General features: G+C 39.0%; 2 protein-coding genes and 1 long non-coding RNA gene across 9 annotated transcripts; 2 read left to right on the plus strand and 1 right to left on the minus strand.

The window, feature by feature from the left end:
- The first annotated feature begins 452 nt into the window (after window positions 1-452).
- INKA2 (inka box actin regulator 2) lies at window positions 453-15,583 on the plus strand. 2 transcript variants are annotated; one of them, XM_017657915.3, is made up of 2 exons: window positions 453-692; window positions 11,011-15,583. In XM_017657915.3, the coding sequence occupies exons 1-2, from the start codon at window positions 636-638 to the stop codon at window positions 11,845-11,847; spliced, it is 894 nt and encodes a 297-aa protein (XP_017513404.1). In that variant the 5' UTR covers window positions 453-635; the 3' UTR covers window positions 11,848-15,583. The 2 variants fall into 2 exon arrangements, with proteins under 2 accessions (XP_017513404.1, XP_073090519.1); XM_073234418.1 differs by lacking the exon at window positions 453-692 and adding an exon at window positions 728-1,395.
- An 8,292-nt stretch (window positions 15,584-23,875) lies between these two features.
- On the minus strand, window positions 23,876-99,814 carry RAP1A (RAP1A, member of RAS oncogene family). Of its 6 annotated transcripts, none has more exons than XM_037005377.2 (12): window positions 99,658-99,807; window positions 98,089-98,153; window positions 93,099-93,231; window positions 92,522-92,611; window positions 86,496-86,550; window positions 44,865-44,948; window positions 39,312-39,380; window positions 37,212-37,268; window positions 34,799-34,939; window positions 33,082-33,225; window positions 28,323-28,438; window positions 23,876-25,633 (listed from the first exon to the last, which is right to left on the minus strand). In XM_037005377.2, exons 6-11 carry the CDS (start codon window positions 44,919-44,921, stop codon window positions 28,352-28,354), a joined length of 555 nt encoding a protein of 184 aa, XP_036861272.1. In that variant the 5' UTR covers window positions 44,922-44,948; window positions 86,496-86,550; window positions 92,522-92,611; window positions 93,099-93,231; window positions 98,089-98,153; window positions 99,658-99,807; the 3' UTR covers window positions 23,876-25,633; window positions 28,323-28,351. The 6 variants fall into 6 exon arrangements, with proteins under 6 accessions (XP_036861272.1, XP_073090521.1, XP_036861271.1 ...); XM_073234420.1 differs by lacking the exon at window positions 86,496-86,550 and adding an exon at window positions 90,800-90,949; XM_037005376.2 differs by lacking the exon at window positions 86,496-86,550.
- On the plus strand, window positions 98,160-117,636 carry LOC118970046 (uncharacterized). Its single transcript, XR_005057845.2, has 4 exons — window positions 98,160-98,536; window positions 98,766-98,944; window positions 115,561-116,266; window positions 116,777-117,636. It is a non-coding gene; the product is annotated as an uncharacterized lncRNA (long non-coding RNA).
- The last annotated feature ends 15,231 nt before the right edge of the window (window positions 117,637-132,867 follow it).

Here is a 132,867-nt window from a genome sequence, read left to right on the forward strand (position 1 = left end):
CACCCTGTACTAGAAGGTAAGATGGACTCATACTTTCCGAGTCCACTCTTTTGAATATTTCCCAATTTCAAAGGAGCTCCTGAGTGCCTTCTTGGGCGGAGGGTGTTCCTTTTCTGAACCGAATATGGGAAACCGGGCCGACACTAAGGCACCTCAGCCTCTTACTGAGGCCGCTACCAGTGCCCACTGGTTAAGACGGTGCTCTCTTTTTATGACCAGTGGGCCATGTACTTTGTTGGGGGACGTCGGTACAGTCTGGCGTAACGCCTGCCGCGCAGGCCGGACCAAGGGTCCCCTCGTCACCCCCCAGCGGCGGCGGCCCTCGCCGGGTGCAAACACCAGCCGCGGGGCCCACCCGCGACAGCCTAGCCCGCGCCCCCTGTGCGCTTTTCTCATTGGCTGAAGGCATCCCCCCTGCATTCTCATAGGCTGTCCCACTTTTTCCTCCGCCCCCAGCACGGACAGCGCGCAGCGAGCAGCCAGGAAAGCTTCCTAAGTCCCGGCCTCGGGGCAGAAGCCCGGCTCCGCACGGCGAGAGGCGCGGAGCTCAGGCCGCCCGGCAGAGCGTGCGGTTTCAGTGGGACCGCGGTTCCCACCCCGGGACTCTGGTGGAGCGGAGCCCAGCAAATGGGCGCATGAGGAAGAAGGGCAGGGAAATGGACTGCTATTTGCGCCGCCTCAAACAGGAGCTGGTAAGAGCGGAGCAGGCGCCAGGGGGCAAGCAGGGTGCTCCGCCCCGACGGGTACCTGGCCTCCGCCCGGGCTCCGGGAGCAGGGACGTGCGCAGGGTGCAGGAAGGCTAGAGAGGACAGGGGATAACGCGGGACGGCAGGCAGAGGGCCCTGGCCTAAGGGAGAGGGTCCACCAGGAAACTTGGAGTGAAGATTTGTACGCGAGTGAGGCAGACGCGAACAAGTAACAGAGACTGAGCGAGTAAACCAAACCCAGACTGCAGTGTGCCGACAGAACCCAAGGGAGAAAAGAGGACGCACCCCGAGATGGGCAGACACGCAGCCGGAGTGGGACTCAGGCTCCCGCACGGAAAGAGCGGGACGCGCGGGTGCCCGGACGCCAGCACTGCTCTGGGCTCCCGGAACGCGCGGGGCAGGCGGGGCGCCGGGAGGAGGGTGCGCGGGCCGGATCCCTGACCAGGGCAGGAGGTCAGTCGGGGACTGCTCGCTCGAGGGGAGCTGGCACCCTCTGGGGCCCCCAGCTCTCGGGTTTGGCAGAGCTGGCGCGGCTGCGGGGGCAGGCTTGGCCGGCTGTCTGCCCGGGCTTGTCTGCCAGCAGGGAGGGGACTGGCAGCTGTAATGGCGGGGGAGGGCCCTGCGCGGGAGGAGGGACGCCGCCTGGCAGATCGCGAGCGGGAGCTGCGGAGGCCCAGCCAGATGTCAGGTCTGGACTTGGGGAGTACGGAGGGAGCGTGCGGAGGCCGGGTGTGCAGGGGCCGGGAGAAGTAGCTTAGTCTGGGGGGAGGAAATCACCCCAGTGGGGGGAGGGGTGCCTAGTTGGTTCTCAGACTACCTATACCTACTCGCCCTTACCCTACCCGACACCCTGTTTGTTGCTTCTCCCATCAGAATTCAGACATATTATGCACGTTCCCCCACCCGGCCTCCATGCCCATCCCTGTCAGCCAGGCTCGCTCTCGTGTCTTCTCCCCTGCCTCTTTTTGTGTCTCTTCGTTTGCGTCTCCTGCAGTCGACCTCTTCTCCGTCTCACTTTTCTCCCGTCCTCTTTCTTCTTACTTTTCAGAGCCAGGGGCACCCAGGCTCACAGCAGCAGATCTGGATCCAGAAAGTGCTATTTCATGGCTCTCCAGATTCCATGACAGCCTCTCCCACTCTCCTGCCTGCAAACTGCACTTCTCGCACTGGGAAGGCAACTTGGCAGCTAATTAGGGGCCCGCTTAGCGGGAGGGGTTTCTTGAAGCGGCAGGTGTCCTCATTCACGCTTCCTGGTCAAGTCGCCCTGGACTCTTTCTGTCTGTCCCCCTCCAGGGCCTATCTTCTCAGGTCAATGGTCACTTCTCTGGCACTTCCTCTTGAAGTCATTTTTGTGGTGACACTCACATGGGAAAGTTACCCACGGACATGCTCCATAGGTGAGGGACAGAAGAGTCTCCATCATGTCCCTTCCCATACACGTTTTCACATGTGTCTGTTCTCAGTTTGGGATGGCTGGTCCCAGCCCACATTTACAAAATTCTGATTTCCTGATTGTCCAATAGGAGAAAGGTCAAGGTTGTTACCATATAATGTCTGAAGCCCAAGGCCCACGCTGAGAAAAGAATCTCATAGAATCATCTTTTTATGCTTGGAATCTGGGACCACACCACCCACCTCACGATCTGCCTTAATAGAGGATTTGTGGGTGTTTCTGGCATGGGCTTGAATTTTAAAATCCTACTGATTTGCATTTTTTACAGCACCCTAGGTGGGAGGTGGTGAGGGGAGGAAGACAGAGCGGATGCCAGGAGAATAAAAAAGGCAAACAGGAATCTGCACTGAGCTGAGCTCCAGGCCTTGATTTGCAACCTCTCCTGCCAAGGACTTGAGCCCCAGTCCCTGAGAGAACGAAGGGGAGAGGCTGAAGTCACTGAGCTCCCCATTAGCTTTCATTTGGCCCTTTGTCTGAGCAGCTTCAGCCTTTGACTCTGTTGGAGAGGAAGCCACATGCCTGGCCTGGGGCCCAGAATGACACTCAGATGGGAGAACTCTGCATCCCCCACCCCTGGTGCTCCACCCCCTCCCCAGTGCCAGTCTGTCCAGAAGTGAGACAGAGCAGAGTGACAGGCAGAGCTATTAGAGTCTTGTTCACTCCCTGACACTTCAGCACAACGCTTAGGTAGCTGAGCCAAATCTCAGGGCCTCAGTTTTCCCAATGGGAGTGAAAGAGAAAGTGGAGTTGTTAGCCCAGGCTCAGCACTGGCTCCTCTAAGGACTCTGGGGACTGAATCCAATGCAGCTTGGTCATGGTGAGATAACAAGGTGTTGGTCTGTTTATACCCCAAGTCTGCAGTAAGGTGAGAAAGGCATACAGCCAGTCCATGTCATGACTTTGTGGGGGTAGAGGGTGTGTGTGTGTGTGTGTGTGTGTTCATTCCAGGCAGAATCTTCCCTGTCACCCAAGAGGACTGTATGTTGCCTGGCTTTGCCCTACAATATACATTCATAGTACATGCCCAGAAGTGGTGTTCACGTCATATTAGTAAAGTTCTACATTCATTTATTCCACTAATACCCTTTAAAAAGCATGCATCCTGCAGGGACTGGGTTAAATCTGCTGGAAAAGAAAACATTTAAAAAAAAACATTAATAGGTTGTGAAATTATCTTTGTCAAGGGTGTTCTGCACTCCACTCCTGCATCTTGGCCCTGTCCTTGCCCCAGAAAATCTAGACAACAGTCTGTTCCTGAAAACCAAAGTAGTAGAATTTCCTAATGTCCTGAAGCATAAAGTTTGTACTATAACAAGTGAGCATTTGGGGGAAGTTGAGGGTTTGGGGATCCTGGCTCAATTGGGCTGATGTCTAGAGAACTGGCCCTTTCTCCGTGCCTGGAAGGGGACAGAGATCATATTTCAGGGATGAAATGTGGCAGAGTAGCAGCAGCTGACACACTTCTTCACTAGGATAAGGGGCTCCGGACTACAGCTACGCAGCAGGGAACATCTCTCTCTCCCCTCCGGCAGCCAAAGAGGGGCCCTGCATGAAACACAGGCCTTGGGACCAGCTGTTCCTTACCCACTGCTCCCTTGAGGGCTTCCAACAAATGGGGTAGACACAGGCACACAGAGGAAGCAGATGTCAGATGCTCACAGGGCATTCCTTGTGAGTTCAGATCAGTGTAAAGCAAATAGAGTGTTAAAGGCTGAGTGATGGGGGCTCATTAAGGACAGCCAGGCTGAGAAGGCATCCTGGAAGAGGAGGAGATTGATGGAGGCCAGCTCCTGGAATGTCCATCCTAGCTGAGGCATGGTGAAACAGCCGAGGAGCTTCTATCAGTCCAGGAAACGTCCTTCTATCAGTCCAGGAACAACTTGGTATTCCCAGAAGACAATTACCTAGCCACTAGAGGCCAGAAGTTCAGAAGGTTCTGGTATATGGTGGAAGACCAGGGCCTAAAGGCAAAATAAGGAAGAGAAAGAAAGGTGACTGGGAAGATACAGTAGGAACTGCCTTTGGCCCAGGGGGCAAAAGGGCAAATTTCTTGAGGCCAAAAAAGGATCTCATACTGTGGCTTCCCTTGATGTTTAGATCTCAGGTGAGGATGACTTTGGACTAGATGATGTGGTATGGTCAGTGGAAAGAGTGCGGAGCATAGGGTTTGGGTTTAGAACAACTTGAACTCAAATCCTGGCTCCGTGTGACCCTGGCAGATGACTTAACCTCTGTGTGCCTTGGTTTTCTCATCTGTAAAATGGATCTTTAGAAATAACCTCTTTTATACAGCTACTGTCAATATCAAATTACAATTTACATATGGTGCCTTCCCAACTGTATGTCCTTAGCATACAGTACAGTACCTGATGTGTGCAGGCACTTGGTAAACTTGATGGACCAATCAGACTGGTGTGCACAAGTCATTCATTCATAGAACACATTTACTCAGTTCATACTATGACTGAAGTACTTTATAAGGAACTAGTGCTATGGTTACAAGTACGGAAACACCGATCTGACTTCAGGGAACTCAGTTTAATATGAAAGACAATAATAACATTTATTGATCTTAACATTTATTGATATCTTAGGCATATAATGTATTATGTCATTTCATTGCCAAAGCAACATTATGAAGTTGTACTTTCATTGCTCCCATTTTATAAATGAGACATGGGGAAGTTAAGTGGCATGGCCAAAGTCATAGAGCTGTTAAGTAGCAGAGCTAGGATTCCAACACATCCAGTCTGACTGTAGAACATACACTCTTTACCAGTACATGTATGCAAACCTCTAGTACAGACACAGAGGACACTTAGTATATATGACAGGCATAACTTCTGTGCTCTGAGAAGGGAGAAATTCCTCTAGCTGGGCATCAGGGAGAACTTCATGGAAGAGGTAGCATTTGAGCTAGACCTTGAGGGATAGATAGTGACATGAACAGGAGAAAAATAGCATTCCCGGCAGATAATGAAACATGAGCGAAAGGCTCAGAGATGAAAGTAATGAGGATGTTCAAAGGCTGCCTAGTGGGGATGTTTGAAGACTTACTTGAATCTGGCTAGAACATAGGGTATATGCAGAGAAATAGTGAGCAGCAGGGCTGAAAGAGTTGTTGAGAGCAGACAGTGAGGATCCTTGAATGCCATGCTGGAGTCTGACCTTTTCTGTGTGCGTTGCAGAGCAGCATGATCAGAGACATGCGCTGTAATCTAGGAGGCAGTATGGGGGGCAGGAGAGGGGAGGGGGGAAACTGAGACAGGAGAATGAGTAGGAAGGTTATTACAAGAGTCCACACAGGAGAGTATGAAGGCCTGAACCAGAAAGGAGAAAAGAAAAGTAACTTCTTGAGGTCCTGTGGATGCCCAAGGAACTTGACTGATGGAAGTGGAGAGTATCTAAAGATGGTCAGGGAAGGGCTGGGAGAGGCTGAGAGGCAGGCAACCCTGACAGATCGGGCTCCTCTTCATCTGTCTGCCTCTTGCCCGAGCCCCCAGTAGATGGATCAGCTGGGAAAGTGGGCTCATCACTCTCACACTTCCTCTTTTCTTTACACTCCTCCCTCCTCCAGCTCTTGGCGCAGTTTCTACTTTACCTTCCTGTTGAGGGTTCCAGCCAAAAACAGGGAGCTGTAAAGGTCCCTATTCACTGAGCTGGAGAATGGGCTGCTTGGCAAAAGTGAGGCTCTCCCCATTTCCGGCCTCACACCTCCTTCTAGCTTCCAGAGGGGCTGAAAGGAACTGTGGGGATCTTGTGAGTAAAGGGAGTGGGGGCAGCGAGGCAGGGCATGCTGCCAAGTCCATGGGCAAAGCTAGAGTCTGTGTCAAAGGATTCTGGCTGAGTTGGAGGAGGGCGTGAGATGGATGGATGGAGGGCACAGCTGTGGGATCAGTTGGGGCCTAGGAGAGGCTTGGGAAGGTTGCCGAGGATGCTGGTGTCACACTTTCCCATCCCCTCTCCTCCCACACCACAAAGGGCCAGTGAATGCCAAGGGGGAGGATGCTGTCCATGGAGAGCTGACCCCACACTACCCCCTTCAGGGCTCTGGGCTGGAGGTCCAGGATGGTAGGATTTGGCTTCCCAGCAGCATTTCCCTGTACAGCCCCAGGCAGGCAGTTCTTTCCTCTTCAGATGATTCAGTGAAGAGGTGCCTGGAGTGGCAATGAACTGAATTGGGTCTTGGAGCCCCTCCAAGACTTTGTACTCTTCCTCTCTATATAATGGTAATGCCCTTTTACACATCCCACTGACTACCCTGGTTTCTTCTCAACAAAAAATCCCTTGAGGCTGAGAAGTCAGATTATGACGGCATGGGAAGCACACAGGCCTGGAGTAAGAGGGCTAGGCTTGGGGCCCCAGTCCTCCTATAAGAATACGTCCTATAAGAACTTCAGGCAGTAGCTCAGTGTTCCCACTGGAAGTGCTCAAGGTGGCATTAGGTGATACACTGAGGAAAAACTTTTAGTCATACACACACACACACGCATAGAGAGTTTCCATTTGTTTATGGCAATGTATACATTTCACCTAAGTTTTTACTTATATAAAGTTATATTTAAATAGTAAATAGGAGACTAGGTCATATGTATATGGTGAAAATCATGAAAGAAGTCCAGGTAAGAATGTATGGGAAACACACCTCTCAGATCCCATTTCCTAATGCATAAAGTGGGGCTAACTCCACCTGCCTAGCCAGCCTCCCAGGGTAATTTTGGGGCTCAGATAAGGCAATGTAGAGGAAAGGCCAAGTGCTATACACATGTGAGGGGTTATCATTTTACAGTCAGAATATGAAGCACAGAAGGTAGGTGGGGCTGACCAATGTCATGTGACTATTTGTCAGGAAGGGGTCTAGGCCAGGTCTCCAAACTACAGCATGCAGCTCTTTACAAACACTTGGAGGGTCCCCTGTGGCTGTCCAGCTCTCCTGCAGCAGTGAAGCCAGGAGCTGGTTTAAACGGCTGTGGGAGAGACTAAAGTTCGACATGAACATTTTTAGAATGAAATGTTTTTAGGCCCAGGAGATGCTAGGGGGTGGGAGATGGACTGTGGGGTGGGGAGTGGATGCAGGGAGGGTGAAGAGACCTTTCATGGCCTTCCTCAGAAAGAATTCTCACAACAGTGTCTGGGATGAGCTTACTATGGGTATTATGCTTGGTGGAGCTGGTTGGCCCTGAGTGTGTATGTGATGAGTACAGAAAGAGGGATAGGGTTGTTAACTCTGTTCTCACTTCAACCAATCAGGACCCAGTAAACCCTCTTTACGACTTTTCCCACTGACCCTGGAGGGCAAGTTGGGTATGATTTTGTCTTGTCCTGAGGAAGGGCCTTTGGCTCTGAGGCACTGGGAGGCCAGAGAGGAACTCAGCCCTCTACAGGCTGGGGAATGGGTTTTAATGGTGGTGATTTCTAGCTGGGAATTTTCTCTATGAGACCCTTCTCCTTTGCTTCCACCCTAAAGTGCCCCCTCTTCCCCCTTGTGGGTTACTGAAGCAGAGAAGCCCTGGGATGTGAGAAGGTCTCACGCCCTGTATGAAGACAGTGGTTTGCCCTCTGGCTCTTTCTCCTTGGTGACATCATTCCCTTTGGGGCTGGGAAAGGCAGCTCGCCTCTCAGTCAAAACCCAGCTGATACCACTGTCTCCCCACTTCCCTCGCCCTCCCATTTCCCACACTGCTTCCGTCTTCCCTTCTCCCTCTCACAGCTGTCTTCTCCCCCTTCAAGTCAGCACTCCCTGGCTGACCCATCAGCCAGCATGAGTGGACGAGAGGATGCTGAGGCTTCCCTTTCCTTCCCCTCTCCTTCCTGTGTGTGCTGTGGGGATGGGAGAGAAGGGACAGGACAAGGGATGCATTTCCCCTTGGCCAGACCAGGTTTGAGTGAAATCCTATCATTACTCTGTGTTAAGGTTCACTGAGGAAGAAATGTTTGTAAGTTCTTAGGGAGTCTTTAATTAAGATAGCCAAAATCATCTCTAGGCCAATCTGTCCAAAGCTGTACCAGACAGGAACTCTTATTCCCATTTTAAAAAATGGAGAAATTAAAAAACAGAATTTAAATAACCTGCCCAGATCACACAGCTATTATATGGCAGAACTGGGATTTGAACCTTATTGCATTTGTCTCCAGAACCTAAGATCTTAACCCATACAGAATATCATTTTCCATATGGGTGTAATTTCAGCTCCTATTTACTTAAATGGAACCTTTGTTTTATGGACAGCCCTGAATTCATACATACCCACACATTCATTCTCACTGGAAAATGGTACAAAATGTCAGCATGATTTCTTAAGGATTTTTCCATACTGGAAGAGACTGAATGGGGTTATTTCATTCCTCCCACTGCCTCTGACCTGGACTGTGTTCAACCTTCTGGAAGGAAGCCTGCAAGCAAGCTCAGATTCCTTGTCTCTTGGTGAATTAAAACCTTGAGAAATGTGCCTTCCCCTTTCTCCCTGTGTAATGAGCAATATGGAGGGAAGATGTGGAGTATTCAGTAGTACTCAATATGTGTTTCATGGGTATATAGCAAGTGTGAGGTGCTAGCTAGGTTCTGGGGAGACATAATGTATAGATTGGTCCCTGCACTCAAGCAGATGCTCAGAAAATGTGTCATGAGTGACTGAGCACTGGAATGTGTGGAGGAGCTGGGGTGGGTATATGAGTAGCAGGACTACAGGGAAGCATATTTTACATATCACAGAAGAGGTTCTGACCAGAACATGGAGTGCGCATATGGGAGCAGAGAAAATCTGCATGGCAAGTGACATGGTCAGGGGTGTGTGTTGGGAAGACTGACCTGGTGGCTGGAAGGCTTTGAGGCAGCTTCTGCAGCCCTCCAGGAGATGGAAAGGCAGACCTGAGATATCGGGACAGAAACACGGTGACTGGGTGGAAAAGCCAAAAATGACACTGAGGTTCCAGGTTAGGGGGACAAGGAAAGTAGTTTGAGGGAAGAAGCTGAAATAGAGAAGTCAGAGAAGCAGTTTGCTGGGAAGAGACCTTGAGGAGTGTGGTTTGGGGCTTAGAGTCTCCTCTGACCCTGCTCTGGATCTTTCCAGCTGCGGCTGAGCTGCCTCTGAAAGGACAGGGGGTGGAAGCCAAAGAGGTCAGAGCAAGGGGCCATCGGCAGGCACAGGCTGTGGCTCCTGCTGCCACCACTCAAATGGAGTGCGCTTGCCCAAGGTCCCTAACCACCACTTCCTCTTGCCTTGTCTTGGGGAAGGAGCAGGGTGTGGCCAATCCCACACTCAGCAAAGGCCTCCTTGCCTTGAGGGACAGTCAGTTGTCTGCTGTGCTACTGACTCAAGAGAGCCTGGACTGGCCCCCAACCTCCCCCACAGGGCCGGGCTTGGCAGGCGAGGGTTTGACTTGGAAGCCTGAGAGGGTCAGTGCCTGCCCTCCAAGTCCCTCCTCCCTCCACCCTGTGGGCTTAGCTCTGTGCATTACGCCAAGGCTTGGAGGTAAGATGATCCCGTGGTCTCTGAGGGGCATAAGAAACAGATGGTCCTCTCACATGAGGTTTACTGTTGGTAACATGAGCAGATCTCGAGAGGGAGCTGGCAGGACCACGGCAGCTTGGGCCCGGGGATGGGAACCTCGTGAATGTTATCAGACGAAGCACCCCCTGCCTAGCCTCCAAACTCGGCCCTCACCCAAGTCAGTCTCTCAGCCCCTTCCAGCTGGCACCTGGGATTCGGGCCTTAGACACCCACAAAGGGACTGGGGAGCTGGCCCCCAGTGTCCCTGCTCTTGTCTGGGCCACCAGAGCCAACTGGGCTGAGGGGGCAGGAAGAGCCCTGGAGCCAAGTCTGAGAGCAGCTGACAGAGGACAGGTGTCTGGAAGAGAGAGAGGGCTGGGAAGAGCTGGGTGAGGGTTTCTGCAAACAGGAGCCTCATGGCCTCCTTCTCTCTCTCCCGACCAGCCAGATGTGAACAGGAGTGAAAGGAAACCCCAGGCCTACCCTTTCTCTTAGGGAATCTGAGTGCTCCTCTTCCTCAAACATCCCTTATAGCCCTTCTCCACTGCCCTGTGGAGGTCAGAGGAGCTCTAATGCCCAGCCCCACTGCCCAGACATCCTGAGGCAATGCTTGGTGATTCAGACTATAGCACTTGGCGGAGATGTCCTGTGTTTGAGTTCCCGCAATACAAGGTGTGTGACCTCAGACAAGGTACTTCACCCCAGGCTGGTTAACTCACTTGTTAAAATGAGAACAATAATAGCAACCTCACAAGGTTTACATAAAGGTTAAACGGGATGATGTGCCTAGAGTACCTTGCTCAATTCCTATTACACAGTAAATGCCCACAAACTGTTACTGTCCTTGTCATCTTCATCTCAGACTCAGGGGAGAAGAGGGCGCAGTCACACAGAAAGACAAAGATGGCCACCACAACTCTGTGTGCCCTCAAACTGATCTCAGCACCACCTCTTACTATCTATGCAATCTCAAGCAACTTACCTTGAGCCTCAGTTTCCTCATCTGTAAAATGGGAACAATGTCATTGCCTCATAAAGTAGTTGGTGAGATTAAATATGGATTTATATATATGCATATATATACATATATGTAGCTGAGGAGAGTGCTTGCCTCTGCAAGTTAGCTGCCATTAATATTATTTCCTTTACCCAGCCATATGAGTGTTAACATTCCTCCTCTCCCGGCTCTGATCTGCACTGTACTAGGCTTAACAGAGATGGGATCACTGGCAGGCTGGAATACCCCTGAAGGTGTGTGTGGCAGGGTGGGGGTGGGGGATGTCTAGGGGCAGGGCAGTGAGGGCAGCTCCTCCCCCAGCCCCCCTTGGCTCACAGGCCCTGTGCTGTCTGTCCCCTGCAGATGTCCATGAAGGAAGTGGGTGATGGTTTACAGGACCAGATGAACTGCATGATGGGAGCACTGCAAGAGCTGAAGCTCCTACAGGTGCAGACAGCACTGGAACAGCTGGAGATCTCCGGGAGGGGCCCTGCCCCAGGCTGCCCTGAAAGCCCCCGGACACAGCCTGAGTCCCCTTGCTGGGACGGGGGCAGAGGTCCTGCCAGGCCTATGGCCTGCTCCCCTTCCAACCAGCCTTCTCTTGGTAGCAACGCCAAGTGTCCCTCCCATAGGAGTGCCTATGGGAGGGGTCTGGCTGCCCTGCCCAGGACACAGCTGCCACAGCACTACAGCTGTGCCCAGCAGGGGCCAGAGCCGGCAGAACCCGATGACTGGACATCCACGTTGATGTCCCGGGGCAGGAATCGACAACCTCTGGTGTTAGGTGACAACATTTTTGCGGACCTGGTGGGCAACTGGCTGGACTTGCCAGAACTGGAGAAGGGTGGGGAGAAGGGTGAGATTGCAGAGGGGCCCAAAGGAGAGAAGGGCCAGCCCCGGGAGCTGGGCCGCAGGTTTGCCCTCACGGCAAACATCTTTAAGAAGTTCCTGCGTAGTGTGCGGCCTGACCGTGACCGGCTGCTGAAGGAGAAACCAGGCTGGGTGACACCCACAGTGTCAGAGCCCCGAGCAGCACGCTCGCAGAAGGCCAAGAAGTGGAGCCATTCCAAAGGCTCTGGACGCTTCCCTTTCCAGGACAAAGCAGAGAGCACTCAGGGGGGAAATCCTTCCACGAGTTGCCCCAAGGCTCTGGAACCCTCACCCTCTGGCTTTGATATTAACACAGCTGTTTGGGTCTGAATCAGAGACAGAAAGTTGACTGACCCCCAAAGGGCCAGGTCCCAGTGCTGGGACCCCTGGAAAGAGGGCAGGTGGGCGATATGGTTTTCAAAAGCCCAATTCCGAGTTCCTTTCCTCCAGAAAGGAGGGAGAAGCAACAAGAGTATCTGGACCAGGGCAGACAGGCTGTGGTTGGGAGAATCTGTGACCAGACTGGCCAGTGGGGGAGGTGGGCTCCTCGATGGAGAGAGTGAGAGAGAGTGTGTGTGTGTGTGTGTGTGGTGCTCACTTTGGGCTGGAGGTGACAGCTGGGGAGCAGCCAGGGGTCAGAGACTAGGAAATCCTTCTGACATTCCTTCACTGCCCCCAAAGACCTCAGTCAAACATTCTGTATGGATTAGGGTGCTGCAGGCTCCCCAGAGAGGCCCCCAGTAAAGACCTCATCTCTCATGTCCCCAACCTTATAACTGTTTGCTTCCCTGGCAAAGCATGCTCCAGGCACAGGTATTAAACCCCAGTCGTCAGTAGGTGGGAGCAGCAGGGGGCAAATTTCCACCCCACCTCTTCCTGTTGCCTTTGAGATTTCAGCCCATACCTGGATCCTGAGAAATGAGCTGAATGAGTATATGTATAAGAAATACTTGGGGAAACCCATGTCTTTCCAAAAGCACAGGAAAGAAAATATATTTGTTTAGCACTTTAATGTCCGAAGGCCTTTTCATAGACATTATCTCCTTGGTAAGTGGCCACAGAAGGCAGGTATTATCCCCATTTTCCCGATGAGGAAGCAAGCCCGGATATGACCTCTACCCAGGACCACGCCGCAGGCAGGAGACAGACCAGACCAGTGCTCACCGAGTCCTGGAGTCTCACCCTCCTTTCCCAGCACATCTCCGGCGTTGAACCCGGAACGCATGAAACTGTCCATCAATAAGGCGAAGGCAAGCCCAGTAGAAATTCGCACGCATTTTAAAATTCCAGTTCCATCCTGTGGGCTCCCTCCCAGCCAGGCGGCTTTCGGTCCCCTTTCCCGGGTCGGGGCGGCGGGGCAGCCCCCAGCTCCCGTGCCTGGGGCCGCTCCTAAGCCGCCTGGCCTCGTCGCCCGGCGCGCACGGCCCCGGAAGCTGCCGTTCTCGCCCACCCCGGCATGGGCCGCCGCCGGCGGGCCGAAGGCGTTTGTGCCGACCCCGCGCAGGCAGCACCCCCTCCTCCCCTCGCAGCCGCCCGCCAACCTCCCCTCTGCCTGACGGAGGGTGACAGCTGCAATTAAAGGCAAACCGCCTTCTTGCCCTCAAAGCATTAGTAGCACTTTGGAGAAGAAAAATAAGAAGAAAGGCTCTTCATGCAGCCTGGACCTCCCAGGGGACGATGGAAGGAGGGGGCTTAGAGCGAGCAGCTCCTTAGCCTGAGTGGGGGTTGGTTAGAGTAACTCAATTTTCTAGGCAATCAAATGGTAGATGTTTAGTGTTCGTGAAGAAAGGTACAAGAGAAAAGGCAATAATTTTTTTGAACCTTTGCTGTTTGCCAGGCAGTGTGTACGACATGTCTTAAACTTCAAAATGACCCTAGAAGATATTGTCCTTGGTAAATCAGTGGAGGCTCATAAGGGTCATGTAAGTTGCCCAGATCAGGCTAGCAGCCAATGAAAGAACCAGGACCTGAAACAGAGGGTCCTCTGGCTCCAAAACCCCTGTCCTTTCTTCTCTCCCTGGAGTTCCGGGAGTCTGCCAGCTGAGCTAGCCCTTTCTGGAAGAGCAGGCCCCTGCCATCCTTCATGTCTCCCCACAGAACAGTGACTCTTTGGTCCTGGGGGAAGGCCCATTGGCTGTGACTGCCTTTGGTGGCAGTCATGTGTGCATGTGTGTGTAGAATGTGTGCATGTGAAGATTCCACCTGAACTGCTGAGTTCCAAGAAGAGGGAGCCATTTGCTGGTGGGTGATGGCAAAGCCATCCAGCAATTACTCAAGAAGGTACCAGCTCCAAGATGGGAATGATTCTACAGGAATCCATGTCACCTTTTGGCCATTCATCTGTAACTCATCTGTTTTGTGGACCGGTCATGGCAATTCAGACTAAATGAACAAAACCTTATGAACACCTCTAAGTGCCAAGCATTTTGATAGGAACTAAGAACAGAGCAATGAAAAGGACCCAATTCCTGACACACTGGGTCCAGCGGGAAGAAAGAAGTGACTCTTAACCTACTCATTAGCCAGAAGGAATGCAAGGGAATGAAAACTCACTTTAACCTGGGCCAGAACAGAATAATTAGGGGTGTGACATTTGCTGCCAACATCAGTCACAGATGTCGGGCACTGCCATCTTTGCGTTCTTATTTCCTTCTCACCACACTCTGGAAGTGGGTGTTGTTACTCTTATTTTACATGGAAAAGCTCAGAGAAGTTAAGCAATTCGCTTAGGGTCACAGGGGCAGAGCTAGGACTGAAATAATTCAAACTGACTTCCAGTCTTGTGCTTTTCACACTACCACACAAGTTGTCTGTCTCTGCTCCAAAGCCAAGTCAAGGGGAACAACAAAATCTGTCCCTCCTGTATTACCCATGCATGGATCATTAGTGGAATGCCAACTCTCCAGTGGGGGAATTTTGCCTGGGTCTTAACAGGGCTGATGTACTACCCCATCACTATGTCATGCTTTGCTAATGAATGATTATGGCCTGTTCATATACCTCCCATAATTTTTCCTTTTCTCCCTCCCCTTCTGAGCCTCTGCTGGGACAATGATGGAGACTATTCACTGAAACTGAGAGAAGAGGTGACTGGGAACTCCTGGGGCCTAAACAATGCCAGAAAATATAGGGGTGGGGAACTGTATGCAGGAGAAGGTAGTAGAAGCAAGCAGAGAGAAATTGACAGCTTAATTCTGCCCCTGGGGCTCACTTTATGGTTAATTAGGACATGCAAATAAGCTGGTAGCTCATTTAAAACCCTCCCTGGCATGGGGCGCCCACCTCACACCTGGCCCGCTTCCCTGACAGGTACAAGGGCCCCCTAATTGGCCCAGGCATCTGCTCAGGGCCCCATCTGCTTCTCTGTGGCTCTGTGGCCAGAGAGTGTCTGTATATGTTCCTCACCATGAGTAGGAGCCAGAAGAGTCTCTGCTGGGGATGGCCAGTGAGCTTGCCTGGTCTCCCTCCTCTCTCTTTCCAACCTGGCAGACTTGGGACCCCTTTTTCCCAGAGAGCACAGGCCTCTCTCCCTCAAGCACCTCCCCTGCACCCAGTCAGGTTGAGATCTGAACCCAAACTGGCTCTGAGGAAGAGAGACCTGGTTCAGCACCCCTTGCTCCACCTCTCCAGAGCCCCGTGGGGGAGAGGGCTCTTCTTTCCCAAGCCACACCATTTCCTACAGGGCCTCCACAAAAGCAAAAGCACAGCCTGTCTCTGGGGGGCAGGAGCCAGTCCCCAGCTTTCTGTCCACTTCAGGGGGCTTCCCCAACTACGGCAGTTTGGGCACTTCTGCCAGCACCATGGCATGGACACTACATTTGGAGCCAAACAGGATATGAGGCCCATTTCTGTCACTGTGTAAGCTTGAGCATGCTGCTTGACCTCTGAGTCTCATTTTTCTCATCTGTGACACAGAGATAATGCAGGGCTGCCATGAGATTCAAAGGATGTGACGCACAGTATCTAGAACACAGCAGAAGCTCAATATATATTGGACCACCTGCCCTTCAGTTTAGGTGACCCAGGGTGAAAAAAACTTGCTAAAATAAATAAATAAATAAAAGGCTTTCTTTGAGTCTTGTTTTTTTCTGTTAAAAATGTATAGTAGTCCTATTACCTGAAGGACTGTAGCAAGGATCAGAGAAGACAATAGATGTGAACATGTTTTTCTACACTGTAAAAATACTACCCAATGGGCTGTTAATTGCCAAATGGCAAACAATGTGCACTTCTCCATGTAAGGATGGTACATGCATGGGTGTATGTTGGGGGTGGGTATGCAGGGGCCAGCAGCACGGCTGAGCTGACCCACTGCCTGATGATGGGTTTCAGGGGCCCACCACTCCTGCACCACAGTCCTTCCTCAGTTGCCCTCAGGGCCCTCACATTCCTGGCAGGGACCAGAGTTGAATGAGCCAAGCTCTGATGGTTTTGAGAAGACTCAGGCCACTGATCTGCTTTCTTGACCCTTTAAGGTCTCAGTTGCTAGAGTCCCTGCCCCACAACCCCCTCTCCCTGCACCTCCCTAGGGACTAGTGGCCTATAGATGCTGTGGCTGTCCTAGAATCCATTCCCTTTGTATGGGGTGGGAGGCGTGGTGCAGGGAGTGTTTGTGAAGCCCGCCCCCAACAAGAGGTCTTGGGGCTCAGGTCCTGCTGCCAGAGGAAGGGCAATAGGCCAGGGGCTGAGCAGACCCTGGAGGTATAGGACAGGTGCATAAGGATCTCAGACTGGGATCCCCCCTTGGTGCTGTTATTAGGATGTCTCCTGCCTCCCTTCTGCCCCCTCCACCCAACCTTAAAACAAACAGGATAATGAAACCTCTTTCCCGGATTCCCTCTGAATTTGACAGAGTCCTTATTTCCTGCTCATCTCCCTGTGTCCTTCAGACAGTCTGGACATATCCCACTGCCCACCACCTCCAAGCCTTGGACATACACCCTCAAGAATTCTGGCATATGCGCACATACACACAGACACACACACACATGCTTGCTTGCTTGTTTGGGCACCACAATTAAGTCAGCCTTGCCAACTTCCACAAAACAAAGCCCACATGCTTGTCCCCCACTAGACCCTCCTCTTTCTTCCTCCCCTGTAAGTGTTCCATCCACCCCAGTGCTGAGAGCTTCTTTATGTTCCTGATTAGAGAGAGGCCTCCAAGGAACAATGAGGGGACAGAGCCTTTCTCCGGGCACCTATTCCTCAACACAGCACGTGGGGCAGTAATAATCTGACAAGGGGCCATGACATTCACCTTACACTTGGCCTTCTCCCTGCATCTAGGCCAGGCCCTGGAGAGAGGCAGGAGCAGAACCTCCCACTCTTTACCAGGTGTCAGGCCACAGCTGCTGCACTCCCTGGCTTCCATTCCAAAGAATCCACTCTCTTTGTAAGCCCTTGTGGGCACATCCTTCAAGATGACTGCCCCCTTCCAGAGACATAGAAGTTACTGCCAAAAACAATCTCCTGCATGCTTCAAATGCCCCCTCACCTGACCACGACCCACTGCCCCTCCTTCTACCCTCTCCCCTCTGAGACAGACACCCCCTACTTTCCGTATCTGGCTGGGGAGGGGTGGTTCAGGCCCAGCAGGCACCTCTGACACCCATTCTGAGGCTGCCTTCTGTCTCTTGGGGGTGTTAGTTTGTGGGGAAGTTATCTCCATCCAAGGGAAGACACAGGCTTTATTTCCTGGTTTTGTCCACTCTGCTAGGTATTCACCCTGGCTGCTTTCCCCTTCCTGCTGGGCTTCTTCCGGAGTCTCCTGCCTCCTGTCCTCCTACCTGGAGGCTGGAGCCTGCAAGGAAATGCTGCTGTGGGTCTGGAAGAACAGCGGAGGTGAAGGAAATGTCTTCAAGATCCTGTGACTTCATGCTCACTTTCCTGGGGGTCTGGAGGCCTAGCCCTGCCCAATTAGACACCCCAAATGTGGTCAGCTTTATTTCTGGGCACTTCTCATCCCCCACTGTACCCGCCAGGAGATAAGCCACTTGAGGGCTCCAAGCTCGGGTTCTGAATGCCTTTAGGTCTTTGCACCTGCTGTCCCCTGAGGACTTTGTTTCCCCAGTGCTGCAGGCTGGCTGGCTTTTACTCATCTTTCACTCTGCAGTTGAAAGGGCATGTCTTCTGCGGAGCCTCCCCAGAGGCTGTACCCAATGACAGCACTTACTTTGTAAGTCCCTCTCGTGCACATTTATCTTCCTCTCTAGAGTGCAAGCACCTCCAGGGTAGCAACTACTCATAGATCTGTGTCTCCAGTACGGAACACAGGACCCTCAACGTGACCTCCACTCCTGAATATGCCCTCAGCTGAGCCTGACTCCTGTGTCTCCTAGTTTATGTGACACTTGTAGTCAACAACTCCTCAGCAGCCTCCCAAGGCCCACTGAACATGCTACTCTTCAGCCCACTTTCTGGAAGAGGGAGCTCCAGCTAAAATCAGTTTCAGGAGCGCAACCTCTCCACTCCCAGCCTCACTCTGTAAGTTGTTGGGCAGTGTCCCCTGCCCCTGGCGTATTGCTTTGGCTTCTCCGCCCTAGCTTCCCAGGCAAATTCTATTCTAATGCAGGCTGCCCACTGCTCAGGTCCTTCGGATGATCACAGCCACTTCTCTCCCATGCCTGCTCAGTCCCAAGTGGATCCCGACTTGCACTCTGGAATCACCTCACCTCAATCTCTGTTTTCTCCCTTTCTCCTTGCTCCTTCTCCACAGCCTTCCTGACCTGGCTCATCTCCTTTTTGGCAACAACATCTGGCCTCAGCCTTACTCTGCCCTAGGAGTTTCTCCCAACCTGCTTTGCCAAGAACCCCCACACCTCCTGGGAACATTGAGTCTGCTACATTCTCTTTCCCTCATTGTGATTATCGAGGGTCAGGGCGGTGCAACAGGGAAGGAAGTTGAGAGTTGGGTGTTCAGCCCCTTCCCTACCTCCAGCCCCAGTAACTGGCCACACTCCAGGCATTGTCTCCCAGGCACTGAGCTGCCAGCGAGGCAGCACGCATATAGTCATTTGTGTAGAGGTGGTGGGAAAGGGGAGGATCACTAGGCATTAAAAATTTTTTTTCAAGCAAAACAAAGCAGCAGAGGTTCCCCAGAAGGGCTAAGTTCAGCATCTGAACTTCTCTGCATTGACTCAGCTCCCTGAGCATTAGTGCCAAGGCTGGTGACTTTGTCCTGGATGGCCTCCAAGTACTCATTCAAAGCCTCCACCTTGACTGCCGCACAACTGCCTTAGAGAGCTCGCTCCTTACTGTACGGAGCCCTGGGCCAGACTGACTTAAGCAGGTGTTAGAAACCCCGATCCAAGGTTCCAAGCATCTGTTCAGATAAGTCAATTTATATCCTAGGAAATAAGGGACTAGGCACTGACAAGAGCCCAAATTCCAAAGGTCTGACCTTAGCTTCAGGACCCTGCTGGGAGTATAGGGATCAAGTATCTTCTTAAAACTTCTCTCAGGGAAGGGAGGCAGGGTCCAGGGTCCAGTTCCACAATTCCAAGGCCTACCTTCCAAAATGGGAAGACTTCATGTTTAGCATCCCCTTAATCCTGATAGTTCCTTCAAACTCCACAACCCATTCAACTGGAGAGACACCAGTGGTGCGAAGGGCCAGGTGGACAGGGCCTACACAAGTGTGGCCTGTGTCCTTCCTCTCAGCCACAAAGGGAAGGCCTGAATCATGGGACCTCGGTGGGACAGTGGGCACCTACTGAACAGGGGTGCAGCAAGAAAAGCCTTCGCAGTCGGTAGGCAGGAGGGCCAGAGAGGCTGCCATCGCCTGCTGTGTAGTAACAGTAGAGAGGAAAACTTGGGAGGGTGACGGTGCGAACTAATATTCACTGCAGTGCCTCGCCCCTTATTTCCAGGACCAGTTGGTGCTGAAAGATCTGAGGGGAGCAGAGTCCTGTCAGGAGCAGCAGCTATAAACAGAACTGAAGCACAAGATTTTTCAGCTTCAATCCAGCGCCAAAGAATCAATGCTGGTTCTCTTCTAAACTTTTGTTTGGAAAGATCACCACCATTTGCCTCAGAGACCATCTTCTTTAGGGAAAGGGGGACCATCAGAGTCCATGAGAGTAATCTGCGGGTAAAACTGCAATATTTCCAGAATCTCTTGCCTGGCCTTAGTCCATCTTCATATCAATAGGCGTTTTCAAGGGGTGGAGAGAAACTGTTCTCCCCTTAGTCCAGCCAGGATGGGGAGAGACACGAGCGAGTGGGAGCAGACTTCTTGTAAGCAATAAAGGGCTTCTCCCACTTTATTTTTCCCTTTGACTGATTTCAGCTTCACACGTTTCCCTGGTTTATTTGCCCAGGGCTGGGAACACATGACCACCCCCCACCCCTCCAAGTTACACCTTTTAACGTTGTGACTTTCATCCTCATTAGTTTTGGCATTTCCCACGGCTGCCCCCTCCACACCTCACCTAGATGATTGCTAGCTGTTATTTACCTGACTCAACTTACTAGACTATTTCTTGTTCCAAGGCCTGTCAGGATTTGGCCCCCATCTACATTTCTAGCCTACCCCTTCCACATAAACACCAAATAAAACTAGGTAACTTGTTTTCTACGCTTGCTTTTCCCTGAAATATGCCCATAACAACCTCCCCCTTCTCACCTGCTGAAATTCTACCTTTCACACCTAGTTCCAACTCCACTCTCTGAACATTTCAGATCACTCAGAACAGAAAGTATCTGCCCCTTCTGTCTCATACTGTGTTTTAAAACTTCTTTATGGCACTTTCTATTAGTTCTTTGTGACCTACCAGTTTCTATGTCCAGACACTCCGTCTTCCCTCTGCCACTATGCCTTCCCAGCTGGAGTCAGCTGAACTTGTACACTAGATCCTGTTCATCAGCCTACTCAGTTTTCCTCTTGGTGGATGGTTCACTCCCATCAGCACCAAACATGAGCTGTTTCTCCCAACAGAGCAGTCCAGGCTGGATGTCCTGTCTCCCCTCCACCTACCAGACACTGGCGCCCGCACTCCACTGACAGCCTGTCAGTGTCCCCAGTGACTTCCACACTCGTCTTCCAACCTCAGGAGGGAGTGCCTGGACCTCTTCTCTATATATACTCAACTCTAGTGATCCTATTTAGCTGTTTTAAAATATTAAATGTAAATCTGTCCAGACCTCTTCCCTGAATTCGACCCATATTCAATTGCCTACTGTACATCTCTAGAATCTGACATGCTTCTCATGTTTTCTGTATGTTCCAAGTGGGGCTCTGATCCACTCCCTATTCTTCCAAACCTTCTCCTGTCATGATCCTCATTATCTTACTGGCCAACATTTTTGGAGTCACCTTTGACTCCTCTCCCTCATCCTGCATTTGTCAGGAAACCCTGTTGGCTCCACTTTCACACTTGATCATCCAGTCTTCTAACCGGTCTCTGCTTCCATCCTTGCCTGTCTATAGGCTATTTTCAACTCAACAGCCAGACTATTCCTGGTGGAAGGCCGACTCAGATCATTTTATATCCCTTGCTTACACCCCTCTCATGGATCTCTTGGTAAATGCTTTAGGAAATTTGCCCCTTGCCCAACCCCACTCTCTCTCTGCTGTTTCCTACTACTCTCCCCCTTGCTCGCTCTGCCCCAGCCGCACTGGCCTCCTTCTAGCCCCCAACATGCCAAGCACATGTCCACCTTATGGCATCTGCACAGACACTTCCTGCTACACAGGCCATTCTTTCCTCCAAGCAGTTGTATGGGCTGCATTTCAAATATTTATGCCAATAGCAACTTCAGTGAGACCTAAACCTTTGACCTACTACCACAACACTCCTCCTGCCTGACAGGCCTAGCCCTTCACACTGCTTAACTCTTCTCCACAGGACTCATTACACATGCATGCATTTGTCTTGTCACCTGCCAAAACCTCCATGAGGGAAAGGATTTTGTTTTCTATTATTCACTGCTGTATCCCCAATATGCGGCTCAGCACCTGACTTACAAGAGAAGCACATTAAATATTTATTACAGGTTCGTAAGGATTATACCTTTTCTGCTTTGTATGACTTACAAGAACTTTTACATGGTTAAAAGTAAATAAGCACAAGAACTTGCACATGGTTAAGCTTAAAAAATGCATTGAAAACAACAGCTCAAAATAAGAGACACATCACTGCTTAAAATGGGAAGGTTTATTAAGGTTTTTCCTCAAGAGGAACAGCCAAGCCCATGTTTCTTAAGAGAAGCAAGTAGCAGGAAATGTATGTCACACCTTGGGCCCTGAACGACAGGAAGCTGCTGCTTAATAAGCCAAAGAACCTGCATTCCCCAATTCCCTTTTAAAGCTATTGTTAAGGTCTGCAAAACAGCATCCTTCCCAGAAAACAAAAGTAGGCACCCAGTTCAACTCTCCAGCTGTTCATAACAAGAATATTTAAGCAAGACATGGCATTAAATGGACTGCACACTCAACACATCGCAGATGAAATTGTAAGAATAAGCCATGTTCACTGCAATGTCTGTACTACATTTTCAAGAATGATTTGCATTTTTTACCTTTTGGGGGAATAAAAATGCTAGAAGCTGGGTGGTTAGACTGCCTCAAAGCTCACATTCATTTCCCTCCCCACAAGATGGGTTCTTTCCAGATCCTGGACAAGCACACAAACCACCCTGTCCTTTTAAGTTTGCAGCTGAGTCAAGATGGGCTACTCTCACACACATTTAAGCGGCACCTTAAATGGGCATGAGACCCTAATAAAACGAAAGGTTATTTAAATGTCATTCCTTCCTCCGAATACCTGATATTTTTTCACACTTTGGTTTCACCACACACGTATAATTTATAAGAGTATATTTTGTGTCTTCAACATTCTACCGTGATTGCTTACAAAGGAAAATACTGAGGTAATCATTTCTTTCTGTCCCTCAGTTCTGAAAACAAAAATTAGATACATGGACAAATAAACATGTACCCACAGGGAAAATGAGGCAAAATACTGGTAATTGGGAAGGTCCAGAAAATGAAGAATGTTCAAATGTGAGATAAAGAGCTCCAGATCCAGTAACCTGCTTTAATTTAGTAAATAAAATAAAGATCAGTATCTTTCAAGGACCTTTTTTCAAGTATGTTCTAACTTCAAAGCAGCAGCTTTTTCAGAGGAGTAAAAGGTGGCTAGTTATGATGGCTGATCAAGATGCCAAACAGAGATGAGTTCAAAGTTGTAGGGGAAGAGTAACACCAATATTCATACTTCTACAAAGATTCCTAAGAACTCACGCTGCAGTCACAGTTCAGTAAATTACAGTATTATTCATTCTCTGATGAATTTTGTGTATGTCCGATTACAAACTATTGAGGGAAGGCCTTTACACCCCTGTGAGGAACAGTGTTTGTAGACAGTGTTTGTAGAATAGACGGTTTGAATACGTACTCTGAGGTCACTGTTTGTAGAAGTGTTCATTGATACTGAAGCTCCCCCTGGTGGAGGGTAAAATTACAGTTCAATTATGTACTTACTGTTAATTTCTACAATTAGATTGGGAGCACAAGTAAGCCATTAAAATAATGTGTTTTAGTGGAGAGAAAAGCAAACGAGCAACTGTGATTTCAAGCCTCCTTTAAATTCTATATAACTCACATACCCAAAGCTATTATACTTTCAATAGCCACAAATACCAAGATGGTGTCAATTCTCAGATATATATATGAGATTCATGTAATATCCTTGAGGATTTTTTGATTTTTCAGCTATAAAAATACATCTCATCTCAGGTACCCTCCCCTCTGGAACGAGCCCTATGGAGTTCACACAGAGGCAATCCAGAAGCACACAATTCACATGTTCCAACAGGATACCCTTCCATCTTGCTCAGCAATGGCAGATTTCCTTGAGATAACAATGCCTATCTCTGATTTCAGCTGGTCCTGATCTGTACACTATTGTGTGGCACAAGGGCATCTTTCCTCAGTTCCACCTTGATCCCAAGTGGACTATGTGAGATGCAGCAAAGGAATCCAGTACCTGTCATCTTTCTCTACTGTGTTCTGAAATACAGGACACCAAGTTTATGTTAATAGTTGAACAGATTGTAACTTGGAGTTATTCTCATTTAATGATTTCTACTTAGTCTGGCAAATAACCACACAATCTATGTAACAGGTAATATTTAGAAATTTTCACTCATTTGTGAGATGTCTGTCTGTGATTTTAAGTCCAAAGAAATGGTTGAGACAAGTTAAGTTTTAAAGTGGAATGACTTTAGAGGACCTTAAATATGCCACCCTAACCTGCAGACTGGCCCTAATGCTTCACTTGAAAAAAATTATTCAATTTATTTGATTTTTGACCCCTCAATCCCAGACATATGTATAACTGGATCAGTAGAAGGTAAGTATTAGGTAACTAAGTTTATTAGAAACTTAAAAGAATACAATTTCCAAATATTTTTTTACAATACTGTAACATGTTCTCAAGTTGGTCAGAGCTTACATCTGAAATCTGATTTTGAAATTTCACTTTATAATTGAAGGGCTGACCACACTCCTGGCAAGTCTCAGCCAGGCATGAATACTACTTCACACCTGGTTACACTAAGACAGTATCTAGACTCCTGAGCAATGATTTAGACTTTCTATGACTGGTCTCCTCCTTAGTACTCAGGGACAAGGCACAGGGTTTCCTAAGCTTGTTTCTTTCCTTCTCCAGCACTTAATTAAGTTTTGCTCCACCTCTATGGAGAATACAGAAGTCATATCACCCTACGTCCATGCCCTATTTGAGCCCCATTTTTCTAAAAGTGGAAAAAGACTGGCAAGGAAAAGAAAAGCACCACTCCATAACCAGCTAAACTTTTAACTTAGCAATCTTTTCTATACTAGTACTGCTTCATATATAGTTGAAGCAAAAGCAATTGACACATCCTGGGTGTGCTTTTTCACTTTCACCCACTTCTCTCAAGTTCTTCAATCTATTATAAAGCAAATATGAAAAGTTTTACATACATTTCATTGGTGAACTTACACCCAACAAATTAAAAATGATGAAAGGATTCCCTTGATGAAAATACAAGCGTTGGAAGATTTGAAATAGTAAAAGTTAAACCCTGATACAGTATTAAACTTATCTTCTTACATATAAAAATAATACACAGTGGAATATTTTATTCAATAATATACAATCTTTAAAATCAAGAGAGAATATACAAAACTATTCTATGTAGTCTGATGTATTTTACTGTACAGGAGGAATAAATATGTCTAGAACAGAGAGTACAAGACCTGCTCTTAAAAAAATCACCATTACCTAGGGGTTTAATGCCAAGTGTTCTGCAGGTACCAGGCAGAAAGGAGCTACCATTGCATTTAAAATGATGTGGTCATTATAGAATTATGACTGCATTTAAAATGATGTAGTCATTATAAAATAAAGGCCTTTAATCTATAAACAATAACAAAAACACACAAACCAAATGAAAATGTACTAAAATTTAATTATCCATAAAAGCTGTAATTTAATCTGACAGTAAAACACAAGAAGCAATATTAGAGTTGGTTTAGTATATATTTTAGCTTTGAAAGCCATAGAAATCAGTTATCCCAGGTTTTTTTCCTATAAAAGACCCATTTTTCCAAAGCATTATGCACAATTTTAATTAGAATATGACAGAATGATATTTTATAATTTTTTAAATATAAAATGAAGTCAATGACTCAAAAAAGTTATCTGCTGCAATGAGTTTGAGGGGAAATATCATAATCTATATCATTACAGATATAAAGTATAATGGTTCAACTTTTAGTGCTTGACAGGGAGGAATCATGATAAAAAGGTCAATATGAAATCATTTGATTATAGTAGCAATATCTAACATTTGAAATGCATCCATGCTCTTTTGTATAATCATATTAGAGTCAAGTATATTTATTTTCACATCTGTTATAATTGCTATTGCAAAGGAGAAATACTATTGTCTTATTTTCCAAGAGATATACACAGAGCAATTTTTTTTCTCCAGGGAACTTGTGCAAACCAATATAAGATCTAAATTCTTCACATAATATATAAAACAGGAGAAGCCTCTTCAGATGTATTTTTTGAAGTCTGGAATGCTGGCACTTTCCAATTAGGCAACAGTTCTTCATTCCTGTAATCTAGAATATTGAATAGATATAGATATATACATGGTTAATCTTTTAATGTCAGGAGATGGTAGTAAAGAAGTAGTTATCCAATAACACAGAAAGAAACAATGATTTTGGCTGATCATTACTAGAGACCTAATTATAGGAGCTACAGTAGCAGGGCTATTTTAAACTCTTTTTAAAAATGTTTTAAAAATAGTTTCATTCCAGTGTTTCACAATATGTCTGACAGTCCTGTCTGTAAAGAGGAAAACAGTGATTATTTCATTTCTATCCCAGTATCACATTTTTAATAGTTCCTTTTCCACTAAGGGAACGGCACCTGCCTGCATAAACTTTCCACAGGAAATTCTTCATTCAACCATTTCGTGATTGTTATTTTAGGACTACTACTTCTAGTACAGGTTAGGATAAGAGATGATACAGAAAGAGATGAACCCCATTTTCAAGGGCAGAAGTCTCAAAGTTGGTCTTACTGCTTAGCAGTAAAGAAGTATGTTAAAGGGAGAATTTCCTGAAGATGAATTTCTCTCCTAGGCCTTTAAAAGTGGGACACACTAAAAAGAGTACTGATTTAAATACAATTTTGCCTAAAGGCTAAGGCTAGATAAGCTGTCCTCAAGGTTCATGTACAATTACTGAAAACATTCATAATTGCTATTTAAGTTTATACTATACCTCTTTTTAAACAGGATCAACATGGCACTTCAAGACTATAATCACAACAAAATGCTCTGCAAAATATTCTGATTGTTAAGTGTCCTTTTATTGGGTATTATCAAACATCCGTTGAGATCATGTTAATTTAATGAATATATTATTGTAAGATGAATTACATATCAGAGCCTAAGAACATATGCAACCAGGATGAAAGTCTTATTTCTAGATCTAGGCCAAGATTTCTCTCCTCTAAGGTGAACATGTTATGATACAATGTAGGATGTATATGATGGAATTTTCACCATAGGCCAGGAGATGGCACTTCTTCCTTTAAAAATAAGCTAAAAGGGCATTTTCTGAGAATTGGAAGTTAAACTAGGGTCAACTAAGGTAATAGTATCAATGAGCCAGTCAACTATAAGTGTGTCAAATAATATATTTGCACCCTTACCTAGAAAACGCCAACACTGGCAATTTTAACAATAATCACTTTCAGGAACTGATGATTCATAGTTATTGAATCAACATTTCACTGAAAGCCTAAAGCAACCAGTTGGCCAGAAACTGTCTTTCTTAAATCCAACTACCAGAGACAATTCTATGCCCTTTTCTCCTTTCTGCCCATTTTCTCCCTACCTTCATTTAGAATAGGGCACAATTACTGAGTTGTTTTCCTTGAGAGAGAGATCCATTGTCTCTCTAAGGAAGCACATATTAGTTAATCTTGTGCTCAGGAAGAGGTAATCTACTAACTGGACCCAGGAGACTTAACAAGAGTTGTTGTAACCAACTCTCAGGTGGAAAGAGCCGACTTCACTGTAACTGTACCAAGTTTAGTAATTTTTACATAATCAGCATCAAATTACATCTTAAAATGCCACTCCCTGAAAATATTCTTTCATGGTATTATTTACAGAGCTGATGAAGATAAGTAAAAACTGTTCAGAGGATTTAAACATACAATTAAAGAAAAATAAACAAATGGCCTCACAGGACCTCACTTGATAGGCAGCTTCAATGTTGCCACTAATTTCTCTCCAATGGGTTCTCTTAATGAAAATATAAGTGGTACTTAAAGTCAACTACTACTTAGAAGCCTGCAGAGAAACATTTCAAAGTCAACTCATACCTGAGAGAAAATGACTATCCAAACTACACTGACATACCACCACACATCCAGGGGAATGAATGGCTCAAGTTTTAGACTGACCATACAAAATTTGGGGAGAATGTGGAACTCATAAACTGCTGGTAGGTGTGTAAACTGGTACAACTACTTTGAAAATCTTTTTAGCAGTTATCTTCTGTCACTATACATAGTAAAAATCTGGCCACTCCATTCCTAGATACAGACCAAACAGAAATGCATATATTCATAGAGACTTGTATAATAATGTGCATAGAATTTCCCATACTAGTTCCCCAAAAGAACCCAAATGTCCACCAGTAGAATATATAAATATACTGCTAGTAAATCATATAATAAAAACTACTGCTACATGCAAGAAAGATAATTCCCAAAACATATTTTTGAGTGAACGAAGCCAGACATAAAACAATACATTGTGTTTTTGTTTATGTTAAGTTCAAGATGAGGCAAAACTAATCTGTGGTGTTAGGAAATCAGAGCAGGTGTTGCATTTGGGCAGGAATGACTATTACTGATATATATGGGAGTGTTCACTTTGAAATAATTCATCAGATGTGCATGTTAGCCCTTTTGTTTCACATGAAACACTGCTCTACTTCAGTTTGGCATGAATTTGGGAGTGAAGGACCACTGTTTTCTAAATAGCCATTTTGTACCAGGCCCTGGGGACACAGTGGTGAGCAAAGCAGACATGGTCCTTGCTCTCAGACAGCTCAGCATCTTGTACGGAGAGAGGCAAACACCAACAGATGAACAAACCTACAAGTTATCCATCAATCTGTAAGTTACAGAAGTCTGGAAATGCCCCAACATGAGGAGTGGTGGAGGTCGTGGAAAGCCCCAAAGACCAGGCTGAAAAAGGCATTTGTTTTTCTTTTAGCACCTTACCTGGCTCAGAGCTGCTGCTTACTGTGGGTCTAAAGCAGCAGACATGATTTCTTTTTAGGCTTCTTCTTTTCCACTGGTGTTTTTCTATTTATCTGTCTGACCAGGTCATAAAATATCTAAATAAAAACAGAAAATAGTCACTTATTTAACTGATATTTGAGACCTTGTTTCATAAAACATCTTGGTTCTATTAAATATTATTCTGTTCTTCGATCTGTATTTTGCTATTAGCAGGTTTCTTAGAAGTACCAGCTGACCCACAGTCAGGGTAAAGCAGGACCTACCTATTTAGAGTGACAAAAATATACTTGCTTTTAGATATTCAGTAACAAATTAGGAAAAACAATTAGTAGCAAAAAATAAGCTAGTGAAATTATATTCCTCATGGCATCTTCTATGCTTCAAAACCTAATTATTAAGGGAATAATTAATGTTCAACTTGAATCACATTTAACTTTTTAAAAACTTCAAACATAAAGAAAAGTTGCAAGAACACCACCAAGAATCTGTATATATTATTAGCCAGACTAACCAATCTGTAACATTTTGCCACATGTACTTTACCATCTCTCTCTCCACACACATACACAGGCACTCTGTCTCTCTCTCCCTCTGTAAACCATTTGAGAGTGGTTGCATACAGGTCCCTTAATAGCTTAGTATACATTACCAAGAACAAGGATATTTTCTTACATAACTATATTAAATAGTTATCACATTCAAGTAAGCATTGATACACTGTTTTGCACCAACTACAGTGCAATTTTGTCAGTTATCCCAGTAATGTCCTTTAAAATAACCCCCTACCCACAACCAAAACCAATCTATCCAGGATCACATACTGCTGTCACTTTAATTTTTAATTTCCTGCCACTTTAATATTTTTAAATCTAGAACAGTTTCTCAGCTGTCATCTTTCATGACATTGTTGCATCAGAAAAATAATGAAGGGTAATTTTATAGAATTTCCCTCAAACTGGGTTTGTCTGATATTTCTTCATGATTAGATTGATGTTACACATTTTGACTGGAATAGGACAAAACAGGTACTGTGTTCCTCTCAAGATATTACATGTAAAAAAAAAAAAATCACATTATTTTTGTTAGCCCCTTTTTGGTGATGTTAATTTTGGTTAAAATAAAAGATAGAAAAAGTTTGAGAACGCTGATTTAAAGTGAAAAATAGTATGTTAATAAATCTTTTAGATTCATTTTGGATGAAAATGCAAGGTATCAAAGACAAAAATATACTACTACTTATTTCACAGAAGCAGATTATTTTAATTATGATGTTTATATATAGTTTCATAGTATTAAATATGCCAAGGTGTTGGAACATGAAACAGATTAGCTGAATTTGGTTCTCTGATATGAAATGCAAATTCTTTTACAAATGACCTGGAATGGAAACAAATATCACAGAAGCCTCTTACTATTATTCATCTGCAATAAACAGTGCTTTGTAAAAGTGTATCAAAATATTCTAGCTCTTAGAGGCACTGAGGTGACAACTGGCAAATTTGAATATGCACCAAACATGACTTTGTCAATACCAATTTTCTTGATTTTAATAATGGTATGTGGTTGTCTAAGAAAACATCTTTGATCTAAAGATATATATGCTACTGTATTCAGGAGTAAAGGAGTATGATATGCAAACATGTGACACACATGTCAATAATGGATGAGTCTGAATGAAGCGTAAACAGAAATCCTTTTTATTGTTCTTACATCTTTTCGGTTAGTTTTAAAGGTAAGATATTTTTTAAATTATTGGCCTACATTTCTTTAAGATGGTACTCAGATAAAAAAACCTTTGTTTACTTTTTTAAATGGTCCTAAGAATATAAGGCTAAATTGTAAAATAAAAAAAGAGCAATTTATACCAAACCTACAAAAATGATTCATTTATAATCTTTTCTTTCTGCTTCATCCTCCCCTCTTTCACAGTTTTTAAACCATTTAACTCTATTATCTTATTTCTAAGAGAGCTGAAAACACAGAATTTACCAACAAAATGGCAGTCTGCATCAGAACTCCAAAGCCCTTCAAGAACTGAATATGTGCCACAAACAAGTTCTTAGTAGTTCCCTAGCCTCAATGCATAAGCTATAAAATGAAAAATAATAGAAGAATAAAACAGTAAATTAATCAAAGCACATATTTCCTCATGTTAGCCAGTTGCAGGTTTCTGGTACTATACAGAATGGTAACTGATTTTGTAGCATCAAACGGTAAATAATTTTGTAGTATTATCCTCAACAATTTCTTTGGCAAACATTGCCTACCTCACAACAGCAGCTGGTTCACTGATGAGGGCAAGTTCGAACTACAGTATTTGGTTAGATATGCTGTAAGTCCTCAGCCTAGGTTCTTCCTCATCTCTGACCTACAGAAAAATCTAAAGGGAACACAGAATAGTTTCTCAATCTCTCTGCCATTCCTCAGTTGGGATGTCTTGATTCCAATTATTATTCCAGCCTCAACAAAGAGCAATTAATTGTTGATTAAGACTGATGTGACTCTGGTATAGTTATGTACTATTTTCAGAACATAGCAAAAATAGTATATGTATGTGTGTGTGTGTGTATATATGTATATATGTATATATGTATGTGTGTGTGTGTGTATATATGCTCTAATACAGAGATCAGAGAATTAAAGGGCTATTTAGCCAACAGTATGTACCTGTATGATTTTAAATTTGAGTCCAAGAGTTGAATCCTGTGATAGTATGATCCATCTAAGTTCAGGCATTCAGAAAATGTTTGCATGGAATTAGCTGTCTGAGACTATTAACTATCAAAGGAAGTCTGTAGATGGATTAACACACTATAAAAAGAAACTCAAATTATTACAGTCTTAAGAATTCCTAACATAAAGTTTGTATATCTTCCAAAAGAGTAGATTCTTTGGAATCTTAAGTAGCTAATATATTTCATTCTGTTTTATTGTTTTGTCTTTTTGTTTTGCACGGCCTCATGTCAAAAGTTCAAGACTGCTGTGAACATACAGCTCTGCTGCATTGGAGACAACAACCCAGCCAGAGATTTAATAGCATCTCAGTTCCCACAAACATGTAATGCTTACAACTAAAAGGTAAGGAATATTTTCCAGTGAAATATGGATCCTGGTCAAATCCAGCTCCAGCTGAGCCCTACAGACTTCATGGGTACATAGCAGAGAGGGTGAGGATGAGGACAGCAAGAACCAGATCCCTAAAACCAATCCTCCTGCAGATGGTGACCTTGCACTACTGTTCCCCTAGCCAACTTCATTTACCAATCCTAATGCATTATTGTGAAGTTATCCTTTTTTAAAGACTATACTAAAAATTAAAATTTTATGATTAGTTATATTTAAAAAAAATAACATCTATGAAATTATAATCCCACATCAGAGAATGCTAAAGCTAGGGCATATCATATTTCCTTTCATTTACTTGGTAATGAATAAGAAATAAGTATTATTGAAAATCTCAGCTGGACTTGTTCCCCACTAGGATGAAAACCCTTGAGGGCAGGAATAATGTCTGTGTGGATGACTGTTACCCCAGTGCCAAACACAGTGCCAGACACACTAGCACACAATAAATATTGCTAAATAAATGAAGTCTATGAATTTCTTTTAATTTTACATACTTATTAAAATTGCTTTTTATTTAAAATAAGCAAGCTCTGACATTTTTGATTATTTGTAAAACAGGATTTGCAGAAAGCTTAAATTTTTTGCCTGCCAGATGTATAAAGTAATTTTGTTCATTTTAAAAGTGAAACAGTATCCTACAACCATACTGGTCAAGGAAAAGTGACCTAAAGAACCACAGGTCTGAAAGGAATGGCAAACAGAAACACATGACTCTGTTAACTCTCATCTATGCAGTAAGTAAGCTGAATGCTGGCTGATTACCTATGATGCAACAAATGGCATGTATACCAGCAAAGTGAATACTTCTGCACTACCAAGAAAAGAAAGCAGCCTGTTCTGTTTAAAAAAAAAAAAAAAGGTATATATTAAAATTAACAAACGCAAAGGTCCCGTCTTAAGTTTTTGCCTGGGTGGTGGTGACAGTTGGGGACTGCACTAATGGGGATTCAGTAAACTATTGGCCCTTTACACTCAGGCAGGCGCTCACTTGTTAAGCATTCCTGTCCACAGCTATGCTCTCCAGATAGTGGAGGGCTGAAGTCACAGACAAAAAAAGCCTTGTGCACCTGCTGTATCAGGCCTAAAAAGACAGAGTGAATTACAGTTTCATGTCCACACTCACACAGATTTGTCCCTGTGAGTCATGAACCAAAGGGAAGCAGGACTTAAAACAACCAATTCTGTGCTATCTTTGAGGTAATACCTTTCTGTGTAACAGAAGCTCGCTATAATAACTACTTTGATTTTTCTTTTCTTTTACTTGACTTTAAACCTATTTATATCCATCTGCATAAGTAATTGTTATAATGTAAAGATAATGTGACAATTTTCACACACCACTTTCTGGCATATCATTTAGAGGCTTAGCAGGACTTTAAATATATTTTTTAACATCCTTTTTACCAATATGGGAAATACTAATGTCCTCATTACAGCCAACAGAATGATTCTATGGAAGTGAAGGAATATGGTTTCAAGAAGTTAGTGTTTTCCATAGAATCAAAATTGCCTAAAAGAAAAAAAGTTTTTCTTAACCAAACTTATTTTTGGCTGTTAACTTGAAAGGGAACTAAAAAAGCATTGTTTGTGTGGTCAAGCAATTGTAGGTTACCTCATTAACATTGATCTTTGACTTTGCAGAAGATTCTAAAAAGGCACAGTTACACCACTGTCTTGCTAAATTCTGACCCTGTTCTTTTCCAACTACTCGTTCATCTTCCAGGTCACATTTATTGCCCACCAAAATCATTGGAACCTGTGGGAAGGAAAAAACATAAAATGAGCACTAGCGTATTTGTTACTTGGCTCCTTATAAGTAAGTCACTACCTGCCACCAACAGGGGTGAGTTCGTTAGAACTATCTGCTTCACCAAGTGCTTTAAAAAGGGGAAGGAAGTAGATGGGGGGTTAAAGAGAAGGTGGAAGAGACAAAAAATATGGAGGAGATCCTACCACACTGATATGCTCTAGTATTTTAAGAATACTATATAATCTCAAACTTATCATGTGCACTACTATTAACAGCTGAATTCCAAGTAGAAAATTGTATGGTAGAAATTCCTACCATACAAAGAAGATGTACTCCTCAGGCCTAACTGTGGTTTAAATGCTTCATTTCAATGGTCCAACAATCACCAAAAGTAGTGACGAGACCAGCATAGTAACAAGCTCTACTTGTGCATGTGACATCATTTTCTAAAGACCACTTTAGATGAAATGTTAAGGAGGACTAACAATAAAAATAGAGCCACAAAGCAGCTATGTCTTCCCTTTCTCTTCATACCAGAAATGCTTGACTATGTCCATCCACAAATACCTACTTCCAATAAAGCAGGTCATTAACAAACTGTATAACATCCTCAGTTAAAAGGTGTCCAGAGAACAAAGTCAGTCATTTGTGAGGTGAGGGATACTATATAAAAGAAAGAATTTAAGGGACATGGTGGATTTTGTATCTAAATAGCAATTATGAGTTAGATGAAACACACTAGGCATCTACAACTTAATGTTTTTTAGTTTTTATGGGATAAGGAAGTTAACATTACAAGAGTTTAGTGATTTGCATGTAATTGCCCATGAAAACAGAACTCTCTTAGATAAATTAGTCATGGGAAGGAAGAGAACTATTTATTAGGTTACAGTGGTCATGAGTCATGCAGTATAAATCCCTTCCGCCTACGATATTACCCAAAGTTAAGGTGCTAAGCAGGTGCATTATGTTCCCATTAATAATGAGAGGGAACACAAAAACAGAAAGGTACAAATGAAAATACATATACTGATTTACACAACTGAAAAAGAATTTTCTCTGTAGCCCAAAACTGAAATGAACATGTAATATACATTTCACCTTTGCAATAAGGCATAACAATGCTTTTCAAGTAAGATAAGAATACTGAAAAAAAAAAACCCAGTAATTAAAATCTTTAACATAATTCAAAGGACTAAACTGTTAGAACTATACCAATGAATTTGAGAGAGAGGAACATACCATTATGGTTCTTAATAATGTTCTTTGAACACTGTTTCTGATGTAACTACCACCTTTCAAAGCTTCAGTCCCACTTCTACCAAGTACTAATGCCTCTTTTTTCTCTATTGCACTTACTACCCACACAGCACAATGAGCACTTTACCACGTATGTCCTACTTTTCTATAAATCTCAGCATATAATCTGCAGGTATATTTACAAAGTTCAAAAAATTTTTTGGTCACAATGGCTCTTTTAGGTATGTGGCAGATAGCCTCCAAACCCTCTACTGGTAGAAATACACTTTATTTTCCCAAGAGAGATGGCAATACAGCATACAGAGAGAAAAATACTCACATCTTCTGTGTCTTTAACCCGTAAAATCTGTTCCCTCAGGTCCTGTAAGTCATTAAACGTGGACTGAGCTGTAATAGAATATACTAGTGCAAACCCTTGGCCATTCTTCATATACAAATCCCTCATTGCTGTAAACTGCTCCTATAGTGAAAAATATGAAATCATAAATATTATTTCTTGAATGTATAGTGGAACAAGTTAAGTCAGAATAATCACAAATGAACTATTGAATTTTTTAATTTACATGCTATCATGACAGGAAACATAAGATGGTACATAGTTTCTAGAAACTCAGTGAGATTAATATTCCTGTTCCCTCATAACATGACTAGAAACAATGACAATGAACTGCAGAATTAGGAGGGAAATTTTAACCACCATAATTTGCGTTTGTGTGACTTAGAAAAATTATATGTATTCACTTTTTATGTATAGATCCTAATTAAATCATTTTGATGCTACTAAAGATGACCTCCAAGATAGTGTTAGAAAAGAAAAGTCCAAGTACTGAACCCTGAAGTCCTCCACCACTGAGAGGTTGAGGAGTTGAAGATGAATCAGGAAACTTCAGAGTAACCAGCGATACAGGGAGAAAACCAAGCAAGGGTTATTTCCTGGAAGCCAAATTAGTAAAATTTTTACATATGAGGGCAGTGATCTCCTACATTAAAAGCTGGTAAAAAGTCAAGGGAGTAGAGGATATCCTGCAGGTGACTGATGGGCTTGAACATATGGGAAGTGTAGCTGAAGATATGAGGTATATTCAAAGATGCTATGCTAAATGTAATGCAAGTTTCAGTGAAGGTGAAGGGTATGAAAGTGAGATGGAAAAACATGAGATAGTGAATAGAGTGGGCTGCTTGAAAATGAGATTGGGATGGTATTATAGGTATTGTAATCACATAGCCTTGGTTAAGAGCATAGGTATGAATGGCTGAAGCAGGATGGAGGTCAAGGAACTGAGAGGGGCAAGCTGCTGATCATCTGTAATACCTGTACAGATTCTATTTGGACACTAAAACCACCAAGAATTCTGACTGAAGCAGTGCTGGAAAGAGTGAGCAAAAATCTTCAAGTAAAGAGTGATCTGGGAAAAGATGAAGGAACATCAACTACTTTCTAAGCTTTATGTAAGGCACTAGGGACAGAGATAAGCCAACAGGCAATTACAACAGTGTGTTGAGCCTAAGGATAGAAGTACAAGATAACTGAGAGCACAAGGAAAGATCTATGCAGTAGAGAAGAACTTTCTTAATTGGCCAAGAGGAAGAAGGGATGCACTCACACTTGTGAAGGCCGGTGAAAGGAACAAGTAGAAAGTATGGTTTTTACCTGCTGGGGTCGGTCTCTGAGAAGAAAGGGGTTTAGCTGATTTAGAAGCTAAGAAAACTGGGAGGTAGAATGACAAGAGGGGAGAGTTCTTGATTCAGCTGATAGAAGAAAGATGTAGTTCCAGTGATCCAAAGCTTTCTTTTGGAACCAAGAGTCACTTTCTCACAAAAGAATGAAAAGACTATAGTATAATTAGTGCTATAATTGGTCTCATCTGCTTATACTTTTTTGAACTATCTGAAACTTAATCATCATTTATGAAATTATAGGAAAAAATTTGTGCTGAATTTTAAACAACTTATAACATTTAAGAATAACATCTATTTTAAAGCTGGGAATTATGTAATAGAGTTGTCTGTCTATCCATCTATCTAGGTATCTATGAGAAAAAAAAGAAAAAAAAATCACTTGATGTATGCATTTTTTGTGGCAGTGTTAACTTCAAATCATCAGTAATTAGTAACAAAATAATAAAGATGCTGACAAATGAAGATAATGAAAATAAAAGCAAATACTTGGAGCTTAGACTACTTAACAGGCATTGTGCAAAGTGATTTACCATCACCTCATTTGATCATTACAACCGTTTTATGATGTCCTAATGTCATTCATTATACTCATTTAAAGATAAGAAAAATGAGGCTTAAAATAGTCCTAAAGATTTTTGTCAGAGAACATGTATTTGTCACCAGCCCCTTGAGATGTTAAAATGCTAATAAAAATCAAAACCAATTTTAATAAAAAAGAATGACTATGGTGCTGAGAGTCTTATTTAAACCCAGAGAAACCCCTATCATAACTAAAATTCCGGATTTAAAATATTTTTTTAAAGCAATAATAGCATAATCCTTACCTTAATACAGGGAGGAGAAACTGAACATACAATTTAATAGGGATCTGTGGCCATTGAAGTACATCATAGATGGTGTCATGTACATAAGAAAATTTAAGAAAAGTCCTACATTTAAAGAATTTGTTCTTAACCAGAATAATTACTTCTATGCAGAGGAATTATTCAGATGACCAAACCTGTTTACAAATTAAAATCTATCAAAAAAAAAAAAAGAGAAAACATCCTTACTGTTCCTGCTGTATCCAGAATTTCAAGCATACACTGTTGGCAATCTACTTCAACTTGCTGTTGGGGTAATGGGGGGAGAGGAAAAATGAAAGAGTAACATTGAAATGTCAGTTTTTGTCCAACCTCTGCACTCAAAGTACCTACTAACAGCTACAAAGCCTTTCTCCAGCAGTTTGTTGTATTAGTTGAAGCTTAACTTGGTACTACAATGAAGGACACGTCTCAAGCATGTTCTATTAATATTATAGAAGCGAGGACTGTTCATGATGAGTTTAGATATTTTCTGACCACTGTAAACTGAGTAATGATTTTTGTTATTATTAGAAGGCAAGGGGTCATATTTTGCAATTTAAAAAACATCACAGTAACAAAAAAATAAATATGAAGTAACAGGTATAAAAATAACATTTTTTCACAAAAAAGTAAAAATATGTATAGTTATATTATCTTCAAAGAAAACACAACAGTATTAAATAGCTCGAAATAAATTAGGAAACACAATTTTGGGGTAAAGGAAATTTTGCTAACTTGCCACATTCAAGTTGTTAAAGTGCTACTGAAATTTGACCCCAATTTAACACAAAGGAAAATTTTAATATAAGAGATAAAGAGGCAGTAAAATGAGTAACACTGAACTCATATAGTCTTCAAGACTTTTTAAAAAAAGGACTTCTTTGGAAAAGCTGTGTATATAAGGTGAAATTTTATACACTGCATTCTATTGTCTGTGTTTTATGAAGAAGGGAAGGTTGGCCTAAAGAAAGTATAAATTATTAACTATGTGGCAAACTTTTAATAAAGGGATTAAGTGATAAATCTTCAGCATTTTAGGTACAGATCTCCATTTGTAGTTAAAGCTTTAACCAACTTACTTTGGTGAAATTTCAGTAATTCAACACTGTCTTTTGAAATAAACATATTAACCTAAGGACTATTTTAAACTCTACTTCTGTGTCAGATCAGGGATGGATGAGAAGCACCACTGTAAGTGCCACAAACTCTCTGTCCCACCACTTCTGGGACTAATGTAACCTGTAAGTGGGCGTGTTCAAGGAATAATAAATTAGGTCTCTAGTTTCTCATGTATCTAAAGCCAAATTTTATTTCCAATAAGGAAACTGCTCTGCCAGTATGGTTTGATGAATTTAAGAAAAGCTACAGTACCATTACGAGTAAACTGTAAAACAAGACACTCTTTTCTTATTTGTTGAAAGGTAGGTTTAATTTCTTAACTTTTTACATACCTTTTTGTATATTGTTGGCTACTAGTCTTTCTTGTAATATTCTTTTTTCTCCCATAACATACTTGGGAAATAAAATCATGAAAATTCTCTGTAATTCTAGCTAGTTCAATAATTAAATATAATAGTATTTTTTGTCATGACCAACTATTTAATTTTACCTTTTAAGTTTTACTTTTAGACTGGATTTAGATTCACAGCAAAACTGAGCAGAAAGTATAAAGTTCTCATAGACCCTTCCCCTGTTCCCCACTAGCTTCCCCCATACCAGACCAGAAACCCATATCAGAGTGGAAGGTTGGTTAGAATCAATGAAGCTACAGTGACACATCATTGTTATGCAAAGTCCACAGTTTACATTATGGCTTCACACTTGGTGTTGTAAGTTTATAGGTTGGGACAAATGTATAATGACATGTATCTATCATTATAGTATCATACAGAAGCTAACTTATTTTTTTGTAGTCTAAAGGTGAAATTTCTCTTCAAAGTTGTAACTAAACAAAAATAAAATTTTCAGTTACTGGATAACTTCAACTATAAAAGTGATCTTAATTTTAGTTCACAGAAAGAGTCATCAAAAATATACCTACTATTCATATGTAATTTGTCTACATTAAAAAAAATTCCCCACCAGGAAAATGAGTAAAAAAAAAAAGATTACTAATCAGTAACAGAACATGGAGCTCTCTATAGCTAAGCAGTGTTCTATGAGCAATATTATATTGTGCTAAAACTTTTAAAAACAGAAACAGAATATTTGTATCATTTCTCAAGATAATTTTAAAAAGCAATGGATCAAGTTTTAAAGTCATAAACAATTATTTGTAAACATGCATACACAAGTTTCATATTTTACCTTTCTGTAGGAATCTTCTATCGTTGGGTCATATTTTTCAACAAAAATTCCCTGAACAAACTGAACTGTCTAGAAAAAAAAAGGCAGAGAAAAGTTAAGGACTTAAAATAAAAACCATCCTTCCTAATTACAACCCTTAAATAGAATTCATGCCTCATATCGAATTTACCGAGTATCATAATTCCTCCAAGTGGTAAAGATACCTCAAGACAAATGCTGGGCATAGAAGCCACAGGGCATAAATCTGCAAAGAAGTAAAAAGCTAACCTTTTCAAACAATATGGCTTCTCTCTCACTTACCAACTTTACATCTCCCTGTATGGCCCTGGAAGATGACTGGTTAGCCAGAGACGGGTAAGATTCCTCAAGGGAGGAACAACCTAAGACAGGCACAGTCGCAGGTGGGCCATCAGGTGAGAAATTGGGGATCAACAGTGGTGAGGCTTAGAACCTCCCCCCCACCCCGTTTTGAGAGAAATCTTCTGCATCCGTGGATGTTTTATTGCCCTTGTCTAGCTCGGATTAACACATAGTCTACAGGCACACACCTGATCATCTACAATTGCTCTCTTACAACACTAAACTATGTTTTCTACCTTTATCTTGCATCTACCTACCACCTCAGCATTTTATTAAAAATAAAAAAAAAAATAATAATAATAAAAGGAGAAATGTGGGATCCACATATAAATCAAGTATAAAAATCAAACGAATATTCATATTTGACCTGATTGTTTATATTTATAGTTCATAATGCGTGATCAAAACCGAAAGTTTCTGTGATGACTGCCCTTGTACTGTTCACCATGTAAGAACTTATTCACTATGTAAGAATTCGTTCACCATGTAAGAACTTGCTCGTTATGCTTCAGAAGATTGGAGACTGACGAGAATTAGGCTTGAGATGGATTAATGATTGTGCATTGAGCACTGACTCCCCTATACAGAATTTTATTGTTGTTAACAACCATTTGATCAATAAATATGAGAGATGCCCTCTCAAAAAAAAAAATAAAAAGACATTTTTATACTTGACACTGATCACAATATTCAGGCCTGAAAGCATAGTCAAGATGACATTATGGCAGGTTTATGAAAAAGCCAATGCATATACCCAGTGTCTACAGGTCAAAAAATTATCTATACTAAATCTTTTCAGTGATTCCCATCTTAAATATGAATTCTGAGGAGAGGGTTTTTGCTGAGATGTCAAATGCCGTCAGTTTGAACAGCAGTTGTACTAACTGCGTTTTTACACCCTACAACACTAAGAAGGAAACCAGCAAAACAGTTTTATGCTCACCAGCATGGGGCGTTTTAATTAAATTTCAAGGATTCAGCCAATTCACCTTTTTTTATCCAGGTATAATTTGTACACAGTTATGTTTTATTCAGCTAGGAAAATCTACCTTTGTCAAAAAAGGAACAGATTATTTTGTTGTCAAAAATTCACCTGAGAAATGTCATTGTTTACATTTTTGCTTTTGGCATTAATAAAAGAATAATTTCTAAAAAAAATAAAAAATTAAAAAAAAATAAAAACCAACCCCTCTTGAATGTTACTTAACCTCAAAAAATATTGTAAAGATATAATTATTACATCAATTTTTAAAATGCAATGGAAATAAAAATAGATATATATTCTACTTCATTAAAAAATGGATATTAGTATTTTAAGTCCCGTTTTACCCCTTTATGTATCTATAGTATCTTTTACCTCATGCCCTCAAAAGAGAGAGACAAAAAATTCTAAATTTTAAAAAGTTTCTTGAAACAGTCTTTCTCTAACTGTGGGGAAGAAAAGACAATAAATGTATTGAATTTATAAAATTTTATGTTCTCCCCAGAAGTAGTTATTTTTCCCATTGTCAGCTGAGATTCAAAGGCACACGTTACTGATTCCAAGGTCTTGCTCTTTTCATTGGAACTCTGCCTAATCATCTTTTTCAGATTTATCTACCTTTATCTGTAAGACTTCTATAAGCACAGACTAGAAACTAGGTATTTTATCATTCAGCAAATGAAAAAAAGTACAGAAGATGAGTGTGAAGAATTTCTTAGACAGCTTTAAAATAGAGTCTGGTATATTGTTGCCTAAATCAAGGGTAAAAATGTGGACTGAAGTCATCTATACTTAAATCACTCAGAGGAATATCTTATGCAGTATTTTAGCTTGAGCAGAACAGATTAATTCAAACATAGGAAACTTCAAGCTTCTTTTTCCTCCTAAGTTCCTTTTTCAAAGGAAACTTAGAATATAATCACACCAAAAACTTTAAACACTATTTTCATCAAGGATTTAAATATCTCATCTTTAAGTACTACATATAATTTAAATATGAAAATGAAAAACCCTAATATGTATTAGACTAGAGCAGAGGTTCCCAAAATATGGTTGAGGACAAAGGATCAGAAAACAACTATTTTCCTAATTACAACACAATGACACACACTCTCAGAAATTCTCAGTGGAGTTTTCTAAAGGGTATATATAACATATGCTATAGCAAGAAACTGGATGCAGAAGTAGATATGAGAACCCAAGTGTTTTCTACAGGCCAGTTGTTAAACAGACTTGCAAAAATGAAAATCCCACTTCTCACTCCTTTCTTTACATTACATCTTTCATTACATCTCTGAATCTCATGCCTTCAGTTCTCAGGCACATCTCATTCACTCATATAGATTTTCATTTTATTCCTTTAGTTTTCCTACTGTATCCTTTTGTTTCTTCCTCACCTACTGTCTTTTATGTGCTAAAATGAAAAACAAACGGAGACCAGCCTTGAAAAATATGAGCAGACAAAACCAGGTTAGTGATACAAAGTTTAACTTACCTTAATAGCAAGGCTAACTTTAACTGAGTCATTTCTTGTTTATGCCTCTAAAATTAACAAACAAAACTTAAACTGTTTCCCAAGGCTGATAGGAGGTAACCAAAGACCAATTCTTTATTCATTTAAGAACATTCTAATACTATAACCAGTCACTATGAGGAAGAAACAGTCACTGCTTTCTCAATGTATGAGCTGCTCTGTAACAATGTACTCCTGAACCTGTTTCGTTAGACTGATCCTGGTTTGCAAACTGTCTTTGTTGTGTGCACAACAAACTTTTACTAATTACTACTTTGGTGAGTAACTGTTTTTACTTCTGTTATTTCTGAACTTTTGGTATCTGTAACAATTATTTCCTTCCTCTATCATCATTTTCCTCTCTACTGGAATATTGCCTCCAGCATACAAACATACTCTACCTCCCTCCCTAAAATAAATACAGAACACACTCCTCCCTTAACTCCATGATCCCTCCAGCTTCTGCCTCTTTCTCTGTTCCCTCTCATACTCAAACTTCTTCAACTGTCTACAATAGTGGTTCCATTTCCTCAGCTCCACCCCAGGATGGTTATGGCACAATCAAGGCACTGAAGCAGCTTTTATCAAGTCCAGCTACCACCATATTCCCAGACCATCTCTTCCTCTACTTTATTTCTGAGCAGTCAGAAATATATAAAGATATATTTTTTATATTCAAATACAAGATATATTCTTCTATGTTGGATCCTTCATTCCTACCTACTTTAGAAGTTAAGATGTACTCAGAGCTCAGTCCTGAGTTCTTCTCTTCTTTCCTAGTCTCTCACTAGACAACTTAATTTATTTCTGTTGATTTTATTTTTAGTTATTTTATTTTTGAAAAGGTAATTCATGGACACAGGGAAAAATGCTAAAGAGGTAAGAGTATGCAGTGGTAATTAAACCTACCTAAGACTTTTGTTTCCAGCTACCCAATTCTATTCCCAAGAAAGTAACTGATACATTATCTGTAGTTTATTTAATCTTGTAGGGATAGTCTATGCATTTTATAATATCTACTCTTATCCTTCCTTTTTTATAAAACACAAATGCAGTCTACACTGTTTGGTACCTCTTTTCCCCTCTAAATAATACATCTTGGATATCATTACTATCAGTATGCACAGAGCTACTGTGTTCTTTTAAATGGTTATATACCATTCTGCTCAAAATAAGTACTAAAAACGTATTTAACTAGTGTTTACTGATAGGCATTTATGTTGTTTCCAAACTCTTGCCACTGCAAAGAATGTTGCAATGGATATACCCTTGGCTATGTTATTCTGTACATGTGAACTTGTATGTGGAATGCACTTCCAAAAAGGCACTTGCTGAATTGAAAAGTTACATGCATTTAAAATGACAGATAATCTCAAACATTCGCTAGAGATACTATTTACACTAACAATAATGTAATTCTCATGAAATTAAATACCACTGATATATTTATTTATGGTGCCCTGCCCCAAATCACATCACAGGTCTCTCTTTTATGCTATTATCTGGAGAATCCAATTATTTATTTTATGTATATACTTGAATGCATCTCAAAAACATACCAAATTTGGCATGGTTCTTGACTTCAACTCTTGATTGAACCTGCTTATTCTCCAATGTTTCCCTTCTACTTAGTAACTCCACTAGAAATCCAACTTTGATAGCTCCTTTTCTCCTAGTCCTCACAACAATCCAGCATGAAGTTTTGTCAGTTCTGTCTCCTATTTAATTCTCAAAACATCTACTTTTCTCTTCACTGCCATGGCCTTAAATTAAGTTTCTACAAACAATAATATGGTGTACTGCATTAACCTCCAACTTGCACTCCATATCTACTCTACCTCTCTCCCAAATTATACAGAGCAAACTGCTCCATTGAAGACATACAACCAATTGTATCACCCTCCCCTCCAAAAAAAACCCCTACCGTCAGTAGCTTCTCACTGCCATTAGGTATAAGTTCCAAGTTCTTAGATGGTGTTCAAGTCATGATCTGGGTCCTATCTCTCATCTTATTTCCCTGTAGTTTTCTACCTGTTCAGTTCTGCCCCAACAACTGTGACCTTTCTCTCTCAGCTGTTCAAATGCTAATTTAGGTTCACATGTCCTCGGTTTTATTTTAATAATCTGTCCTTTTCTTCACAAATTATAATACAAGTATCTCTCCCACAATTATAACTAAGTAGTCCTCGTGTTATTTATTACATTTTCTATTCTAAAATGTAAGCTCTATGAGGAACTCTGACTTTTTGTCCAGTTATAACCCTAGAGTCTGACATTGCAGAAGCTCAAAAGTATTTACTAAATACAGCATGTATAAAAAATATAACCTTCATTCTACTTTGTTTGAGATGGGAATAGAGCAGAAATTACTCCTCTAGTATGCATATTAATCAGTTCTCTCCACTGGAATGTAAATTCCTTAAAAATGAGAACAATCTTATTCCTCTCTAAATCACAAACACTAGTGCTTGACATATATTAAGTAGCCAATAAATAATTGGTAGATGAAAGAATGAATGAGCCACCATTATAAACTACACCACCTGTAGTTACTGAATGAATCTCTGTCCCCTGTGGGCCAGATACTAGGCATATAAAAAAATACCACCACTTTTTCTATTTAGTGACTAGAAAGCAAGCTAATATCAATTTTCTTCCTGTATTATACTAATTAATTATAGTTAGGTGGCTAACTTACCAGTGCAGACTTCCCCACGCCTCCTGAACCAAGGACCACTAGCTTGTACTCACGCATGATGTGGTCTGTTTAAATACTGACAATCTAAAGAAGGTAAAAAAAAATAAAAGATTAATAAATGTACTAAGAATAGTCTAATAATATACAACTGATACATGAAATAATGAGATTTTGTTTTTTTTGTTTGCTTTTTTCCTTAAGACTATCAAAGGGAAGACAGAGGCTACACAGCAAAACCATGCAGATTTTAACATAAGTTTATAGGACTATGCTAGACATTTTAATTCATTAAAGATGTTCTTTGACTAAGTATCAATTATTAACCTATTCATGTTACTTCTCAGAGTGGTCAGAAAATAGTATGATTAAGTAGTTGTCTTATAACTGTAATCATGAATGCAATTCTTTATGAAGCTATTATTTAAACAATTTATGTACATTTTTGTAAAGTTCACTCATGAGCTTTAATGTACATGTTATTTCACTTGCTTAAAATATCATAATTCTATGGGATTTTGTTCATTATTGTATTATAGTTGAACCATGTAAAATAGTGCCTCAAAAATTATTGGGAATTGAATGGGAGATTATGAGTGAAACTGTTAAAAATCTAAAAGTAGATATTAGTAATATACTCCATAAAGCCCAAATTGCTAGAGAGAGGGAAAAAAAGGAATATAAACTTAATTTCTTATCTCCATGTTTATCCTAAAAGGTAAAAAGACAGGAAAGAATTTCCAGTGGCCATGGTGGAATATGCAGGAATGGACTATCCATCTCACAGTAAACAGCTAAAATACCAGGAAAAATATATGAAACACCTGTTTTCAGACACTGGGCAACACGTAGTATAAGACTATGATTTCTGAGAGATGGAAGTAAATGAAGTGAGACCTACAGCTGTCTTGGCTTTCTGCCAGAAGGCAATTTTCAGATTGTGGTGCAGTAAAGAACTCAAGTAGAGACTATAAATGTATCAGAGAAGAGGGAGTTATGCACAGAAAATTCCAGAAATCTACACAGGGGTCTACTTGAGTCTGTGGTCAAACACTATGCTGGGCATGCAAGATGAAATTCTAAGAGGTAAGGCAAAGAATTGGGATCTATAAACTGAACAATTCCCAGAGAGCTGAGAAATATTGGGATTCTGAGCAGAGAAGTCTTCCTTGCATAAAAACAAGCAATTCACTTGAAACCCCAGAAAATTCATACTTTAATAGCAGAGGTAAAGAAGCCCTACAGTGAAAAATACTCTATTTGCTTCCTAACAGAGCTTAAAAACAATTACAGGATGGAGTCAATCCAAAAAGTAATTTAACTGCCTGTCAGAATAAAGTCCAAAATCCTTAAAAAAAAAAAAAAAAGACCCATCATTCAACAATATAAAATTGAAGATGTCCACAACACCCAATAAAAAAATAACAGACATATGAAGAAAACAGACCTAAAACCAGGGTGAAATGAGTCAACTGAAAAAGTTCCAGAAATGAGATAATGGAATTAAGACAATGGGACCCTAAACTGCTACTATAAATATGTCCAAGGACTTAGAGGAAAACATAGTGAGGTAAAGAAATAGCAGACATAAAAAAAAACCCCACAGAAATGAACTTCTGGTGCTCAAAAACAATATCTGAAATGGAAATATCACTGGGTAGGATCAATAGTATATTAAATACTGCAGAAGGAAATTTCAGAGGAACTGAGTGAGATGCTGATAGAAAAAAGGAGATAAAGAGGGTAAAGGAGGAGGGGAGACAGGACAGGGGGAGGGTGAAAGGAGAAGAGGAAAAAGAAAAGAAATTGGAGAATCACAGGATAATATCAAGCTATCAAGAAGACTAATATATGTGTAACTGGAATTCAAGGGTGGAGTGTTTGAATAAATAACAAAATGTTTTCCTAATTTGATAAATAAATTATAACTCCACAGATCTAAGAAACTCAATAAGCCCTCTCCTCAGTATGAATACAAGGAAAAGTACAAAGAACAATAATCAAATTCCCAAAAAAATGTCAAAAAGAAATCTTACAAGAAGCCAGAGGAAAACGTTTATAGATATAGAAGAACTAAAATATATACAGATTCTCGAGAAGCTATGCTAGACAGAAGAAAACAAAACATCTCTAAAATGCTTAAAGAAAAAAAAAAGGTCAGCTTAGAATACTAAAGACAATGAATGTATCCTTTCAAAATGAAAGTGAAATAAAGTTTTTTCAGATTAAAAAAAGAAGTCGTAGATAGAAAAGCAGGGGCGAGAAGGAGGAAGTTCATTTAAGATGAAAAAAAAATAGCAAAAGAAGTTTCCTCAGGTAAAAGAAAATGATAATAGATGGAAACCTGACTCTATATAAGGGAATAAAGATTACTAAAGGAATACAAATACCAGAAATGGTGACAGTAAATCTACAAGACTTCTTTTGCCCACTTACAGCAAAAAGAACATCAATGTACCATATATGTATAAATAAAATATATTACAGTAATACCACAAGAAAAAAAAGGGAGCTGGAAATATATTGTTCAAGGTTCTTACATTATATCTGGAGTAGTATAATATTATTTAAAGGTAAATTATCAATGTTAAAGATGCATATTGTAAATCCTAGAGCAACTACTGGAAAAAAATAAGAGGCAGAGCTAATAAGCCAATAGCTGAGATACAATGAGACACTAAAAAAAATTTCACTTCATCTAAAATATAAAGCAGGAAAAAATGCAAACAAACAAGGAAGAGCAAAGAAAAGATGGGAAAAATACAAATAGGGTAGCAGAATTAAAATGCAACCACATCATTACATTAAATGTAAATCATTTATTCCAATTCGAAGGCAAGATAAAAAAAAAGCAAGACCTAACCAATATTTTGTCTTCAAGAAACAAACTTTAACTAACGATACAAGAAAAGTTAAAAGTAACATTTCTTGATGACAACGTCACAATAGCTGCTAATATTACTATGTGGTTTATTGCCTGCCTTCAGAATAGAAACACTAAATTTCATTTAGAGTTAAGTGAAAAACAAAGATGTATATTTTTTTTCTATAGAACTGTTGGGAACCCTAATTATAAATCCTTACCTATTCTAAACAGTTAGTATTCTAAGCAGATAATTTGAGACTGTTCTCAAACTTTCTGGTTTCAGGTCTTCTTTATACCCTTTTTTTCTAAGAGCTTTCGTTTAATTGGGTTCTTGGAAATGGATGCTGGATTTTTTAAATACATGTTCTGTATCTCTTGGTATCATATGGTTTTTCTTTTTCTTCTACTAATGTGTCCACTCTTATGACTTTTATTCAACATTGTACTAATCCAGGTATAATTGGCTCTAGCCTATGTAAAAGGAAGAAGTAAACTGTATTTACAGATAACATCCTCCTGCATGTAGAAAACCCTAAAGAATAAATAAAAAAAGCAACCAGATTAAACAGTGAATTTAACAAGGCTTCAGGATAAAAGGTTGATTAAGAAAAATACAGCAATTTTATTTATTTCTAGATAGTTGACCCTTGAACAACATAGGTACAATTATACAGATTTTTTCAACAAATGTATTGGAAAATTCTGTGGAGATTTGTGGCAGTTTGAACATTCTTTTGAAACATTCTTTAGAAATTTCTTTTCTCTAGCTTTATTGTAAGAATACAGTAAATAGTACATAAAATATAAAAAAAATATGTATTAATCAACTGTTAATGTCATTGGTAAAGTTCCTGGTCAACAGGAAGCTACTAGTAGTTAAGTTTTGGAGAGTCAGAAGTTATACACGGATTTGACTGTTGACCCCCCATGTTGTTCAAGGGTCAACTGTACTGGCAAAGAACAACTGAAAAATGATATTTTTAAAATGCCATTTACAATAGCATCCAATAAGAAATAAAACACTTAAGAGATGAATTTAACAAAATATGTGCAAGACTTGTATACGAAAAGTACAAAACACAGCTGAAATTGAGAGAGCTATGCCATACTACAATTAAGATATGCCCATATTATTGTTAAGATGTCAATTCTCTCCAAGTTCATCTACAGATTCAGATGCAATCCCAATCAGGTTTCTTTTTTGTAGAAATTGACAAGATGACTTTAACACCTATATGAAAATGCAAAATTAGCAATGCTAATACAGTTCTGAAAAAGAAGAAGTCTTACACTACCTGATTTCAAGTCATACTATAAAGCTACAGTAATAAAAACAGTATTGTATTGGCATAAGGACAAACATAAGATCAGTGGAATCAGATTATGTCTGAAAGTAAAACCATGCATAAATGTCTAGTTCATTTTCGACAGAGGGACTGTGATACCTATCATCCAACATGGCCCCTAGTGATCCTGGTCTCCTCATATTCATAACTTGTGTTGTTCCCTCAGTACTCATATCCTGGTATAGTTTCCTCCCACAATGAATCAAGATCAGTCATGTGACCAACCAAATATGGCAGAAGTGTCAATATGTGATTTTGTGATTAGCTCTTAAAAAGGCATTGCAGCTTGTACCATGGTCTCTGGAATAATTCCCTCTAAGGGAAGCCACTCACCATGCCATGAGGACACTTAACCAGCCCTTCAGAGAGGCCTTTCTGAAGAGGAACTGAGGCCTCCTATCAATAGCTAGCACCAACTTGCCAACCAGGAGAGTGAGCTACCTTCAAAGTATTATCTTACCATTTTAGTTAAGCCTTAATTCAGAGGACTGCAGCCTCATGAGACCAATAAGCCAAAATCTCCCAGCCAGGCCACTCCCAAATCTCTGATTCACAGAAACTAAGAAACCAGTTAAGATTTGGGTTAATCTGTTACAGGAAAGGATCAGTAATACAAAGAACAAAAGTAATTTGATGTGTAAAAGATAGTCTTTTCAACAAGTCAAGATGGGAAAAAAAGAACTTCAACTCTTATCTTTGTTCATAACAGCCCAAATCTAGAAACAATCCAAGTATCCACTAAGAAGTGAATGGATAAATAAACTGTGGTAAATCCAGTTACTGGAATACCATTCGTAACAAAAAAGAATGAACCACTGATGGATGTAACATGAATGAATCTCAAAAATATGCTCAGCAAAATACGCCATACACAGCAGTGTATAGCACATGATTCCACTGACATGAAATTCTCAAAAAGACAAAAGTGAGTTATAGTGCCAGAAAACTGCTTGGGTCCAGTCACAGGGCAGGGTGGGGCTGGCCACGAGTGATGGACTACAAAAGGCACTTTTTGGGTGATGGAAATGATCTGTACCTTGATTGCGGTGGTGGTTATATGCATGTGTACATTTATGAAAACTTACTGAACTGTGCATTTAAAATAGGTACATTTTATTACATGTAAATTGTAGCTCAATAAACGATTTAAGAAAAATTAATGTGAAAAACACCAGTTAATATATAGTGTTATGAACTGAATGTGTCCTCCACAAAATCTTATGTTGAAACCCTTTCTACGATGTAATGGTATTAAGAAGTGGGACATTTGTAAGAAAATTAGAATTAGAAGAGGTCACAATGGTGAGCCCTCATAAATGGGATTAGTGCTCTTTTAAGGGTCCCATGAGCTTGTTTCTCTCTGATCTCTGCCACGTGAGCTTACAAGACAACCACCTACAGCCTAGGAGGCAGGTCCTCACCAGACACCTCATCTGCCAGTGCCCTGACCCAGGACTTTCTAGACTCCAGAATTGTGAGAAATAAATTTGTTATTTAAGCCACCCCATCTATGGTAATTTATTATAGCAACCCAAACTGACTAAGAAATGTAGTAAAGATAAATTAGTAGACTATGCAACAGACATGATGACAAATATGATTGTTGTTCTGAGCCAAACATTTACAGAGTATCTCCCAAGTATCAATTCAATACTAAAGACCAGGACACAAAAATGAAAAGTATGTTTCCCATTCTCACAGAGCCAATAGAGAAATAAATAAATAACTACAATATATTGTGAATTTAGATTTTATTTAGTAGGCAATGGGGAGAAAAGCAGTGATTTTTAAAAAAGTAATATAGTTAAATATATATTCTAGAAAGATAACTGATGACAGCCGTGAATACTACATGATTCCAATTATATGAAATTCTCGAAAAGACAAGTCTGGAAGCTTGGTAGAAACCAATGGGCTAGAAGTATAAGACTTCAGAGTTGTTATGAGAGATGGTAGTGACTGAAACCATAGCAGATGAGATCAACCAAGGAGAATTAATCCACTGAAAACAGAATAAAGCTAAGAACTGAACCCCAAGAAACAAGTGTATTTTACTCTGTAGATGGACAGGAAACCTGAGAAAAAGTGAGATGGTAGAAGTCTATGCTAGATATTAATCATCCTATGCCTCTACCTTTATTAAGTGGTCCTATAATTTCTATGCAAAAAAAAAAAACCGAAACAGAAAACAAACTGTTAAACACAAGAGCATGTATTTTATCCAGACAGATCCTCATGCTGTAACCCCCTTTCCTGGGCCCTAATGATTTTTAATCTGGGGATTGCTGTTATTTTAGCAAGATGTGACTTCATCATCTCTCTAATCCAAAAATGTGTATCTTTTGAGGGGAAAGCCTCATATAGCAGGCCCATGTATACTCCCCAAACTGCCTCTGAGGGTGAAAGCATTTGGGGGGAAAACACTCAGGCATAGCCAAATTACTTTGGTTATTCTACAACAAGAAAAGTATTTGGCTCCTGTTTCTCAACTCAAGTGGTAAGATAATCAAGTTCCAAAACCATTTTTCACATATACTGCATGTATAGAAAATTCTTTTCTTTACACTTAAAAAATAACATGGGTTATGAATGTATATACATACACACACATGTAAACTCAAGAATAATAGAGCTTAGATAAGAAAACACACACACACACACACACACACACACACACACACACAAATACCCAATAAGGAATAACGTGGATTAATATTTTATTTTTAAAGGGGTTAGTTCTAACTCTTAACTGCCAAGTTAGAAAACCACTATGTTCTTCCAAGCAAATCCCATGCCTTTTTATGGAAATCTCTTGTGCCCTGCACTTCCAATTTCTCACTCCGGTTAAGATTCCCTGACAAATAAGGAGGAGTAGGATAAACATTACACTATGTTTAAATTTTAAGTCAGTCTTGAGTCCCTATCGTTATGGTCCAAGTTATAAGAATTTTTTCATTCTTACTTTAGGAAAACTACTACTAAATTTCACAAAATAACAGAACTTGTTTTTGTGACACAAACTGATCCCAACTTTGTTGTTTCTGTTTTTAAATATATAAACTAATTAATTACAAGATGACATAGTTTCTCCTGCACAACTGAACCTACAAAACAGAATTCACTAAAGGAAATTGAGTTGTGACAAGAAATTTTGGAGAAAATTGTTTCCACATTAAGGAACACTACAGGTAGTTTCTTAACAAGCAGCTATATTATTGGTTATATTTAAATATTTACAGAAGCCATGAATATTTTAAAACTAACAGCTAACCAGAACATGCTGGGAGTAGGGTAGGGGTGGTTGTTAAGTAAATATGGAAACCTTAGTAAGATTTAACTTTCTAAAAGAACTGTGTCCTTCATAGTACATCATAATGGAAAGTCAATGTTTTTTCTAACATGAAATCACACTATTATTTCATTGAGAGGCTCTCCTTGATCCTTTTTCTCCACTTGTTCTTAAGATTAGTATGTTGTGGGGGAGGATGTACATAAAGTGATCACACATATTGAAGTTAATAAATCAGTCTTCACTCTATGACCAGGTACACTACACTCAGCCCAATAACCACTTCCTACCCCTTCCCACGATGAAAGGAGAAGGCTCCTGTAAAGAGAGGAGGCCAAGGGGGACTCTCAAAATTAATCGCTTATTTGAGGAAAACTAAGAGAGGGAATAAATTCAATAAACAGAAAAACAAAAACCAAAGAAAACAGAGTTAAGAGGGTCTATCAAAGACTATAAAAGTAAATGCACTATCTTTAAAGAAAACTTGTGAAGTTATCAAGTCTGATGTAAAAGATACACTGAAAACTTAAGAAATAAAAATATGACCACCAAATAAAAAGTTCAGTAGATGGGCTGTAGAGAAAATTGGATACAGCTGACAAGCAAGTTAGTGAACCAGTACAGTGAACCCACCCAAAAAGGACAGTACAGAGATGGAATGCATGAAACAAAGAGGTAAGAAGGGTAAATCCCAAAGTTCTACCAGAGAGTCTAGAAGGAGAAAAGAAGAACCAAATATATAATAAAAAGAACTTTCCAGAAGTAATGTCGTCTGACTTCTGAAACTAGAAGTGGGTGGCCAGAGCTTCCTCCGGGCCTCTCTTTTGGGAGGCATGCCTTTGGGTTGGGCCCAGAGTTGTCAGGCTGCCCTGAAGTGGCCACTTTGGAGAGACCATAGAGACAGACTTGCCTGAAGAATATTGCTGTAGCATTCCTCCCAGACCCAGAAACAAGGAAGCCTTGAAGATGATCCCAGATAGCCACCTTCGGACTGCAACACCCTCAGAGACCTTAAGCTAGATCCACCCTCAGAGGCCAGGTGGGCCAATCCCTCATTCATATTTAAGAAACTGTAAATGATAAAACATAGTTATTGTTTTAAACTACTACATGTTGGAATGGTTTGATAATTAAAAACAGAAAGAAGAAAGGAAACATAAAGGAACATAGAACAAATTGAAAAAATGGAAAGATGTCAGACAATGCAAGTACATCAGTAATTACAAGTATTTAATAGGAAGAAAATGAGAATTAAAGTACAAGGCAAAATATATAAAGCAAAAGTTAACAGAACTAAAGGGAAGACTAGCAAATACACAATCATGATTGATTAACTCAGTTACTGATAGAGAAGGAAGATAAAATCAGAAAGGATATATAGATTTGACCAAATAATGAATCAACTTAATCCAACGGACATATATAGAACACCATATCCAACAACTGCAAATTACACATTTCTTTTCAAGTGCACATGGGTCATTCAGTAGAACAGACTGTGCTGGGCCATAAATTAGGTTTCAACAAATTTCAAAGGACTGAAATCAGTGTATATTCTAACCATAATGCAATTAAACTAGAAATCAATACAAAAATTTAACTACATAATCTCAAAATGTTTATAAGTTAAACAACACAATTCTAAATAATACATGGGTCAAAGAAGAAATCAAGATGGAAAGTAAACAATTCGAATTAAATGGTAACAAAAATACATGTCAAAAATTACAGGAACTGGTACTCCCAACAAAAAAAAAGAAAATGATGTAAGAAATAGAAAGGTATAAGAATAAGAAATCATGGCAAGCAATAAGTCAGTAAAAATTATAGTTAGATATCTGATTATCATTTTAAAATATGTATAAAAATCTGGAAATAAATCTCCATGTTATCTCAACATTTTGGTTTGGGAGGAGTCAGGAAGGCAAATAAAAAGGCATGTTAAAGTTTTCTCTTGTTTGAAAAAAGAATAAAGATATTGAATCTTTTTCTACACATTGAAAAAAATATAAATCTATACATGTGAAAAACATAATGTCAACAATTAGATTATATATAACTTAAAATCACCAGAGGAAAAATGGGCAAAGAAAACCTGGCCAATTAAACCAGTTAGAAAATGAAAATTAAACAACAGGAAAGAAATGTAAACAAACGATAATAGGAATAAGATAAAACAAATTAGTCCCTATACAATAAAAAGAAATCCTCCTAAATCCTAATTCTGCAGACCACAAATGCTAAAACCAATAAGGTTATGAAGTCTATTATGACAAATATAAGACTTAGAAAATACACTTAAACTGAAATGCAGCAAATCTTTGAACACCTTATGGGAATAGCTGGTTTTGTCTTTTCTTGTCTTAAATCCTGAAGTCAATATTCAACAACAGAATGCCTGAACTACAGTGTTTCTTTTGTGGCACTTCACTCTAAAAATATCTCTAGATATGGTCATCCAGCCATCTGAACTCTACCGTAACAAAACAGTCCATTCCATTTCTGGGTAATCTAATTGTTAGAACATTCTTTACACCCTTGTTTCTTGGTAGTGACCTCTTATTGGGTCTCTGCTCTTTGATGCTAAATAGAATATAAAGAGAATTATTCTTCCAGTCTATACTCCTTCAAATATTTAAAGACAGGCACCCCCCACCATTATCCTCTTTTTCATTAAGCACTTCTATTTCCTTTTTCAAATGAGCTTCAAATTCTGTAATCATTCTAGTCTCCTCTGCAAAAGTTTTATTTTACTGTCTCTTACTAAAAGGCTTATAACAAAAAAGAACAATCACTATATCATCTTAACCTGCAACAGCAACTTCTATTTGAGTGTTTCCCTCCATATTTCTAAGTAAGATATAATACTACTTACTATACTATCTCTTAGTTTTTAGGTTTAGATATTGCTGTTATGGTAGATGAGAATTTTAGATCTCTTAACACACAGTGAAGTAGTATATTAAGATTTTTTTTTTGGTATGACTTGTGCTTTTTCTAGAATTATTTATCAATGTAATTTTCACCCAAACTTGCCAGATAATCTATCAATTTCATTCCCTTCTCTCGCCATCCCCCCATAAAAAAATCCTCTGGGAGTTTGCTATAATCTGTACTAGTTGCTCCCTAAGTCTGCTGATGTCGGTCAACCTAGGACTTTCTTATGTATTAGTTTAGAACGGTGTGCTTCCAAGTGCTATCCACAAAGTACTACCACTACTATTATTTGCTACTGCTCCTCCACAAAAATAAGGAACTTGCCTGGGTAAATAACATCTTCTCTAAGCACACTGCTTACCTCAGTTTAACAGTATTAATATATACTACAGAGCTGATGACAGTATTTAAAAAAAAAAAGAGAAATAAAACATTAAAATATAAATCATTCTCAGTATTGAGTCATTAATTTTTGGCACATCAAAACCTTAATAACAACACTTTTTAAAAAACACTTTTAAAAGCATAAGGTTTCTACAATTTTTTAAGTTCTTACATTTCCTTAACTAAGTATTTCCCACTTCTTCATGTATTAAAAGGAACACAAATTCTATTGTTTTAAAAACTGACCTATCAGTTATCCCCAAATGTTTGCCAAAATTTAGTAAAGTACGACTGAGAAAATTATCCCATTCATTGCACACGAAATTTTCTAAAAATTCAAGTGAAGGATTAAAATATTCAATCCAACCCTCTTATTTATTCAGGAGTAAATTTTTGGCAAGTTTAACAGGTGGTCTTGAGAGGCTTAATATAATTATTACAACAGATACAATAATCTATCACTTGAAGTTATAATTCCCTAAACAAAAATGTCCTAGCTGAGCATTCTTTCCTCTCTTGTATAATAATCTCTGTAGCATCTGTAGCGATATCTCCTTTTTCATTCTTAATGTGTATTTATGTCCTCCCTATCAATCTGATGGTTTGTTAATTTTATTAGTCTTTTTCTCTTACCAATTTTGGCTTTGCTGATCTTTCATTGTAGGCTTGCTTTATATTTGATTTCTGCTTTTATGTCTATTTTTCCTTCCTTTATTCTTTTCTTTTCTTAATTTAGATTGGATACTTGGCTCTTTAATTTCAGTCTTATTTCTGATTTTTATCTCAGACACTCCATTGAGAACCACTTTCCTTCTATCTAACATGTAACCTTTTCGAATTTGTCTTAGTGATGTTCTATTGGTGGTAAAATCTGTTTTTACTTACCTGAAAATTTCATGTTACTTACACCCTTGAAAGATATTTTAGTTTCAATAGTTAGTTACTCTTTACACACTGTAGTTATTATTCTCTTATCTTTTGGTTTTCATTTTTCCTTTCAATAAATCAGCCTAATTGCAGATCTTTTGAAGTAATCTGTCTTCCACATCTATTTTTAAAGTCTGTGTTCAAAACAAACCATGAAGTGTTTAGGTTTAGATTTTTACCTATCCTGCTTAGGATTTAACTTCTTGAATTTGTGTCTTTTTGCAGTTTATAAATTCTCAATCATAATCTCTTCAAGTATTATTTGTACTTGACTTTTCTTCACATTTGGATTCTGCTTAGGTAACTGTTGGATCTTCTCATGCTCTTCTTGTATTAGTTAGAAGACCCAGCTGCTGTAATAAATAAAAGACCCTACAGTGGCTTAAACAAATTCATTCTTTTCCCTCTCACATGACAGTAGAAGAGGATATTCCAGGGCTGGTTGGGCATGTTAGCAGTCTCACAGAGCTAAGCACTTATATCTTTCTCCTCTGTCATCCTTAGAGTATTATCCTCTTTCACAAAGCTAAAAATAGTTCACTACCATGTCCATATTCCAGTCCATGGGAAGGAAGAAAGAGGAAGGAAAGGGCGTATTCCTTTCTTCTTGTAGGAATAACCAATAAGGTTATGAGCACATAACTTCCACTTAACTCCAAATTGCTGAAACCTCACAATCAGAAAGGCAGAGAAATGGAAGCTGTAGCTGGACTACAAATCATCCAATTAATACAGCCATTACTTAGAAGGAGAAAGGAATCAAGGAAAACAAGCCATTTCCGCCACTGTTTTCCAGATGTCTTTTCTTCTTACCTGTTTTCCACCCCGGCCTCTTTATTTTGGTTAATTTATTTTTCAGATCATCCTTCAGTTCACTAATTCTCTAGTCTAATCTGTTGTTATACCAATTCATTGAGTTAAAAACTCTTATTTACATTTTTTATTTCTAGAAGTTCCTTTTGGGGATTGGGAGGAGCCAAAGCTATTGGTAATTTTTTTATAGTCTCATTCTCTTTCTCATAAGCAGTATAGTGAAATGTTTAAAAGCCTGAACATGGGATCCACAGTGCTCGGTTAGAATCCTGCTTTACCACCACTAACCTCTGACTAAATTTTTCCTCCTAAATGTTGAATACTGGGTATGCCTCTAATTAACAGAAGGAAGAATATCACAACAGCCAAAAATATCCTGTACTCTGTGTCTCTGGGTATGACATGTGCTCTTCAGCTGTCAAAGAGAATGAATGCCTATCCTGTTTTGGTAACATAGTAAATCATCAAAAAGTACATCAAAGGAGCCTGCTTTTTACATGTATTACTATCTGCTTAGTAAAATGAATATTCTTTAGGCACTGTTACCATCACAGGCAAATAAGATATTTGTAAACCATGAAGAAGAAAATTTTATAGGCAGTGATGAATGCTTTCTAGATTGACAAAAAAACTTTTTTCTTATAGGGTTTACTAAATTAGGTTTACTAATTTATGCTAACTATATAGCTAAATATATCAATTGTAGAATCTTGATACATTTCCATAAATAGAAGTATTTATTTTACTCTAACATTTGTCCCTTAATGGCACTGACATATAAACTATATAATCATAATTTTAAAATTGAAGATGAACCTGAAAGTAAGCCATAGCTGATAAAAAAGTATGAATTAGAATAATTTCTAAAGCAAAACTGCATAACTCTCATCATATTTCTGAGATCATTATTCTTTAAAGACTACTTCACTTACAACCAGCTGAAATGCAATGACATTTCCTGGAAGGCAAAGTAAAATGATGTGACCAACAGCAACAAAACTTTACATGACATCTTATCATTTACAACGCTCTTTTCTTAATATATTTCAGCTCACCAAAATCAAAACTGTATATCATTATCTCCATTATAAAGAGGAGGAAACCATATAAGGTTTAACTTGGGTTAAATGACTTAGGTGCAAAGAAACCAGAAGACTGTATTTCAGGCCAATGTCTCCTGATTTTAAATATTCTCTTTTCAATGCATTATGCTTTGTTATATAACAACAATACAACAATAATACTTTACACTACTGAGATTACCACATGCTATACAGTGCTGTAAGAGGTCCTCACAAAAAGCTTATGAGGTGGGAACTAGTAATTTTCCCAAGCCACACATCAGGAAGAGAAGCCACAACCCCAACTCAGGCAGCCTGACTCCAGAGCTCATATTCTAACCAACATGCTAATTTGCCTCTACTCATTTATGTACACTGGAACTTGATGATGCATAGAATACCTTTGGAAGGATACCGAGGAATGAGGGGACATGGGAAGAAGGGAGATTTTTTTACTGTTATGTCTTCAGTATTTCTTGAAGATCAGGCAGAGGAAGCAGGGAGGGGTAGACAGAATATTATAGACATGGAATTCCATGAAAAAAGGCAGTTTCAAGATAATAAAGAGTCTAATGAAAAAAGATTTTTAAAAAGTCTAGGTGGCTTGAGCATTTACAGTGAAGGGTTTGGGGGAAAGGAATGAATACAGAAGTGGTTTCAAGAGTAAACTAGCAAGCTACCAAAGTCCCTGTGTGAGATGCTACAAACCTGAAACCTTCCCTATCAGCGGGAGAAAGCCACCTAAGGTGTTCGCAGAGAATCTGAAGGGAAATTAAAAAAAAAAAATCTCTATGAGAATTGTGTAGGTAGAACAAAGGAATGAGAAATTAGAGCAGGGAGACCAGTTGGGACAGTAAGAAATGGGGATAGGATTTAAGAAAGAAGAATAATCTTAAATAAGGGATATAGTTCGGCAACACTGCTGCTAAGATAATGAGATAATGCATATATAGCACTTAGCACAGAACCTGGCAAATATTATCCATTAAAAAATAACTACTAACATCACTGCTTTACTAATGTAACTAGAGTGCTGCTGGTATTTTGAGAAGAATGTGGAAAGGTAATATAAAACAAGAATAGACAGCATTGTCAGGTTAGGAACCCAAATCAGGAGGCAGCATAACAAAACTTATTGATTCTGAACCTCACTGAGATAAAGGGTCCATAGTTCTTCAAAAAGCATAAACACATACGGTAAGTAGGGACCAAGAAACCCAAATTAAAAGCCCCTGGTCAAAAATAAAGACCTGTTGCTGGTAATCTGGATCCCAAACCAAGCTCTTATAAATTGTGTGAGCCTGAGCAAGTTATTTGCTCTCATTAATATGCAATTTCCTCATTAACAAAACAAAGTATTAACAAAGTAGATTAAGATACCTCAGTTTCTGATAATTTCTGATAATTAATTTCTTAAAGAAATTAATTTCTTTTAATTAAATGTATCTTTAATACATATGAAATGTCTAAAACATGGGAGATGTTGAATGCTTTTTCCCTCCTAAAGTGAAAACAAATACAGGATCAACATTTTGGTTTGATGAAAATATTGCCACATCAGAAAACTACTGTTAGGATCCTAGTTTATTATTCTGTTTGCTTTAAGAACTTCAAACCCATTGTTAGAGTACCATGAGTTTCCAATTCTCATGAATGCTAAAGTTCTACAGAGGTTTCTACTCCTGGAGATTACTGGCTTTGTGACAAGAAATAACACAAGCACAGACCCTTTTGTGTTTAAAATAAATCCTGTTGAGGCCCTTAGTCTCCTAATCAACTTCTTAATTTTTGAGAAGAAAAAGGTCAGGAAAAATAGAGTAAGAAAATTATTTAAAGCCTTGAGTTCATGAGATGAATAAATATGATTACATCTCAAAATCAGCCATTAAATAAAGATAAATAACTTAATTAGGATTTTTTGATTTTATACCTAATGCTAATAAAGATAAATAACTTAATTAGTATTCTTTGATTTTATACCTAATGCTAAGAAATATACAAAAAGACATGATTATTGATTTATAGAATTTCTATTTTTTATTTAAAAGAATTACATTGGGTGAACAATTTTATTCTCACAGTGGAACCAAATGGAAATTCCATAAATGGGAGACCTTAGTCTGGCAATTGGGAGTTATGAACTGCTGACCACATATGTTTACAAATGGATTTCTTCATAAGAATCAACAGTTTCAATCATTGTTTTTGTATGGCCACCAACCCTAGTAGACTAGGCTACCCATCAGTTTACACCTGATCACTGCAATAAACCTTTTGTCTGGACTCCTCACATCCATTCATCCTCCTCCAATCTTTTTTCCCCCCACAATAAAGCTGGAATCATCTTTATGAAAAGATAAATGTAATCATGTTAGTGAACCTCCTTCCATCCTCCAGTTAAGTTACTTCAACGATTTTCCACTGCCCTTACAGATAAAGACCAAAAATGTAAGCACAGCCTACAAGGTCTACACAGTTCGGTCCCCAACTCCCACTCTAGCCAAACAGGCTTTCTTTAATTTTCTCCAATATGCTATGCCCTCTCCTGACAGTCACAGATCAACTAGTAAAGTGTTTTAGAAAAAAATAAAGCAAGAAAAGAAGATAGTTAGTTCACCAAGCATACAGATTTATAATTTGAAAAAAAGTAACATTTGAGCAAAGACCTAAAGGTGATGGGGACATGAGAAAAGTGAGTTACGCAGATCTCTGAAAGAAATGTAAAAGCCCAGAGATGTCTGGGACTTCCATAAAGAGAAAGGAGGGAACCCTAGCTAGAGGGCAAAGAGGAGGTAATTAGTAGATAAGAGATCAGTTAAATATGGCCTTTCAGGCCATAGTGAGGACTCTGACTTTTACTTGGTATGAGATGGGAAGTCAATGGATGGTCTTCAGCAAAGGATGACAAGTTTTCACTGAAATTTTAAACAGATCTCCTGCTGGTATGTGGTGAAACTTCAAAGAAGGAGGTCAAAGGGTAGAGGAAGGAAGAACCATTTGAAGGCAAATGAAACAACCCAAAAGATGGTAACAATGACATACTAACTGTAGAAGTGGTAGGAATTAATTATCTTCCAGATACATCTTGAGGATAGAGTCAAAAGGACTGAGGAGTTGGGAGACAAAAGATTCCTGATATTAAACAGATGACAGACAATAAACCCCAGATCTAAGATGCTCAGAGAACATTAAGCAGGACAAATATCCAAAATCTACACCTAATCAAACCACAGAAATTTTTTTTTAAAAAAGAGAAAATGTTAAAAGAAGCCAGAGGGGAAAAAACACCTTACTAGAAGAGCAAGAATAAGAATTATATCAGACTTCTCTTCAGAAGTTACACAAGCATGAAGACAGTGGAGTGAAATATTTAGTGTTGAAAGAAAAAACCAAACAAGCTATAATTGTATATCCAATGAAAGTATCCTTCAAATAAAGGAGAAACACAGGTTATCCCAGATAAACAAAAATTCAGGGAACTTGTCACCAGTAGACCTGCCCTACAAGAAATGTTAAGTTTTTTAGAAAGAAGGGAAACAATTTAGGTCAGAAAATTGAATCTAACTATGAATACATGCAGGAAAAGAAAATCTTTTATTTTTCTTATCCTTGATTAATCTAAGAGTTTAAAATAATAATAGCAACACTATATTAGGTGATTACAGCTTGTGGATAAGTGAATGAATGACAGCAATGTCACAAGGGATTGGTGAGACAAACTGGGAATACTCTTAAAGTACTTGTACTATCTTTAAAGTGGTAGAGTATTATATGAAAGTGAACCTCAATTAGTTATAAATGTGTATTTAAATTCAAAGGAAACCACTTTTTTAAAAAAGAATTGATATGATAAGAAGAAAAAATGAAATCATATAGAACATTTAATTAAAACCAGAAGGTAGTAAAAAAAAAAAAAAGAAACAAAGAACAAGAGCAATGAATAAAAAAACAGTAACAACTATGGTAGCCATTAATCCAGCTATATTAGAAATCATGTTAAGTATCAATGCTCTAAATACACCAACTAAAAAAAAAAAAAAAGACTGTGAGAGCAGATCAAAAAAATCCAGTTCCAACTACATGTTGTCTACAAGAAACCGACTGTAAATATAAAGACCTAGATAGATTAAAAGTAAAGGGACAGAACAAGATTTACCATGCTAACACTAATCAAAAGAAAACTGGACTAGCTACATTAATTTCAGACAAAGTAGACTTCAGAGCAAGGGAAAGTTATCAGGGATAAAGAGAGGCATTACATAATGATAAAGGGGTCAATTCTCCAAGAGACATAATAATCGTTAATGTGCATGTGCCTGGCAGAGAATCAAAATACGTGAGGTAAAAACTGATATAACAGCAAGGAGAAACAGATGAATTCATTATTATAGCTGGAGACTTCAACAACCCTTTATCAGTAATTGACAGACCCAGCAGGCAGAAAATCAGTAAGGATATAGTTGAACTGAATAATACTGTCAATCAATTGGATATAATTGCTATTTATGGAATACTTCACTCAACAACAAAATAAAAATTATTTTCAAGTGCATATGGGATATTTACCAAGACACACCATAATATCAATAAATTTAAATCATATGGAGTATGTTTTCTGACCATAGAATTAACTTAGAAATCAGTAACAGAAAGACATCAAGAAAATCCCCCAAAATCTGGAAACCAAACAACATACCTCTAAACAATCTATCATTCAAAAAGGAAATTAAAAGGGAAATCCATATTTTGGACAGAATGAAAATGAAAATATAATGTGAGTAGAATAGAGAGCCCAGAAATAATAAAGCCTTATAAAAATGATCAAATGATTTTCAACAAGGACGCTAATACCATTTATGAGGAAAGGACAGTCTTTTCAACAAACGGAACTGGGAAAACTGGGTATTCACATGCAAAATAATTAAGTTGGATCCTTAGTTTACCTTATATGCAAAAATTAATTCAAAATCAATCAAAGACCTAAAGTAAGAGCAAAACTATAAAGCTCTTAAAACACAGAGACAGATCCGATAAAGGGTTGACAGCCAAAATATATAAAGAGCTCACGCACCTCAACAAACAAAAAGCAAATAATCCAATTAAAAAATGGGCACAGGATCTGAAAAGACACTTCACCAAAGAAGAAATTCAGATGGCCAACAGACACATGAAAAGATGCTCCACCATCACTAATCATCAGGGAAATGCAAATTAAAACCACAATGAGATATCACCTCACACCAGCAAGGATGGCCACCATCCAAAAGACAAACAACAACAAATGTTGGTGAGGTTTTGGAGGAAGGGGAACCCTCCTACACTGCTGGTAGGAATGTAAATTAGTTCATCCATTGTGGAAAGCAGTATGGAGGTTCCTCAAAAAACTAAAAAGAGAAATACCATTTGACCCAGGAATTCCACTCCTAGGAATTTACCCTAAGAATGCAGCAGCCCAGTTTCAAAAAGACATATGCACCCCTATGTTTATCGCAGCACTATTTACAATAGCCAAGAAATGGAAGCAACCTAAGTGTCCATCAGTAGATGAATGGATAAAGATGTGGTACATATATACAATGGAATATTATTTAGCCATAAGAAGAAAACAAATCCTACCATTTGCAACAACATGGATGGAGCTGGAGGGTATTATGCTCAGTGAAATAAGCCAGGCGGAAAAAGAGAAGTATCAAATGATTTCACTTATCTGTGGAATATACGAACAAAGAAAAAAACTGAAGGAACAAAACAGCAGCAGACTCAGAGAACCCAAGAATGGACTAACAGTTACCAAAGGGAAAGGGACTGGGGAGGATGGGTAGGAAGGGAGGGATAAGGGGGGAAAAAGGGGCATTACTATTAGCAGACATAATGTAGGGGGGGTCATGGGGAGGGCTGTACAACACAGAGAAGACAAGTAGTGATTCTATAGCATCTTACTACGCTGATGGACAGTGACTGTAATGGGGTATGTGGGAGGGAATTGATGATGGGGGGTGTCTAGTAAACATAATGGTCCTCATTTAATTGTAGATTAATGATACAAAAATAAATTTAAAAAAAGCTTTGTTCTCTCCCAAGGCTGTATGTTAGTGCTCAGGTAGCAGAATAATTTAAAAAAGGATGAGATTTGAAAAAAAGAAAAGAAAAAAGAAAACACAGAGGAAAGTTTCATGACATTGGATTTGGCAAGGATTTATTGGATATAACCTCAAAAGCATATAGACAACAAAGAAAAAATAAATTAGACTACATCAAAATTTTAAACCTCTGAATCAAAGGACAAACTAGTTGTGTAAAATGGCAGACAATGGAATGGGAGAAAACATTTGCAAATCATGTAACTGGTAAAGATGAATATCCACAGTATGTTAAAAACTCCTAAACTCAACAACAAAAACAAACCACCCAGTTAAAGAATGAACTGAACGCTTGAATAGATATTTCTCTTAAGATATACAAGAGGCCAATAAGTACATGAAAAGATGCTCATTGTTAGGGAAATGCAAATCAAAACCATAATGAAATACCATTTCACATCCAATTAGGACAGTTATTACCAAAACAAACAAAGCAACCAGAAAGTAACAAAAGTTGGGAGAAATTGGAACCTTGTGCACTGTTGATGGGAGTGTGGAACATCATATGGTAGTTCCTCCAAAGATCACAGATAGACTTACCATACAATCCAACAATTCCACTTGTTAGTACCTACCCAAGAGAACTGAAAGCATAGAGACTCAAAGAGATACCTGTCACACCCACATTCAGAGTAGAGTATTGTAACAGCTGCAAAGTGGAAGTAACCCAGGTATCTACCAACAGATGAATGGATAAACAAAACGTGGTCTGCGTGTACACATATACACATAATGGAGTATTTTTCGGCTTTAAAAAAGAAGGAAATTGTGACACATGCTACAACATGGATGAACCTTGAGAACATTGTTAAGTGAAACAAGCAGTCACAAAAGGACCAGTAATGAGAGTAGTCAACAGGCAATTTCATGAGATACAAAGTAGAATGGTGGTTGCCAGAGGATGGGGGGAGGGAGAAATGGGGAGTCACAGTTTAATGGGTACAGAGTTTCAGTTTGGGAAGATGAAAAAAATTCTGGACATGGATAGCGGTTAACAGTTTCACAAAAATGTGAATGTACTTAATGCCACTGAAATGTACACTTAAAAATGATTACAATGGTAATTTTGTTAGATGTACTTTATTACAATTAAAAAAATACATAATTCACCATATTAACTGTTAAAATAATCATAGGTAGAAGAGCAAGTAAACGAGGACAAGCAGTAGCAGCCAGTAAGGTAGGGGAAAACCACATGTGTGGTTTCTTGGAACAGAGTGAAGAAAATATTTCAAAGAAGAGGAAGTAGTAATCAACTGTTAAATGCTGCTGAGAAATCAAGTTGAGGACTGAGACCTAACCACTGGGGGTCACTGGAGACTAGGTGAGCTCATTTCAGTGGACTACCTAAGAACAAAAAAGCCTTATTAGGTTCAAGAAAAACTGGGAGGTGAGAAATGGGTAACAGCACTGTAGACAATTTTTCAAGTTTGCTTAAAGAAGAGAAAGTGATGGCCACCACTACAAGGGAAAGAGAATTTGGGTTAAAAAGAGGTTTTATTTATTTTTACAGCAGGTAGAAGTTCAGTACATCAAACACTTTTAAGAGCTACTCAGTTAATGTCCAGAATGAACCATTTATTTTCAAGACTACATTACTGCTTGACACTAGAGGTTACAGTGTTGCAATTTTGAATCTTGCTTCCCCCACCCCAAACATAATCTCATCTTTTTCCAAGGTCATTAAAATTTTTAATAAAACTCCTTAACAAACACTACTGCAATAAATGTACGATGATTTAATTTTTGCTGGGTATATCCAAATGTTTTCTGTTATTATAGATAATGCTGCAGTAAATCTTTGTGCATAAATTTTTATCCAGAGTTATCATTTTTTATTCTGGAGTACATTCTTAAATGGGACTACTAGATCTAAGGTCAGGAACATTTTTAAGGTTCATAACGGAGATTATTAATAGTTTTATCAATTTACATTCCCATCAGGAATATATGGATTCCATTTCACAGTATCTCTAACAGCATGGAAGTTCAACTTAAATTTTCTTATTTTAACCTGAATGTTATTTTGTCAATTGTATCACCAAAAATGTATTATCCTACTTTAAACTTCTTTGACTAACTGGTGAGGTTAATCTGTTTTTTAAATATTTATCAGTCACATCTTTTTTCTTTGGTGAACTGACTATTCTTTTCTTATTTGTCTTTGAAAAAAGTTGCTTTCCTATCAATCAGTCTGCTCTATTTATTAAGGACAGACACCTTTTGATTACTCCAGGTACCTCCCATAGGCATTATTTGCTTTTAATTATTTATGTTATCATACTCAAGTTAATTTTTGTTAATTATATTATATCAATGTTTCCTTTGTCATTTTTCCTTCATAGTTCATAATCTGGTTTATAACTGTGGATATCAGTGGATTAAAGCAAAAAGACGGGGTTTAGGAATGAAAGCTCTATTGTAAGAAGTCAGAAAGACTAGTGTTATTAATATCTGGTTCACTGGTCTCCATTTAAATGAAAGTTTAAAAAGTTGCAAATGTATATCCAATAAATAAATGTATAACAAAATCTGGTAAAAGCAACAAGAAAAATAGGACTTGAATTCAGAACACCTTAATTAAGTGCTGGCTCTACTGCTTATCAATTAGAAAATTTTGGACTTAACCTTGCACTCAATTCTCATGACCTTAAATAACAGTATAACACTTAGGGCCAAGCATGAGTCTAAGAGTTGCATTTTTGTCAATTTATTTAAATACAACTCTATGATACTATAATTAAAACTTTACACAAGAGAAAACGTAAGACCTAGAGAGTTTAAATAACTCAAAACTTGCCCACAATCAGTAAATGGCAGAACCAGGATTTGAATCTAGGTTGACTTTAGTGCCCCCGTCCTGGCTCCTAATCACTCTGTCATACTACCGCTTTTATGTTTAAAATGGGAATGATACCATCTATGAGACAATACATGTGAAAGAACTTTATAAACTGTAAAGTATAAGGAACAGTATTATTAAGAACTTTTATTCTGAGTAACAAAAAAAAATCAGATACTTTGAATGACTTAAAATTGGTTAAAAGCAAAACAAAAAAGATAGTAGCAAATTCCTCAAAGCATATACTGAAAACTAAAATCCTTACAATGACCCGTTAAAAGCATCATGACAGACAGCTGTTTGGCTCTTGCTTTCTGGCTGGAATTAAAAAACTCCTGCCTTAGGCTAAAAGAATATATAATTTATTCCATGAAAATGATAGCACAGAGCATGACCCCTAGCAGGACAAATTAGTTAAGAAGTCCAAATTAGTGCCAGTTTAGAAGTCCCATTAAAAATGAGAGACTCAGCTGTCTCTCTTCCTCTTACGTCTTGCCACTTCTTCCTCTTCTGTCAAACACCAATACCTTGGTTTATACCCCTTCCTGAGATCTGCAATGACACATACCCACTTCCTCTTTTTCTATTCCAATCCTCCATGCCCTTTGGGGTGCATTTCAAGCCCCAATATCAAAGTTAAATCCATTAACACAGGCCTGTAGTCTTCTCTTCTTTACCTGGTCTCTCATTACTTATTTAATAAAAACAGTCTCTGGTTATATTTTCTCTTGTTAAGATAATTCACCATTTTAAAGTGTACAATTCAATGATTTAAACTGCACTCACAAGATTGTACACCATCACCACTATATAACTCCATAACATTTTCATAGCCCTAAAAAGAAACTCTGTACTCATTAGTAGTCAGTCATTCCCCATTTCATTCTTTCCCCCAGCCTCTGGCAACAATCCATCTACTTTTTGTCTCTATGGATTTGACAATTCTAGACATTTCTATAGATGAAATAAAAGAATGTGTGAGCTTTCAGATGTGGCTTATCATGTTTTTCAAGGTTCATCCATGTTGTAGCATGTATCAGTACTTCATTTCTTTTTATGGCTGAATAATATTCTACTAACTGTAAGACTATACTACATTTTGTTTATTCATCAGCTGATGGATATTTGAGCTTTTTCTACTTCTTGGCTATTAAGACTAACAATGTTTGAGGATAATGTACAAGTTTTTATGTGAATAGCTTTTCAATTCTCTTGGGTAAATACCTAGAATGGAACTGCTGGGTCATATGGTAACTCTGTGTTTAACTTTTTGAGGAACTGAGAAATTGTTTTCTATAGCAACTGTACAATTTTACAGTTGCACTAGCAATGTATTAGAGTTCTAATCTCTCTGCATCCTTGTTAACACTTGTTAATGTCCATTTTTGATTACAGCTTTCCTAGTGGGTATACAACAGTATCTCACTTGTGGTTTTGATTTGTATTTCCTAATGTCTCCGGTTAGATTTTATGTGATACATATTTCTCTAATTCATAGTCTGCAAATTTTTCTGCAAAGGGCCAAAGAGCAAATATTTTACACTTTGTGGGCCACATATGGCCTATGTTAGTCTCCTCTGTTTTTTGTTTGTTTTGTAAACAACAAAAGCAAATGCCTAGCTTGAGATCCATACAAAAACAGGCCTTTAGATAGTAGTTTGGTAACTTCTACTCTGACTGATTCATAATTAGCCTTGCCTTCTCTATCAATATCAATCTTGTTGAACCAAGATAAGGACTAATTCCTTCATAGTGATTTGCACAGAGCCCATGAATGCAAGAGCAGAAGTTCTAAATAATTGAACTGAACTTCGTGCACAAAAACTGTCCTCAATTAAATAAAAAAAAGTATCTCCCTATAGATATTTACATACTTAAAGCATACTATTTTTAAAATGATTACTAACAGTAAAATGTCATCTTTCTTTTGAAATTGAGCAGCCCAAGAATATCATAAGAATCAATGAAAAAAATCTTTCATAATGCCCTCTGCATCAAAATTATAGAGTCAATTAGCTCATTAAAATTATTTTCTAGCACCAAATGTACTTTAAGGACATACTTAATGAATCAAATATCTCTAAATCCTCAAGCTACAAATAAGATTAAAATTATACTAATAAGGCAGAAAATACTGTGTTCCTCTAAGCTTGATATGTAGCTAAAAAAACTCAAGCAAAAGGTACATACTTCTGGCAAACGTGAAAATCTAGTAATTTCAACAATTTGAGTTTTACATTCTGGAAATTACAGGTTGATCATATAGAAGGAGTTGATTCTACATAGAAGCTCTTTGATAGAGTAGAATGCAAACTAATGTAAGATATAGCAGACATAATAAGCTATTTATCTTTGGGCAAATCAATGAACTTCTTCAAAGCCCAGAATTCTCATTTAACAATAGAAGGGATTCCATCTGTCCTTTTTCACAGAATTGTGAAGATCAAATGAGACAAAGTTTATGTAAGTTTGTAAAAAGCACTCTACAAATAATATTAGATATTTTAGGAGAATTCTAAACCAAAGGAAGTTTTCACTATTAAAATAAGTGTAAACGAGAGTTCTATTTATAGGATCTTCATAGTGATAAGAAGTATTTTTCCTAATGACATCAATGAACTCTATGGTCCTGATTAATTTTTAAGGTTTTCTAACAGAAGAGAAATCAGCACAAACTAGTCTTACTCTGAATGACATAAAGATTAACCAAGAAAATAAAAGCATTCAGAACTGTTCCTCAGGTCTTAGGAATCTAAAACAATATTCATCTTTTGCATCTTTAGCTTATTCTAGCTAAAGGGAATTATGTACTAAATACTCCTTTAAGTACTCCTAAACTGCTAAAATTTCAAAAGGAACCAAATAGTAATCTCAAAACTTAAGTTGGAATCAGTAGTGAAGTTCTGATCAACAGAAAAGAAGGGGTAATAAAACAATGATAATATCTACTATTCCATGCTAACTACGCATACAGACCATACCATTTGATTTACATGACCATAATGTAGAGGTATTATTATCATTTATATTATAGCTAAATTAAGTAAAGCTAAGAAAATTATCTTACTATAAGACACAGACAGTAATTTGCATAGCTGGAATGGTAATTCAGGAAACATGCTTCCAGCACCCATGTTCTTAACCTAAACCTATGCTGTCTTCCTAAATGATGTTTATTTGCAATTCCTACAGTAAAAAGAAAAAAAAACCAAATACAAGAAAAAGACAAAATTTTGTCCAGATGTGCACTTCATCTCAATTTCTTTCCATACTCAAATACTACAAAACTGATAAATAGTAGTTAATAACCAGAAGACTACACAATAGATGAAGGAAAGGGTGAGATAACACATCATGTGTTATTCTAATTTCAGCTTCTATCTAATTCTTTGAAGTTCAGAATTAAGCCACATTTGCTTACAGTGGCTGAATTATTTTAAGAAAGCCCATTCCAATCAATGACTTTAAATCTAAGTCACTGTGGTTGAAATGTGCTGAGTCCTTGCTGCAATGTAGGAGTGCATAAATATTGTTGGCAGAAATGATCACCAGTAAAATATCTCCAGGTCTACCCACTTTCTCTCGCATAACCAACTAATATTACCCCTGCTTTCCCTATTTCCAACTTTACCTATGTATAGATTAATGCAAGATCTAATACATAATGAGGCTATACAATGATTCTGTAACATCTTCCTATGTTTGATAGACAGTAGTAACTGCACTAGTGGGGGTGGAGGATTTCATAATTAGTAACTGCTGAACCACTGCCAAAGAAACAGTGTTTAATAAAATAATTAAAATTATAAAAACAAAATATGTGGGTATAATAACAATCTTGAAATTGTCAAAAAAAAAGAATTACTCCCATGATATATGAAATTCCAAGCAATCACACACACACAAAACATCACAAGTAAACAAATTATATCACAGTTAAGCAGTGACTTTGTTAATATACCTTATGATATAATGACTATAGAGGAATTTCTATGTAGAATTAGTTCTAGGCTCCAAGTATACTAGCTGTTTTCACTGAAGAGTAATTCTCAATACAATACAGACTAAAAGACTGACAGTCTACAACACTGGTACACATTAACATTGATAAGGACAAACTTCTCAGTATCTAGACCTATCTTAATTCTTTGGTGTGTATGAAAGTATCAGAACAAACAGCATACACAAATTGTGAAATGTGAAAAGTGCTACATACAAATAAATGATAAAATTACCAACTCTTGACATTTTACTTGAGTCTAATACTTTTGGACTCACATAATTAGCAAGGTTCTTCAAAATAAATTACTACAATCTCTTGTTGATAATTGACCAACTTAACTTCACATTAGTTAAAAGAAATCAATCAAGAAGAAATAAGTATTATAATTATTTACAAACATACAAAGAGCTTACTTTGAGGCCCAGATTTGGCCTAAGCTTGTTAACTGGGATAAAATATTTATAGTCAAATAAAAAACCACCCGAAGAAAGAGAATTCTTGGAGAGAGGATTAAAGATGGTGGCATGAGAGGTGAGACAGAGGCTTCCTCCTAAAACCACATATAAAATGAAAATATAATTGATACAACTAATCCTGAAAGAGCAACAGGAAAGAGGGCTGTGCCAGACTGCATACACCTGGAGAAAAGAGCAGACCTCACAGAACAGGGTAATGTACCACAGCTGTGGCCCGGCAGGACCCAAGCCATTCCTCCACCCCAGCTCACCAGCGGGAGGAAGAGAAACGGAGCAGGGAGAGAGTGGAGGCCTGAGGCTGCTGAATACCTAACTCCGGAGATCTGCTCTAGCAGCACAAACCTACATTTCATGGTGCTTGCATGGTACTCTCATGATTAGGGGATTGGAAAGCTAAGACAGGCAGAATTCCTGGAGAGACTGAGATTCCAGCAGCTTATGGAAAGCAGGGATCCATATCTGGCTGCTCTGGCACAAAAGAAAGGTGGGCAGTCTGAGAGACTTCCTAACAAGGAAGCCCTCAGCAAGAGGGCTGCTAAAGGGGCAAGGATTGTATAGAGCTTACTGCTCAGGAGAAAGGACAGTTAGACAAAATTGTCTGGGTTCACTCTGCCCAGCAGCTTGGGAGCTTTCACGATTTTCAGGTGCTCCAGCTCCCTGGCTGGCTACACAGCTCCAAAGACCCCCTTCGTGATATGCAGCCTACTGCACCTTTCTTGCAGCCAGCCCCACCTGGCTCACAAACTGGCAAACACTACTCTGGCGTTAGGCCAGTCAGAGGGAAGATCTATCTATAGCAACTACAAACGCAAAGCATAGAGGCTTATACCTGTGTGCTCCACGCACTGGTTCAGGCAGTGGAGACAGGCATAGCAGCCGGGAAGCAGGAAACAGCTCTTTCCTCCCACCAGGCACCAATACCGCTCCGTTGTGACCACTGACATTGCTTCAGGGGCTGAGCAGCTCCAAAGGGTAGAGCTTGTGGACACTAGAGGGCACCATATACAAATATGAAACACCAAAGGAACCTGGATCAAAGTAAAATTATTAATACAACTCCTGAGAAAGATTTAAATGACATCGACCTAATGAATCTTCCTTAAAGGGAGTTCAAAATAAAAATCATTAACTTGCTCACGGAGGTACAGAAAGATATTAAGAACTCAGGAATGAATTCAGGTTGGAGATACAATCGCTGAAGAGCACAGTGGGGAGTATTAAAAGCAGATTAGATAGTGGAGGAGACAGTAAATGAAATAAAACTAGAGAAGAGGAATACAAAGAAGCTGTGGCACACAGAGAAAAAAGGATCTCCAAGAATGAAAGAATGTTGAGAGAACTGTGTGGTCAATCCAAACGGAACAATATTTGTATTATAGGGGTACCAGAAGAGAGAAAAAGGGATAGAAAGTGTCTTTGAGAAGGTAATTGCTGAAAACTTCATCAATCTGGGGAAGGAGATAGTCTCTCAGGCCATGGAGATCCACAGATCTCCCAACACAAGGGACCCAAGGAAGACAACACCTAGACATATAGTAATTAAAATGGCAGAGATCAAGGATAAGTACAGACTATTAAAAGCAGCCAGAGAGAGAAATAAGATCACATACAAAGGAAAGCCCATCACTCTATCATCAGACTTCTCAGCAGAAACCTTAGAGGCCAGAAGGGAGTGGCATGATGTATTTAATGCAATGAAGCAGAAGGGCCTCGAACCAAGGTTACTTTATCCGGCAAGATTATCACTTAAATTTGAAGGAGGGATTAAACAATTTCCAGATAAGCAAAAGCTGAGAGAATTTACTTCCTACAAACCATCTCTACAGTGTATTTTGGAGGGACTACTGTAGATGGAAGTGTTCCTAAGGTTGAATAGCTGTCACTAGAGGTAATAAACCACAGCAAAGGAAGTAGAACAGCTAATTACAAAGGAAATGCAAAATTAAATTAACTATCCCCAAAGTCAATCAAGGAATAGACAAAGAGTACAGAATATGATAGCTAATATATAAAGAATGGAGGAGGAAGAAAAAGGAGGAGGAAAAAAAAAGAACCTTTAGATTTTGTTTGTAATAACATATTATATGAAATAAGTTAAATCTTAGGTAGTAAGGAAGTTAACCTTGAACCTTTGGTAAGCACGAATCCAAAGCCTGCAATGGCAGTAAGTACAGACCTATCTACAATCACCCTAAATTAAATGGTCTGAATGCACCAATCAAAAGACACAGAGTCACTGAATGGATAAAAAAACAAGACCCATCTATGTGCTGCCTAGAAGAGACTCACTTTAAACCCAAAGACATACATGGACTAAAAGTGAAGGGATGGAAAAAGATACTTCATGCAACTAATAGGGAGAAAAAAGCAGGAGTTGCAGTACTTGTATCAGACAAAATAGACTTCAAAACAAAGAAGTCACAAGAGACAAAGAAGGACATTACATAGTGATAAAAGGGACAATCCAACAAGAGGATATAACTGTTATAAATATCTATGCGCTCAACACAGGAGCACCTACATATGTGAAACAAATACTAACAGAATTAAAAGGGGAAACAGAATGCAATGCATTCATTCTAGAAGACTTCAAAACACGACTCACTCTGAAGGAAAGATCAACCAGAAAGAAAATAAGTAAGGAGACAGAGGCACTGAACAGCGCATTAGAACAGATGGACCTAACAGACATTTACAGAATTCTACACCCAAAACCAACAGAATACACATTCTCCTCAAGTGCACATGGAACATTTTCAAGAATAGATCATTATACTAGACCACAAAAAGAGCCTCGGTAATTTCAGAAAGATTGAAATTGTACCAACTAGTTTCTCAGAAGGCAAAGGTATGGAACTAGAAATAAATTATGCAAGAAAATGAAAAATCCCACAAACACATGGAGGCTTCACAACATGCTCCTACATAACCAATGGATCAATGACCAAATAAAAACAGAGATCAAGCAATATATGGAGACAAATGACAATATTTGAACACCACAAAATCTGTGGGACACAGTGAAGGCCATGCTAAGAGGTAAGTACATTGCAATACAGGCCTACCTCTGGAAAGAAGAACAATCGCATATGAGTAGTCTAAACTCACAATTAACGAAACTAGAAAATGAAGAACAAATGAGGCCCAAAGTCAGTAGAAGGAGGGACATAATAAAGATTAGAGCAGAAATAAATAAAATAGAGAAGAATAAAACAATAGAAAGAATCAATGAAAGCAGGAGCTGGTTCTTCAAGAAAATAAACAAAATAGATAAACCCCTAGTCAGTCTTATCAAGAAAAAAAGAGAGTCTACTCACATAAACAGAATCAGAAATGAGAAAGGAAAAATCACTACGGACACCACAGAAATACAAGAGAATACTACGAAAAATTATATGCTAATAAACTGGATAACCTAGAAAAAATGGACAACATTCTAGAAAAATATAACCTTCCAAGGCTTACCCAGAAAGAAACAGAAAATCTGAACAGCAATGAAATTGAACTGGTTAGCAAAAACCTGCCTAAGAACAAAAGTCCTAGGCCAGATGGCTTCACCACTGAATTTTTTCAAACATTTAGTGAAGACCTAAAATCCATCCTCCTCAAAGTTTTCTAAAAAGTAGAAGAGGGAATACTTCCAAACTCATTCTATGAGGCCAGCATCACTCTAATACCAGAACCAGGCAAAGACGCCACAAAAAAAGAAAATTACAGACCAATATCCCTGATGAACATAGATGCAAAAATACTCAACAAAATATTAGCAAACAGAACTCAAAAATACACCAAAAAGATCATCCATCATGATCAAGTAGGATTTATTCCAGGGATGCAAGGATGGTACAACACTGGAAAATCCATCAACATCATACTCCACATCAACAAAAAGAAGGACAGAAACCACATGATCATCTCCATAGATGCTGAGAAAGCATTAGACAAAATTCAACATCCATTCATGATAAAAACTCTCAACAAAATGGGTATAGAGGGCAAGTACCTCAATATAATAAAGGCCATATATGACAAACCCACAGCCAACATTATACTAAATAGCAAGAAGCTGAAAGCTTTTCCTTTAAGATCAGGAACAAGACAATACCCACTCTCCCCACTTGTATTCAACATAGTTCTGGAGGTCCTAGCCACAGCAATCAGACAACACAGAGAAATAAAAGGCATCCAGATTGTCAAGGAAGAAGTTAAACTGTTCCTTTTTGCAGATGACATGATACTGTACATAAAAAACCCTAAAGAATCCACTCAAAGCTACTAGATCTAATATCTGAATTTAGCAAAGTTGCAGGATACAAAATTAATACAGAGAAATCTCTGATATTCCTATACAGTAACAATGAACTACCAGAGAGAGAAATCAGGAAAACAATTTCATTCACAGTTACATCAAAAAGAATAAAATACATAGGAATAAACCTAACAAAGGAAATGAAAGACCGATACTCTGAAAACTACAAGACACTCATGAGAGAAATTAAAAGAAGATACCAATCAATGGAAACACATCCCATGCTCATGGATAGGAAGAATTAATATTGTCAAAATGGCCATCCTGCCTAAAGCAATCTACATATTCAATGCAATTCCTATCCAAATACCAATAGCATTCTTCAATGAACTAGAGAAAATCGTTCTAACATTCATACAGAACCACAAAAGACCCTGAACAGCCAAAGCAATCCTGAGAAGGAAGAATAAAGCAGGGGCAATTATGCTCCCCAACTTCAGGCTCTACTACAAAGCCACAGTAATCAAGACAATTTGGTACTGGCACAAGAACAGAGCCACAGACCAGTGGAACAGACTACAGAACCCTGATATAAATCCAACCACATATGGTCAATTAATATATGATAAGGAGCCATGGAAATACAATGGGGAAATGACAGCCTCTTCAACAGGTAGTCTTGGCAATACTGGGCAGCTACATGCCAGAGAATGAAACTGGATTATTGTTTAACCCCACATACAAAAGTAAACTAGAAATGGATCAAAGACCTGAATGTAAGTCATGAAACCATAAAACTCTTAGAAGACAACATAGGCAAAAATCTCCTGAATATAAGCATGAGCAACTTCTTTCTGAATGCATCTCCTCGAGCAACGGAAACAAAAGCAAAAATGAACACATGGGACTACATCAAACTAAAAAGTTCCTGTACGGCAAAGGACATCATCAACAGAACAAAAAGTCATCCTACAGTATGGGAGAATATATTTGTAAATGACATACCTGACAAGGGGTTAACATGCAAAATACATAAAGAACTTACACGCCTCAACACCCAAAATGCAAATAACCAGATTAACAAATGGGCAGAGGATATGGAGAGACAGTTCTCCAAAGAAGAAATTCAGATGGCCAGCAGACACATGAAAAGATGCTCCACATCACTAATCATCAGGGAAATGCAAATTAAAGCCCCAATGAGATATCACCTCACACCAGTAAGGATGGCCAGCATTGAAGAGACTAAGAACAACAAATGCTGGCGAGGATGTGGAGAAAGGGGAACCCTCCTACACTGCTGGTGGGAATGTAAGCTAGTTCAACCATAGTGGAAAGCAGTATGGAGGTTCCTCAAAAAACTAAAAATAGAAATACCATTTGACCCCAGAATCCCACTCCTTGGAATTTACCCAAAGAATACAAGTTCTCAGATTCAAAAAGACATATGCACCCCTATGTTTACTGCAGCACTATTTACAATAATAACCAAGATGTGGAAGCAATCTAAGTGTCCATCAGTAGATGAATGGATAAAGAAAAAGTGGTACATATACACAACTGAATACTATTCAGCCATAAGAAACAAACAATTCCTACCATTTGCAACAACATGGATGGAGCTGGAGGACATTATGCTCAGTGAAATAAGCCAGGTGGAGAAAGACAAGTGCCAAATGATTTCCCTCATTTGTGGAGTATAACAACGAAGCAGAACTGAAGGAACAAAACAGCAGCAGACTCAGGGACTCCAAGAAGGAACTAGTGGTTACCAAAGGAGAGGGATGTGGGAGGGCGGGTGGGGAGGAAGGGAGAAGGGGATTGAGGGGTAGTATGTTTAGTACACATGGTATAGGGGTTCATGGGGAAGACAGTGTAGCAGAGAAGGCAAATAGGCAATCTGTGGCATCTTACTACACTGATGGACAGTGACTGCAATGGGGTATGGGTGGGGACTTGATAATATGGGTAAATGTAGTAACCACATTGTTTTTTCATGTGAAGCCTTCATAAGAGTGTATATCAATAATACCTTAACAAAAAAAAAACTGGTAAGCAAAAAAGAAAGATTTGAGGAAAACCGCACAGCACCAGTTTTCCACTCACTGAAACTTCACACACTGATCTATTGACCATCTCAGAGCCCATCACCTCCTCTCCTCTCTGACTCCAAGGGTGATCATCAGTACAGCATCGAGCAAAGACTTTGGGACCTAACTTCCTGGGTCTCAAGTCCAGCTCTGTCACTTACTTGCTCTGCATACCAGGCACATCTCAGCCTCTTTGTGCCTCAGGCTCACCACGGGGGTAACAGTGCCTATTTCACAGAGTTAATTTGCGTAAATGAGTTAGTATCTTTAAAGCACACTTATAAATGTGTCTTGCACACAGTAAGGGCTCCATATGTGTTTGCTCTATATCATTACTACCATCTTTATTTAAGTTATTCTTTGCAAAGATCCTTCGATTCCATGCATTCCTGTGTTGCCCACAGTATCAGCCAGTACAACAACATCAACCATGAATGTATCTTAAAATCTCTTTTCATTGCTGGGGAAAATACCATTATGTAACTGATGTCACTACTATAAACTTCTGGGCTGAAATCTCACCTGGGCCCCCAATACTGCACACATCAATTCTTTTATCAATCTTTGCCCTACTTCCTCTCTCATTCCTTTCCCTCCTTGATGAACTTATCAAGCCCAGTCACTATCATCTTTTTTCCTTAAATCCCACTCAGGATAAAGTTCCTCCTTATATAAGGCTCACCCTTCCACCCTCCCTCTACTAACTCCCCTGCAATTTTGTCATTCAAGCTAGAAACATGTAAGCCATACTTGACTCTGTTCCCATATATAATCAACAGCCAAGCTAGCTCTGTGGATTTTATCTAAATATTTCTTGAAATTGTTCACCCTTTTCCATCCCTATTACCACCATGTTAATTAAGGCCCCCATCATCTCTTAACCAAATCCTTCCATGAGCAATCAAAGGGATTAAGGAGATTCAGCAAAATGCAAATATCAGAAGCTGAGGGAAGAGATATGATGATTGTTTTTAGTCTCTAGGCTTATATCCCTAGACTCCATTCTCCAATATAAGCCAGGATGATTTCCTTAAAATGCAACTCTACTGTGGTTCCCCTACCTAAAATCCTTAAATAGTATATATTATACCCTTTCCCTATGGGCTCTTAACCTTTTGGGTTAAGAGACTAGGCCCTCTTCCCACTGACCACAGAGGTACAAGAATCTCTTGGAACACTATGAAAAAAATAAACAAAAACAAACCCTTTCTAAAGCATTAAGTATGATTTTTCTGAAGAGAGGAAGAGGGCCCAAAATTTGGTCTAAAAATTTCAAATTCTCAATGGGATATACGATCCCCAAAAAGCTTATTATTCTAGAGGATATGGCCCAAGCTCATTATCAGGGCTTTACAAGTCCTCCATGATCTGGCCCTTTTCCATGTCAGCCTCACCAGCTGCCCCTCTATATGGACATACATCAAGAGTTGGTGAAGTGGGTATTTGTTATTTTTGTATGTCTAGTATTCCTTCCTAGTCCTTTTGGTATATTATCTGACTACTGGGAAATAACCCTTGTCTCCCTCACTGAAGTTTTGGTGGGAATGTCAAACAAGGTGTGCCACCCTCTGTGAGCAAGAGACATGTCACTCAAACTCAAGCTAGGCCAATCAGGCTGAATTTCCTAAGAAGCTGAATCTTTAGTAGAAGGATGTGAAGATGGAAATGGTTAGAGCTGTGATTCATTTTGATTGCAGTACACTAAAGACACTATTTGTGCCTGCTACCCTTGCAAACTTCCCTGGTTCATTTTTTACTTAAATTCTGTTACTCAACATCCTTCATATAAATAACTTTTCTTCTGCTTAACTTAACCATTTTAGCCATTTGCTCATCTTTTTATTGGAAAAATATTGAACTATGTTATGGTTAGTTACATGAGTCAACTTGCTAGGCTATGGCACCCAGTTATTCAAACAAACACGAATCTAGGTGTTTTTGTGGAGGTATTATATAAATACAGTTAACATCTATAATCAATTGACTTTAAGTAAAATAATGTGTGTGGGGGGGAGGGCCTTATCCAATCAGCTGAAAGCCCTTAAAGGCAAAACTCTTTTGAGTTTTCACTGAAGAAGAAATTCTGCCACAAGGTTGCCAGAGTTTCCAACTGGCCTGCCCTATTAAGTTTGGACCTGTCAGGCCAATTCCTTGAAATGAATCTTTCTTCACACACACACACACACATACACACACACAAATATATACATACATACATACATACATATATATATATATATATATATATATATATATATATATATATATATACACACACACACACACACATAATAAAATGTGTATGTGTGTGTGCACGTACACATCCTACTCTCTGGAGAACCCTAATGCAAAAACACCTACTATGTGCCGGTGCTGAGAACAAGACAAAGTCTGTTTCTGTCACTTACAACCAAAGAACATTAAATATACCTATATGTCACCAAGAGGAAAAAAGTCCACAGGAGTTCACTGTTTAACACATATGCTAACAGTTAAAGATCAGTGCAGTGTGCAGATTTTTAAATACTAAATCTGATGGCAATAGAACTAATTTTGTGGATTCCTCCAAAGTACAGGGAAATTAAAGAATGACAGTATGCTTAAAAGAAAGAAAGGGTGTCTGAAACAGTTGTCAGAATGTGCAGGTTCCTTTACTCTAGTTCAGGGATCACCAAACTATGACCCACATGCCAGATCGGGTCCACAGCTTACTTTTGTGTGGTTTATAAACAAATGTTTTTATATTCTTAAATGATTTTCCAAACAAAAGAAATATAGCACTTCGTGACATGTAAAAATTATACAGTTGAAATTCGAATTTGAAATTAGAATGTCAATGTCTGAATCAAGCGGACACAGCCATGTTTATTTATTTACTTACAGTCTATGAATGCTTTTGCCCTACAATAGTAGAGTATTGCAACAGAAACCATATGACCTAAAATATTTATTATCTAGTCCTTTACAAAAAAAGTTTGCTGACCCCTGCTCTAGTTTATCAGAGAAAGCAAAAGCTTATCTTCAGGAGGATTTATCAAGAAAAGGGTAGGAAATGTTAGGAAAGAGAAAAAAAGAAAAGAAATAAATTTACTATTACCTATTGAGTAGTTACCATGTATAAAATACTATTTTGAGTACTTTACATATATTAATATTTTAAATCTTCACAACATTTCTACGAGGTTGGGAATATTATCCCCACTTTGTAGATGAGGCAGAGAGGCTAAAACAAACTTGTCCAAGCTCAACGGACATGAAGTACAGAACCAGGATTACAATCCAGGCAGTTTGGCTCTAGTATCTGTGTGGTTAACCACAACACTATACTGCTTTATCATTTATCTTGTCTATCTAATCTGCACCCCATTAATGATACTGATTTTCCTTAGAATTAAAGTATTACAAACTCTATGATGAACCAACACTAGAATAAATGAAGAAGTTTGTGGCAGACCATTCCTTAGAGAATTTGAAAGATCACAAAGACACCTATGCCTGTCTTCCTTCTTGAAGGCAGGAAACTAAGGAAGATGCCCCCTTGGATTTAATCATTGCTTTCTCCCAACCCACACCTGAATTCAGAATCTCAAGCAAGCCTCTAAGTGCAAGCTAAGATAAAGCATATTCTCCTCCCACATATCTTGCCTCATCATGACCAATTAATAAGAATCTGTCTACGAACCCAAGAATGGACTAACAGTTATCAAAGGGAAAGGGACTGGGGATGATGGGTGGGAAAGGAGGGATAAGGGCGGGGAAAAAGAAAGGGGGCATTACTATTAGCATGTATACTATTAGCATGTATACATGTATTAGCATGTACAATGTATATGTTGTATAATCACCACCATGCTACACTGATGGACAGTGACTGTAGTGGGGTGTGTGGGGGGGGACTTGGTGAGGGGGGGGGAGCCTGTTAAACATAGTGTTCTTCATGTAATTGTAGATTTATGATAGCAAAAAAAAAAAAAAAGTGTAAATCCAAAAAAAAAAAAATCTCATTCCAGCTGACACCTTAACTATGCCTGGTGAGACCTTAGGCAGAGAACCAGTTCAGCTGTTTCCATATTCCTGACCCACAGAAATATGTTTCAAAGATGTAATAAATGTGTTTTGTTTAAACTGAAAAAAAAAAAAAAAGAATCTGTCTATGGTAGAGCCAGAATGTGGGTTATTTCTCAAAACTCTTGAGTTAATTCTAATATACAGCCCAAACCAGAGTTGAGACCCACCACACATACTTCTTTCCTCTCAAAAGGAGTGGTGATTAAAAGAAAAGAATATAGGTGAAGAGCAAAGGTAGATATGGGAGAACTTGCCAAAATTTCTCTCTTAAGAATGAAATTTTGATTTGGTATCACAGCATGTTAGTAGAGAACATTTCTAGTCTCCATGTCTCACCTCTACATCTGAAAACTTAAAAAAAAAAAAAGCAGGTATGAAAACAAAACTATTTCTACATATGCATATATGTATGTTCACACAGGAAATTTTCTGTAAGGATACATAGCAAATTGGTAACTACTATTTTTGCCTTATCTGGTATTTTTTACTTGATCTGTATTTTTTTAAGTTAACCTCTATTACTTTTTATAATGTATTACCTGTTTAGGTAAAAATCACAAAAATTTTTTAAAAGTTGTGACTAAAGGAATATTCAAGGATTACTTTAATTATACTTTGAATAGGAAAATTATTATATAAAGAGCCAGTAAAAATTACTTGATGCTTTCCTGAAAACAGTTTGCTTTTTGTCAAGTACAAAACAAAATTTCCCAACTTCTATGTGCAGTGGAGATGTATATTCTAACAAACCTATTAAGAATCTTTTCCACCAGACAGCTATTACTAAAGTCTTACTGGTACTAATTTATCACAACATTTACTGTAAGGGGAAAATATTTTAAATAATGAAAAATAATAAAATGGAAATACTTTGTAGTTTTAAAAACACAAATGTTTATCACACATTCTGATTTTTATTATCATTTACAATAATCTCAGACAACATTTGGTTAAAATCAAACATACTCCTTACATGGATTATTCATTTAAATGAATTTGAAGTCTCTGATATGGCTTCAGAAAACAAAGCAGCACACCAATGGGAATGGTAAGGCAGTATATCCAAGCAATCACACAGGTTTAGCCACAGGTCTGAAGTCATCATGAGTTAATGCTCAAGCACAGGCTGTCACTAGTTTGCTGCTGTGATTCTGCAGAAAGGGCCTAGCTTCTTGCCCATTCACAAAGTTTTTAAGTTAAATTTTGCACCATAGAATAAAATCTGCAACTTGGTTAAGTGGTTAGCCTCAACAGACCAAATTATTTGAGAAGATAATTTTTTTAGACATACCATGTAAAAGGATGACCACTACCACAAAAGAAAACAGTTGGTTTTCACTTCACTAGATGATGAACCATAACCCAAAGCAAGGTAAACCTCTGTGCTGAGTCTAGGCTCACTGCGGTGACAACTCAACTCTAAGAGAAGCCACTCTTAGAAAATAGTGCTGTCTTAACTGCCTAGGTACTGAAGATCACCTATTATATTTATTATGTTAGTCTTCATCCTAGTGTTGAGTATAATACTCTCAGGAGAGATTTTTCATAAGATAAACTAGAGCATTTGAACACTAAAAGCATTTGGTAGTCTCACTTAAGAGCATGTCTTAAAAAATAAAGTTAGCTCATATAAAACATAGTTACAAAGATCATAATCAATATTTAAAGATTTTAGTAATGGTGTGAGTGATTAAATTTAAAGGTAAAACTGCCTCAAAATTAGTGTTTCGTTTTAAAAACAAAAATGTTTTTACTTTGAAAACCAAAGTATACAGCATAGAGAATATAAATATAATCAATAGTTGTGTAACATCTTTCTATGTTGACAGTAACTACACTAGTTGGGGTTAATTGTTGAATCACTATGCTGTATACCTGAAACCAACATAATATTTTAGATCAACTATACTTCAATTAAAAAATAGTAATTTAAACTTTATGTATATGTGTATGTATTCACATATCCCTTAAAATACTAAATATGGTATATTGCTTTTTTTTTTTTTTTTTTGGTAACATCTTTCTATGTTGACAGATAGTAACCACACTAGTTGGGGTTAACTGTTGAATCACTATATTGTATACATGAAACCAATATAATACTGTAGATCACCTATGGAAGCAACCTAAGTGTCCATCAGTAGATGAATGGATAAAGAAGATGTAGTACATATACACAATGGAATATTATTCAGCCATAAGAAGAAAACAAATCCTACCATTTGCAACAACATGGATGGAACTGGAGCGTATTACGCTCAGTGAAGTAATCCAGGTGGAGAAAGACAAGTACCAAATGATTTCCCTCATTTGTGGAGTATAATAACAAAGCAAAAACTGAAGGAAGAAAACTGCAGCAGACTCACGGAACCCAAGAATGGACTAACAGTTACCAAAGGGAAAGGGACTGGGGAGGGATAAGGGGATTAAGGGGAATTATGATTAGCACACATAATGTGGTGGGGGTGGGGGGAGGAGGGAGGTGGGCACGGGAAAGGCAGTATAACACAGAGAAGACAAGTAGTGACTCTATAGCATATCTTACTATGCTGATGGACAGGGACTGTAATGGGTTATGTGGTGGGGACTTGATAATGGCAGGAATCTAGTAACCGTGTTACTCATGTGATTGTATATTAATGATATCATAATAAAAATAAATAATAATAATTTAAACTTTATGTATATGTATATGTAGTCACACACACATATTCCTTAAAATACTGAATATGGTCTCATGCCCTTTTTTTTTTTTACAAATTCCTGTTTTCCTTGAAAATCATTGTATTAGGATTTACCTATATTGATATATTTAAATGAGATTCATCCATTCTAAGTGCTTGGTTATATTTCCATCCCATGTATAAAAATCATTATATGTCCCATCTCCTATTTTCAGCAAATTGAGTAATTTATATTATTCTGCTTTAAAAATCACTCATATATATTAGATATTCCCTAGAAAACTCTCAAAGTGAAAAAAAGCATAATTCTTTTGCAATGATTAATGGTTTTCTATAAAGAAACCTGCTGGAATCCAGCAAAAACACTAGATTAAGATTCTGTTAAAAACCAGATGGACAGTGATTGTAATGGGGTTTGTTGGGGGGACTTGGTGAAGGGGGGAGCCTAGTAAACATAATGTTCTTCATGTAATTGTAGATTAATGATACAAAATAAAAAATAAAAAAAAGAAAAAGAAAAAAAACCAGGTGCTGATTTTGGGAAAGACAAGTAATAGGATTTTACTAGACTGATGGACAGTGGTTGCAATGGTGTGGGGGAGGATTTGATAATATGGGTGTATGTTGAAACCATAATGCTGCTCATGTGAAAACTACATAAGATTGTATATCAATGATATCTTAAATAAATAAAAAAAAGAATATATGGGATTAGACAAAAAAGTAGATACAAAGCATAAGAATTGCTCCAGTTCCTAGTGATCTACTCCAATTTCTTACAGAGATCAATACCAAGTGCTGATGGTAGTGATAATAATGGCAGCAAAATATTTAAGTGCTTTTTGTATGCCAGACATACTTATTTAATCCTCCAATATGTGTAAGAAATAGGTGCTGTTCTTTTTCCATTTTACAGATGAAAAAACTGAGAAATAAAGATACAAATGTTCACCAGGTGTTTTGCCTACTGACCACAAATACATCATTAAATGACCAAATATTCAAAGTGAAATTTGGCATATCATTTATATAAATAAGTTTAAATTTTGTAATTAAACAATTATTTATAAAATATATAAATGAATGTGAATGAGGCAACCTGAATTAGAAGAATCAAACAAAAGTTTTCTAAGTCATTACCTGAGTAGTACAACACTTTTCCCATTTCTCTCACTCCTTATATCCAGAAAAAGACAACTTAATTTTGCTTGTTTTTGTTTTAAAGTACAGATTTTATCATTACACACAATTCCACCTGAGGAATGCATCCTGTTTATTAATTCATTAAAACCTTTAACTCATTATCCCCTCAGAATCTTCCATCTTTAAAACTTTTATTAAATTTAATCTTATATTCTATAATGAATTAATTTTACAACTTTCATTTTCTAATTATAAAATATATGAGCAATGTATAAAAGTCAGAAAATAAAAGGTGTAAAAAGAAAAAAAAAATCACCTGTAATCCCAACTTCAAGATAACAACTTCGGTCCTTTTGGTGTTTCCTTTTAGCCTATATTCAACATATAAATAGACATTTTTTAGAAGTAACAGCTGAAATCATGGTATGTAAAACTGGTGATCTGCTTTTCTCCCTTAATACAGCAGTTTTTAAAAATAGTGCAGACAAATGCAATTATATGATTGATTTTATACAGAACACTTTGGCTTATTATAGGACTAAACAAATAGGTCAAGAAACTGAAAATTAACCATAGTTGGAGAAGAGATGGTGGGTGCTTCATATAAAGAATTTCTTCCTTTTAAAAGTACAGTATTTGAATGTGTTTTAAAAATCATTTTAAAATTTTACTGATTTAATAGGCATTTTTAATAGGCAATAGTGGTTTTACTATTTAACAGGCATCTTCTTTGCTAAAAAAACTTTACATGTCCACCCTCAGCACATCAACATATAGAAGACATTAAACACATGGCTGTGGAAGTGTTATGGTTGCAAAAGATCTAAACTGTGACACACTGTAGACACAAGCTCAGACCAGTGTACTTGAACCTAAGCAGAGCCAGCTAAGAACACCACAAAGCAATGATTCTTTATAATGAGTGTCTAAAGCCTACTGTTTACTACACATGCAAGCAGATGGCACTGAATGGTGACACAATCTCAAGCCTGATCTACTAATGACAGTAGTCCAAGTCTAAAGCAGAATGGGCATAAAAGAATGACTACATCATCTAAATCCCCCTATCCCCATGGTTTCAGTGCAGATTTTAGCTGGTTTTTATATTATAATGCTGTCGTATTCTAATGTAAAAATTACAACAAAAATTTGAGTCCTAGTGATAAGTTATTAAACATTTATTTAAAATTCAAGGGGATGTATTACCATGGAGTTTGTCCTAAGTGTGAAACTCAATACTCAAAAGGCACAGAAACTTTCTTAAAAAGGGTATACTAGCTGACCAATGAATGCTGAGTTACTTAAGTTAGATTTATCATATGCATGTAAAAGAAACACTGTAAAAATAGTCTAATATCTGAAAACCTAAATAAAGGTGGGTCTGAGATATAAAATTCACCTTCTAAGTTCACTTGCTAATTTTTTTCCTAAATTAATCTGACATTCTTATACAAGTTAAATTATCAAAGTTTCACCCATGTCAATTTTTAGATATACCACATCTATAGGGCAAATTGATACTTATACTTCATATGCAAAACTATTTTCTAAAGCACGATTTCATACCAGGGGGTCATATATGTCATTATTAAACCGATTATATGATTAGAATGGAGAGCAGCAGGATACAACAGTGCAATCTAAAAGCTGTCATACAGAAATCTAACAGGGAAAAATAAAAGAGCACCTGGAGGACATCAAGAATGAAAGTATCACATGAAATTATCTTCTACAGACCTGTCATTTATAACCTTAGTCTCAGATAACTAGAAACAAATTTTAAAATGTTTCTTCACAAAAAAAAACCCTCTTCATTTTATGTTTACTGTATTCCCAACTCAAACTGAAACAGATCTCATGCTTAATAAAGTAGTGATGTGATGATACTGCCAAATTGTGAGATTTCTAATACCCTCTCTGAAGGCCCCCAAGAACACTGTATCTAAAGTGTTCTATCTGTTTAACATTAACTTATCTTCTTATAGGCCTCATTTCATCCATTTCATTTCTCTTTTTGTGAAAATAAATTTTCTTTCCAGTCGAGGACAGCAACTTCCATGTGTTACCCATGCCCCTTGGTAAATCTTGTATCATAATCCTTTCCTTTTGGAACCTTCCACTACAACAGTTTCAATCTCTAGATTATCTGTACTTACTTCATCCCTTAGGAATCCATTCCTATTACATATTCATTTAAAAGAACTCTAAACTTAAACTTATTAAGATATTAATTCATTTGAAGGATTAGAAACTTTAGAACTGGGTAATTTAGAGATCTCCTACTATTTTGCCTGGATATTTACATCAATTGGGGAAAAAAAACACCTTATTATGTATTTTTTTCAACCCTGCTAATCATTAAATGCCCCAGAATCATCAGTTCATATAACTGAACAACAAACCACACACTCTGATGTACTAATTGAAGACAGAAACAAATACATACTCCCCCAGCCCCACTGACACTGTGGTAGATTATTAGGTGGCCAACTAATGTTGGCTACATAAACATTTTGACTACTACTGTTCCACCACTTCATGTCAGAAAACTACAGTAAAGTTTTAAACAGTTAAAAAAAATTAAGAGATACAGTTAGGACCAAAAGAAGATGCTCTCTTGAGTGTGAATACAGGGGTCTAAAGCAGTTTTTTTTTTTTTTTTAAGATGAAAACATTACACTACTCAGTTAAAATCATACTTTCCAAGTTTTGGGTCTTTACTTCCCTCCTCAGGATTTTTACTGTGTGATTTAAGTACCTTAAAACTTATTCTGGGGAGAGGAAGAATTTTGTAGAGAAAAAAGATGGGTGATTATTTCTGAACTCTCTAGACTCATAAGAAAAATGGTATGCTGCACTGAAGAAAAGATTACAGAGATAGAGGCAATCTGTCATTCACTCATTTATTGTTTGCATGTATGCAAAATATGAATATTTACTGATTACCTACTTTGTGCTTTGTACTGCAGTAGACACAGGTAGTGATATCCTATGTCTTCCCTTTGTATTTATAAAAACAAATCCAAACCCCTCACCAAAGACTTAGATAATTTGTGCCTTGTCAGTTTCACCTACCAGTCTCTTCTCAGCTTACCACAATGCCTTCTCAAACATGACAAACTGTTTCCCACTTCAACATTTTTGTACCAACTGGACCCTCTGCCGGCTTTACTCTTCTTACAGATTGTGACATGTCTTGTTCTGTCATTCAGGTCTCAGATTAAATATCATCACCTCAGGGAGCTTTTCCTCCTCAGTGTAAACCCTTCCATAATTGTCATTTCATCCTGGTAAAGCTTCTTCATAGCATTTGTGACCTCTGAGATTATCTTGTTCATTTATTGGTTTACTGTATCTCCACAACCACTAAACCCTACTAATATAAAGAGCTCCATGACACTGTTTTATTCACTGCTCTACCCCCAGTTTCTAGGACAGTACCAGGAACCCAATAATCACTCAATAAATATTTGTTGGATAATCAGACAAGCTATTTAAGATTATTTGGGGGAAGGACTCTAATTTCTTAGTCAGGAACTTAACTCAGCATTCAAAATTGCTTCTTCACAAGGGTAAGAAACTCCCCCCCTTCTTTTGATAAAAAGAATAAGAAAAAAATATACAATATTCCAGTCAACCAGGGGGCTTTCTTTTATTTTATTTCAATCCTTTAGGATAGAAAGATATGAAAGCCTATTCATGTTTCATACTTCATTTGTCACCTCATATAAAAACTGAATGAATTTTTCTTATTTCAGCCTTACTGAGGTATAAATGGAATATAAAATTGTGAATTTTCTTAAAATAGTATACCATAAGCTGCTAGTCATTTAATCTAATAACTTATTTTTCCTGTCAAGATGCAAGCACGCTTCTAAGAATGTAAGACTTATAGAGTGATAAGGCCACAGGTGCCACCATAGTGACGGTGCCAGAAGGACCTAAACCAGCAAAGACCCTGTTCTCAGTTATGGCTGAGAAGTTTGAGAGAAGGGTAAGAGGGATCACTTCTAGGAGAATGATTATAGTTCTCAATTCTGTTTATACAAACAGAAATATCTTCAAACCAATAGAAAAGAGATTCAACTAGCGTCTTAACAGTTTGTGACATTAGTCATTGTTCTGAATATGGGAGGTCTCTTTAAGTAAACAAAACACCATTCAGTTGACCAGATCTGGGCTTCTGATAACTCACATAAGAAAAACACAGTATTTGTAAATAGTAACACCCACACAATCCCCAATACTATGTTCTACATTTGCTTATTAATTTAAAAATATTTTCAAGGATACTTTTAAAGGGAAGAGATCTGAATAAAAATAACTAATAATAAGGACTTTATTTCTGAGTTTAGAAAATATTTCATTTCTCAGCTGGCAGTATTAAACGAAGAGAGTAAGCAGAGAGAATTCACAACTCAAGTGAATTTACTTACAGTCAAAAGAAATACTAGTATCAATTGTTAGGCTAACTTGCTTACATATTACTCAGCCAAGTGGAAACCATAATTAGCATAGAGCTAGAGTTAGGTACCAAAATGACCAAGAATGGCATTTGCAAACTCATTTTTTAAATTAAAGAATTAAGGTTAAAGGGAGAAAAGTACTGAAAGTACTTACTTTTAAAGATCATATACTCTTTCCTATTTTTCACAGCTCCGTATTTCACTGCCATCAACACTCTAAGCTACTTAACAAGAAGTCTCGTTATTTTTGATCACTTGTGCTCACACAACTGATGTTTCGAAAGTCCAGTTGCATTAACAAATGCTGGAAAGACATGCAGAAGAATTCCACCTTAACAGTGAAGTATTTTAAGATACTATCTCCAGAAATATGTCTGAAAGTGAGGATTCCCTATTAACTAAGAACTCAAAATGCTAAACAAAGAAAATTTCTCCTGTAAACTATAAATTTGTCAAAGAATAGCATAAACATATGTTTTTCACTGATGAAATAACAGGAATCTTTTACCCTTCAGGTTTGTTTTTTTTTTAAATAGCAACCAGCAAAGTATACTGAGCCCTAGCATCTCCCAGAGGTTGTGTCTAACTCCATGCAGCTATCCCTTAAGATTTCAGACTCTTTCTTTAAAATTTCATCTCCAAATTGGGTACACTTGAATATCTTGAGATGTTCACAACAGCGATGCCCAACAATTCCTCCTAAAACCTTCCCTCTTGTTTTCCTTTAAACCCTAAGATCTTGTCTTGCCCGTGTTATTAAACCAAGCTTCCTGTCTTCAGTCTCTTTCTTCTTCAATTCCTTCTATACTCTGTAGTCAGATTCATCTTCTAAAAGATGAGTGCTCTCATCAGGTCATTTTCTTCATATCAAAACTTACTATGTTCCTGATAGTCCATACTTCTCAACTTGGCATTCAGTGACTTCCAAAGTCTAGCCCTAATCAGTCTTTATGCCCTTATTGTCATATTTTCTAATTTTACAAGCCTCGGCTTCTGTCAATCAATCTCTTGTCCTCAACTTGTCCTAAACTTTCTTGGCTCATGCCATTTCTACCACAAAGAATGTCTACAACTCCCCTCCAGCTGCCATTGCTCACTACCTTTTGCATCTCTGCATTTATTCAAGTAAATAAGGACACAAATGATATCTCCTGGCTCATCCCCAAAACTGGCGCGCACACACACACACACAAAAGCACTATCTTTTCTTAAATGCCCATGATGTGCCATGCAATCTTACACTGTAATTTTAATCTCAACAACCCTATGAAGTAGATGCTATTCTCCTTTTAAAGACGAGTAAGCCGAAGTTCAGAAACACTGAATAGTGTATCTACTAAGTGACCTCATGTTCTATACTCACCAAGTTGCCTCAAATCATGTACTTAGTAAGTGGCAAAGCAAAGATTTGAACCCAGGCTGCCTGACTCTAGAGCCAATGCTCTAAACATTAATGGGGAGAGAGAGAGAGAAAGAGAGAGAGACAGAGAGAGATTGTGTGTGTGTGTGTTTAAATATGAACCATCTACCGGAAATAATTTAGTTTTACATATTTACATCTATGTAATAGAGAATAAACTTTCTCATGTTTGTCACTTTAGGAAAGGGAGAACATTCAAGTGAGTTTTTTTCCTAGTAAAAGAACAATGGTCAAACTGCAGCATAGGGAATGTCTTTTTTGTCATAAAGATTACTTTTACCTAAAATATTTTCAAAGAATTTTTTCATTACAACCAACCTTTTTTAAAGATGACTGGTAATTACCAATCGGACATTATGATATTTTTAGATATTATTACATAATATGAGGATGTTACGACTGCCACCCAAGAACTGTAATAGATACCTACAAACTGGCAACAGTGTAAGAACTGACCTACTCAATGCCATTGAAGGTGCAGTGAGACACACTCTTATACAGGGTAACCACCCTCTGATCCAGTTATCCCACTTCTGGGAATCGATCCTAAAGAAGGAAAAAAAAAAAAAACAGAGATGCACTCAAAGATAAATGTACAAAAATGTTTGTCCCAATGTTGTTTAAAATAGTATTATAATAAATTAACCTAGAAGTCCCACACTAGGAGACCGATCTCCTGTTCAGAGAAAAAAGGAGGAGTCAAACAGTATATATAAAAGTAAAATTCTAATTTTAAAAATTATAAAAATCTGTATAGAACTAGAAAAATGTATATTAAAATGTCAGTAGTAATTATCTCTGGGCAATGGGTTTACAGGTGATTTTCAGTTTCTTCTTTACATTATGTTCTTTTCAAAATTTGTCACAATAAAATTTGAATGACTTCCCACAGGAAAAAAATGTTTAAGCAGTTATTACCACTGAAAATGATCCTGAGTCTAACAAGGACATATTACTTGGAATAGAAACTACATTTCTTAGTGCAAAGAAAACATCAAACTTGTTTCTAGTTCTTATTATGCTCACTGCTTACTTTTATTAGACGGTGCAAAAAATTTCATCCAAAACTCTGTAGTATCCATGAAATCGCACAAGGCTCACAAGCTAGAAGTCAGCCAATGCTCCATCAGAAAGCACCACAGTTAAATGAACTGTTTTATTTATGTCTGTTGAGATTTAAAAATATCCAATTAATCCTAATTCAAAACACATAAAAAGGAAAATCCAATAAAACTATTCTCATTTGTCAAATTAAGAAAATATACTGTTGTTGCTTTATAAGCACATCATCGTTAGGTATGGAGTGGGAGAAAACTTGAAAATAAAGCTGGCAAGCTACCAACATTCACTAAAAATGCACACTAATGTATTCTGTCTATATGCACATTTCTGCTCTAGTGAATAGTTAACTTTAGTGTCAAAGGATGATTTAATCAGTATAGAAAAAAATTTAAGCTGTTTTGCCCACCCCACCCCCAAAAACTTCTCACATTAAACACAATTAAAATTGCTCACTGAAACAGGAAAAAACTTCTCTACAATGTGGCATATACGAAGAAAAGTAATTTGCAAAAAAAAAGAGCCTTGACCTGAAGATAGGCAGTAGACCAAACAATTCTTATTTTACTGTATTTTAAGCAACTGGAAAACTGGTTTGCTCTAATACTAAAAAGCTGCTAGAAAGTAAGACCACAGAAATAGTTGTTGAGGAACTAAGAGTTTAAAATACCACAATGATTTTACTTAGAAAATTAGTATCATTCTATTTTTACTCTACCATGAAAACACATTTATTTATAAAACATATGTCAGGTTCTGGCAAGCAAAATAAATTACTAAACTATAAATTCCTTAAAGTAGAAACTATGGTCTCACATCTCAGTTTCCATCAGAGCCTAATAGTGGGTTGCTCAAACTTCTGTTCAATGACTGAATCTGAAATCTATTAATGAAATTAGGCAACACTGTCACAAGCATACAATGGAGTTTTTTAAAAGGTAGGTCAAAAGACATCAATGATTTGGGCTAGATACTGAAAGCTACATAAAATCCAAAGATTAGTGTTAAGTTTCAATTGCTAAAGTAAGTTACGGCTGCTTGCTTGGTGTTCTGTAATACAGCCAACTTGTCTAGAACAGAATGATCCTATTTATAAATGAATTTAAAAATACCACTGAAAATAAAGTGAATGAATTTATTTATACTCGCCAGATTACACATTCGACAGATCTGAAATGTTCAGTTTGTAATAAGAGAGAATTACCTATTACTAACTTAGAATCTTACAAGCTGCGTTTGGGATTTGTTCAAAAAACCCTGTTGTACCCAGTTCTTTATACTTTTATATAAAGTATATACTTTATACTTTTGTCATTGATAACTAAACCACAGTTCTATCCTGAGCAGTTATTTTTTTACAACCAGAACAAGTGAGAATAACATACCACTGCAAATAACCATGAATGTTATATATAACTACCTTGTTCAAAGTAAGGCATTTCAAGTTTTAATTAATCCACCAGTGTCTTTTATCAGTTATAATGTATAGTTTAGTATATTCCTATTCTTATGAAATATGCCCTAATTTAAATATATACTGAAACCAAACATAGAATTACATATTTAATTCCAAATTTGGTTAACTTTACCACTACACACTCTGAACCACTGTCTATCAATGTGAACTAAATACTCTACAGATAGAAAACTATCTCTGTCTGGGAAAATTGGATATGCAAAGAAGTTTTTTCCTTCCAGATTTATCTAACCTAAATTTATATAGCCTAAATAAATAAGTCATTAGTACCTAAAAAAAAAAAAAAGCCATTAACTTGTCTAATGATTGAAGTTAATTTCATAGCATGTATTTAATCCTCCATGTGTATAACACATACTTATGAAAATAACATTTAAAGGATTGTTTTTAAACAAATACACTATTTCTTGTTTCAACTCCACCTTAATCATCACACACAATTTCCTGTTTTTATTGGTTCATGCACGTACACCTCTTTTAAAAGGCCTATTTTCAAGCAGAAATGAGAGCACGGCACAGTTCTCTGTTAAACTGTTTTGTTGATCAGAACACCAGGAGAAGCTTATAGGTTCAATATTCATCTGGTTCATTTAACTTTGAAACAAACTGCCTTCTTAATGAGTCATCTCAAAACTCTGCAAAGGGAATTGGAGAGAGAATGTGTGAATAATTCATTGCAAACTCATAACCACTATTACAGAAATTTAAAACCTTAACGGGCCAATATTATCTCTGTATATGAAAGACCAAAAAGCACATAAAACTACCACTTGTAATCTCCAAATTTCATGCACAAAATAAAAGGAAGAATGCTTCATCTGTCTCAGTAACATATGAAAGTTCAAATATTTTTGTTTAACACTAATCATTTCCACAAGATGTGAATTTGGCACTAAGTCATACAGCAATATATGACATCAGAATGAGCAGAATATAACTTGGAAATATGCCATAACTCTTTTTAAAACTGATGAGTTTAATTTAAAAAGGAACATTAAGAATTAAGTTTATGTTCACAATTTTAAACTCACCACAACATAAACACTTTATATGAGATATTTTAATTGAACTTATAAGAGTATTTTAAAACTGGGAGCTTAGAGGGTTATCTAAAAGGTTCGGTGAACATTTGCTGGGTCCCTAGCATGTGTCAGACAGTGAGTGCTAGGTGACTGCAGCTAACTCAATTACTTCAACTCACTTTATAGATGTTGGAGTTTCCCATTCACATCAGATCAAGTCGTCTAGATTTCGGATCCAGAAATTCTGAATAATGCCCTCAAAGTGGTATAACTTCTATCAAAACAGACTGATATCAACCTCCCTAATAAACTAAGATTTCAAAGATGAAATGCTGACCTTATTTAACAGAAACAACAGTCTGTGTTTTGAATAACTATAATCACAACAATTTAAAAATGCAACTGTGAGAATCCTCAACTAAGGACTAGTTGCATAATTTATTGCAAAGAAGAAAACATGGGGCTGACAGAGCTGTAAGAGTCTGAAGACATACAACACAGAAATCAAACTGCAAATACCATTAAAAAATCCTTTTGTAAGTAAGAGAATAAGAATTATCAATACGAAAAACTAGATGCTTAATTGGAATGCCTTTTTTATATAAAAGATCATCAACTATATACTAACAAAGTTCATTGGTAACAGTAAACACTGGCAAGATTCAAACTTATTTAACTATTATTTAACTATATTCCATTATAATTGTAATGGAATATAAAATTATAATGGAATATAAAACTCCCTGAGGGCAGACACCCTGTTCAGTTCATCTCTGTATCTCCAACAAAATTGGCACCCTGTTGTCAAATGTTGGAGAGGTGAGCTAACATATGAACTCTAAATCCAAGCTACTGAAAAATACAACAATCTAAAATATCTCTTTTAATAGCTCATATTATTTTTTAAAGTATTAAATAATACTCAATGCAAGTGACTTGACATGAAACAAGAACAACTGTGGCTGTCACTTAAATAGTAAAACCTAATCTTTGAAGGAATTCATGGATGCACCAAGATGACAAGGATACTCATATATTTTGATTCAGTAGTCCTTTTTCTGGAAATTAATCCCAAGGAAATATTCCAAAAGAAAGAAAATGTTCTAAACACAAAAGTGTTCATTTCATTATTTTAATGGGGGAAAAGGAAACTATGTATTTGCCCAACAGCAGGTGATGGATTATTTTGCAACCACTAAAAAAGGAGATCAACCTAACTGGTCTTCCTACTTAAACTTTTGCCTCTAAACCCACCCCCAGAAGTTGATTTCACCACAGCAGCCAGAATAATTCTCACAAACTTAAGTCAGAAAGAATTCTCTCTTCTACTGGAAACCCTCCAAAATAGTTTCCCATCTCACTCAAAGTAAAACCCAAAGTTCTTACCATGGCCCAGAAGGTCTTATTGTGTTCTCAGCTACTCTAACCCCAAACTCTTGCTTACCGGCCTCCTTCTACTTGTTCCCCAAAAGGCCAAATATACAGACGGGCCTTTGCACTTGCAGTCCTCTCTGCCTGTAATCTTCTTCCCCAAGAGAGCACACACTTCTTACAGGTCTCTGCTCCAGTCACCAGCCGCATGTCTTTCCTGCCACTGTTTCTATCCCCTCACCCTACTTCACTCTTCCGCATAGCTCTTATCATCTGACATAGTCGGTATTTATTTGGTTATGGCCCATCTCTCCTTATTAGAACAGCAGCTCTGTAAGAGCATGGCCTGTGTCTTATTCACATAACAGGCATTCACACAGCACTTGTTGAATGTTGATAAAATAATTATTAACTACATGAAAAACCATACATATGAACAAAGCTGAGAAGAGAACAGGAAAAATGAAAAGCTTGATTTGTGAACATTTTCAAATACAAGACATATCGCTAAGAAGTTTGTACAATAAAAATCATAAATTAGTCATGATTATGATTTTAAGCTGCCCAAAGTGACTGTAACAATTTTATTTCCTTGGAAGCCATGATGTATTAGTTTAAAACTGACTGGCAAAAGTTATTTAGGACTTTTCACCATAAAACTGTAATAACAATCATTCTTAAATCTTGTTCCTAAAGACCCCAGGTTTAGTCTGTAAGTATAAACACTGTCATTTCTAGGCCGCACAGAAAGTGAATAAAGGCTTTTGAATAGTTTTAACATGACACCAAATAACACTCAGGGATTCCAGTTTACTCTTGAGATAGGTATCCATGACTGGCTTCAGAGGATCTCTGAAACTGAATGAAAAATTTGGGGCATAAATGCCTGTTGTTTTTTTTTTCTGGGGAGAGTCTATGTATTTCATTATAATCTCAAAGGTGTCAGTGGCCTAGAGAAGGTTAAAAATTACTGTTTTATATATTAGAAGGCAAATGTAATATTCTAATATGAGATATCTCTCAAAAGGATGGAAGACATAATATCTAGACACATCTTTGGAATATTACAACTCATTCAAGTCTCAAGTGCTTACCGTACACCAGGTGCTGTATGATCCTCACACCTTACACATAACTGTATTTTGTAGTACCTAAAATACTAAAGAAATAAGATTCACTGAAACCCCAGACTAAGAATTTCAACCAACACAAATTTAATTTCAAAACAGAAAGCGTTAAAGGAAATCGTAGTAAAGAAGCCCACAGCCAGCTTTAGTGCTTATAATGTCAAAATAATCGCAGATATCAATTACATCAAAAGAAAAGAAAAATTACAATACGCATGCCCACCCCCACACACTGACAGGAAACCCAAAGAAAGTTTCCAAATCCTGTTTCCGGCAGCATCCCTTCTGAGACTGACATTCAGCATGCTTGTGAAGGTAGGAGCCCCATGTTAAAACTAAGAGCTGATACTTTAACTGTAATAAAAACAGAAGAATCATCATCCCACACCCAGGAGGCAGAAAACTGTGGCCACCGGTAAGGCTATGGCCCATTAACCTCCTGCCCTGTTATTGCCTTTCATTTCTTACACCCTTCTCTCTCCAAAGCAGTGACAAAACTATCTTCCCTCTCAAAAAGGAATACATAACTCCTCAACACTAGTTCTTTTTCAACGCGGTCAAAAGGTCCCCTAAACTCTGGTTCTTAGCCCTGGGAGATACCATTTTTTAGGTACAGATGTCTTCCTCTCATCTTCTCCCCATAGCAGTGAATTACACAATTCAGCTGAAGACACTGTCCTTAACTTCCTGAGTGAGGGGGCAGGCGACACTCCTCCCAGCCCCATTTGAAGGAAGAATCACACGATGACCTCTTCCCTAACAAAATTCAAGGAAGAAGAGAACGCAAGAAAAGCAACGCCGGAAAAGCGAACACATTGGCATGGTAAGGAACACACGGGGAAGGAGGGCGGGAAAGGGGCTGAGAGGTGCAGTGGATTGTAGAGATGTCAGCCCTATACACTAGAGGTAATAAAGGAAGAAAAAGGAAACCCTGAACCCTGACAGAAGTGCACACAGACAGGGCAACCCTCCGTCTATCCTCACCTCTCTAGCAGAGGAGGGAGGTCAGAAATTCACCCAACCCTCCAACCCCCTCTTCGCGTGCCCCCCAAAGGGAGGGCTGGATTTGAAAATCTGACCCTAGCCTGGGGACAAGCAAGAGGAAAACGGCAGCGACGTCCAATTTATACCACTCAGGCACTGAGGGCCGAGGGCACTGTGTCCAGGGAGATGGCGAGGGAAATGGGCTTGTGCCATGGCACCTCCGGGAGTTGGAGGGTGGGGGACACAATGTCCTCTTTCTCTCCCACAGCCGGCCCGGGCCCCTCCCGTCCGTCTCCCGCAGGCCCAGCCACAGTCGACCGGCTCGGTCCGCGGGCGTGGTTGGCTCCGGCCCTGGAGGCGGCGGCGGGCCTCCCCGAGCCCTGGCCCCTCCCGCCGGCCAGGCCCCCAGGCCGCCGCCCCGGACACCGGGAACGCGGAGGAGGAAGGGGGAGCCAGGGTACTGACCGGCGACTTGAGCCGCCTCAACCCCGGCGCGGCAGACCCGCGCCCCCCGCTCTCCCTGGGGCGGGCTCGCTCCCGCCCCTCACTCACCCCCCGGGTCCGGCGCCTCCTCCGCCTCCTCCTCCTCCGCCTCCCTCCTCTCAGCCGTGGCTACTGCTCCGGCTCTGCGCGGCGGTGGCGGCGGCAACGGCCTCGAAAGCGGCGACGGCCTCGGGAGCAGCGGCAGCGGCGCCTCCAGAACGCGCACGCACGCAGCACGCAGGCCCCGCCCCTCCGGGTCAGCGCCAGCGAGGTTTCGGCCCCGCCTTCCCCCCGGCGTGCGGGAGTCGGTTTAAAGCAACGGCGGAGGAGAGGGTGGGAGAGCTAAGAACGGTAGAGGAGAGTTGGGGGTTGCGGCTTTGCGGAGGACGGAGGAAGGTGTGTAAGGCAGGAAGTGAAAGGAGGAAGCGTCCGAAGATTCAGGGAGAACAGAATTTTGGAGGGAATGAGACCATTCGACACGTACTAATTGAGCACCTAGTAGATGCGAAGCACTGTACTAGGCACAGGGGATAAAGCCATATGCAAGGAAAAGCCCTCGTGGAGTTTGTATTCTTACGGGGTGGGAGAGAACACAGACAAGTAAACCGAAATTTCAGGTAATGTGAAGTGTGAGAAAAAATAGAGCCGGGAATAGGATAACTTTATAGCCAGTCAGATATTGCCTGCGAGTGCCTACACATATGCTACAAAGGAATGAGCGTAGCAAATACCTGGGGAGGAGGGCAGCCTTTCCAACCTGAAAGAAAATCAGCCACGAGCTCAAAGGTGGGAATACGCCTGGCTTGTTGCAGGAACAGAAAATAAGTATGGTTGAATAGTCAGATGGCCAGAGAGCAGCAGCAGTTGGGCAGAGAGGTGGGAAGTTGCCTGATCCTATGAGCAGTTATAATAGCAATAGAAAGCCATGGGAGGGTGAGTAAAAGCGATTCACACTTTTAAAAGTTATTCTTACTAATACGTGTGAAATACACAGTAGGGTAGCATAGATGTCCCAGGAAGACCAGTAAGTTAGGGGCTGTTTGTGGTAGCTTGGAATAAGATGGCATCAGAGAAGGGGTGAGATACATACAGAGGAGAGCTATTTGGATACATTTTTAATCGGAATGGATTTGACCAAGAGTGTGTGAAGGAGCCAAAAGATCATGGATGATTCTTAGCTTCAGGGCCTGAAGGATTGGTTAATGGTGGTACCATTTAATGAGATGGGGAAAGACTCAAAAACATTTGGGGTTAGGGAAATCAGGAGTTCTGTTTTGTATGTGTTACATACATCAAGTGGAGATGTTAAGTAAACCATTGGGTATATGAGTCTAAAGATATAAATTTGGGATTCCCAGCACATAGAAACTTTTTAAGCCTTCGATATACATAGAATTACTTAGGGAGGGAGAATACCTGGAGGAAAGGACTAAGGAGCTGTAACACTTAGAGACTAATAGAAAACAAGGAGCTAACAGTCTGGTAGAAGGAACACCAAGAGAGGGTGGGGTATTGGAAGAAAAGAGAATTATTTTAGAAAGGTAGGAGTGACCAAATACTGCTGAAATAAGTGAATTGAATACTGAGAGTTTGAATACCAGATTTGGCCTGATGAAGGTTGCTGAAGTCTTGACAAAAGTAGTTGCAGTGGAGTCAGGGGAGAAAATATGATAAGGATGTGTTAACGAGATTGGGAGGTGAGGAAGAGAGTGTTTATAGAAAGTCTAAACAGTTCTTGAGTTTTCCTGTAAAAAGCAACTGAGAAACAAGCAGTAGCCAGAGGAGTACTTGGGACCAAGGGAGGTATTTTAAGAGGAGATGTTTGCTCCTGTTGGTATGCTGGAATGATCCTTTATAGAGGTGAGGAGATGGTGCAGCAGATAAGAGGAAAGAAAGATTGTCCTTGGGGAGGTGAGAAGCAATGGGACCTAGCACAGAAGTGAAGGAGTTGACCTTGGATAGTAACAAGGATAGTAAGTTCACCCTATTTTTGGAGAGAAGGCAAAGTCTGTGGGTGCAAGTGTAGGTAGGTCAGGTGGTATATTTGGTGGTGGCATGCTCAGGCCACCAAGGAGTGGAAGGGGGCAGGTGGGAGCTGAAATCCAGCTGAAGTCCAGGAGTTCTGCCAACCAAGTTGTAAGGCCACATCAACCTGGAAGAAGGGCACCTTTTCTAATTGCTGCACCTGGAGGAGTGGTGCCTTTTAGCAGTCCTACGCACCATACCACACACACATACCTTTCCCAGAGTGCACTGGGTACTGTATATGCCTCACTGGGTTGGAAGAGGTAGATCTGGGCTGTGTGCTTTCCTTCACACAAGAAAAAGCTAGTAGTGGGAGGGGCTATTGGCTAGTAAAGGAGATAGGAGGTGAGGAAGAATTTCCTTGAAGGGTGGAACAGTTCCTGGAGAAGTGTAGTATGGACAAAGCTGAGGGCCCTCCAGAGTTGGTCCTATACTTAAAGTGAGACCATTCCAGCAAGGTTGTGTGGTTTTTCTCTAACCACATGCCATTGCTTGAGGGCTGAAAGTTGGATTTTACCAAGGCTGGGTTTTGCTGAAGAAAGTCTGTGTGTGGGGAGGATGTATGCCAGGGAGTGGTTGTAGTGATAGATCTTGCAATTTAAGCTGGGAAGGAAGAGAAAGCAAGTTAAAAAAAAGCTATGGGGTCCATGGTTTGGTGGTCCCTGTGGGAAAGAATAGTTCAAGAGGAAGCAATCAAATAAGTGGGGCAAGGAGATTTTCCAAGAATCGAGTATGGGAAAGGGTGAGCAAGGCAGCTGGGAGAGAGGAAGTCAAGGTATCTGAGAATATAGGGTGCAAGCAGGCCCATGGAGCTGAAGAAACAGCAAAGCCCTCAGGCTCTGGCTCTCTTGGCACTGAGTGAGCCATCGGTCTGGGAGAGGCTGAGTGAGCTGTGAAAGCTGGGGAGAGACTGAGTGCAGGAGGAGATAAGCCCACGAGATCCTTCAGGGTCCCTTTACAAGCCTCGGGAGAGCCCACTGGGTGCTCTGCTTTACCTGCTCTTTCCTTTCCCTGCAGACTCCTGAACATTTGTGCAGACAATTTACCCTGCCCGGCATTGGACAGAAACTGAAAGACATCTTTCCTACTAGACATAACTCCTCCTCAACCCTTCCTCCTCCTCCTGAATTGCCCTTTTCTGCTCAAGGTACTACCTTTCTGAGTTACTGGACCACCAAACTTCAGCTGCCTTTAATTTGTCTTCCCCATCCTTTTACCCACTGAGTCCTCAAAGTGTAGCACTGCATTGTTCAACAGAACATTCTGCCATGATGGAAATATTCTTTATCTGCATAATCCAATGTATCAGTCACATGTGGCTACTAAGCACTTGAAAGGTGGCTTATATGACTGAAGAACCAGCTTTAAAATCCAATTTTAATTAATTTAAATTTAAATAGCCCCATATGGCTGGGAGTTACTATATTGGGCACACAGTATAGATCCTTTCGACACAATATCTCTTCCATCTGTCCCTTTCTCTGTAGCTCCATTGCCCCTCCCCTTGGTCAGGTACTGACCACCTCTAGTCTAGACCTTTGCTGTAGTCTCCTATTTGATCTTTTGCTTAGTTGCTTTCCCTTCAGTCCATCTGGTGTTCTTCCCAGTACCATCTCTCTAAAGCAGTGGCCAGATCACAACTCCACCATATATTAAAAATTAGTAGTAGTTCCCTGTCAAGTCAGACACAAACTATTTAATCTGGCATTTGCCCTGTTATGTGTCCCCCTCTCATTTTTCTAGCCTTACCTTGCACTGCATTCTTACGTACAGAGAGCTGGATCTCAAGCAAAATTAAACTACTTGCCGCAATTCCTACCAACCTTTTACAAAGGAACCAACTAGTTTTCCTACATTGTCTCTGCCCTGGAACAGTGCCTCTGATCCCCTCTTCCAAACCCCAAATCTGTTGAAATCCTTGAAGGCCTGTCTTATATTGGAGCTCCTACCTGAAATCTTTTCTGACTTTGACTCTCTTCTGAAATCCCACGATTTCTGTTTTTACCTCACCTGTGGCACTTATATGCTGTCTTGTCCTATATTTTGTGTATTCATTTTATTCCTGTTACAACATACCACTTTTTGCAGATAACTGTATTATAATTAAGATAGTGCCCCTTGCAGTGTATCTTGTACCTTATAAATACACAAGATACTTCGCAACTAGCCACTGCAGTGACTTAAACACTTTCATGGAATCTGAACAGTCATGCCTCTCTCTAAGAGTAATATCACTAGTCCTCAAAGACAATGTCTTCATACCCTGAGGAAAACAAAAAGAAAAAGAAGCAGAGGCCCAAAAAGCAATTATTTCATGGCACTCCTGTTACAACTGAGAATTTCATTAAGTTGAAAGACCAGTTGATGGTATTAAACTGATGCAGATCTCTTAGAAATTAAAAATAAATAAATGAAAGCAGAAGAATGAGCAGGAAAAGTAAATTAAGTGGAAAAGTTTTTGAAACAGATCATAATCTTGACACATCTGATATCCAGCTCTTAGAGGATGCTGGAAACAATGTGGAGGTAGATAAGTCTTTGTTCCAGAAAATGGATGACTGGAGCTGGAGGAGGATGAAGATGATACAGATTATAATCCTGCAGATCCAGAGCATGACTTCACCAACTGATGGACTGTCCCCACCTACAGAGAGGCTTGACTGCCATGGCATCTATGGCTATGCTGGGACAAATTTGATTTGCCTTTCTTGTTTTCTAGGAAAAAATAATTTTCAGGAAGGTATTCTGATAGCTTTTATCATTGAAATTAATAAACTGAACTTAACATTAAAACAAAAACAAAATCATACAATTTCCTAATATGAGATTTAAATTTCTTTTTTTGTTCCCAAGTTTTATTCAAGAACTCATGAGAAATGTTCTGAATAAATGAGTTTGAATGCTCATCCTAAACTGGAAGTAATGCAGTTTGTAACTCTCTTTGCTGTTAGCAGCTAGGTGCAGCCAATCATGTAGGTTCTTCTTCAAATATTTCTTGGTGAGATATTTCAAATACTTTTTGGAAAAAGACATGTCCAAAATTAGAGGATTCTCGCTCTTGCTCCTGTCACTGGTTACCTGTCCTCTGAGATTCCCAGCTTTTCCTTAACTTTGTTTTTCTCCTGAAGAAACTACCCAAAATTGGCAGCATCCATGATTCCATCTTCTACAGGGTGGGTGCAGTCAAGAGTAAACTGCAGAACCTGCTTCTTTCTTTTGTCCCCCTTAACTGCAAGCTTTTTCACAAGTGCCATGGTGGCATCAGAGGCAGAAAGTGAGATTCAGACTTTTGAAGAGAAACACACTATATTTCTTTTCATGTTACTGTTTGCTGATAATTTCCAAATGCTTCCCAGACTTAGGGTACTTACATAACTCAGTCCTAGTGTGTAATCCTAGAGAGTGTGGGTATGCTTGGAACTGGCAGGACCAGCATAGCTACTCTGAGGGACAAGTTATGGAAAAGGCCTTTAAGAAACATTCACATTGTGATAGAAATCAGTAACAGAGGCTTCCATCTAATAATCATTTAGAAAATGTATTTTTAGACCTCAGACTCTTAGAAACCTATAACCCAAGTGTATAATTACATATGCCATGCCCTGCAATACCTAATATCCTTTTATTAGTGTAGTGATTTTAAGTATTTGAAGAGCAGCTATAATATTTTACATAAAAAATATGCCTCACATACATATACCTCACCTAACACACATTTATTAAAGCAACCTTAACCAAGTGCTCACTGCTTGCCACCCACTTATGTTTGTTGCTGAGGATACAGAGATCAGAAAGATAATGGCCTCTGTCTTCAGGAAGGACACACAGCTAAACTATGACCTGTCATATTGGTCTGTCATTTTACAGCTTTCAAATGATTCTACCATACCTAATTTAATCTTACCAACAACATCATTAAAGTAGGTATAAGTTGCATTTTGCAGAGGGGAAAACTTGCTCAGAGGGATTAACTGAATTGCACAAAAGCACAGAGCTATTAATTGGCAAGATCTCAAACTGGAACCCAGATTTTAGGGTACCAAATCAAACCATTGGTTGAATTAGTATATAAATTTCTTGAGAACAGGGAATTGATTGGTTTCTTCATTACTATATTCCCAGAGCCTAGAAAAGTACCAGGCATATAGTAGGTTCTCAATAAATATTTCAGGAGTGTGTGTGTGTGTGTGTGTTGTGGAGAGACAGAGAAAGAATATAAGTCAACCATCTAATTCATTAGCATATTTGTATATTTTAACTAATTACCTGCTAAGCTGAACTTTTCTATATTAGTGCTATTCAAAGTGTGGTTCAGACTGGTGCCATCAATGAATTGTTTATTACCAATTGTTTAGTCTGTTTGGGCTGCTATAACAAAATACCACAGACTGTGTTGCTAATAAACAACAATTCTCAACAGTTCTAGGAGCTTAAAGTCTGAGACCAAATTGTCAGCATGGTCATGTTCTGGTTAGGGCCTACTTTCTGGGTCATAGTGGTATCTTCCTGCTGACTCCTCACCTGGTGGAAGGGGCTAGGGATCTCTCTGGAGTCTCTTTTACTAGGGCACCAGTCTCATTCATGAAGGCTCCCTCCTCCTGTCCTAAGCACTTCCTAGTCCCCATCTCCTAGTACCATTATCTTTGGGAGTTAGGATTTCAATACATGAATTCTGGGGGGACACAAGCATTCAGTCCGCAGCACCAATTGACCTTAAGAAAGTACAAAAAGTGAGAGTAAGCATTAGGTTCTTCTGTGGCAATTTGACACTTCTGTGACATAAAAGTAGTGATCAGTAGACTTGTCTAGTAGAGCAGGGCATAGACCAGGACAAGTGTTGTCCAGTTCGTGTGGTGAGTCACTTGTGGTATGAGCTGTGTACTAGTCACATAACGTCTAATTTTTTTTAACCTTTTAACCCCCTTCACCCATTTCTCCCACCCCTCCCCATTCCCTGCCTCTGGCAATTACCAGTCTGATCTCTGTATCTATGTGCTTAGTTTTGTTTGCTTGTTTAGATTCCATATATGAGATTATTTGATACTTGTCTTTCCCTGTCTGACTTACTTCACTTATCATGATGCCCTCAAGGCCCATCCATGTTGTTGCAAATGACAAGGTTTCATTCCTTTTTATGGATGAATAATATCCCAGTGTGTATGTGTGTGTGTGTACCACATTTTCTTTATCCACTCATCCTTTGATGGACATTTAGGTTGTTTCCATATCTTGGCTATTATAAATAGTGTTACAATAAACATAGGGGTGCAGATATGTTTTGAAGTTAGTGTTTTTGTTTTTTTTGGATAAATATCCAGAAGTGGAATTACTGGGTCTTATCATAGTTCTATTTTTAATTTTTTAAGGACCCTCCACACTGTTCTCCATAGTGGTTACTCCAATTTACATTCCCACCAACAGTGTACAAAGGTTCCCTTTTCTCCACATTCTTGTCAACACTTGTTATTTCTTGTCTTTCTGATAACACCTTTCTAACATGTGTAAGGTGATATCTCACTGTAGTTTTGCCTAAATTTCTCTGACAATGAATGAATTTGAACATCTTTTCATATACCTATTGTCCATCTGTATGTTGTTGGAAAAATGTTCAGATCTGTCCACTTTTTAATCTGATTATTTGTTTTGTTGCTCTTATATTGTTTGAGTTCTTTATGTATTTTAGATATTAACTCCTTACCAGGAATATGATTTGCAAATATTTTCTCCCATTCAGAGGTTACCTTTTTATTATGTTGATGGTTTCCTTTGCTGTCCAGAAGCTTTTTCATTTGGTATAGTCCCATTTGTTTAATTTTGCTTTTGTTGCCCTCACATTTGGTGCCAGATTTTAAAAGTTGTTACCAAGATCTATACCAGGAAAGCCATCTATGTTTTCTTCTAGTTTTATGGTTTCAGGTTTTATGTTCAAGTTTTTAATCCATTTTGTGTTAATTTTGCATTTGATGTAAGATAATGCTCCAGTATCATTTTTTTGCATGTGGCTGTCCAGTTTTCCCAACACCATTCATTAATAAAGAGATTGTCCTTTTCCCACTGCATATTCTTGGCTTCTTTGTTGTAAATTAATTGACCATATATGCGTGCATTAGATTCTGGGCTCTCTGTTCTGTTCCACTTCTCTAGGTGTCTGTTTTTATGCCAATAATAGACTGTTTTAATTGCTATAACTTTGTAATAGAGTTTGAAGTCAAGGAGCATGATGCCTCCAGCTTTGTACTCCTTTCTCAAGATTACATTGCCTATTCAGAGTCTCCACACAAATCTTAGGATTGTTTTTTCTATTTCTGTGAAAAATGCCATTGGAATTTTTGATAGGGATTGTATTTAATCTGTAGTTTGCTTTGGGTAGTATGGACATTTTAACAATATTAATTCTTCCAGTCCATGTGCCTGAAATATCTTTCCATTTGTTTGTGTCTTCTTTGATTTCTTTCCTTAATGTTTTGTATTTTTCAGTATATAGGTCTTTCACTTCCTTAGTTAAATTCATTCCTAGCTATCTTATTATGGTGTTAATATGTCATCTGCAAATAAAGACAGTTTATCTCTCCTTCCCAATTTGGATGCCTTTTATTGCTTTTTCTTGTCTGATTGCTATGGCTAGGGATTCCAGTATAATGTTGAATAAAAGCGGTGGAGTGGGTGTCCTTTTCTTGCTCCTGATCTTAGCAAAGAAGCTTTCAGATTTTCACTATTGAGTATAATGTTAGCTGTGGGCTTGTCAGAAATGCCCTTTATTATATTGAGGTATGTTCCCTCTATAACCACTTTGTTGAAAGTTTTTATCATAAATGGATGTTGAATTTTGTCAAATGCTTTTCTACATCTGTTGAGATGATCGTATGATTTTTATCTTTCATTTTGTTAATGTGGTATATCACATTGACTGATACATGGATGTTGAATTCCAGCCTCACGTCCATGGAATGAATCTTACTTGATCTCAATTTGCTAATATTTTGTTGAGAATATTAGCATCTATGTTCAGCAAGGACATTAGGCTGCAATTTTCTTTTTTTTTTGGTGTCCTTTTCTGATTTTGGTATCAGGGTAATATTGACCTCATACAATGACTTGGAAGAGTTCCCTCCTATTTTTTGGAAGAGTTTGAGAAGGACTGGTATTAATTCTTCTAGAATGTTGGTAGAATTCACCAGGACTCTGTCTGGTCCTGGAATTTTGTTTTGGGGGCAGTTTTTGATTACTGATTCAATCTCCTTACTGGTAATTGGTCTGTTCAGATTTTCTGTTTCTTCATGACTCAGTCTTGCTATTAATTTAATTTAATTTAATTATTTATTAAAGATAAATTTAATAAATCATCTAATTTAATCTTAACAATTTTGACTATTTGCCACCCAACCTCTTCTCCTCCTGGATATTCTCTTTCTCAGAAAGAGAATACTTCATGCTTTTGGAGTGAAAGAGTCAACAAAAAATTTGAAATAAAAACAAAAAAAACCAAAAAACTAAACCTGCTTTTTCACCACAGAAGCTATATCTACCTATCTTATGCTATGGGGGTATTGTTGCCCAGTAATTAGGCATATGGTCTCTGGAGTGAGTCTATATAGGTTTAAATGAAGGTTTTGCCATTTACTAATTATGTAACCTTGGACAAATTGCTCAATTTCTTGCAGCCAGTGTTCTTATCTTGGACATAGTACTAATACAAGTACAAAATTTCATGGAGTTTGGCAAAAATTAAGCAGTCAGATCAGGCATATAAAGTGCTTTTCATAGAGCCTAGCATATAATGACAAAATGTTGTTTTTATGCATAATGATAAATATTGTTTATCACTGGGGGGGGGATCCATAAAAATTCAAGTGGATTGAAATTTTTCAAAATTTTGACTACAGAGACAATTCTACTATGCAGTCTTGTAAATACATAGTCACTTTTCAATTATTCACATTATGAAAAGATAATAAAGACCAGCTAATTCCAAAGTCCCTTTATATTTATTTTTTAATGCATTGTGATCTGGGCTACAACACTTTTGTCTTTGAGGTAGCAATTAAAAGAAGTTACTATTTCTTCAGCTCAGATTATATGGGTGGTGAAAGAAGGCCGGTTGGTGGTTGCATGCTGTGCATTGCAGGAAGTGCAATAGAGTGGAGAATGCACAGGTAATTAAGAGTTGTTTGGTCAGTGCTGTGTATGTTGCCTATTTATATGTTTTATATGACAGACTTTATATGCAGGGTCCCTTTCTGCTAAGCTGTAGCCAGCTTATTCTTTTTCATTTCCTTCTGCAAACATTGTCATCTGTAAGAAAGCGGTTACTCAAGCAAGCAGCTGCGCAACTCCAAGAAAGAATCAAGGATTTCTGCAACAAGGAAGTTGGATAAGGATGAGCACCAGGCAGGACACTGCTGACCATTGAAGAGAAAGCCCAATGTAGGAGGAAGGCCAGAATATGCCAACAGGAAGTGAAATTCTTTCTCATCAGAAGAGAAAAGCTTGCACTCTGCTACCAAGAAAACTGTCCCCAGACCAACCCAGCCTTCAATAAATAGAGGGAAAAGGAATCCAAGAGGGCTTGCCCTAGCTTTGTGGATATGAATTAACATCATTTATTCTGTGACAAACTCGAGCATATGTAAACCTCAAAAGAAGCAACCTGAATATATAGAGGCATATGAATTTATAAAAGATAATATAGGGTCGCTTGGGTTGCTACATTTTGCAAATTGAAGTACAAGATGTACAGCTAAATTTGAATTTTAGACAAACAACAAATATGTTTTTAGTTTAAATATGCTCCATGCAATATTTGGGGTTTGTTTATCTGAAATTTAGGTTTAACTGGGTGTCCTGTATTTTATCAGGCAACTCTAAGTGTGGTGAAACATGTAGACTCCAGAATCATACTGTGTAAGTTCAAATTCTGACCCTGCCACTTACCAGCTGTGTGACCTTGGACACATTACCTACCTTTCCAAGCCTCAATTTTTCTGTGTTTAAAATGAGGAGAGCATAACATCAGAGAGTTGTGAAGATTAAATAACACATAAAAAAATATAATGGTAAGGACATCATCAACAAAAAAAAAGGCATCCTACAGGATGGGAGAGTATATTTGTAAATGACATATCCAGCAAGGGGTTAACATCCAAATTATATAAAGAACTCACACGCCTCAACACCCAAAAAGCAAATAACCCGATTAACAAATGGGCAGAGGATATGAACAGACAGTTCTCCAAAGAAGAAATTCAGATGGCCAACAGACGCATGAAAAGATGCTCCACATCACTAATCATCAGGGAAATGCAAATTAAAACCACAATGAGATATCACCTCACACCAGTAAGGATGGCCACCATACAAAAGATTAAGAACAACAAATGCTGGTGAGGATGCAGAAAAAGGGGAACCCTCCTATACTGCTGGTGGGAATGTAAGCTAGTTCAACCATCGTGGAAAGCAATATGGAGGTTCCTCAAAAAACTAAGAATAGAAATACCATTTGACCAGGGAATTCCACTCCTTGGAATTTACCCAAACAATACAAGTTCTCAGATTCAAAAAGACATATGCACCCCTATGTTTACTGCAGCACTATTTACAATAGCCAAGATATGGAAGCAACCTAAGTGTCCATCAGTAAATGAATGGATAAAGAAGAGGTGGTACATATACACAATGGAATACTATTCGGCCATAAGAAAGAAACAAATCTTACCATTTGCAACAACATGGATGGAGCTGGAGGACATTATGCTCAGTGAAATAAGCCAGGTGGAGAAAGACAAATCCCAAATGATTTCCCTTATTTGTGGAGTATAACAATGAAGCAAAACTGAAGGAACAAAATAGCAGCAGACTCAGAGACTCCAAGAAGGAACTAGTGGTTAGCAAAGGGGAGGGGTATGGGAGGGAGGGAGAAGGGGATTGAGGGGTACTATGTTTAGTACACATGGTGTGGGGGATCACAAGGAGAACAGTGTATCACAGAGAAGGCACATAGTGGATCTGTGGCATCTTGCTACACTGATGGACAGTGACTGCATTGGGAAATGGGGGGGACTTGATAATATGGGTAAATGTAGTAACCACATTGTTTTTTCATGTGATACCTTCATAAGAGTATATCAATCATACCTTAATAAAAAATTTAAAATATATATATATATATAATGGTAACTAACATCAAAAAGGCTGAAAAAATATTAGCTACATTTACTAGGAAAGATAAATGGCTATTTACTAAAAAAAAATTTTTTTAATTGATGTTATGCATCCAAGCACCTTTAAAAACAATCTAGGTGGAGAAATTATTTTTTCCCCCTATTTTTATGGTATTTTCAATTTTGTTTAAAACAGTGAAATTAACAAAACTTTTAGAACCACTATCTATGGCATGAAGGAACACACAACCAACATTTTAGAGTATCATCAGGCTTCCTATTCCTTCCCTTGATGCCAAACATCTGGACCCAGTCTTGGAGACATCCTAAGTTTCAAATTTCCACTGAGAAATTTGGGTAAACTTCAGTAAAGTATTACTTGAGTATTTATTAAATGAAACTCAGTAGCTAATGCCAGCTCAAGCATGGCATTTTGTTAGTTTTATTTGTGGTAATGTGATTTCTTTGCTCTGTAGGTTAGAGCGACCACCTTGTACATAGAATTCTAGTTCTTGCATACAGGATTCTATTGGCACAAAGTTACAAATCAAAGAGGAAATGTAGTGAAATGTAAAGAACAGTAGATCTGGAATTCAAAAATCTGGTTCTACCACTCAGCACAAGTCACCTAATACTTTTGAGCATTTGCTTCCTGATTTATAAAATGCAAACATCAATACTACCTCAAAGGGCAAGAATTAAGTTAACTGAGATAATATAATGGACAATACAGTACTGGAAAGAAAATACATGCTCAATTTAAGTATGAATCTGTTTATTCATAGAAGACCTTATATTAGAGCAGCCCTACAGAAGGATGAAAGCCTGGGGTTTGTGCTACTTTATAAGGCTGAGCTAAAACAGTAACTCCTTGCTCTCCGTGCCTGAATCTGGATAAGAACCAATAGCTTCCAAACAATGATACAACATAAGTGGAATTCAAGCAACGACTTCATCTTTCCCATCTCCAGTGACTCTGTGTGTGTGTGTGTGTGTGTGTGTGTGTGTGTGTGTGTGTGTGTGAAGGGAAGGTACTAGGCGGGGGAGGTGGGGAGGGGCAAGTGGTGATATAAGGGAAAGGCCAAAAAAGGAGTAAAAATTTCCTTTTCATTTTGATAACTAGTTGAACCAGATACCAAACTTTTTGTGTAAAAAAGATATAGTTTGCGACCAGAAAGTAGAAAACACACTTCCAGCAAATTTACAATATTAATTTTGTGCTGAGGGAGCAAATCGCAAATTCAAACCAGATCCAGAAATTATGACCTCAGCTTTCTCAAAGTTTGTACTGATTAGGCTTGTTACAGATTAACCAGAGGTAGAATGTATTAGGGGAAAAACATAGGAAAGAAAAATAGAATTCATACTTAAACTCAGAAAATGAAATTTCCTGTCCTAGAGTTTGCTGCTAATAAATAGACTCAAGCAGAAGAGTGTAGTATTATCTAAGGAAGAGTGAAGGAATGAGTATTAGGACCTGCCAAGGGGATTGCCAAGGCAGTCAGTTGCTTTGGGCTGGAAGGTCGTAAGGAATGCATAGTTTTGCAGGGCAATACAAGGATGATGGTAAATGGAGTAGAGCTGCTAGTTGTAGAATGGGCTAGACAACTATTTGAAAGTCAGTTAATCAATATTTATATATTGAGTATCAGCTATGTGCTCAACAGCTTAATAAGTGTTCAGGGGATACAATTACACATAAAGCAGACACTGGTGAGACAGAAAAAGATAAAAGAGATGTTCTGGAACTACACAGCTGTGGATAAAATGAAGGTTCCTGTGGCCAGGATTCTCACCTGGCCCTGGTTGGCTAGCTCACTACACATGTGTGGGCAATGCGTCCTTATTGACTCTATATAAAGAGCTCTACCCAGTGTTCTGGGTGACATGGTGGCATGGCTGCAAGGCTGTAGGAGAGCAGAGCAGAGTCTGGAGTGGTGGCAGCACCGAGGACAGAGGCCCAGAGGATGGCTGTGTGGGTAGAAAGGCCCAGAGCCAAAATGGACTTGCTGCATGCAGACTCGCTCTGAGTGAACGAGATTTTAGTGATTGACCTGCCACAGTGGAAATAAAGTTGGGTATAACCCTTTCACCCCAAGAACGTTGTACTGTCATTTCTTTGGTCACACTGAATACATAGTGAACTTGCCTGGGGCTGAAATCCATTGGCAAGACAATGGTTAAGAAATCTTGAATGACTAACATTTGAGTTAAAAAAGAGTAAGGGCTGAATTCTACAACAGAGATTAGAAATAGAATTTCCTACCTGGACTCTTGGCAAAACAAATTCATTAAGTATCAGATATGCTGCGGATGTGATTGAAGGCTTTGTTTAGGCTTTGAACTTGGCAAAGAGTAGAGAGGAAGCATTTCTCAAGCCCTTCCTTTGCCTCCTGAAGAACTGAGGTACATGGTGTAAGGAAGAAAAGCCAGGGCAAGAGTACCTCTGGACAGACATCTGAAATGGATTGTACAGAATCATCCTGCTGGGAGTTGTAGGGTTTCTCACTGTTCCTGTCTATCCCCCTGAGTTGTAATTGCCAAAAGGAACAGATTATCACAATTCCAGCCTGTGCACTAACTCACTAATGCTCATTACTGACTTTAGTGAGTTCTAGTACCAATTTGTGATCTTGCAATCAGCTCAGGTTTACCACCAAAAAGAAAACACTCAAGTCTTGTTAGGCCAGCTCCACAGACTATGGATACATGATATGAAAATGAATTCAAGTGAATTCTTGTGGGCATTGTCAGGCCTCAAACTTCCTAACACCATTAAGAACAAAAATGGTAAATGTTGGATGTCCTGATGAGGGGGCTCAAGAACAAAACCTGTCTAGCAAACTACATTCAAGTATCCTTTTGTTCTCTCTTCAACTTTCACAGCTTCTGCTCTGCCTAAAAAGGAAAACTCACATCTTCGAACTGTTACAATAAAACTATTGGCAGCCTGTAAAGTGACAACAGAGGCTTGCCTTAATTTATTGCACCACGCAGATTTACTACACATCAGGGTAATAATAACAGCACTGTGACTGGCCGCCTGAAATCTCCTTCTCTGCCCCAGTAGAAGAGCGGTGGAGGGAGGCTTGGAGGCCCTGGAGCAAAGACTCTCTGTATGGTGCTAAGTGCGGCTGGGCACGCTCTTGGCTCAGTGCCACGAGATGACGTGCTCCTCCTGGGCTGTGCAGAGCCAAGATGTGATGCAGAGCTGGTGTGGAGATGTGTGTTTGGACAGAAAACACTGGAAGCTATTTGCCACGTCTGTGAGAGGAGTGGTTCCACGGTTGCTCATTGTCAGGCAAATAAGCATTCCCAGCTACCTTCTTTTCATACAATGAGAACACAGTTTGAGAAACAGAGGTGAGGGAGACCTCACAGAGCATTTTACCTGCTTTTAAGAAGCACCCTTAAAAGAAACTGGGCCTTCAAAGTTAAATCTGTTCATAGTATCTGAGGAACAATTGACACAATGCAGGGCTCAAGATAATCACCCGGCAGGCCAAGGGTCTCCTCAGGGTGCTAGCTTTGCTTCCAAGCTGCCTCTCTCCCTTCCTCATGGCCTCCACGTCCTGGGGTGCCTAATCAATCTTGGCTGCCTCCAGGGAGACTGTTCTGCTGCACTCAGGCACTCAGCTCTCCCATGGTGACAGTGACATCCTCACAGAGGACAGCATCCATCAGAGGTGCCCTCCCACAGCTTTGCTTCCTCTGGAAGCCTCTTATTAGGGTTTCTAATTTTTAAGATAATGGGAACTTAATGGGGATTATTTTGATTTTCTCTCACCAGCCAGCTTTTGTAGCTGAAGCCCTGCTGCCCCCAGCTGCGTTGCCTTGAGCCATCTGCATTCTGAGCAAGCGAAAGCTGTGACCTGGGGACTGCTGACATGACCTCTGAGACACAGGCCAATCCCATTGCCCAGTTTTTTTCTCTCTTTTTGCCACGAGTTTTGCCTATAAAAGCATTGGGTTTCTCGCCTTCTTGGTGACCACTTTGTATCCTCCTTTTTTCCCCTACAACTTTTTAGAGAGAAACATCTTCAACAAATATTCAGTGGACTAATCAATTACTTCTAAGCATGTGGGAGGTGGGAGGCTCAGCCTCCAGTTGCTCCTCTCCTCTTTACCACATTTTGTAAAATTAATGATTTAGTCTGCCCATAATCCATTACCTACCTGGTTGTCATCTAAGACACAGATTTACCCTCTAAGCACAGTTCAAGACTGAAATGTTTGGAAAATCATGTATGATTACACCTCAGAGGAATCAAATGACCTCAGTAAATATTTTTTGAGACCATTAGGCCCTGGGGACCCAACAACACTGTCCCTGTCCTTTACCAAAGCTTTGGTTTCTTTCTCAAACAAAACAAAACAAAACACGATAGGCTGGTTTGGGGTGCCGCCTTTTTCTATTGGCTTTAGTTATAAGGACCACTCAGCAAATCCTGAATCTCGGAAATGACTTCAGTCCTGTGGTTTCTGGTTATTGGCAGGTAAAAATCCATGACAGTCTTCTCTCTGAGGTTCAATGGAATATTGAACTTCTACTTGAATTTCTGGCAGCCAGTCTTCATCTCAGCCCAAAACAATCTTAACAGTATGGGAATCAGAGAGTCGGACAAGTCTGACTGCTACAGAAATAGATGTAAACATGGTCCTAGATATGTTCAGAGAGATGATAGGCCTGGATCCTTCAAAGCACATTGCTGATCCCTCCTGATAGAGGGCCCAAGACTGTTTTAACTAAATAATTGTTTTGAGGATGAATTTATAAGAGAGGGACTTCACCACCCAGGCATTGTTTGGGATGGTTGTCAATGAGCTAGCCCCAAACGAGGAAGAATGAAAAAGGCACTAAAAAGGCAGATAACAAAGCAAGATGGGAAGTGGGTAGAAACCTTAACATTGTAAACAAAACAAAAATCAAAACTATGTTAGGAGTGGGGACTCAATTTTGTTTATTTAGATGATGATTTTATTTTCACTTTGGTTTTGTTTTTAAGGGTATAAACTAAAGTGTGCACATCCTGGCCACTGGGGATTGAATTCAAGTAAAACTTGTATGTAACAGGGCCCGCCAAGAAGAATGTGGATGAAAGCACGGCAGTGAAGGGGAACATGAGGAGGGGAGAATGAGGCAGAGGTGTTAGTCCTACAAGAAGCAGCCGCCTGACTTCAAAGGATGTCTGTGTCACTGAGGGTGCTTAGGAGCGCAGACAGCATGCAAAAACTTGGCTGGCCAGCCCCTGGTATTGACTGATAGGGCAGTTTCACTGTGGAGTGCTAGACACATGCTCGTTGGCTGCCTTCTTCAGTCTGTAGGTGCTGACTTTGCTGACAGAGTCTCCACCACAGCCACAGAGCCTCTTCCCACTTCCTCCTCTTCACGCTGCTCTTCTCAGCACAGAAGCCAAGGCCCACTCTAGCCTGCTTTGCATCTCTTACATCAGAGGTCAGGCATAGTGGATTGCAAATGAGCATTGCAATCTTTTCTTTTATGCTCTTGAAGTTTGAGTGGAAAGGCAAAGACTAACTTTCCTGGGAGCAAATAAATGTCTACATTTCCAAAATGAGTCTGAAATGAATCTCATTTGAAGACGTAACTGGAGGGAAAGACAACTTTTAGGGCAAAAGCTGAAGACAATCTCATAGACTCTCAATCTGACAGATTTTTTACTTATTTTTGTTAAAAAGAGAAGAAAAGAAAAAAAGAAGCTAGATCTCCTTAGTTGACCTGGAATTAAGAAAAATCTAAAAGATAGTCACTGTTTTTTAAAAATTGCAGTCCTGAGCAGTTCAACTGGGAGGAGTAGGTTTTGTATTCCAACACAACTGTTCATGCCTCAAACTGGAAGCGGGGAGGTGAAAGCATTTTACAAAGGAAAAAAATAAAATAATGATCTAAAATTGTTTACCTTGACAAAAATCAAAGTTCAATTTGCAAGCTGAAGGAACAGCCTGTCAAATCTTCATTGCATCCCAGCTAACACCCTGCAACTTCCCTCAGCTCTGCCTCATTTGGGCACCTTTCATCTCAGAATGCACAGTAAATACTAATTAATTTTCACAGCGTTTCAAAGTTGGTCAAGTCATTCACACGTAGAGTGATGACAGGTTGGGCAGTAGGTAGCAGTTTTCTTTTGTTATCATTACCCTCCCCACATGCTAGGAAATTGAGGCACGGAAGGCTTCAGGGTTCTGAACCAAACCAGTGGTGTTCCAGGAACCAAGCCTTGGGCACTTCTGTCATCTCTGGGAAGTCACTTTTTTGATTCAGTAGTGGTGCTTTCCAATGTCAGCACTTGTGTGTGTGTGTGTCAGCAGCTGAGATGACTCCTGTCCAAGGGGGCCCAGGTTCTTGGCCCCTGCTTCATCTCAGATAAGCTCTCTGGCAGTGGGGTTGTGCAGAGGTAAGGTGAAGCCTTGGTGACTTTGATGGTTGGGTGCTTGAATGGATCATAGCAGGGAAGGAGGGCTCTGTGCTTGTGAATTAATATAACTAGAGGGGATTGGATTGGAGCCTCAGTTTTGTCCTTAAAACTGATAAGAAGTTGGCAGGCTTTGTAGTACCTCCTCCCTTGATAACAAAACATCACAATGCCTTGGGCAAGCCTGACCCCCAGCCTCACTTGTCCTGCCCCCTTGGGTGTTGCACACATCCTGTACACTTTGGAAAGGGGCCATGTGAGAGAAGATTTTATTGAGGCCTTATTTGTTTCCACTGTCAATAGAGATCAACAGGACATTTATTCTTAGGTTGAACCAGATGGTCTTTAGAATAACTGGATAATTTGATATCAACTGGACTTTGATAATTTTTTTACAGTGCTAGAAGAGAAAGATGAAGGGTTTCCATGAAGTAGGAAAGGTTACAACAGTGCGTATTGCCTCCCATCTTCATGATCTCTTGCCAAAGGAAAGTGGGAGAAAAATACAGTGACACATCATTCGATGGAGGTCCCCTTCCCACAGAGTGGTCCAGCTCTGTCTTTCAGCAGGAAAGGGGGAAAGAGGGAGTAGGCACTGATATTTATTGAGTGCCAAATGTATGCTGGTCACTTTATATAAATAACTTAATTCTCCCTCACAAGAACCTACTATATAGGCATCATTATTGATCCCATTTTTAAAGACCTAATCTCTTAGGCTCTTGAAGTTAGGAAGCATGAGGCCAGAATTGAAAACCCAGGGCTTCCTGACCACCTTCTTTCCATGAATATTGTTATCATGCTGAAGTGTCCATTTTAAATGAAGACTGACTTGACCCTGAGCACAGTCTACAGGAGGAAAAGGCAGTAGTCAGGTGCTGTCTTCTTACACAACATGCTTATCAGACTGTCTCCTTAACGATCAGGATGTCAAACTTGTTTCAAAACCCTGTTTGGCTAAAAGTCCTAAGTCATTGAATGAATACCTTTCTTTCCAGGGTATGGGGTGCAGGTGCTTGTAAGGGTGACCAGCCTGTGGAGGGAGATATTCTATGCCTTGTTTACTGAAAAACCCAATTAGAATTTACCCTTAATCACTTGTCAATACACATAGGGAAACCTTAACTAGAGGATCTTCAAAATCGTCCTCTTATCTTTGTCATAAAAATAATTACAGCTGAATTTATTGAGCACTTACTATGTGTCAGTAACTGTTCTTTAGGCTCTATATGAGTCTTTAACCTCCCCAACAATCCTATGAGGAAAATACCATTATTTTCTGTTTTACAGATGGAAGTACAGAGGAAATGTACAGGGAAGTTAAGTAACTTGCCTAAAGTTACACAGGAAGGAAGTAGCAAAACTGGAATTTGAACTTCCAAACCTGGGCAACTATCAATTATACCTTCTGCTGTCCATCATCAAGGAAGATTACACATAGACAGGAAGGATCATTTCTGTACTTGGAGAAGAAGATTCTTCTTTTCTCATTTTCCATTTCCAGAGTGATACAAGCCTTCTGCCCCAGAAGGCACTGGTCCCGATGCCCACATACTGTTAGCCTGCTAGAGGAGCCTGCTCAGACTTCAATTCCTCAGTCCTTCATTGCACAGATTTGTTCCATTCTTTCCTTCTTCTCAGCTGGTCCGCAGCCTCTTCCTCTTGTGGTGGGAATGAGGGGCAATGGCAGGCTAGGATGGTCTTTCTCATCTGGACACTCAAAGCAATAGAAAGTGGCTGAAATTCACTCCCAAGACACAAAGGATCTCTACCTCACCATCCATCTACCATCATCTACCTCACCAGCAAGAGGCAGGGTGGGGTTAACGAATGTGTTTCTTGCATTGTCTAAATATATGTATGTGGACCTCAGTGGGGAGAGAACAGCCTTTCAAAGAAAGGTCTTGGGGATCCCCCTTCGCTGCTAGGGAGAGGGAATGAGCGAGAGGACAGGGGCCTCTGCTGTTGGTTGCAAGGCTGAAACTCACATCTGCTTACCCCTTCATATGTAAACCAGGATGGCAAGATTACTCACTTCACACTCAGATGTGTAAAGAGAACATAGTTTCTTCTTTCACTAAATCACTCTGATATCCCTTATGAGCCTGCACCTGCTGGGTAGCAAAAGGCAAAAAGCTCTAATTTTAGTTCAGTATGTTTTAAAACTTAGTCATTCAATTATTTAAACTGTTTCCTTAGGTTTAACTCGCTGCCTGTGGGTTAAGGCTCAGCCTTTCAGATCCCTCCCTCCTCCTGCTTGCTTCTCTGCTGATGGTGCTCATGGTTCTGAGACTGCGCTCTCCCCCACCCGACTCTCTTCCCTCTTAAACGTGCTGCCCTAACAAGGGATTTCATGGGGAATGGGAAAGGGGCGCTCCTGCCCTTGACAATCTCTTAATTTATTTCATTCTCCCCTTCAGGCAGAGACCTGAAGAGGAGAAGATGGGAGAACACAAGGGGATTCTGGGCCTGCCAGGTAGCCATCTGTTCCATCTCCTAGCACTGGGCTGGAGGACGAGATCCACTAGCCTCTATCATAGGCAGAGGAATATTCTTTTTATACTACGTGGGAAACTCTAAAATAAGAGCACTTGTTTCTTGAACTTCTAAAGGGTGCAGATTACCCAGTTCATTTTTCTCAAGCTTGTTGTAAAGTCCTGACCTGTCGTAAAGTCCTGACCTGTCTGAGGCTTTAGCCCTCCAGGCAAGACCTCTGGGATGTGGGCTGGCAGAAGACAGGTTTAGAGAGGAACTCAAGTACAGTAGCCCCCTCTTATCCATGGGGATACATTGCAGGATCCCCAGTGGGTGCCTGAAACTATGGATAGTATGGAATCCTGAACATACTGTGTTTTCTCTTATATGTGCTTACCTATGATAACACTTAATTTACAAATTACATAAAAAGATTAACAACAATAACCAATGATAAAATAGAATGATGAAATCCCTACATGATGAGGTGAAGTAAGGGGGATGATATAAGTACTGTGTTGTAGTGTTAGGCTACTACTGACAACATGTCAGGAGGATCATCTGCTTCTGGACCATAACTGACCACAGTAACTGAAACTACAGATAAGGGGGCACTGCTGTATTGTGCTTCCTGAATACTATCCCCATTACATCAGTGTAGGCTTAAGGTGGTTGAAGGGGAGCAGGGATTCTAGAATGTGCTTACATGTGCTCCTCAAGGGAGAGCCAGTATGGTGCAGCGCATTTTTAAATGCAGGGACTCAAGATCCAGACTGGGCTCTACTGGTTGCTTGTGATTTGGACAACTTTATGTGTAAACTCAGTTTCCCCATCCTTAAAATGGGGTAATAGCAGTGTCTACCTCATAGGGTAATTACAAAGTTTAAATATGTTAACCTATATAAAGAACTTAGACTTTTGCCTATTTCATAGTAAGCATTCAGCAGCTGTTAGCTATTTAGATTCCAAACATACATAACATTAGATTTTAAGCCTGAGAAGCCTCTTATGTGTGGTATAGGGGAAGAGCATGGATGTTCAAACTAGAAAGCCTGAGGCTTATGATGTCGAGCAAATTATATCACTGTGAGGCTTGGTCGGGGAAATGAGGATGATAATATTATATGATGGCTGTCAGAACTAACCAAGATAATGCGTGAGAAACACTTAGCAAAGAGTTTGGCGTATAACTGAGGCTCAACCAATATTCCCTTTTCTCCTTATGTCAGTAACATGCTGCCTTTTAGTTATTTACCATTATGTCCTCAACCAGGAATCTTAAGCTTTTATAATCCCCTAACTGGCTAATGCATAGGAGAAGCCCAATAGATTCACTGACAGGTTCAATTGAGCCTCCAAATCTGGGGCTTAAGACCCAGAAATTCTCCCTGTCAAGTGCAGCTGGTTAGAGGATAATTCCTGTCATCTGACCTTTGGACCTCCTAGGCATATATATTTCTTCCTTCTTTACAATAAAGTTACACTGTGGCCTGTTGGAGGCATTTGCATCTGCTTTACTCACGTTGCTCAACCCACACTTGGAGAGAAATGTGTTTGCATAAATACTAGCAGATGAATTTTTTAAATATCACTTTTTTCTTTCCTGGCACTTTGTGAGAGAAATGAGCAAATATAAACAGAAGAGTATCACACTAGAAATATAACAGATGGGTTCCTGCTGGGGATCTGGACTTCCCTGGAGTTCACACATTTGGGAGATGTAGGATTATGACAAAATCCACTTGTAATGCTCTTGCTTTTGTTTCTTGGACACAATATTAATTGCTTAATGTACACTTTCAGCCTAAATTTTCCCTTTTGGGAACAAGCAGGATGATGTAAGCCCTCTCTGCAGGAGGGATTCTCTCCCTAAGCACCATAAATCCAGTTGGATTGAGGAACTGAGGAGAACACAAAAAGGTAAAGTTCATCTTCACTGCATGCTGCAAGGGCAGGAGAAAAGGGAAACCCTTCATTTCCCATGCCAGATGGCTTCACACTTACCAAGAGTTTATTATGGAAATTAAAAATATGGAAATTGATTGCACATGCACCCTACTAATCCTGATTTGGGCCACCTCAATTCAAACTACACAGCCTGAGAAACACATCTATACCTGGGGAGATAATCACAAACCATCCTTAACCCCAGCCCACACCTTTAGACCAGACTTGATATTATTTTCATTCATTCATTCACCATTTTTATGAGCATCCACTATGAACTAAGCACCCTATTAGGAGAGGGAATATAACGATGAAGAAGACAAATATGGTCCCTGACTTCACAAAACTCAAGACTAGTGGCAAAACTTATGTTATGATCTAATCATTTTATTACACACATGTTAAAAAGTACAGTAAACCAATAGTTTTCATTTCCATCAACTATAATCTGTCCCAAGAACTGGCCTTGGAGAAAACGGGAGGTGGAAGCTCCCTATGGCCTCCTGTTACCAGAGCCTCCATGGGTTTTCAGGACTAACCCGTGGAGGAGCTTACCCACAGCTGACTTGGTTGACCCCTATAGTCTTTGTGGGTTGTCCTTAGGGCCTTTCAAGAGATCCTGCCAGCCCATAATGGTGACCTCTGGATCTCAGAGAAAGCCCCACCTTTAATCAGTAAATATGAACTCATTTTTTATTGTAAGCATGTTTACTTATTATATTTAACAAGGCAGGCAGCATGATACAGTACAAAACCAGACTGATGTCAGCCCTGGGTTCTAATCTTGGCTCAAACATTTTTTAGTTATTTCTGCTTGGGCAAGTTATTTTACTTTTCTGTGGTTTAATTGCCTCATATGCGAACAACTAGCAATTGTCATAAGGCTGGGGGCAGGGGAAGAAGATGAAATAGGTGAAGAGGATAAAGAAGTACTAACTTTCAATTGCAAAATAATCATGGGGATGAAAGAGCATAAGGAATATAGTCAATAATATTGTAATATTTTTGTATGGTGACAGATGGTAACTGTACTTACCGTGGTGAACATTTAGTAATGTATATGGTTGTTCAATCATTATGTTGTGGGCATCTGCAACCAATATAATATTGTATATCAACTGCACTTCAACAACAAGAAAATAATTGCCTCCTATGCAAAATGGAGAAGAGAGCACTTAACTCTGGGTTGCTGAGATTCTTATATGAATAATTACTAAGAAGTGCTTGGCATGGAGTACATTCTCCATTATGCTTGGGAAGTGTGTTCTGTATGACATAGGACTTGTCTTTGAAAGAAAACAGCAGTTGCATGAAATATTTAATGACAACCATACAAGCATGAGCTATTTGGCAAATAATGAATTATGCTGATAGCTGACTCTGCCCAACCTGGTGCCAACTCTCTCTGGTTTGTCTGCCCTAACTCTGCAGCTCAAAACATACCTCTCCAGTAAGTGCCCCTACCAAGGAAGCCCAGAAGAAATCAGAATGTTCCAATAAGAAGTCATAATAAGAGAGTGAGATAACTTTATAAATATTTAAAAAGTTTATATATCCTCAGCTTTATCACAGAAAGTGTAGCCCCTGTCATTTAGTTTGCTGTTCTTTTCACTCATTGAAAATATTATCTTTTCTTTCCAGGATGCTTTAAAATATTGGGCTAGAGATGGAACTTGTGGGTCACATTTGAGAGGGAAATATACTAGTCACCAGCTAGATACTGGTGACATTGCCTTAAGCCATTTCTATGCCTTCCAGACTCCTGTCAGAAATCCATGAGTCTTACAGCTCAAGAGGGGCTAGAGCCACCAAGAAGTCTAACTGGCAGTGTCCACATGTTGTCGGCCCTACAATTTCCTCCTGAAGCTCTCAGGTTATCACGTGGCTAAGTGATGGGCTGATGTGAAAATCTCCAGTTTGTACATGAATTAAATAAAGACTTACAGTTTTAGAAGCTAGAAACAAATGTAATGTCTAAAACATAGGGGATGATTAAATTACTATGGATTATTAGTCAACCATTAATAATTATGGTTACATAATTTTCCATATGATAACAGAGACAAAACATAAGGCATATTCAGCAAAAATAAGTATACAAAATTCTATGTACAGAATGAGAGCAACTGTGTTAAAAGAATAAATCTATGTCTATAAAAGGACTGGAAAGAAATACAGTAAAATGTTAACATACTGAGGGTTGTAGCTGTGGCTAATTTCTTATTTCTACTTTTATTTTTACAGCAAGCATATATTGTTTATATCATCTTAAAAACTATGTTGAAATGAAGACTTCTGAGGCCAAGAATTTGGACTTCCCTGAGATGATTTTTACGAATCATTTCCAAAGAGGATTTTCAATAATTCACCAGTGGCTGTCCTGGGTGTAAGTCACAGTGGGCAGACACAGCATCTTTGAGGAACTTAATAGGAATCAGAAAGTTTGCCTTGATCAAATCTTAGGTTCCCGTCTTTCTTTACAGGGGGTGTAGCTGCCAAGCCTTGTTAGCACTGAGTTTCCCTCCCCAACACCTCTTGAGATGAAGTTTTGCTCTTTCCAGTCATGGCATCTGATTGTGCATTCATGCGGGATAGGGGTGGAGGGCAGTAGGAGATATGAGACCAAAGGCTGAGAACAGCCCCCACTCCCCAGGTCAAGTGAAGTGGAACGCTGCTGCAGGCTTAAAAACCCAAATCAACTTATTTTGTTTTCCTTTGTTTTTGAGCTAGTCCCCAAACTTCCTGATTTTGACCTAAAATGGGAACCAGGCAGCTTGTGAACAAATCCTGTCATCCTCACAACCTGACATTGCCTATCTCAGGTGATGTTTTTTTAATTTTTTTTTTTTCAAAAGACTCTCCTGGCAGCAAGACCATATTAACAGCCCTGGATGCCTCTTAGTTCTTGTTCCTTGAATATGTGTTTTTTCTTTCTGGCTTCTTGTGTCAGTTTAAATGTCTTCAAAGAAGAACTGTGGGCTGGCCAGGCAGATCCCCGTGAAATTAGACCATATGACATGTTCCAAGGGCTCAGCCTACTCTACCTCTTTTTTACTCAGAAAAGAGAAAAGAATAAAAAGCAGGAGTCATGTCCTAAGCTACCAGCACACATGCTCAGTGGCTTCTAGGCCAAGCTGACTGCTGGGGCAGGGTCCTTGGGTCTCTGAGCAGGGCCACAGCCTTCACTGCACCCCACGTTCACCTCCAGTGCTGCTTGGAGCTAGCCGTCGACCTCCTCTATTATTCTTCAAGAGATAATGGAAAAATGATGCATTCCTAAAATATCCCAACAAACAAAAAAGAACAAAGAAGTAATTTAAGTTATGTCCTAACTCTTGTCACCGAGATACCATATGACCAGAAAGGGAATGGCCCTGGAGCAGTATCATTGTGTTCCTGCTTAGCGGCCTTGCAGCGACCTGAACAAGAATTCCAGGCCCTAGGACTCAGAACTTGGGAACAGAAGGGGAGAGCAGTCAGGTGACTTGTCCAGCGGAGTTTACTAGACAGCCCAGTGTTAGCAGCTCCTGAGGGGCCTGCGATTAGCCTGAGTCAGCCAGGGTGTGACAAGGCTCAGTACTGATTTCACCTTCTCAAGCCAACCACGTTCCCTGCCCCCTCGGCCCACTCAGCTGCTGTCAGCCACCTCTGCTAACTTGTTCATTTTGTTTCTATTTTTTTCCTTCTCCCTGTCTCTCTGGGCAGCCACCTCCTCTGCTATTTACCCCCCAACACACCCGCTGATCTTCAGAGCTCTGCTGTTGAAATGTGGTGACTCATTTGTTACTTAGGTATTTTGGGTTTGTTACTTTTCAGCCACTTTACCAAGAGCCACACAGAGCCAAAACAGAGAAAAGAGGAAATGGGGGCGTGCAGGAGGGAGGGGGTGGGGCAGAAATCCAAGAGCTGCTGTGGAAAAATTCCGCGGAGGTGCTGCTGTCAAAGCTCAGACTCAGAGAATAAAGCCATTCCAAAAGCAACAGTGGGAAGGAAACAGCGCTTCATGGAGAGGCCTGGACACACACCCCTGGGTTCCCCCACAATGGACATGGTGTGTTCAGGAGTCCAAAAGAATCGTCATTGCTCTTTGGGAATATTTATAAACAGCCGCACCCAAGTTGTGTTGACTCGGCCAAAGGCGGAAAGGTGCAGTCACGGGACAGACAAGCACCACCAGATACAATCCAAATTATTTGCCCTAAATTTCAGCCTCCCACTCCCCAGCATCCACGGGCCTTTGGCTCAACTATCTAGATTTGCTTTGTGGACAATATCGGGTGTGGGATTGCTGTTGTCCTAAGTAGAGAGACACTGCTTACGTTGTGAACAATGGAAAAATCATGTGTGACAGGTCAGCCAGAAGCATCATGAATAGATATGCTTTAGAGGTTTCCAGAAAGTTGTTTAGAAATTAATTTTCCTTAAATTGTTCCCCCAAGACTGTGCAGTCCACGACGCTTCTGCTGTACTGTAAGCCGCCTTGTTCTAGTTCCAATCTCTTTAGTAAGAACCCTGAACTACTGTTTGCGACATTTGCCATCCACTTCTGGTTTGGGAAGATCAGCATGCTGGGAGTACTCATTCCTTTCTAATTACGCATTCTTTAATTTGAGAAATATTTCCTAAGTGCCCACTGTTGGAGGTAACCCGTAGGTCCTGAGCTGGGACATGGGATAGAACCCCGGCTTCCGGTGGCCAGTTGGAGAACTCTGTCTGAGAGAGAGATGAGAACAGAGGGGGTGTGATTCATAACAAATCCTATGATTACTGAATTTGGGTTGTTAATTCCTTCTTATGCAGTATAGTATGTTAAAACCATAGATTGCACTCGAACAGCTGCTATATGCAAACCGTTTTACTGTAATCAGTGAGAAATATAAAAAAGGTATGTGATGAAAGTCATGTGTTAGGATGTTGGAGTAGAAAGATAGTAGGATCCAGGATTCTGATGAAATCATGCCTCTGTCTCACAACAATAAATGGGTATTATATAGAGCACATTCTGTGATCTGTAAAACACTTTAATTTCCATAAATTGGGAAATTTAAAAATACTTCTAAATAATGCTAGGAATAAAGCAAATCTATATTAGGTCAAAGAAAAATCAAAACTAAAATTAGATAATAGCTAAATAATAAAATATATTTCAAAATTTGTGTCGTGTAACAAAAGCTTCAGAGAAATAACAGAAAAATTTTCGAAAGCTTTAAAATACTTACTTGGAAAATAAAAAAGACAGGAAATTGATGAGCTATGTATCCAACATAGAACACAGAAAAATGAGCAACAGCATACACACAAAGAAAGTAGAAGAAGATAAATAATAATAAAATTAATTAAGTAGAAAACAAAATTACAGCAGAAATGATCAAGAAAACAAAAAGCTGGTGCTTGGAAAACACCAATAGAATTGACAGATTAAAAGGGAAAAATCACTGTGTATATAATAGAATTTTAAAAAAATAAGACAACTTTTTAAAAATAAGAGAATGTTATAAACTTCAGGCAACTAAATTTGAAAACTTATATGAAATGGTCAGTTCCCTAGAGAAATGAAATGTGCCAAAACTGACTCAAGAAGAAATAGAAAATCTAATTAAAGAGCTACAGGTATTTTTGAATTGGTAGTTTAAAATCTGCTTAAGAACAAAACAAAATACACAAGGGCCAAAAGGGTTTTTAAGCAAATTCTGTTCTAAATGTAAGAAAAACATAATCATAACCTTGCACAATCTGTTTCAGAGAATATGAAATGAAAGAATGACCACAACTCATTTTATGATGCTGGCAGAATTTTTTATATCAAAACCAGATTAGGACAGATGGGAAAGGAAGATTATAGACCAATTTCTCATAAATGCAGATGTAAAAATCCTGAACAAAATAGTGGAAAATTAAAACACAGCAATGCATTACAATTAATATTTATGATCTGTTTGGGTTTATCCTGGAATACAATAATATGACATTAGAAAAGTTACTAATGTACTTCATTATATATGTGTGTATATAAAAGGAGAAAAGATAATCATCATCTCACTGGGTGCAGAGAAAACATTTGGTAAAATTTAATTCAATTTAATTCAGGGTAAATATTATTAGCAAATTCATTATAGAAAGAACTTCCTTAAGTTGATAAAGGGTGTCCACTCAAAATTTACAGTAAATAGTATACTTAATGTACTTAGTGGTTAATGTTTGTTAGAAGAATTCCCTTTAAAATCAAGAATAAGACAAGATGGCTACCAAACTGAGTATGACATGGCCTCACAAGCAGCCATAGGATAAAAAGAAATTAAATATGTAAGGATTTGAGAGGAGGAAACCAACTGTTGTTATTCACAATCAATGTGATTATATAAACAATCTACAAACTATTAAAATAAGAGAGTTCTGCAAAATCCACAGAAATAAAATCAAAATGCAACGATCAGTTGTGTTTCCATATAGGAGAAACAAATAAGTAGAAACTGCAAAAAGAAAATGATGTTGCCTAGCAGCAAAAAAATTGAAAAAAAAAAAAAGAAAAGGACTGAATTTAACCAAAGATACGTAAGATAGTTGTAGAAACAGCTATAAAACCATACTGGAAGACAATAAGATCAGGCAACTACTGAGAGGTACTATGTTTTGAGAAAGGAAGAGTTAATACAGATGTCAATTCTTCACAAGGTACTTTATAAATTCAGGGCAATTCTGATTAAAATCTGAGCGTTGTTTCATTTTGTTTTATTTTGTGTTTTTGAGTGGCAATTGATAAGCTCAACCTAAATTCAGAAAGTAGAACATTCAGAAGGCCATAAATAGGAACACAATTTCAAAGGAAAACAAGGTTGGAAGAACTTGTGCCACTACATATCAAGTTACAAATCAACAACTATGATAGTGTGAGGTTGACCAAGGGATAGGTGAATAACCAATGAAACAGAAGGGAGAGCCCACACACTGTCCCAAACACACATGGAAATTTACCTATGACAAGTGGGTGGCATTGCAAATCAGTCAAGATATTGGGTTAATGCAACTGGGTTCCACAAAGAAGCATAAAATAAGATTACAGTTACTGTATACCATGTATAAAAATTAAATCTAGGTGGATTAGACTCCTAAATGTCAAAGATAACTTTAAACTTCAAGAAGAAAATATAGAAGAATACTTTTATGACCTTGGGAAAAGAAATTATTTTAAAAATGACTACAAAAAGATAGAAATCCTAAAGGCCCAGATCGATACATTTCAGATATTAAAATTAAGACTTCTTTGCAACAAAAAGATTTAAAGCAAAAAGTTGAGTCAGCAGCTAGCAGTATATATTTACAGTGTGTAGCCCCCCTAATTAGCATTATGAAGAATAAATCTCATAAATTATTGAGAATAAGATAACTTGACAGAGGAAATATGCACAAAATATATGAACAGATGCTTTACAAAAAGGAACACTAAAACTGGTGAATAAATGTAAGAAAAATGGTCAAGTGTATTAGCAATTAGAGATAAATTAACATAACCAGGTATCACTTTATACCTGCCAGATTAGTCAAATTAAGAAAAAAGGTCTGAGTGTTAGTGAGGATGTGGGAGCTTGTGTGCATACAGCTTATTTGTCTTTTCTCCACCATTAGAATGTAAGTTCCATGAGAATAGGGACTTCCTTTTGTTCACAGGCATAATCTGCAGTTCTTAAAACAGTGCCTGGCACTGCAAAGAGTAAGGGCAAGAACTGGTCATTTTGAAGATACCTATAATCCAATACTCCATTCATAAGAATATGATTCACAGGAAGGTATCCTAAAACCCTCCTTTACATGTATGTAAGAGATTCTGTTCAAATGTATTTATTTTTTCAAAATAGCAAAAATTTGGAAGTGAAAGAACAGATAAACAGATTTGTGGGATGTTTATACAATGGAATAACATATACCATTTAAAATGCATGATTTAAAACTATCATGTATCAATGTGGTTACTATATTGTTCTTTGTACATAAAATATATTTGATTGAAATATGTCATTAAGAGTTACACTGTCTTCATGGAATTGAAAAAATGTTAGATAAGCAAAACTGCGATATGAAACCAAATATGGGACATGAAACATCCTGTGCTTATTAGTCAAGTGTGATCAGAAAAAAGAAAGTGTTAGGGTGCTTAGTGGAATACGGGCCTATGATCTAGGCAGGGCCACAACAGGAAGGATTAGGTGTTAAGGTGTTTTAATTTTTATCTTGAGCTACTGGGGAGCCATGAAAGTATTTCTAAGCAGGGAAATATCCTGACTCAATTTGCATTTTAGAAAGATAATTCTGGCAGGAGTGTTGCAGGGATATTGGAGAAGCAGCCATTAGCAGACCACTATAATGACCTGAGTGACAGATGATAAAGAGCTCACTAAAGTAGAAGCAGTGGAAACGATGGTAGAACGCAGACTCTAGAAGCCTAAGTAGCTGATGAGATGTATGGGCAAGGGAAGGACAGATCCAAGGGCATGGCCAACATTTCCAGCTTGACAGCTATGTAGATGGTGATGTTGATCACTGAGGCAGGTGAGAAGCAGTTTGGGGTGGGGAGGTGATGAGTTTAATTGAGCCCTGTTATCATCAGTGTGGAGAGAAGTTTGAGTTGGACACATTTGGGATGGACTTGGGCTGAGGGTTACATGTAGAAGCTGAAGTAGTATATTTGATTGAAAACCATCAGAGTTCATAAGTAGGTTGGGAGAGCAAAAAAGCCAAAGACAGCAGCTTCTTCTGTTTGATCAAAGAATAACACAGATAAAGGAGAGGAGATTGGTATCACAAAAACCAAAGGGGAAGAAATATCAAGGGGAGAGATGCCCCACAGTGAAGTACTATAGAGAGGTAAAGTGAGACAGGGTTAGGCCACATGGAGGTGAGTAACGACCTTGGAGACCAATTTTATTAGTGTAGTGGATGTTAGCCAGATTGCAGTAGAACTTCAAGTGAATGGGAGGTGAAAGTGGAGACAAAAATAATGGTAGACTTTTCAAACTTGGCTTTGAAGGAGGGAGAAAAAGTGAGAGCTAAGAGAGAGCAGTGTGGGGAAGGGTGGACATTGTTTTTAAGGAGATTAGAGATGAAAATATTTACATGCTGTCAGGGAGGATCAAGTGAAAAGCAAGCTTGGAATAAAGGAGCTAGAGGGGATGATTAATGGAGTAAGAGTTTCCTGAGGAGGAGGCAGAGACCAGGTGGAGGGATTAGTTGTGAACTGAATAAAGGGTTACCCTGAAACAGGAGAGAAGGAAGAAAGGATAGAATTTTTGTTTTTCGTGTTTAGGTGCTGGGGAGGGAGCACAGGGAGTTCCAAACTGATGGCTTTCATTTTCTTATAGAGTAGAAAGTAAGATGATTTGCGGCAAGTGAAGGTGTTGAGGGTCTGAGGGAAAAAGGGAAAGCGCGGCAGAGTTGTTGAGAAGAATGGCAGTGGAAACAGGTTAACAGCAGCTTGAGAACTGGTGGAAGCTGGAGCGAGTGAATCTGTCTGATGGCTCATAGTCACCTGGGTGCCCAAATGCAGAAGGAAGGAAGTCAGTCATCAAGGATGGAATGTTACAGAATGGTTAAAATAGAAGGACAAGGAAGAAATATTGGCTGCTGGAGAGCATAAGAGGGCAAGGTCACTGGTATTGAGGGGTTAAGGAAATGTAAGATCATGTGGCATTGATGCCGGGGTTCTTGTTTGCAAAGTAGAAGAATGAACTTAGCAGACAGTCAGGGTAGAAGAGCCAGGGAGACTTTTATTGAGAGATACAGTGAGAGGAGAGACAGAGCTCCTGGCATGAGCCAGGAGGGGACAAGAGAGCCCGTGGTGGTGCGTTGTCTAGGGGGTTTTATAGGCAGTTGAGGATATTTGGGAACGTGAAAAAAAGCTTAGGGGTGTGGACTTGTTAAGTGGTCCCTGAATATTAAAAATGGACTTAACAGAAGGAATTTCCTGCCTTGATTTCTTTGGAATACTGGCATCTTGGTCTGGGAGCATATAAAAGGCTGCCTGCCCAGCCCCCAAGGTGGGCTGAGGTATTGTCTGTTTGCTAAAGAGTAAGTTAAGAATGTTACTTGTTAAAGTTCTGGGTGTTAAAATGCAATCTTATCTTTAAGGTGGAATCCTTCCTGCCTTTTACTATGTTGTTTACAGCTGGGTCTGCATGCTAAATTAGTTGCCCAGTTTGCAAAATCACCTCGTCAGATCTGAAGGAGGAAAGACAGCACAGAGGCCTAGGCCT

The sequence above is a fragment of the Manis javanica genome, chromosome 4 (assembly GCF_040802235.1).
Source record: "Manis javanica isolate MJ-LG chromosome 4, MJ_LKY, whole genome shotgun sequence".
In the NCBI taxonomy this organism is placed as follows: domain Eukaryota; kingdom Metazoa; phylum Chordata; class Mammalia; order Pholidota; family Manidae; genus Manis; species Manis javanica.

Excerpts from the sequence above, each read along its gene's own strand:
- INKA2 (XM_017657915.3), top strand. The coding sequence starts at position 636 with ATGAGGAAGAAGGGCAGGGAAATGGACTGCTATTTGCGCCGCCTCAAA. Across the intron at positions 693-11,010 it reads GCCGCCTCAAACAGGAGCTG|ATGTCCATGAAGGAAGTGGG; the intron begins GTAAGAGCGGAG and ends TGTCCCCTGCAG.
- RAP1A (XM_037005379.2), bottom strand. The coding sequence starts at position 44,921 with ATGCGTGAGTACAAGCTAGTGGTCCTTGGTTCAGGAGGCGTGGGGAAG. Across the intron at positions 34,940-37,211 it reads TTCTGGATACAGCAGGAACA|GAGCAGTTTACAGCAATGAG; the intron begins GTAAGGATGTTT and ends TTTTCACTATAG. Across the intron at positions 33,226-34,798 it reads GGGTTAAAGACACAGAAGAT|GTTCCAATGATTTTGGTGGG; the intron begins GTGAGTATTTTT and ends TCCTTCCCACAG.